The sequence below is a fragment of the Ammodytes marinus genome (genome assembly GCF_949987685.1).
Source record: "Ammodytes marinus genome assembly, chromosome: 13".
NCBI classification, from domain to species: Eukaryota; Metazoa; Chordata; class Actinopteri; order Uranoscopiformes; family Ammodytidae; genus Ammodytes; species Ammodytes marinus.
This window is the reverse complement of record NC_137217.1, coordinates 3,388,772-3,515,026: the sequence shown is the minus strand read 5'-3', so window position 1 is coordinate 3,515,026 and position 126,255 is coordinate 3,388,772. Positions and strand designations below refer to the sequence as shown.

General features: G+C 41.8%; 4 protein-coding genes across 5 annotated transcripts; 3 read left to right on the top strand and 1 right to left on the bottom strand.

The window, feature by feature from the left end:
- Positions 1 to 4,897: 4,897 nt before the first annotated feature.
- Positions 4,898 to 31,594, top strand: cyb5r4 (cytochrome b5 reductase 4). Its single transcript, XM_080039063.1, has 15 exons — positions 4,898 to 5,332; positions 5,965 to 6,118; positions 6,306 to 6,406; positions 13,794 to 13,878; positions 20,104 to 20,185; positions 20,282 to 20,339; positions 20,657 to 20,750; positions 23,472 to 23,504; positions 23,876 to 23,998; positions 26,360 to 26,500; positions 28,228 to 28,374; positions 28,852 to 29,002; positions 29,880 to 29,966; positions 30,060 to 30,221; positions 30,709 to 31,594. Exons 1-15 carry the CDS (start codon positions 5,249 to 5,251, stop codon positions 30,761 to 30,763), a joined length of 1,557 nt encoding a protein of 518 aa, XP_079895189.1. The 5' UTR covers positions 4,898 to 5,248; the 3' UTR covers positions 30,764 to 31,594.
- Positions 31,595 to 38,919: 7,325 nt separating this feature from the next.
- mrap2a (melanocortin 2 receptor accessory protein 2a) lies at positions 38,920 to 46,483 on the top strand (the record flags this gene model as incomplete). Its single annotated transcript, XM_080038832.1, has 3 exons — positions 38,920 to 39,034; positions 42,649 to 42,748; positions 46,063 to 46,483. The coding sequence occupies 3 exons, from the start codon at positions 38,920 to 38,922 to the stop codon at positions 46,481 to 46,483; spliced, it is 636 nt and encodes a 211-aa protein (XP_079894958.1).
- A 7,825-nt stretch (positions 46,484 to 54,308) lies between these two features.
- cep162 (centrosomal protein 162) lies at positions 54,309 to 95,688 on the bottom strand. Of its 2 annotated transcripts, XM_080039285.1 has the most exons (29): positions 95,573 to 95,687; positions 92,832 to 92,971; positions 88,811 to 88,928; positions 82,035 to 82,127; positions 81,045 to 81,210; positions 80,011 to 80,081; positions 79,448 to 79,515; positions 79,230 to 79,260; positions 78,894 to 78,968; positions 76,268 to 76,444; positions 74,855 to 74,936; positions 74,065 to 74,269; positions 71,434 to 71,641; positions 71,066 to 71,205; positions 70,472 to 70,591; positions 68,019 to 68,150; positions 66,927 to 67,039; positions 66,426 to 66,525; positions 66,201 to 66,327; positions 65,393 to 65,556; positions 64,296 to 64,400; positions 63,368 to 63,589; positions 58,686 to 58,868; positions 57,195 to 57,501; positions 56,824 to 56,956; positions 56,174 to 56,315; positions 55,884 to 55,982; positions 55,224 to 55,358; positions 54,309 to 54,631 (listed from the first exon to the last, which is right to left on the bottom strand). In XM_080039285.1, exons 2-29 carry the CDS (start codon positions 92,889 to 92,891, stop codon positions 54,458 to 54,460), a joined length of 3,750 nt encoding a protein of 1,249 aa, XP_079895411.1. In that variant the 5' UTR covers positions 92,892 to 92,971; positions 95,573 to 95,687; the 3' UTR covers positions 54,309 to 54,457. The 2 variants fall into 2 exon arrangements, with proteins under 2 accessions (XP_079895411.1, XP_079895412.1); XM_080039286.1 differs by lacking the exon at positions 76,268 to 76,444 and having other exon boundaries at positions 95,573 to 95,688.
- Positions 95,689 to 95,719: 31 nt separating this feature from the next.
- LOC307259446 (acyl-coenzyme A thioesterase 13-like) lies at positions 95,720 to 96,349 on the top strand. The gene has a single exon (XM_080039287.1). The coding sequence runs from the start codon at positions 95,801 to 95,803 to the stop codon at positions 96,227 to 96,229; it is 429 nt and encodes a 142-aa protein (XP_079895413.1). The 5' UTR covers positions 95,720 to 95,800; the 3' UTR covers positions 96,230 to 96,349.
- The last annotated feature ends 29,906 nt before the right edge of the window (positions 96,350 to 126,255 follow it).

The following is a 126,255-nucleotide window of genomic DNA, read 5'->3' as shown; positions in this document are numbered from 1 at the left end:
GTGTGTGTGTGTGTGTGTGTGTGTGGTTGTGTCTGCCTGCCTGTCTGTCTGTCTGTCTGTCTGTCTGTCTGTCTGTCTTGCATACCGTTTCACGTGGGGACAGTTCACACTTCCCCTCAGTAGACATGTTACTAATGGCTCTCCTCATCTGAGCCTCGGTCACTGGCTGGACCTTGGTCTTCATCAAACATGTTTTCACACGCTTCCACCAGCTCAATTTACTTCTGGGTCTTATTTTAAGGGTATCTTCACTCATTATCAACTCCGCAATTTCGCCTTCATGGCCGTCAAAATCGCTGTGCCACGATAAAGAGTCAGCCCCGTTCATTGAGGTGAGGGAAGGGACTGAGGGGGACTTGGGTGTAGGTGTGGAGGGTGTTTTGATGCCAGGTGGTAAGGATTTTTTGGGGCATTCGTCCTCTGTATTCTCTTGTGTTGATAGAGGGATGGTTGGGCTGCTGTGGTGGTCTTCTGTAGATGCCTTTATTATCTCCCAATCGTTTGGTTTCTCTTCCTCGAAGCTCTCTCTGCTTTTGACATGAATGCGGATTGTGCCGGAGAAAGTTGGAGAGCGTTTCTGTTGAAGAGGAAAGAGAATTAATAAAAAAACATATTACACACACACACGCACACACACACGCACACACACACACACACACACACACACACACACGCACACACACACACACACACACACACACACACACACACACACGGATGAAAGGGTCTTAAAAACAAGTCATTCAATCATTTATAAATGTTTTGACATCAACAAGTTATCACTGAATTTAACTGAATGGATAAACAAAATTAAGCTTTTTAACAACACATTTACACACTACACTTCTTAAGGTTAAAGTATAATCACCAGTGTGTCAGTGTCCGTCTCATCCAGTATCCAGTTCCAGTTATTCATTTGGACATCGGGGGAAGAGGCTGAGAGACACGGAGGGATAGAAATCGCTTCTATCTCTTCGCAATCCATATCTGTCTCAATGAATTCCTTCTCCCAGTCCAGTGTCGGTGTGTCCGCCATGTTTAAGCCACAGTCTACTGTCGGTGTGATGGTTGTCTGGTTTACGTCCCAGCCCTCTGTCTGTGTGTCTGGCTTGTCTTCATCACAGGTGTGACTGTGCGTAGATGGATGGAACATGGATGGGCCCTGTACAGCGATTTGAGTGACTAGGAAAAAAGGGCTCGGAAGGCCTGTGTGTGTGGCTGTGTGTGTGTCTGTGTGTGTGTTAGTGCTCAGAGGGAGAGGGGAGGGTGGGGGGGGAAGGTGTGGGGTTGTATAAATCTTCCTCTTCTTCCAAAATTATCCGTAGTCTTTCTTTCGGCCGACCGTCTTTGGAGATGTACAAAGGTCTAAAGAATGTTTCTCTCCGGACGTATCTGCTCCTGAACTTGATGGGAGAAGGAGTGGCGGGCGTTTCAAAGAGAGCCAGAAGTTCTCTGTCGCCGTCCACGTCATCCTGTTGGGAAAGAAAATTAAAAACAGTTAGACAGAGAAAGAGACAGAGAGATAGATAGATAGATAGATAGATAGATAGATAGATAGATAGATAGATAGATAGATAGATAGATAGATAGATAGATAGATAGATAGATAGATAGATAGATAGATAGATAGATAGATAGATAGATAGATAGATAGATAGATAGATAGATAGATAGATAGATAGATAGATAGATAGATAGATAGATAGATAGATAGACAGACAGAAGGGGGCAATTAGACCAACAGTAAGTCACTGCCTTAAAACAGTTACAACACTGATAGCGTCCTCATTAAAGGATCAGTTATAGAGGAACCACACACACACACACACACACACACACACACAATTGTTTCAGTTGGGCAGATGGGAGTGGATCATACATTGCATTTTAGACTGTTTATTTGTATGTCTTTTCGATGGTTCTGTGTTTGTGTTTGCTTGTATTATAAAGTATTGTGACTATTTTGAAAGTTACTACAAATAGAGTTTATGAGCATGTTATCATCATCAACACATGTTTGTTGTGCAGAGCTGATTGTCATTTACAGTGACAGTAGGTTCATTCCCACACTCTTTAGATACAGTCAAATGGATGGGTAAAGCAATGCAATCACAATACATCATAATGCACAATGGCTGAGTTGAATTGAACAAGAGCAAAGTTTCCCTAGGGAGAAATACATTTGTTCTAAAGCTATTTAGATAAAGGAGTTCAACCTATTTTATAAGAAATCATCAAAAGGACAATGTACTTTTTAAAAAATTTATTTTTCAAGCTTTATTAGAAAGTACAGAGTTGAAATGGGGAAACAGAGAGATAGAGAGAGGGGGGGGGGGCCTTTAGGTCCACGGGTCGGATTTGAACCCGTGTCTATGGACGATTAATGCAACAAAGGCTGGAGCCAATATGGTGCACGCTTTATCCACTACGCCACCGGAGCGCCCCCAAACAATGTACTTTTGATATGAAATTACAACCAAATACAATAGAAAAAAAGAGAATATTGCAGAAAATAAAAAGTGCCAATTTGCTCTTGACAGTAGGGTTGCTGGACGGGTCCCGGGATTTCGGGATTCCCGTGAAATGAGTCAGTCCGGGAGTACCGGAAATTGGCCGCGGGACCCGTCCTCCCGTTTTTTGTTTTTTTTTCGTTTTTTTTGAGGGGGGATATATTTTTAAATATTATTTAGACAGGCAGGCATACGAAATACCAGCGCCTCTACAATACTGAAAGTGCTGTGTCCGAGGAAGAGTCTGATGATACCCAAGAATATGCGTATCAGCCAGAGCCAAGCGAGCAGACGATGACCCAGAGCCTTACTGCACATCTGCAGCAGGCAGTCATTAGCCTCGTTAGAGATGTCGCCGTCTTGCTCAGACCTGCGCAATTATGACGCTCGGCTTGCTGAGCGCACAGCATTTTTGTTGTGCGCTCAGCAAGACGGGCTTCATAGTTGCGCAGGTCTGAGCAAGACGGCTCCAAGTCGAACGAGGCTAATGACTGCATGCAATGTCCCGAGCCAGACCAGAAGTATGGGAATGACATCCACAAAATAATTTCAAACGAGTTTGCGCTCTTCGAGGCAACCAAAGAGCGACCCAAACACCTGCAGCAGCTCTACTCTGCACTTTCCACCATACAGCCGACGTCCGTGGAAGAAAGAGCGTTCTCGGTGTGCGGTCAGTTCGTGACAAAGCTCAGAAACAGGCTGAGCAGTGTCTCTTGAAGTCACACTTCATGAAAATAAAAGAAAGGAAAGCTGGAAAGTAATCTTGCTTAGCGTGTCAGTTTGAATAGGCTGTTAGTTCTGTCATGTCTTATTTCACACGTTAAGAGCAATCGGTAGTGCATTTTTTGTTATTTGCCTATCCTTTGGAAAATATTCAATTTAAACTGATTTCGTTCATAGAAATAAAAATAGATTGTTTGAAATACATTTGTTCGCCAAACACCGTTTTTTGGCCATGTTTTGATATTGAACCTCTGTGAAACATTTTTCGTATTTTCTTCATAAAAACACCGTTTTCAATAGGGCTATTTAACTTCTGGAAAATATTTTGCCTAATTTGAATGGCTTTTCTTCATGTTATTTAAGTAGAAATAAAAACGTGATGTAATATAGCGGTGTTCTGCTGCATTTATTTATCTATTGGCATTGATTTAGTCCCATTAAAGTAGTATTAAAGGGCAATAATGGTTTCAACGGGAAATCCCGGGAAATCCCGTGAGGAGCTCTGAAATCCCGGGATTTGAAAAGGGGCCATTTCGGGAAATTTCAGCAACCCTACTTGACAGGTCATACATAAACCAACAAATATCATTATACATAAAAACCTTTTTGTAGGAAACAAATACAGATGTTCTATAATCTGGGGCTTGTCAATTGGGTTTCAATATGAGAAGCAATGGTCACATTAAAATGATTTATTTCCTTTTATGCCCAAAAAGATTTGTTCTTTGTAGTTTCAGTACACAATACATTTAAAAAAAAGAAAAAGGAAAGAAAGAAGTAACTCAACTATTTGAATCAAATAGCAAACTACTGCAATGTGTAGGCTTGTTAAACCATGCACTTTTTTACACTGACAATTGAATGTCATTCTTCCTAGTGAATGACTAGGCTAGGTATCTGCCATTAAAAATGATTAATAGGCGTGGACCTTTATTTTGAAGTCGGAGAACTCTTGTCCTGAAATCCTCTTAACGGATTAGCCTTTCAAAAACAAAAGCTTCAGTCGCCCTGGTGGACGAGAGATATCCTATAGCTAGCATACACACTGTATCACACTTTAAACACCTACACCATAGCTGTGTGAGATAGCCTACCATGTTTTCACTATGACAGATGACAACCAGAGAGATCCAGAAGACGATGACGATGAAGACAGTGAGAGTGAATCAGAGGGAGGACGATACGGCTCATCCTTTTCAACTTTTTTCAACAGTTTAATTTCAGGTAGGTTATTATGGGGATATGTTGTGTCAGTCTGAATCAAAAGCCCCGGTGTGATTAATACCATTAAGGATGACTGCTCCATGTAAGTGTCTCAATCATAGATAGGGACATAGTAAAAGGGTTGGGGAGCCAGCATGCACAACAGTCTTGGAACACCTGGATGTATAGGCCTAATTGTTGGTTTTATTCATTACACGTCTGCTTTTCCTGCATGTCAAAATGTCTGCTTATAAACAACGAGGTCATATTCTTAAAAGAAGTGACAGTGGCCTTACATTTTTTGATGCAGCTTTTGTAAATAGGCGCCTGGCGTCATTTGCAATATATTAAATGAACAGTAGAGGGCAACGGAGAGCCGTCGCATCATCATGACGCCATTTGTTGAAGTCGTCGTCTGGAGTTTGCGACAATTATTGTAGTCTTTACTTGGTGGCCGAACCTCAGAGGAAGGTAGCTTGCAATGTATCACTCGACAGCAAGCATCTAATTGTTTGCAAATGTTTTATGAACACGGCGAATAATAACTTTAATTAAAATTTAATGTGACGATATATAATCGTTTAAAGTTAGTAAGGAAGTCGGCAGGGAGCCTAATGTTGTGTTAGCCTATCTTAGCTTAGCCTCTTATGTCAGAGCATTGCTTCACAGTTTTTGACAGAGATGTGTCTTATCAAGGGAGGAGGTTGTTCCAGTAAGCGGTAGCAGACAGCTGTCTTCGTGTGTTGTTGTGGTTTCCTGCCGTTGGTGAAGTAGGTTTTCTTGGGCACTGGGGCTGCCTCCGGAGCGTCAACATGTTGAACATACCGAGCCAGTCCTTCCCTGCGCCCAGCTCCCAGCAGAGGGTCGCCCCGGGCGGACAGTCCGGAAGGAACAAGGTAACTGGCCGCTACACTCATCTCTACTATACAACTGACTCCACATAAGGACTGGAGTTAAAACTAAGTATCAAACTTTACTTTCTGCATTCAGGCAATGTTGTCACATAGCCTACCGTTCTTCATTTGGTATTTTAATAGGTGTCAATTACAGTTTTTATTTTATTATTATTTCTATTTTATTTCATATGTTTACACTTATGTTGGTTTCATTAAAAATGTTTACGCTTTCAGTTTTTATTTCTGTTTATGCTAGGTTGTTTTTTATTTCTTGTAGTTTAATGCATCCTTTCAGTTTTGTTCATATCTATCTATCTATCTATCTATCTATCTATCTATCTATCTATCTATCTATCTATCTATCTATCTATCTATCTATCTATCTTAATGAGGTTAATGTCTAGCTTGCTAAATCCTTTCAGAGTCGGCATACATAATCAAATGTATACTACGTGTTCTCTTGGAATAATAGCAACAGTGTTAACTGGTATAGCTAGCACTATTCTGTGGGCACAGGGATTCAACATGCCGTTACTGTGTCTCAGCACCCCTTCATACATACACCAGGACGGAATCAAGAATGAGCTCATACTCTGTAACATGACATCATGACTGCCCTCTTTACCCATCAGGTGGCCTTAAAGCCTGGCCACAGTCTGATGGACTGGGTTCGCTTTGCCAAGAGTGGGAAGGATCTGACGGGGCTGAGAGGGAGGCTGATCGACGTCACCCAGGAAGAGCTGCTCAAACACAACACCAGAGATGACTGCTGGACATGTATACGAGGTGAGCCCGCGTGCTAGTCTGACATAATAATAATAATGGATTGGATTTGTATAGCGTTTTATTTCCAAAGGATCGAACCTCCGACACTGCACTCTTGAGGCGATCTCCCTACCCACTTCGCCACTGCCGTAGTGCTTTCTGTCAGCACTGGGATATACATGAAGCTTTTTCTCTGTATGTTTTTCAGGTTTGGTGTACAATGTGACTCCCTACATGGACTACCACCCTGGAGGAGAGGAGGAGCTGATGAAGGCAGCTGGGATAGATGGCACCGAGCTCTTTGACCAGGTAAGGAAGCGTGTTCATTCTAGCGCCCCCTTTGGACTAAAGCAGTAGTGTGTGTACTACGCCAGCTGCAGTTCCTGGGTGAGCGTACTGTCGTGGCAGCTGAAAGCCAGTTTGTCTAGTTAAGATGAAAGTTGGCTATTAAATACTGGTTGACACAATATTCAAGTCCAAAAAAAATAATACATTTGTATTGCTTACAAGGAGTCAAGGAACTACAATCAACAGTGGGACTATAGTTATGACTGAAGAGATGCAGTCTCTCGCCAGTAGATATAGTAGGATATAGAAATGTGTTCGGAAAATCAGGATTAACATCGTAAATCATAACATACAGTACATACTTTGAGGAGGCTGTCACACCTAATAGTACGCACCAAGGTCTGAACTAAGGAATATATTTTAATCCCCTGTATGGATTTGATCAGTGTAGGTTTGCTTTCACTATATTACAGTTTTTCCAGTGCACTAAATATCTTTCCATGAAATACCTACGTCTGTGTTTATCACCTACATGCAGGGTTTTTCTAGCCTGGCTCCGCCCGCCTACCTACTTCCGGCCAAATTTCATTTTCCCTTCAGTAGTCAGTCTGGGGCTGGGTGGTATTAGTGGAATCTAGCTGAGGAAAATTTCCGGCCGTCCAATCAGCGAACAGAGCGAGTGGCTGAGAACGATGACGTCGAAGTCGCGCTCCAGTTTCAGTTGAATGCTGCGTTCCTTTATACTCGGAAGAAGGAGATTTCCGACTTGGTAGTTCCGAGTTCCGACCTGTCTGTGTTCCAGTGCATCTGCTCGCGAAAGTATGGGCGCCGACAACCTTTCTCGTCCAAATAACTAAACGTTAGGCTCTAGCAAGTTACCGTTGCCAGGTACCGGTAGATCCATAGACCACAATATGTAGTGAAGTCAGAAATTTCCGAGTTCCCTGTCCAACTTGAACGCACCGTCAGAAGCCGGCTCATGACACACGTGACGACCAAACGTTATGCGATTGGTTGGCTAATCCAGAGTGGTACTGGGCAGATCCAATAGTTTTAAACTTCAACAGACACCCGCCTCCAAGTGAGTGAACGTTTGCCAATTACAGCAGTTCCAGACCTTCTGTACAAATGAAATGAAGTACAATGGTCTGGTTGGACCAGACTAGAGTTTTTCCTGCATAGAGAAAGTTTTGGCGCGCGCCAAAGCGGATTTATCCAGCGCCAAAGGAAAATCAGGAGCGCCAAAATAATAAAGATTGAGAATAAATATAGCTATTTAAAACCTCTCCAAATTCAGCCCAATTTAAGTGGGGGGGGGGGGGGGGGGTTGGACAATAACTTGAATTTCATTTTCGATTACTATTACGGCTTCCCTCAATCATGAAAACAAAATCATCGTTATTATCTTGCTCAATTCTGTAAAGCAGGGGTTCTCAACCTTCTGCAAGCTGGGCCCCCCCAAAGCTGGGTCATTGCAGTTGGGCCCCCCACCGACCCTGACAAACCCCCCCCCCCCCACACACACACACACCACCATAGATAGATAGATAGATAGATAGATAGATAGATAGATAGATAGATAGATAGATAGATAGATAGATAGATAGATAGATAGATAGATAGATAGATAGATAGATAGATAGATAGATAGGCAAGGCAAGGCAAGTTTATTTATACAGCACAATTCAGACACAAGGCCACTCAAAGTGCTTTACAGAGGCAAGATTAGAATACATAAAACACATTATAAAACATTTAAATAGATAGATAGATAGATAGATAGATAGATAGATAGATAGATAGATAGATAGATAGATAGATAGATAGATAGATAGATAGATAGATAGATAGATAGATAGATAGATAGATAGATAATCTATTAGTGTTATTATCACAAGGGCTAGGCCAGTGGCACACCTTTGAGTTGAACATTGGGTTTAGGGTTGGGGTCCGGAAATTTCTTATATTTTAACGTTAAATTCTGGTGCACTTTAAAAGCTAATTATGAGATTGTATCAATGAGACACTGAGGAAATGTTTTTTTTTTAAATCTCCTTAGAAGAGAAGAAAATAGTAGCCTAAATAGAACATACACAGAATAAATTCTACAATAGGTACAGTCATATGAAAAAGTTTGGGAACCCCTCTCAGCCGGCATTATAATTGACTCTGCTTTCACACAAAAAAAAGATAAAAGTGGTATGTCTTTAATTTACCAGGAACAGCTAAGTACTGGGATGTTTTCCAAACAAAGATTTTTTGAAAAGCAGTATTTAGTTTTATGAAATTAAATAAAATGTGAAAAACTGGCTGTGCAAAAATATGGGAACCTTTGTGGTCTTGCTGATTTTAATGCATGTAACAGCATGTAAAACTGAGGACTTTAAACACAAAATTGGTTGGATTATGTTGTTAAGCCTTGAACCTCATAGAAATGTCTGTTTAACCATGATAAAAGGTATTTTAGGTGCCTAAATGCAAGTTGCACTTCTCTTTGACTCTCTGCAGAAGTGAGACAGAATGTGATCATCAAAACAGCTCCCAAAAGATCTTAAAAACAAAGATTATTCATTATCATGGTTTAGGGGAAGCCTACAAGAAGCTTTCCCAAAGGTTTTAATTGTCAATTTCTACTGTAAGGAACGTTGTCAGGGAATGGAAGGACACAGGCACAGTTGCAGTTAAACCCAGGTCTAGCAGACCAAGAAAAGTACAAGAGCGGCATATGCGGTGGATTGTGAGAATGGTTGCACACAACCCAAAGATCACCTCCAAAGACCTGCAAGAACATCTGGCTGCAGATTGTGTATCTGTACATGGTTCTACAATTCAGTGCAATTTGCACCAAAACATCTGTATGGCCGGGTGATGAGAAGGAAGCCCTTTCTGCGTCCACGCCACAGATACAGTTGCATGGAGTATGCAAAAGCTCATTTAGACAAGCCAGCTTCATATTGGAAGAACATGCTTTGGACTGATGAGACAAAAATTAAGTTATTTGGTCTTTATAAAAAGCAGATGTTTTGGTGCAAATTGCGCTGAATTGTTGAACAATGTACAGATACACAATCTGCAGCCAGATGTTCTTGCAGGTCTTTGGAGGTGATCTGTGGGTTGTGTGCAACCATTCTCACAATCCTCCACCTATGCCGCTCCTGTTTTTTTCTTGGTCTGCCATGCCTGGGTTAACTGCCACTATGCCTGTGTCCTTCCATTTCCTGACAACGTTCCCTACAGTCGAAATTGACAATTGAAACCTTTGGGAAAGCTTCTTGTAGCCTTCCCCTAAACCATGACAATGAACAATCTTTGTTTTTCAGATCTTTTGGGAGCTGTTTTGATGATCCCATTCTGTCTCACTTCAGCAGAGAGTCAAAGAGAAGTGCAACTTGCATTTAGGCACCTAAAATACATTTTCTCATGATTAAACAGACATTTTTATGAGGTTCAAGGCTTAACAACATAATCCAACCAATTTTGTGTTTAAAGTCATCAGTTTTACATGCTGTTACAGACATTAAAATCAACAAAACCACAAGGGTTCCTATATTTTTGCACAGCCAGTTTTTCACATTTTATTTTATTTCATACAACCAAATACTGCTTTTCAAAAAATCTTTGTTTGGAAAACATCCCAGTACTTAGCTGTTCCTAGTAAATTAAAGACATACCACTTTTATATTTTTTTTGTGAAAGCAGAGTCAATTATAATGCCGGCTGAGAGGTGTTCCCAAACTTTTTCATATGACTGTATACCTGTTATGAAAAAGCTTCACAAAACAAAGTCTATGATCAATGGGAAACACTGCTGTCTGACAACCCAGTTCAGAGAATGTTTCAACTATTGAGTCTTGGATTTGGAAAGTGGCCAGATTTAGCTCAAAATGCTACCTGCGATTAATGTGCTGTGCAGCCTGAACGCGGAGTTGTGTGTGTCTCAGTGGCGATTCCAGGAAATTTTTACTGGGGGTGGCCAAGGTGGGCCACAGAGCTAGAGTGGGGTGGCCATCGCACCCCTGAATGAATAGCATGTGATGTGCTGTACAACCAATTCAAAGATGATTTATAATCCCAAATGCCCACATCATGTTGGTATCCATTGTAATTTTTGTCAGAAAACTAAACCCCTGAAGGGGGGTCTGGAGGCATCCCCCCCAGAAGTTTTTTTGTGTTTTTAACATGTAATCTAAGCATTCTGGTGCATTCTGGCGAAGATAATAAAGGAAAAAGTCAATATTTATTTCAGTTCAGATGAATAGTAAAATTAGCAAGACAACATAACTTGCTAGCAGCCAGATGCCTAACAACTGGACAGAGGGACGGATGACAACTAGCTTTTGACCAAATATCTTGCTAAAAAAATAAACCTTTATTTATGAAATTCTGCCCTAAGAACATGTTACACTTGCTAACTACAAACTTAAATTTTTTTATTCAGATTTCAAAAATCTGCTGGGACACGTGCCCATACACATGCATGGGTGGCACGCATGTCACAAGCACACTTATGCTGTTTTCAAGACCTTTGCTGACCAGAGACCAGTTCTTGTGGCCACAGTCCTACCATTAATTCAGTACTTGAAAATTGCAAACTGATCTCATATCAGTGGATTGGAGTGTGTGATGAACTTGGCAACTACCTATCAAAAAAAGTTAAGAAAGAAAAAAAATACATATCATCTCTGAACTAGGCTACAAAAAATAAAAAAATAAAAAATAAAATAATAAGATTTTTTTTATTTTTATTTTTTTTCCATCCCCCTCGCGCCCCCCCGGTAGATTGTCCGCGCCCCCCCCGGTTGAGAACCACTGCTGTAAAGCACTTTGGTACACCGAAAGGACTGTTGTAAAGGGCTGTATAAATAAAGTACATTTACATTTACATTTTAAACTATCATTGTTCCGCACGCAGGCTTTTAAATGCAGCGAACCCTTTCAGCCGTGCGCTCGCTTGGCCCCTCCCTCACCTGATAGTTGAGCTATCGGCTGGTCCAGAGAGTAGGAGGGAGATGTTGTGCATTGCCGGGTGCTTTGAAAAACTTCTAGATGATGAGAATAAAGGTAAAACTAATTGTGTTGTCTGAAAACACTTCAGACTCACAACAAACTAAAATAATGTGCAAGAGTCGAGTCACGTGACCTAAGCGACCGCGAGAGAGAGACAGAGAGAGAGAGAAAAAAAGGCATATACGACCTGATCTGCACCTCTAAACATCCCGACCAATTTGTTTATTCACTTTAAGTCGAATCATAGTGGTCTATGACCAAGCAATCACTGAATAAAAAACACAGGAAGTTTAAAGCTCCTTGACTCCTGCCACCACAACCGTCAACACTACAATGCAACTGCCTATCCACCCTGCTCCTTGACATAAATAAATCATGCCCTTACATTTAATGCTATCAAAAGACGTGCCCTATCAACACCATTTACATCTGGTTATTTTTATTTTGACATATTTATTTTATTCAATTATTAAAAATATGTTTAACTTATTAACTTAAGCCTATTCCTATTCTCCCTGTTTTCAGTTCAATTAGGCCTTTGTTTAAAGTCCAAAGTCATGGTGTTATTAGAAAAAAACCTTGTTAAAAGTAAAATAAATGCATAATGTTCTTAAATCAATGATTAACTGTCTTTAATAATCGTGATAACACTCAAAATAATCATGATTATGATTATTTTATAATCGAGCAGCCCTACCTTCTTGCAATTTCCATGGTTTAGATCAATTAGAAACAATTAAAGTATTAAATAGGTAGGCCTAGTCATTATTAGTATTTTGACTTTATATCTACAGGTTGTTTATTGTGATTTCATAAGCGTCAGTGAGCTCCATGGTTACGCAGTGATTGACAGGCTGACTGAAATGCTCTTGAGCTGGACAGAAACACCCCTCTCCCAACCCCACACCCCTCTTAAAATACACAAACCCGTTTGCCTTTACTGTTGCACATAGTCGCGACTCCAAAAAAAGTCGGTCGCGTACTGATCCCCCAAAGGCTCATTCTGAGCCAGGAAAAACCCTGCCGGCCTGCCTACATGTGATGAGTCTCCCTATACTGGACATTGATTGGTTTGTAGATGGATGTGCGTCTGACCTGTGTTTCTATTGGGTGGTAAAGTCTTCACTATTTTGAATGAATGAATGAAGAAAAATGTAAACAGATTTATTTCCTGCAGCGCTGTATAGTTCAGGCAGCCGCTCAGACAACTCACACCTCCCGCTTTGACTACTGTTGTATGTACTGTAAAAAATAAAATCTAAATCGCCGTCTCCCGTCAGCACCCCGCGTAGTTCCTTAGCGCACAAATAAAAAGGGTTTCTATTATAACATACTGTAGTATTATAGTCTTAAAAATGACCTTTTAACATGAATGTTAAACCAGTCCTAGATATTATATATTTTTTAAAGTTGATGTAATTTCTCTGTACTGTGAAGTTTTGGCTAGAATCCATTTGGTATAGTTTCAGCAACATGTGATACACGGTCTAACTGCCCGCTGTCTAGGGGGCGCCCTTAGCTCAGTTGGTAGGGCGTCCCCCCCCCCCCCTGACCGAGCTACACTAGGTGGCGCTGTAGCCCTTTCAACCAGTGGTTATAGAGCCACGTCCGGATGACCGCTACAACAACACTAGTCAAGTCAACTTTATTTATATAGCACATTTATAACAGCGAGTCGGACCAAAGTGCTGTACAGTAAAATAAGTCAAATACATTACATCCAAAACATCATAAAGACACATAAAAGCAAGAATTAAAATGAACTTAAAACACAAAACAATGGGGGCGCCCTTAGCTCAGTTGATAGGGCGTCCTCCCCCCGGGCCGGGCCCAGCAGCAGACCCGGGTTCGATTCCCGCCCGCGGTCGTTCTCTGCATGTCACTCCCCTCCCTGCCCCATTTCACCTCTCTCTCTGCACTATCAATAAAGCATAAAAATGCCCAAAAAATATCTTTAAAAAAAAAACTGCCCGCTGTCCATCCATGTACAAGTGAAGAGACTTGTACTATAATTTAATACGGGGAGCTATTCTGCTCACACGCTGCAGCTCTGCTATCTATTTTTATTTTTTAAACAATCAAATTCAAAAGTTTCTAGATTTTCAGAAAATGCCTCAAGTTAGACTATTGTTAGCTTCTGTTTTCATCTTGATATTTTTACATATATTTGTATTGTCAAACTGGGATAGAATTATCTACTGATTAATGTTCTTACATAGTTGCCTTGCTCGTTGCTCGGGTTCAAACTAAAGGATGCCTATCTAATCATTGAATATAACTTAACGTGTTTTAAATGCAAAGTTTGATGTAGTTCTGAAAGCTGTTTAATGTGAGGATGAGTGACTTAATGAGATCCCATGTGTTGCTCTGGCAATGTGTGTGTGTGTGTGTTTGTGCACAGGTCCATCGCTGGGTGAACTATGAGTCCATGTTGAAAGAGTGCCTGGTGGGCAGGATGGCCACTAAAGTCACCACAGCTCTTAAAGGTACAGACACGCACACAACATACAGTATCTCTGCATCAGTCAGTGCGTTTACATGGGACAGCTAGATAGGATTAAGCCATATACCGATGTTGCCACACGAATGGACCACGTCACTTGTCTGAGTATGCATGGCTTTTCAGAGAATCGAATAAATAGCCGGAGCATGGCTGACTGAGCTACGCTAGGTGGCGCTGTAGCCCTTTCAACCAGTGGTTATAGAGCCACGTCCGGATGACCGCTACAACAACACTAGTCAAGTCAACTTTATTTATATAGCACATTTATAACAGCGAGTCGGACCAAAGTGCTGTACAGTAAAATAAGTCAAATACATTACATCCAAAACATCATAAAGACACATAAAAGCAAGAATTAAAATGAACTTAAAACACAAAACAATGGGGGCGCCTTTAGCTCAGTTGATAGGGCGTCCTCCCCCCGGGCCGGGCCCAGCAGCAGACCCGGGTTCGATTCCTGCCCGCAGTCGTTCTCTGCATGTCACTCCCCTCTCTGCCCCATTTCACCTCTGTCTCTTAACACTATCAATAAAGCATAAATATGCCAAAAAAACACAAAAAAAACCACAAAACAATAGTAGGGGAGAGTGGCCTAAGTTGTGCATTTTGGAAGTTGTGCCACCCCTTGTTTCTAGAAAACCGTGGAAGAAATTGGAAATGTGACCACATATTTAAGAAGAGCCATCCATTTGACTCATCCTGTAAAGAAGGGAGACACAAGGAATAAGATATAAACACATTTAAGCTCAAAAAACTGTGTTTTGCCTTTCAAAGTAAAATTTCCATGATCAAGGTTTTTTGATTATTGTGTCTGAACACTTATAGACAAGTTTGAAAACATTTGACACATGTTTTAGTGCTTTGGTATGCTACATTTTGAGTCTATACAGTTAGCACGATGTCAGCCCTAAATTGCTGCATCATGCTTATTATCCAAATTTCTGGGATAGGGGTGATTTGTGCCAAAGGGCCTAGGTGAGTTATAAGTAAGTAAGTAAGTAAGTAAGTAAGTAAGTAAGTAAGTAAGTAAAATGTATTTATAAAAGCACATTTATGACAGTTTGCACTGTCCAAAGTGCTGTACATAGTGCATTCAGTAGGTAAACAATGAAGGTAAAATAACAATAACCAAAATAAAAGACGTAAAGCCCATACATCCACATAAACACAGATAGTAGTGCAGAGGTAAGATAGTTAATGGGGAGGAAACACCAGGGTGTACATATGGGTTTTGAGCCTTGATTTAAAGGCAGAAATGTAGAGGGAATCACATTTGTCAGGTGGCAGTTGGTTTCACAAGCACGGAGCAACTAGTGCAAAGTACATTTCTGAGAGTTGTGCCAGTGGCATGGCTGTATACGTTGGTCACCAAAAGAAAGTGATTGTCTACAGTAGCTCAGAAGAGAGTGACATCTCAATTCCACTTAACGACACCACTCTTCAATCTTTGTCAACTATTTACTTTATTTACTTTAAATACACCTTAAATAAGTGATTGTCTAATGCAGGGGTGTCCAAACTTTTTTCACTGAGGGCCACATACAGAAAAATCTACCAAAACTTTGCAAAAATAACACATTTATCAGGACATGTAGCTGCTCTGATGTTTAGTTTCATAGTGTCTTTGTAAATTGTAATCCTTCTTCACGGCAACACTTTACTTGCACATTAAACAGATACATTCCCCCTCTTGTTAAATGCCATTGATACACCCAGTGTTTTCTGCTTTTGCGTCCAATGTCCAGCTGGGTGAAAATAGTAGCCAACCGAGATCCCGCCCCACCAAGGGGGGTCCGGGGGTATGCCCCCCCCCGCCCCCCGGGAGATTTTTTTAAGTTTTTAAAGTGAAATGCATGAATCTGGTGCACTTTGAGAGGGAAATTAAGAGGCTGAAGAATTTTGTATGAAAAAAATGGAGACACTGTCAGATGAATTAGAAGCTATTGGAGAAGGACACATGGATTTTCCATAATAATATTAATTTAAAATAAAATATTATGCAGGGTCCTCTGGGATGGGCTTGGTGCTCTTTTTCTTTTATGGGACATATTTCTCTGTAATATAATGAGGGCATTTAAATTATTTAAAAATTAAAAGGGCCATATTACATTATATTTTTAAAATGTGCCACGGGACAATCAATCAGTTTTGACACCCCTGCACACTAGTGGGTTAACTAAGAAATGCAAAAAACAAAATTCAAAGGGCCATATTACATTATATTTTTAAAATCGGCCGCGGGCCGTAGTTTGGACACCCCTGGTCTAATGGATTTGTCTTGCATTACAGTTTATGAGATATATAGCAATGGCACAATTTACCCCATGGTATTCTCTCCAACCGCACAAATTACACCACACCGGGGGCAAGTTGTGCAGCAAGACAACTTTTTTCCCGAAAGCTATATTTCTTCAACAGTTTATTCCAGATCCAAAGTTTTTATTGCCAGGGATGCACAACACCCTGAAATATATGTACATATTTGAGTTGGAGACTTTACTGTCAAGGCCTTACTTTAAAGTCACTTTGAGTGAAAGGTTGCACAACTTAGGCCACTCTCCCCTATAATTGTTGAGCGAGTGATTTAAAAGCCAGAAGTAAAATTTTAAAATCAATCCTGTAGCGAACAGGAAGCCAGTGGAGAGAAAGGAGCACAGGGGTTATGTGGTCCCTCTTTTTTGTGCCTGTTAGGAGGCGAGCAGCCACATTTTGGACAAGCTGCAGGTGTTGAATTGATGACTGGTCCAGGCCCACATTAGAGTGAGTTGCAGTAATCTAGGCGAGATGTTATAAATGCATGTATTACTGTTTCTAGGTCTTTGGCAGGGAGGTATGATTTTATTTTGGCTATGAGTCTGAGCTGGTAAAAACTAGATCTCACAACAGTGGGGATCTGCTTGCCAAATTTAAAAACATGATCAAAGTGCACACCAAGACTCTTTACAGATTGTTTCAGATTTACAGCCAGTGGACCAAATGTCTCCACATCACCAGGTTTTCCAAACACAATGACCTTAATGGGATTGAGTTTAAGGAAATTAAGGGTCATCCAGGTTTCAATGTCTTTAAGGCAGTCGAGTAATGGTTGTGGTGAACCCTTGCATTTCAGAGGCATGTAGACCTGTACATCATCGGCAAAAAAGTGGAAAGATATGTTGTAATTTGGAAAAATTTATCCCAGTAGTAGCATATGTAGTGAAAACAGGATCGGGCCTAAAACAGACCCTTGTGGGATACCACACGTGAGTGGGGCGGTTTCTGATGAATAATCCTCAAGGTGGGCAGAGAAGGTCCTATCTGTTAGGTATGACTGAAACTACTTGAGTGCTGTATGTTTAGTTCCTACGCAGTTTTCTAAACGTGATAACAGAATGGTGTGGTCTATTGTGTCAGAGGCAGCTGATAGGTCCAACAGTACTAAAATGGCAGAATCCCCAGAGTCGACAGTTAAAATGAGATCACTACTATTTATTACGTCGTCTCCTTCCACTTCTGGGCAGGGACGTTGGAAGTGCACAACCACCTGCACCCCCTCTCCGCCCCCCTACACTTTGCCCTGTGCTCCCGCGATTGCTCTGTAAACAGTCTCATAGCCTATGTCCTCTCTTTCCCATCTCCTGCTCCCTCACATCAACTTGACAGAGCCTATATATCTACACAATAATATATATAGCTTATATATATAATATATATAATATATAATATATATATAGGAGAGAGAGAGACGCGCTGACAGGATCCAACGTTCACCTGCGCACCTGCTCCTCCGAGGTGCGTGCCACCCGGTATCGTGCCAAGTTACCGCTGATAAGAAGTGTGTCCCCGCCGGCCTGTGAGCGAGAATGCATCAGTAGACCTAGGGTGTATTCACACATGCTGTGTTTAGTTCGGTTGAAACGAACTCAGGTGCACTTCCACCTTCGGTGCGCATCTTTCAGACAGGTGTGAATACAGCAATCGCACTCGGGGGCGGACCAAACAAACGCTCCGAGACCCAGCTGAAGAGGTAGTCTCGATGCGCTTCAAAACGCACTCTGCTGCAGTTCGTTTGTGGTGTGAATTTGGCCGGACTCGATCCGACCCAATTGCAGGAAGCACTGCGCCTTTTCTTTCTTTTCTTTTTTAATAAATCGCCATCAGCTTCACATTATGGGAAAGTGTTGTTGTCGCCATTGTTAGGAAGATTAGTTGTGGTTTGACCGGGAGCCCCGAGCGAAAATATTACATTTGATAATGATGCGTGCGGATCAGCGATCAGATGGAGAGGAGCGTCTCCCGTAGCCTACAGTGCCAACAGGTTCACGCTGCGCTTTGCATGAAGTGTGTGTTTTTATTGTTCTTCCCAACGGGACCGTCAATACTGTCCCCGTGTCAGTTTGGTGCTGAACTGCGCCGAACTGACACCCAGCTGATACACAGCTTAATCAGCTGTGTTTCAGTTTGAGCCTATTCTTCACGCGAGTCGCGCGTCCAGCAGCAAAAATACAGTAAAAATGATGTTTCACATCGTAGGCTACAAGCCACATAACGTGGCATTGTCATAGGGCTACATATTATAAACATATGAAACAACAATAATTAGATTTTTTTCTTCTTTATTTATAGGCTAGATGTAGGCATTTTTATTATTTTTAACTCCATATTATATCAATGATAAATTCGCAGTTTTTACTTCGTTCTTCATGCTTCTCTCCACCCCAGAATGTCTGTCCAATGAATGAATGACCTTAGATCACGTGTGGTTTTGCTTCGTAATGCTGGTTCACTTGCAAAAGGGGCAATATGAAAGTGGACCACACCAAACAAAAAAATCCAAATTCTATTTGGTCTGGACCAAAGCAAGTGAACTAACGGACTTTCCATGTGTGAATACACCCCTAAAGGCGAACATATTAACACTTCGTAAGGTCGGAAAAAAGTCGGGTCGTCTTATATTCGGGGTCTAGTATTCGGCGTCCAGTAATGGGCTGCCTGTTACCAGAGCGGTCATTCAGCTTCAGGGCCTGTGTCCAAGTTGTGTTTATTTTATTTTATTTTTTCGGGTGGAACCAACACTGGCTGTGCTCTCAGAAGCGGCCGGGGCATGCGTGTGTGCAATGGGAGAGAGAACGCTTTGTGTGGAGAGAAAACAAGAGGCACGGGAAATCGCCAAAGCCAATGCAAAGCCTCGACCCATTATGTTGCGAGTCAACGTGTCAGAGGCAGGAATCGGCTGTGCGATCGACATTTACTGTGGCTTTTTCGCTGCTGCAATTGCAGTGCTGAGGAGAGATTGCCAACTGCGCTTTCCTTTTACGCACCGCCGTAATGTTTAGATTTCATCATTTGGATCAAAGCCCTTAGGATAATAAGAATGAGAGGCTTTATTTTAACGCTGTTCATGCGGTCGTAACTTTGTCGGCTGTAAACTGAAACTAACGGAGATCGTGGAAAAATTCACCAGAATGCAGGAAATTAAGCATTTAATGCTCAAAAAATTATGGGGGAGTACCCCCAGACACCCACTTATAAAGTGTCACAACCCAATGTTTAATCAAAACCTATGTCCTTCAAATTCAAGGATTATTAAAAAAAAAAAAGGCTATAAGGATAGGCTACTTTGGATAATTCTTAAATGTTATTTGCTTTTATAGTTTGTTTTAATTCTAATCAAATTATTTTATATAAGTAGGCTATTTTATCACGGTTATAGATTGCTCATTTTAACCAGTAGCCTGCTGCTTTGTCTGATAGCACTGCACCTCGGCCAATTTACAGCACCCCCCCTAAGAAAATAGTTCCAACGTCCCTGCTTCTGGGTGAAATCCTCGGCGGGAATTCTTGAGCATGTGCAGAACGCATACTCCGATATGCGATACGATGGCTGTATACTTGCAGGTAGAAAGCCGACTATGAACGAGTTATCTAGGTGTTATAATCCGACTTTGCATGTCCGTTAATGTGCCGATTTTTGTGCGAAGGAGATTGGATAAAGGTGCTAACATGCATTTTACAAGTCCTGTTGAGGTGTTATTCGTTTATTTACCCGATTATGATTCTGCCTGTACACGTGCTGACTGTGTCAAACATTGAGTGAATGTTGTATAAAAGTGTTTTTGTCAGTCTAACCCTAGTCTCGAACAGCCAGACCAAACTACAGCTCGTAGTATGGTCATTCTGGATGAGGGGGAGCCAGGCTAGTCTAACTCTAACCTTGTGTTCCTCTCAGCTATGCTCCCTCCTCCACCCCCGACTGGCCTTGCCCCGCCCACCTCTCTGGCCCCGCCCCCAGACAAAGACTCTAGACCCCGGTATGAAAGCACTCTGTCTACACACAAACATCCCAGACACCAACACGCGGACATAACCAGTGTTAATATGATCTGCTGTGTGTTGTGTGTGTGTAGGTACGACTGGTTCCAGACGGATGTGACTGTACATCTGGTGGTTTATGCCAAAAGAAAGGTAATGGATCATACACACACACAGCCACGAGGCACGAGTTAACGTTATAACAAGGCTAACCTCATACACCAAATGCCAGCAAGTGGTGGATGAGATATGGTTAAGACGGATGGACAATGACTGGACTTTCTTTCTTTCCCTATTCATATAACAGTCATTTGGTCTGAAGCTACTCAGCATGTACATTTTTAGAAATAGAATTAGAAATTAAATTATAATTGATTTAAAAAAAATAAAATCTTGAAGAATGAAGTTGATATCTGGCCAACGAGGTCAATAAGATCAGATTCAGATGCATAAGGTCTTTTGTCTGTCAGATCCCCAGCTCAGGGTGCACGGTTGCTGACCTTGAGGCGGGCGTTCTACGACTGGAGGTGCTGCTTGGGAAAATGTCCTACATGATACATTTACGTGAGTAGGTAGAGATGTGTCTCTCTGTCCTCACTGAGGTGGAGCACATTTGGGTTTACGTGTTGTTACTCCCCCTCTGTCTCTTTTCTTTGTGCTGAAATGTAAATCACTCCTCTGTCTCATTGTCACCAAGGACCTCTGTCAGGAGCTGCTGTTCAGTTATGAGTCAATGATTCTGGAGAAGGCTTGTTGCCAAAATAGTTCATTTTCTTGTCAAAATCAGTGAATATCTCCTCAGGATCTGCTACCTGTGCGAGCTGGGCAAATAATCCAGTGTTGATACACAGCCTATGCTCTGTAAATTGGCATGTCGCTTGCTACAGTGCCCCCCCCCCCCCCTTGTTTACATACCAGACATTCACTGATTTTGATCATTTGTCAACATGCACAATAACTGACTCCACCTTCAATGTAGAAATGCTGAACATTTCCTTCAATATTAATAGACACATTGTCAGCAGAATTCTGATAGCTCATGTATTCATACCTGCAAACTCGTCTTTTTTCAGCGATTTTCGCCGTTTAGAATCAAAATATATGACCCATGTGAATCGTATAGATCCGAAGAGTTTTTGTGTTTGGGAGGGGAGGGGGGGGGGGGGGGTGTAGCGGCAGCTGGCAGCTGCCAGAGAAGTCAGCCAGCGCTTCCCAGACTGGACTGTGTGGGCGAGTTACCGTAGTGTGAGACAAGGGAATATCGTTATCTTGGCAATAAAACATATTTGGTAGACGTCATGAGTATTGTCCAATCAGAATTAAGATCGGGCACAGTAAAGCATCACTGCTGCCGCTGTGTGTGTTCAGACTTTAGAATTGGCTAAAAGTCTCAATCAAAGCCTTTTTGATAATAAAAAAAAAAATTAGAGGATTTGATTAAACGCTGTCAATGCTTCAGAGGTGACTGTAACTTACTCGGCTGAAAACAGAAACTAACGCAGCTCACTGTACAGTCCCTTTATTTCGTCGCGCTGTCAGTTTGCCGACATGGCTCTGTGTATTTAGACTCGAGACATAGAAACAGATCGCGGAAGCCGTTCCCGTAGACAACGTTAACGGGCAGGATATCCCCGACTATGATTTCATCTATCAAACCACAGAGTTTTTTCTGAGCGGCGTCTCACTCGCTCACACTGGCGAGGTCTCCCGGTGATTTTCACCGTCACAGCGATCGACTCGCTGCTTTGCTGGGGCGGAGGCTTTGTGTGAAGGTGATTTAACATCACGGTCGTAGACGAATGTTATACGTTATGCTGCATATTTTGCACTGCACTGTTGACCCACACAGGACTGTTAAGTGAAGCTGACATTTTAATGAGCGCACATTGCAGAAATGAAGCGCCTGCAGTGCGCTCACAATCAGAGCCGGGCCCGAGGCATAAGCGAATTTTGGGGTTGCTTAGTGCCCCCGACCGACAGGGGCCCCCCCAAAAAAAGTTTGATATTAACATCATATTATTATATCATACAAAAAAATTAATACAATGTTTTGATCCAGATAGTTAATAGCCCAATAATTTAATCAGTTCATCTGGGAGGTAATCCGAGTTTAACTGATCACGTCACGTTCACGTCCATGCACAGTGTGTATTGAGTTTATTTAAAAACATTTGGAAATGGGGCTGCCTTCAGTTGCCCATGCACTGTATAACCTATTTCAGCCTCGTCTGTGGAAAAAAAGATAGCTGGACAACAGAGTTCTTCTGCTTCGTTCCTCTCATTGCATTTAAATGTATTCATTATATTACAGAAAAATATGTCCCGTAAAAGAAAAAGAGCTCCAAGCCCAACCCAGAGGACCCTGCATAATATTTTATTTTAAATTAAAATTTTTATGGAAAATCCATGTGTGTTTCTTCAATAGCTTCTAATTCATCTGACCCAGTGTCTCCAAATTATTTGTTCACACACAATTCCTCAGATTTAGCCTCTGGACATACCCCCGGACCCTCTAGGAGGGTCGGGATCTCAGCTGGCTATTATTTTCACCCAGCTGGACATTGGAGGCAATAGTGGAAAACTCTGGTTGTGTGAATGATATTTAACAATAGTCAATCATTTGGACAGCGAAACACACCCGACCCCCCTAGAAGGGACGGGTGTTTGTCACCTTTTTCACCTCCTATGAGTTAGCAGGTCTGGTATTAAAACCCAAGTGTCTTAATAAAGAATCTGAGTCAGGAAACTTCAAAGTCTGGTAGATTTTACTTGCTAGCTTAAGCAAGGGAATCAGCATGCATCACAAGTGTAGCATACATGTTTGATACCAAGAATGAACAGAATAACAGAAGCTTTATATCTCCTAGATGTGTATGCGTAACATTTGGTTTGTGTGTTGTCAAAGCAAGTTTTCATCCTTCATACAATGTCCAAGAACAGAATGTGGCGGGAGTCTCCTTACTCCCCTTTTCCCAGGACATTCAGTGCATCTCGCCTTGAGCACGTTGCATGTTTGTGAGGTCAAAACCTTGATGTTCAAAGAAACAGTTATGAGGACAAAGTTTACAGCTAAAAGCATGGATGTTGCAGCATTAAAATATTATACAATCATAAGGGAAACTAAATAACAGAATTATCGATAGTTAACAACACATGATGTGAACGCTTGACTCATAAACGTCATTATGACACCTGTGCTATGCTTTGAAGCAAGTGAAGCAAACACAACAATGATGCTGATGTAAACATGACTTGTAAAATGAATGTGTCTTCATGCTCTTCCAGGTCTAGCTGATGAAGTGGAGGGGAACGTTGCTGGTAAGACTGCCCCTGCGTTCCAAATCTCATACTTTTTCTTTTTACTACACTACATACTAAAGTACAGAAAATTTTTAGGCCACAGGAGAGAAAAAATAAAACAGATAAGGAAGATTTTTTTTTCATTATGTCGAGAAATGTCAAGAATAAAGACGAATACTCCAAAATGCTATTGGAGTTAGTGGGGCATTTATGAATTTTCAGCATATTACAATTGATGTGCATGTATTGGGACATCCTAAATCTTTTTAAGGCATACTAAATAGTACGGAAGTTTGGGGATTGGAACGCAGGGAAACTATCCCAAATGAATTTATCATCAAAATCTGTTTAGTTTTTTTCTTGTTGTTAATGGTAATGTTCTTCAACAGTCCACACTGCCTCCTCCGTGGGAAAGATCCAGGTCAGCATACGCAAACAGGCTAAAGGGAAATGGAGCAGTCTGGGCCAGCCTCTGGAATCTCATAATACATTTCTACGCAAGAAAGACAGAGGTGAGATCCCAAAGCAGAGAAATCCTCCCACCTGAGGATTCAGATAGCTCATATTCTTTTACATTAATTACGTACATTCGTATTTGTAAAATTCATGAAATGAAACCGCAAAACTTGTCCGGAAAATTGTTTAAATTTAGTTTGAGTCGTTTCCCCTCAACATTCTGTAAAACAAGTACACTTACAATCAAAGTGATTCAACCCCCATTGCATATAAGCTTTATTGGCAAAATGTACAAACATTAAAGGTGAAGTAAGCGATTTATTTATGTTAATGTAAGTGTTAAATCGCTCTTTATTCATACAGTGATCACTTACATAGTGTGCACGTTTTATAAAGCCGATCTCTCAGTCACTCGCTCTGCATGTAATGGGCAAATAAACTTTTCGGGGATCCCACTACAAACCGGCACCCGTCTCACTGCCGGTGCACGTGCAGACAGAGCGACAGATGGGTGAATGTGTATGCGCCTACAATGGCGGAGCAGGTAAAAATCCTTCCCAATGTCTGTTTTGATGGTTTTTATCATGTTTTATCACACTTATGGATCTGAGATGATGCTAGATAACTCGCTGCTTGAAGACCGCAGTGCATTAATGTGGGGACGAGGGAGGGGACTGCTAACTGCAGTCACTGACAGGAAGTTAGCTAAACTGACCATTCCGCTCATAGACATAATAAAGGATAGACGCCGCGTTGGCCGCTACTGCCTATTGGCGCTGACGAGCCGTGGGGCCGCCATCTTGAACCGGTCACACGTTCCACTCAGTGTAGTCTGTTTGGCAGGTGCAATGAACTGTCAGCGCATGTAATTAATCATATCTCATTAAATACCAAACTGATTTTCACGCGGTTTTCTTTGCTGCAAAGATCATACATGTAGCTAAGATACAGGGCACAAGTTTCGACGTGTTTTAATATTCATAGTGGGATTAACAGTCATAGAAGATTCTGATATGATATAAGTAACCAGACGTCCGAGATCAAAACGAGGAACATCCCCCGAAAAGGGGGAAAACGGAGACATTTCCAGTTTGACTAGCAATCTGATTGAAAAACCTAATGAGGTGTCAACAAAACGGGAACAGGTAGTTGTTTCTGTTTAGCCAGGGACAGGCAACCAACAATGGGGACGATGTGATGTAGGCTATGATAGGTATTTTGCAAATCACACACTATAGACTAATGAAGGCATTAAATCTAAATAAAAACCAGTGTATATAATATCTCATTAAAAGAGAAGGACAACATGAGTGTTCATGTTAAAATATGTTTTATTTCTCTAATTTAAAACACAAGCTTGTTAGGCAATTGCCTCTTAAAAGAGGACGGGATTATTTAAAAGCAAAGTCTTCTTGGACAGGAAATCAATGCGTGCCTTGCAGCGCGGTACATTTAAAAACACATTCAATACAAAACCACAGCAATCAAAAGTATTAAATTAAGGGAAAATCAAACAACAACAGCAAACAATAACACTCAAATGCATAAAATAAAGTTAACCATCCTTACAATCGCATTTTACTCCGAAGAGAAATAAAAGGATTCTGATCTCTGATTAGCTAAAACCCCTGAAAGAGGACTGTTTTACAGAGCTTCTTTCTTCCCTTTCTGTAATTCAAGCGAGGCGAGTTTGGCAATGTGGTGCAGCCTTAATTTGTGAAAGACAGACACAACCAATGACAACAAGTCGGAATGGTGGTTGTCGATGCCAAACTGTGTTTCCTCAATATGTTCCCCAAGCAGAAACACATCCTCTGTTTCAATCTCCTCCCGGACGAAGTGTGTGACTCGGACGTCTGGTTACTTATGTCATATCAGAATCTTCTATGACTGTTAAGCACACTATTAATATTAAAACACGTCGAAACTTGTGCCCTGTATCTTAGCTACATGTATGATCTTTGCAGCAAAGAAAACCGCGTGAAAATCAGTTTGGTATTTAATGAGATATGATTAATTACATGCGCTGACAGTTCATTGCACCTGCCAAACAGACTACACTGAGTGGAGTTTGACCGGTCCAAGATGGCGCCCGCATTTCTCGCGCTCAACGCCCAACGCGGCGTCTATCCTTTATTATGTCTATGATTCCGCTGACTGAACCTTTAAGATGTTTGCAAAAAACAAAACAATGCAAATAACTCAACATAACTTACATCACAAGTAGTTTCTCCAAATCCAACACACAATGCCACTTCTGGTGACTATTGGAGTCTCACAATCCTTGAACCCTCTTAATATAATCCCATATAAGGGCACATGTTCAAACTCAATCCCATCAGGGTTCCATTAGCTTCATTATAGGTGTGCATCGCAACTGTAAATAACAAGTGTATGTCAATGCTTTCTTTCCACAGCTCCCTACTATAGGGATTGTGTGCTGGTGTCTAAGACTGAGGTCAACTATAACACCCACGTGTACAGATTGCAACTTCCACGCGGGAGTGTCCGGCAGGTGCCTGTCGGAAAACATGTCTACCTCAAAGCCCTCGTTCAAGGTGAGCAACAGAGCAGAGGGGCTACACTGCACTAAATACAGTGGATGAAATACTAGTGTACAAAGGTGCTATACAACTAAAGTTAGTATGACATATAAACCAGTAAGTAAAACATTGTGCTTTAACCAATGTTACCTTGTACGTCAGAAGCCATGTAGTAGATTGACTGCTTCTTTAAACTGTTTTCAGACAGGTTCAGCTAGAGCCCATTCTATATTGTGACAGAACTCCCATGTTGGGATACTGTCATTCCCATGTATCTACATAAAACTTGTCTGTATTTGGCTCAAATGTGAAATTCTAAAAGTGTTTGGAAAATTTGGAACACTGTTTTTTTTTGCTCTAATCAAACAAAAAAATCCATTGAAAGTCAAAAGAATATGAACTAAACACTGGTAGTATTTGTGCATCTTTTAATAACGTAATACGATTATAAAGTGAACTTAATCCAGAGAGTAAGTCGTTCATAAAAAGCAGTGCAAGGGTTTATGTCTTAGGACATTCTAATGTTCAATGCAGTGAAAAACATGATGGCAAAAACACTACTGTTAAAATCTTGATTGACGATGTAACCTTTTCTATGTCCATTAGGGGGCAGTAAAGAGTATAAAGTACAAGTGTTTGGTTGCGTTCCGAATCGCATACTTTCTACTATATAGTATGCAGAAAAAAGATTTAGGATGTCCCGATTCTTGTGGCCAGATTTAGGATGGTTAGAATACCCGGATGGTCTACTTCATGCGGCCAAGATTGTTAGTGTTGAAAAGTGCATCCTATTTGGGCGATTCTGACCCACAATCCAGTGCGCACGTGAAGTGACGTAACATCGACGAAGCCTATAGGTCCATGTTATGAAAATAAACGGGGATGCGACGGATATAAAAGCAAGAGGCAAGATCAAGGCGCAATGTTATGATGAAATAAGAGAGAAAAGTATGTCCCAATAGTATGTCTACTGCATCCGAACTAGATTCTTTTTATCGTCGGATGTAGTATGTAGAATAGAAAAAAGAAAGAGTATGCGATTCGGAACGCAACCTTTATCTTGCTGAAGAGAGAGAGAGTATTAAGGTAGAGGAGGTTACAGCTTTGTCTATCCAGTATGGGATGGTTATCGCTAAAAAGGATTCTTAAGGTTTGGAATACGGAGAAAGCCCCCTGCGTCGATACGTGGCTCATAGAGTTCTCTAACACTCTATATATGGAGAAATCCCTTATGATATATCAGGAAAAGTAGAACAATTGAAGCAGATATGTCAGCCTTTCCTGGACTATATAGTGACCTTCAGGACACCTATTTTTTGTTTAACATTTACCTTTTCATTTAAACAATGTCTTAGAAACCTTTTAAGTAGAGTACGCCATGCTAGTTGTTTGTTTTGTTTTGTCTTTTGTTTGTGTGTTCACTTTTCCAGTTGTGTGTTTGTGTTCTTTAAAAGAAAAATCCAAAAATCAAGTATTTAAAGGCCTACTTCACCAGTGGGAATATGAAGGTGTATTGTATTTGCCCAGTTGTGACATCACAACTGTAGGGTTAGACAGTGAGACCATAAAACACTCTTTCTGCCTTTTCTCAGGCTAGGATTTGCACATTTATACTACATAGGATCTTAGAGTTCAATACACCTTCATATTCCCACTGGTGAAGTAGGCCTTTAAAAGAAAAAGTAGAAGAGGTTAACATTCTATAAAGTGTCTTGTTAATTCTTCCTGTTGTCCCTATCCAGGCACAGAGATAGTGAGGCCCTACACTGCAGTGGATCAGAGCCTGGTAGCAGACTCTCAGACCCCCTCAACAGAGTCCGATCTCTACCTCATGATCAAGGTTTACCCTGACGGAGTCTTCACGCCATACCTCCACAGCCTGCACAGTGGTAAGGCACAGCCTGGGTGAGACGGAGGGTCAATAGTATGGGAGTGAGAGACTGAGGGGGAAAACCATTTAAGATATTCTGTGCAACTCCCTTAAGTCAGACCCTTAGCTAAGGAGACATGAAACCTTAAGTGTCATACTTAAGGAGAAAAGTTAAGGTGCAGATGTACAGTACAAAGCAAACACATCTTTTCCTAATAGCACCCACCCTCTTATTATTTCTCTTTACCTCCATCAGCACTCTCTCTTAAATCAGTTATTATTAGCACTAGAAGAAACCTGTGACCGTTAAACGCCATTGAGTTTCTCATTATATATGAAATGCACTTTTCTCTAAGTGGTCATGTTATCTGTACATACTGTAACACACACAATAATTATGTATTATTTTATTGTGTCTAAAAATCTCCTCATTGTCCCTCCTTTATTATAGTTTTTAAGTATCCAATTTTGATCTCTTATCTGTTTAACTCACTAGCTGACAAGATAGCTGTCAGTGGACCAGAGGGAAGCTTCAGTCTCCGCCCCCTGCGTGATGTCACACAGCTCTACCTATTAGCAGCAGGCACAGGGTTCACGCCCATGGCCCGCCTCATCACACTGGCTCTACACACCATGGACAACATCAGGTGGGAACTAGCACAAGACTTACCCTGCGTTCCAATCCCCATACTTCCCTACTATTTAGTATACCAGAAAAAGATCTGGATGTCCCAATACATGCACGTCAATTGTAGCATGCTGAAAATACCTAGATGCACCACTAACTCCAAAAGCATTTTGGATTTTTCTTCTTTATTCTTGACATTTCTCGAAAAACTTCCTTATCTGATTTGTTTTCTCTCCCTTGGCCCTGAAACTCTCCTGTACTTTAGTATGTAGTGTAGTAAAAAGAAAAAGTATGTGATTTGGAACGCAGGGTGTGACATTTTGAATAGGCAACTCCAGCCTCGACATGTAAACACGCAAACTGGGTCGCTGTGGAAACCATGACATCACAGTTTCCACTACGCACATGAGCATAACGTCACTCTACGGACTATCTGTTATGAAGTTACACAACCACCCATTAGTAATAACTGAATTAGTTGTCGTTCGGAGGGAGGAGCTACAGCAGGTAGAATGTGTCAGGGAGGGACCAGAGAGAACACGAGTGGAGCGGTTGAGGTATTTGGATCTCTATCCCAACTGCCATTTTCTCCCAAGTCATATACCCCAGCTTTGATAAAGGCTTGTAGTTATTCTTGATCACAGCATCTTCACTCCCCACTCTCTCTCTCTTGATTGCACTCACTATAAACAGAACTCTCTCTCTTGATTGCACTCACTATAACCAGAACTTATTAGTAAGGTTAAACAAAACACCTCCTGGCCATCATTGACCCTTCTATTAAAACAGGTGTAGTGCTCAGTGTTTGTATGTATAGTCATCAAGTATAAAGTATGAGTATAAATCATCAAGTCTTTGTCTGGTAAAACCACACCATGATGTCTGTGTGTCCTCAGTAAAACCAAGCTGCTCTTCTTTAACCGACGGGAGGAGGACATTCTCTGGCACTGTCAACTGGATCAACTGTCTGCTAGTGATGACAGGTACTCAGTGTGTGTGTGTGTTTAGCCCTACACTTTTTGTTTGTCACAGCCCACCTACAGAATAATATAAATATTGTGTGTGATTTTCATCAGGTTTGAGGTGGAGTACGTCCTGTCCGAGCCCTGTGAAGGTTGGCCAGGCAGGAAGGGGCGTGTGGATGGAGACATGCTCAAGGATTTCTTGACGCGACCAGACGGATGCAAAAGTTACGTGTGTGTGTGCGGCCCCACTGCCTTTACAGAGCTCACAATAGGGTGTGTACTCATTATTTTATTACCATTGTAGCTGTCCTAGGCATAGAAGGGGTGTCTCTTACCTCTATATGGTTCTTATATTCATAGTTTGGTCAACAATGTTTATGAGTTATGATTACACTATTCTCACCAAACTAACTGCAGAGTTTAATGGTAAATGGACTTGACTTATATAGCGCTTTTTAGCTGATTTTCTCAGCCCCAAAGCGCTTTACATTTCTTACCACATTCACCCATTCATACACACACTCATACACCGATGGCAGTAGCTGCCATGCAAGACGCCCTCTGAACCATCGGGAGAAATGTGGGGTTCAGTGTCTTGCCCAGGGACACTTCAACATGTGATGGGTAGGCGGGGGATCGAACCTCCGACCCTGCACTCCAGAGGCGACCTCCCTACTACATAAGACCTCACATAGACATTTGTTACGAGTACTCACTTTGTATTTACTCAGTACTACTTTTGTGTTTGCTGATCTTCTAGGTTGCTGAAGCAGCAGCGCTTCAGTGAAGAGGAGATCTATGCTTTCCAGGGCTGATGACCACTGCCCCCTGCCAACTCCAACATGCAAGACTGTGTGTGTGTGTGTGTGTGTGTGTGTGTGTGTGTGTGTGTGTGTGTGTGTGTGTGTGTGTGTGTGTGTGTGTGTGTGTGTGTGTGTGTGTGTGTGTGTGTGTGTGTGTGTGTGTGTGTGTGTGTGTGTGTGTGTGTGTGTGTGTGTGTGTGTGTGCGTTTTTTAATGGATATACATGTGAGAAATTAAAGGACAGTTGTATGTCTATGCAACAAGGACCTGACAGCATCGCGGGCTGTGATTGGCTGTAGAGAAAGTTCGGGTTGGATTATTCAGATTGTGCACTTACAAAGTGAATGGAGCTCTTGACAACGACTGATATTATGAGAGATTATGTAAACGTACGAGGTCAATGCAATATAAAGACAATTCATATGAACTTTGCAGAGTTGTGCTCATGGATCTAAATGTTCAACTACAAGAAATGATACACTGATGTAACTCTCCAACAGTGCAGTGTTATGTACATGATTAATGACTGGTACTGTAAACCATTAAAAACATATATTCCATAGTTGGCAATCACAAACTGATTTAACATTGTAATTGTTAGGAGTAGCGTTGCTGTGTTGGTCATGTGTTATTATCGATGACTATTCATTCTGCCCATCTGTTGGAATCTACAGCAAACTCTAACCCTAAGCCTTTATGCACACAAAACATCCAATGAAAAGCATCAGCCTTTTAGCTCCTCTTGGTCTGTTTTACAAGCCTGGTCCTACCAGACCATCGTACTTCATTTAGCCTGGTCCTACCAGACCATCGTACTTCATTTAGCCTGGTCCTACCAGACCATCGTACTTCATTTAGCCTGGTCCTACCAGACCATCGTACTTCATTTAGCCTGGTCCTACCAGACCATCGTACTTCATTTCATTTGTACAGAAGTTCTGGAATCGCTCAATTGACAAACGTTTACTCACTTGAAGGCGGGTGTCTGTTGAAGTTTAAAACTATTGGATCTGCCCAGTGACACTCCTGATCTGCCAACCAATCGCATAACGTTTGGTCGTACATATAATTCACATTCAAAGGTTGTATACGGTTAGCCTGGTGAGACCAGCCCCATCTTTCGAGCTTTACATTATTTTCTCTGCCACACTTTTATTAAAGATATATATTATAGTGGAAAGCAGCTCCTGATTGGTTAGTGTAGATGTCAACCGAGCCTCCTGAGACCAGCCATATCTCACAAGCGTATTGGTCAGTCCATGTTGACATCAACGACTACGTACATGAACCAATCAGGGGCTGCCTTTCACTGACAGATGGGACCGGGCTCCGAGATGAGGCTGGGCCCAACGGTGCTAGCGTGTGGTGCTATCAAAGCCGGCCCAAGCCTTCATGGGGCCCTAAGCGGAATATGATTAGGGGGCCCTCTCCAATCGTAGCGCTGCCCAAATTATTGCCCTTTGTTAAATCTTATCCACACACCCAGTGTTTTCCCTTTAGTGCCTCCAATGTGCAGCTGGGTGAAAATATAAGACAGCCAAGATCTGAACCCTCCTAGGGGTGTCCGGGGGTATGCCCCCCCGGGAGATTTTTTTTTTTACGTTTTTAAAGTGAAATGCATGAATCTAGTGCACTTTGAGAGAAAAAATAAGAGGCTAAATCTGAGAAAGGAGACAAAAAATAAATTTGGAGACACTGGGTCGGATAAATTAGAAGCTATTGAAGAAAGGCACATGGATTTTGCATAAAAAAAATATTAATAAAATAAAATATTATGGAGGGCTTGGAGCTCTTTATCTTTTACGGGACATATCTTTCTGTAATATAATGAATGCATGTAAATGCAGTGAGAGGAACAAAGCAGAAGAACTCTTGTCCAGCTACTGTATCTTTTTTTCCACAGACGAGGCTGAAATAGGCTATAGACTATACACAGTGCATGGGCAACTGAGGGCAGCCCCATTTCCAAATGTTTTTAAATAAACTCAATACACACTGTGCATGGATGTGAACGTGACATGATCAGTTAACCTCGGATTACCTCCCAGATAAACTTATTAAATTATTAAGCTATTAACTATCTAGACCAAAACATTGTATTCCTTTTTGTATGATAACTTACAAAATATGATTATAAATATGATTCGATTTCAATATCAAACACACAAACTAAAAAAAATAAATAATCGGGGGCCCCAAGCAACCGCTTAGTTGGCTTATGCCTCGGGCAAGCTCTGGGTGCTATGCAGGTTTGACTTTATAAATCTTAATCAATCTGACTGAAAAAGCAAGAAAATGAAAGACATTTTACAGAGTGTAACTATGACTATCTACTCCTGTCTGCCTGACTGAAGCATCTAAAATAGCATCAGTGTAAACATGATTTCAAACATGACATCGTTTGTCCTTCCATTCACCTGATGTGAGTACATGTCATAACATGCACGTATTCTTTAAGTTTCCTTTGCAATAAAATGTCAGCACATCTTTGTCTTAGCATTCAGGATCCTACTTGTGTGTATGTGTGTTCCAATCAAGCAGGTGTTTGTGTATTATTGTCAGAATGGCTTTTATATCCATTTTTGCAAATGAACACTCCATAATGGTACCTAATGATTTATTTGACACATTGATATCAGTTTCACACTGTTTCTTGTGTGTTGTTCTTCTGCCACGAGTCACAGTCTCATTTCTCCAGATCATGAGGCATGGGTCAGAGTTTCAATTGAAGACTGCACAATATATATACAGTATATATATAATAGGGGCGACTGTGGCTCAGTTGGTAGAGCAGGTCGGCCGATGATCAAAGGGTTGGAGGTTCGATCCCCGCCCTGCCACCTGTGTAACAGTTGTTGTGTACTTGGGCAAGACACTTCACCCACCTTGCCTTGTGTGAATGTCGATAGTTAGCCTGCTGTTGGTGTATGAATGTGTGTGTGTAACAGGTCTCCCTTGAAAAAGAGTCTTCGGGATTTACCTGTATAAATAAAGGTTAATAAAATATATATATATCCTGTTAATGAGTTCTTTCTAGATCCCAAAGTGTGCTTAAAAGGCTTGAACACCTTCTTTTGTATGTACTGGAGGTGATACATAAGGCCCTTGTTATGCCTCGGCACTACCATTGCAATGTGTTTTAAGATGCACAGGATATACTTCAAGGTTCCACCATTGGATGTTCTGATGCAGTGCCAAGAAAAAGAAGAGTGAACCCTTTAGAATTGCCAGGTTTTCTGCTTTATTTGGTAATAAAAATGTTATATGATTGCCATGAAAGGCATATAAAGACACAATGGACTCCAGTTGTAATAATGTAATTATGTGTTATGTTTTTATTGAACACACCCAAGACTGTGCTGGTGGGAAAAGAGAGTGATTGGTTGGATTAAATACCTGTTTGAACATCCTAGCAATGAACTCAGTCAAACCTGCACACTGCCTAGAGAGAATGTTGGCTTATTCCTCCTTCAAAATGTGTCCCGCTATGAACAGCAAGCTATATCTTTTCAAAGTTTTGTATGACAAAGTATCTTACATAGATGCTACCCTGTTCCAATGACTCATTTAGTCCTATGGTACTTTTTTAAAAATGTTTTTAAATACTTTATGTTTTTTTGTTGTTGTTGAGAACATACACACCTTCTACAAAAAAGGAACCCAAAAACAAAAGACAAAATAAAATAAACAACTAACATGGCATACTCTACTTTACAGGTTTGTAAGGACTTCAAATTACATTTTCTACACTGTAGGCAAATGTTAAGCAGAAAATGTAAAGTAAATGAGGTGTCATGTAGGTCCCTTCATTACTGTTCTATTGTCAAGGAAAGGCTTCCATATCTGTTTAAACGCCTCTGCTTTCCCTGAAATCTCATAACGAATGTTCTCCATAAAGTATAGCCTTCTGGCCATCTCTTTATTCCAAACCTTAAGAATCTTTTCTTTTGCGATCACCATCCCATGGATGGACAGAGCATTCCAATGACTTAACGTCTCTGATTGTTGTGAAGAGCCTAGAATGGGCTGGGATGGAGGATGTGGCCCTAACACGTTTGACCAGAAATTGTGGAGTCTGGAACAGAACCAAAACATATGAGTCAGGGTTCCATCAGAGTGATTGCACCTAATGCAAAGGGGTGAGGAGGAGGGATAGAATAAGTGTCATTTGCTCAAAGTAAGTATTAACATGTTTCTGATTTGGTTGCTAAAGACATGATATAAAGTCACATACAAAATCTTAAACATTTGCTGTGTCTTGATTCCTGTCCGACTAGGTCCGCTGCCTTCTGTCCCGGCTGTCCCCCTCATCCACTTCCTTCCTGTGGCTGTGATGTCAGTCTGTGCTGCTCACAACAGTAGAGCATCTGGATGAAGACTCCACTGGAATACCTGGCTCTCTGGATGGCTCCATCCCTGTGTGCAACCCCATGAAGATGTTCTGCGTTCCAAATCCCATGCACTTTCTTTTTTCTATTCTACATACTGCAGCTGACCATAAAGAGTACATAGTTTGCATGCAGTATGCTACAATTGGGAACTTACTTCCAAAACATCACCCCAGTCCTCAAAAAGCTCCACTGGCTCCCCATCTCTTACCGGATCCAACAAACTCCTGGTCCTCACCTACAAAGCCCTCCACCAGTTGAGCATATCGGTTACTCAAACAGAATCATCTAAAACATTACTCTATGTGATGTAGGCTAGTTATAGTGGCAAGATTAGTTAAAAGTTTAAATGCCGATGGGATAGAAAATGCTGAAAAATAGCCTGAGTAGCAGATGTATTAGCCTATTTGTAGAGAGAGGGTCCTATGTGTTCGTGAATGGACTTCAGTTCAGCGGGACATATGTAGGGGGATTGCATTATGATTGTCATCAAGTCATATCTGAAATGTATCTTAAATTCCTTCTTTTTCTTCTCTTTTTTTAGGGAACATTGTCTTGTAATACATTCATAATATGGGGCTGATATGGTTAGAGATGAAACATCTTTCCTTGTCTTCTTCCCCACTGAATCATTGGAAAATGATTTCTTTAAAAAAAAAAAAAATCACTGAAATTTTAAAATCAACCTATTGACGTGGTTAGCTGTTTTGCATACAACGAAGTTTGTTGTTGAGAATATAATTTCAATGCCAGGATGCTTATAAAGAAAGAAAAAGACATAGGCTACACATCTCCAAGTGCCGTGATGTAGGCTATACAAACATTTTTAAAAAAGCCTATTAATCATCCAAAAAAGCGGCAGTGACACATCACAATCTCACTGAACTGCGGCCATGTCACGGTGCAGTCAATGACTCATGGCTAAACTCCTTGAGACACAGACACCGTAACACCAGGGGGCTGCACCAACTTAACTAAGCCTGGTCGTAACTGCTAAGTAGGGCTTAGTTAAGACCAGGCTTAAGAATGGACCTAACGCCGGTTGCACCAACGGGACTTCCGCCTTGTCTTAACTACGCCCGGTCTTAGCCATAGAGACAGTGCGCAACGCGTCATAATCAATCTTAGCACAGCCTGCAGATGACCTCACTGAATGATGTGGCATAGTGAAGGGATAGCTGGGTGACACTGAAATACAAAAATGGAGTCTGCCGTTTCATGTGTCCATGTGTGCTTGTGTATGGTCATATCCGCGCGAAAGGCCGCGATTTGCTGTAAATAAATGTCCACATGTGTCTCCAAGTGTCTCTGTAGGTTATTTAAAAAGAAATCAAGCAAATAGACTAATAATAACGTTAATGAATTATTGGTTATCGCATGACAGAAGGCCTATTGGCCTATAATAATAAAAAAACACCACCTTAACTATGTTTACAGTTTAAAAATGTTTTGAATGAAATGCAAACCTCAGTGAATCATTTGCTCTTGTTTCTCTGTCCTGAGATTCACACAGACTGAGCAGTCTTGTTTAAATGTTACAAATTGAGCTAATAAACTGAACTTTGAATGTTTTTGCTGCAGAAGTTATCTCAGCTAATTTTTGTTATCTAATTTGATAATAAGGTGATTGTATGCAGAATGCTCGTGTCAGAAACTCATACAGTGGTTTTGTACAGATAAATAAATAAATATTGGCAGGTTCTCAATAGTATTTCAATTTAGGGGGGGCGCGAAAAAATTTCTGTCCCCTAGGGGGGGGCATGACAGAAAATAATTGAGAAGCACTGGCCTACAGCATATTATGTATAACAAAGTAAATACAACAGATCGTGACAATGGGGGGCATATACTTTACATGTCAACAAAGGCATTGAAAAGTGATTGAATAACATTTAAAACATTTAAAAATATTATTCCGAATTCAAATGTAGGCTATTTCATTAAGAAAAAATGTAATTATATAAAGTGCTCCAGTTTTGTCCAATGAAAATATTTCTATTCCGTTAGATTTAGATTCAATAAGAGACAGTTTTGGAGAGAAAGAGATAAAATGTGGTAGAGAGGGGAATGACATGCAGAGAACGACCCGGGATAGATTTGAACCCGGGTCTACGGTGAATGAGGACTGAGCCTCTATGGGGGACGCTCTTACCACCATATACAAGTGTTTTTTTTAAATACATTTTTTATTTTTTACATATCTTATGGCAGTAACTTCAACTATCCCTGCTGATAAATCAGTTCGCACCTCTAGTCGGTCATTCTCATCATGTCACACACACACACACACACACACACACACACACACACACAGGTCCCAGGAAATTATGTCAGAGATCTTTAATGTCCTTACTGGTCAAATAAAAATATCCCCTAGACAACAATCCTTTGATGGTTTTGTATACACCCACTATAGGCCTATAGGATCAGTACAAATACAAATCTTTGTTTCTTTGTGGTACAATATATTTGCAATCTTTGAACCGATACAATTGCCTATTTTCTTTTCTGACAAAACTATCACAAGCCACATATAGGCCTTCATGCAACACAAAACAAGCACCTCCAACAATACAAATAACATCAGATGGTATAGACCTACAACAGCAGACAATCCATATTATTACTGTGGAGAAGGTGTGAGGGTGGGCATCGTCGATTTGGGTATATTTTTAATCATTCATCTCATGTTTATCATTGCCTACTGCTTTGCTGCTATATGGTCTTTCATGCAAATAAAGCTGAGAGAGAGAGAGAGAGATACAGACAGAGAGAGAAAGAGAGAGAGAGAGAGAGAGAGAGAGGGGGGGATAACAGTGTTTGTGTTGCTCAGTGTGCTGGAAAACTTTAAAGTGTGGGTTACTGAGATGAGTTGCGGTCTATGTCAGGAATCTCATAAAAACAGTCTAACGCGCCCCACACACATCCTACCTCTACTGCGCGTCTACCTCGCGTCTGCGTCTGACTTTTGGTCACAGACTGTGAAATCAACGTAGAGCGAGCACACATCCAACCTCAGACGCACTGCTGAGGCGCGTCGGAGGCACGTCTGCAGCGCCGCTCCCCTTCACCTCAGGAGGCTCGCCTATTTTTTTCTGAGAGCAGCGCGTCTCTCTCGCGTCTCTGTGCTTTAACTGATAGAGAAATACTCTGCTGACAGTCATACCAGCAGCATTCACTCTAGTTACACGTTTACCCGGTGTGTTTATTTCAAAATAAAACATCCCTCAGTCGTATACGCGAATAATCCCTTTATTTCACGATTTAATTGTGCAATCAAAATCCGAGGGATTTAAAACCTAATTTTCAATTAGTTCTGGCATTTCATTTTTGGATAAATGACACATATAGAGATCCAATATAGTGAAGAAATAAAAAAGATCATGATGAGCGCAACAGTTTTCCGTTGCTCTATCTGTGTCTACGGCCTTCTTCTTCCCCGACCACACCCCCCTCTCTCTCTCCCGTATAAATCAGTAAAGTGATTTTTGAAATACTCTGCTGAGAGTCATATTGACTTCATACTGGCAGCTTTCGCTGTAGTTTCACCATTTCCTGGTGTGTCCCCTTCAAAATAAAACTTCCAACAAGCAACAGCAGCTGCTGAGACGTTGCATGTGTGTCCGAGAAAAGTCCGAGAGAGGCAGCAGTAAGGTAAGGCGACGCGCTCCAGAGGTAGACGCAGGATGTGTGTGGGGCGCGTAAAGCTCAGACTGGTTCATGCTCTCTCTGTCTTTCTCTCTCTTCCTCCCCCTATCTCCCTCTGTCTGTCTGTCTGTGATGTCAGGCGCTGACGCTCCAAACGGTAGCGTTGCTCCAGGCCCGGACTATGAATGGATGTATGAATACTACGAGGATGAGCCGGTGTCTTATGAAGGACTGACCGCCCACCGCTGTGAGTAGCTGTTGCTGTGTTCCATTGCCCCACACACTGTTGAGTGTTATAATAGCCTGGGAAAGTTCATTATTGACCTTTGGAGCACACGTTTAACCCAAGTGTGGCTATATCAAATTCATAAACTGCTGTTCTACACTATTTATTTTAGTCAGATTTTATATATAAATTAACACGTAGCCTACGATGATCTACACGATATTGAAGCGTTGTCATAGACTGGTGCTCCACCCAACAGTAGCCTATACAGTGCTGCTTGAAAGTTTGTGAACCCTACATAGATATTTAATTATTTTCCTTAAAAATCCTAAACTAAACATATAAATGATAAGTTATACTCCAATTCATAACATTGACTTTTCACATGAAGGATTCAAACAACAACAAAAGTATATGTTGTCATTGTTTATTGAATGAAAAGAGATTGATTTAAAGAGCACCTATTATGCTTTTTCAACTTTTATGACCTATACACATTGTTGTAATGATTTATAGTCATGTTTAACCATACTAAAGTGTCAAATAATGACTTTTTTTTATTTTTTATTTTTTATTAACCTTTATTTTTCCAGGAATATACTCATTGAGATTCAAAATCTCTTTTTCAAGAGAGTCCTGGCCAACAAGGCAGCATAAAAACATAAAAGTTTCACATTAAAAAACAAAATTTCACACTTAAAACAAGACACAAAACACAACAAAAAGTAAATAAAAATAAAATAAAAAGTCACAAAGCATCAATCTCATTGGCAGTAAGTCAGTGTTCAGTAACCGGGCATGTACAGTTTGCGGTTAAATAGTCCTTAATCCTGCTTTTGTAATTGTTCATGGTGATAAGGGATTCAAGTTTAAGGTGTTCCTGTAGCTTACACCATGATGAGGGGGCAAAAGATTTAAAGGCACTTTCACCAAACGCAGTGCGAGTCCGAGGAACGTTATACATAATCAAACTGCTAGACCGAGTGATACGAGCACTGTTTTTAGGAACCATTAGAGAACACAAATAAGGAGGCAGATCGTACAAAATTGCCTTATAAAGGAACATATACCAGTGTTCCATCCTACGGGTGTATAAGGAAGACAGACCAACTTTCTCATACAATTTACAATGGTGCGTTCGGAATCCAGAGTTTGAGACAAACCGTAATGCTGCATGGTACACAGAATCTAGCAATTTCAGAGATGATGAGTTTGCGTGCATATATAAAATATCACCGTAATCAATAACAGATAAAAAAATGGCTTGGACAATTTTCTTCCTGGCACAAAAAGAAAAACAACATTTATTTCTGTACAAGAAACACAGTTTCATTCTTAGCTTTTTAGTAAGACACTCAATATGATGTTTGAAAGAGAGATTTTCTTCTAGAAAAAAGCCCAGGTATTTGTAAGTTGCGACTCTCTCGATCACTTTGTTGTTTAGAGTAACAATCTGGTTGTCATCCATATCAGATGTTTTCTTACTTCTTGTAAAGCAGATCATTTTGGTTTTGTCAATATTTAGTACAAGTCTTAATCCATGTAGGTTTTCCTGAACAACATTAAAAGCCGATTGGAGGTCCTTAGTTGCACTTGCTAAGGATGAAGCAGAGCTATACATAATGGTGTCATCTGCGTAAAAATGGAATTTTGTATTTGTAACATTGCAACACAAATTATTAATATAAACTGTAAATAAAATAGGACCCAAAATGGATCCTTGCGGGACACCATAGTGTATATTCTTACAGCTAGACGATAAACCATCAGCTTGGACACTTTGTGTTCTATCGCTCAGATAGTTCTCAAACCATTTAACTGATTTTGAGGAAAATCCTATGTTCACTAGCTTCTGTAATAAAACAGAGTGGTCGACTGTATCAAAAGCCTTTGATAAGTCTAAGAATAGTGCAGCACAGTGTTCTTTCTCGTCAATTGCTGTTATTATGTCATTTAGAACCTTCATTGTAGCAGTGACAGTACCATGTTTCTTTCTAAACCCGGATTGCAGATCATTTAGAATACCATTTTTCGATAGAAACTCCTTTAACTGATTACTAACAAGTCCTTCCAAAATCTTGCCAAGCACTGAGAGTTTGGATATAGGCCTATAATTGTTAGGGTTTGCTGGATCACCACCCTTCAGCAATGGAACAACATAGGCTGCCTTCCAAATTTTCGGAATTTGACCATTTTCTATAGTCAGGTTAAAAATGTGGGTTAATGGTTCAGCAATAATCTCAGCAGCAATCTGCAACAAATGTGGATCCAATCCATCAGGGCCAGCTGATTTTTTAGTGTTTATCTTTTTAAGGGCATCACGTACTTCAGTAATTGTAATGGGAGTAACATTAAAGTCAAAAGGGAGCTTTTGCTCTGAGTAGGAGGAGCTTTGTGCCGTTTTAAGTGGCATTTCCTTCTCAAACAGCTTACCTGAGGCGATAAAATGCTGATTTAGAATAGATAACATCTTTGTTTTGTCTGTAATGATTTCATTTTCCACCCGTATTTCCTTTGGTAACATATTGTCACTTGTGCTTGATGACATGGACTTAAAAACCTTCCAGAATTTAGAAGTATTTTTCATGTCAGACATTTCTTTAATATAGTAGTCTGATTTAGCTTTACGTATCAGGGACATACATTTATTCCTAAAATGCCGAAAATGAATCCAATCAGACTGACTTTTGGATTTTCTTGCAGTTGCCCAAGCTAGATTTCGCTCATGAATTTTATCAGAAAGGTGATCAGTGAACCATGGATTGACACGTCCTTTAACCTTGTATTTTCTAAGAGGAGCATGCTTATTTGTAATGTCTAAGAAAAGTGATTTGAAGTAAGACAAGGCCATATCAGGGTCGGGCATTAAAATAACTTTTGCCCAGTCACATAAATAAAGATCATGTAAAAAGGCTTGCTCACAAAAAGATTTAAAATTAATTTTGGTTATGATACGTGGTTTTACTTTTGGAAGCTTCATGTCTCTCACTGCAGCAATTACACAGTGGTCACTGATGTCATTTGCAAACACAGCAGTGGCTTTATATTTGAGAGGACAGTTTGTCAGAAACAGGTCAATGCTTGCATGCATTTAGACGTATTCCCTGCTGACCGTCTGGGGTTGCTGTGCAGAGCGCTAAACTTCAAATTTCCGGGATTTATCTACGTAGATCAATCTGGATTTTCCATGTATGGTAATGCTGCAACGCGCTCCGGCACGCTCCTGCCATGCCCCCACCTGCCTGCTCAAATCTGCCCACGCACCGCTGAAAGTCTTCCGGAAGAAAGGTAACCAATCACAACGGAGTGGGGTTGGCAGGAGGGGGATGAGGGGGCGGAGAAGGAAGAAGCCCAGTGTTGACAGAGAATGTTGACAGCGCCCAGATGAGATGAGTTTCCCAAAAATCTGCTGTGATTCGTGTCAGGTTGCTCTATAGGAGTCATTAATGAGAAATTAAGACCAGAAAAGTAGTATAATAGGAGATCTTTAACAAAAAGTCTGGGTGCAATCTCAAACTCCACTGTCATGATTACTAGGGATATGACTTTTGTAATGAGTTGTGTTGCCTGATTATTGAATAGAGTACCATCAGCGTGTATCATATCCTGTGTCCTGTTTTTATTTCATTGTGTAGACTCTGTAGTGATTGGCTTCTGGGTGGGCCTGGCTGTCTTTGTCATCTTTATGTTTGTCCTGCTAACACATCTGACCAAGACTGGAGCTACACGCCCTGAGTGAGTCACTGTCAATCACGTCTGATAAATGCAACCGGCTTCACTGGAACCTACTGTCAAAATACAAACACACTGAAGTAAATCAAATGCTAACAAGTCAAACTAAAAGAATGTCTCCACATAGACATGAACACTCAGGCAGAAAGGATCAGAGTGAATTGAAATAAATCATGTGCGGATAGCATGATGCAAGTTATCGCTTCCATTTTTCAGATTCATTATTAGTACGCAGAACCCAAAACTTTAAGTTACATAACATATGACAAGCTATCTCAACAAAAGACTGTTTGTTGGGTCAAATGTTGTCAGTTTTCCTTCAGAAGAGTTTTAGTTTTAGTTTTTTTTTAAATCTAGTGCAGACAGTAGGCCTACCTTTAATGTTGAGTTTTCCTAAAGCCCCTATGGGCTGCAACTGTTTGCAACAAGTTGGAGACTGCATTCGCGAGGGAGTCTCTAAACTGTCTTGAAACGTTTGCTGGGGTCTCAATTTCCTCGCATGAGTCGCAGAGCCGCGCAGTCCTGTTGCTTGAATTTTGAACATGTTCAAAAAATGTGTGCGACAAATGTTCCCTCAAAATAGTCTCAGGTTGCGTTCCGAATCGCATACTCTTTCTTTTTTCTATTCTACATACTACATCCGACGATAAAAATAATCTAGTTAGGATGCAGTAGGCATACTATTGGGACATACTTTTCTCTCTTATTTCATCATAACATTGCGCCTTGATCTTGCCTCTTGCTTTTATATCCGTCGCATCCCCGTTTGTTTTCATATGGAGGCTTCGTCGATGTTACGGCACTTCACGTGCGCACTGGATTGTGGGTCAGAATCGCCCAAATAGGATGCACTTTTCAACACTAACAATCTTGGCCGCATGAAGTAGGACATCCGGGTACTTCTAACCATCCTAAATCTGGCCACAAGAATCGGGACATCCTAAATCTTTTTTCTACACACTATATAGTAGAAAGTATGCGATTCGGAACGCAACCTCAGAGTGGTCGCAGGTGTGTCGCACGCGTCGCAAATCCTTCTCAATTTATTCTCTGCGATTCATAAAGTGCTAGAAGTGTGAGACAACTTTGAGAGGGTTTGGCGATATATGAAACTAAATTGCGACTGGTTTGAGACAAAAATTAGACTGACATTCCGTTCGTGCAGTGCTCGCCAGACGTTCGCGAGACATAGGGGTGAACGGGGTAAGTAGGCACACTTTTTACTCTAGTGAGAATTGCTTATCACCTAAACATCTTTCAATAGTCATTCCTACATTAAATTGAAGCTTAAGGTGTTGGCTTGAGATGTGTACCCCTCACTTTTTTATCTTATTGTAATAAAGAAGAAATTAATCATCAAAGACACCCTTACACATTGTGACAACCAACCCCATCAAGGGGTCGGTTGTCAAACACTATGGGGTTGTTTGTCACAATGCTATTATGGGAATAATCTTAAAAAGAAGGCAAGAAAGTAGAACTAAATTTGAAAGTTTAATTGCATTGTCAAGTTGACAAATAGGCCTACATAACTTACTGTAGCCTTGGCAGCTGGTCTAGTTTGGGATGCACTGGGTTGTTTTGATTTTGTTGCCCTTTTTTCTTTTGCATGCTAGCTGCCTTTTCCTGCTCTATTCTTTCCTTCTCTGGGGTGTCAGTGAGGATACAGCTTGACCATTTATTTCGTTATTGGGTTCCTTTTCTGGCTGCAGCGTTGAGATAACATGTGACAACCAACCCCCATAAAAAAGTGACGACCAACCCCAACTTGAATTTCTTGCTAGCATCAAGGCCAACAACCATCTGACAACTAATTAACTTGCTAACCACAATCTAAACTATAGTTTACCCTTCACACTTTGTATGGGTAACAAGTGTTTTGTTATAAACCCATTGTGTAAAAGCCTAGAAGAAAAATACTGAGGAGATAAAGATTTTCAATTTGACATGAAAAACACAAACAGTCGTCTCACCTCAAATTCAGCAGTCTAGCTCCAAGTAAGACTATGTAGGTGACCTCTGATCCCAATTCTGGATATTTACATACCAAAATTTCTCAGACAGCGCCTTCTGGTTCCGAGATATAACGATTGTGACAACCAACCCGTGTGACAAATTACCCCGTTCTCCCCTAAATGCGAGCTCCCAGCAAGTTTTGGTCCAGACACATGCAAACGTACCAACTCAGTGAGTCTGCAAGTGAAAATTGTCGCTAATTCGCATATTTTCTCGCAATTTTGTGTCTCCAACTTGTCGCAGCCCAGTGAGATAGGGGCTTAACCTTTTTGTTTTTTACAGTGCAGCTGACTCAGATGGAGAGCCTAATCTGGCGTATTAGCAGCTCTGCTTATCAGAGCATCTAAAAGGAGTGAGTCAATGTTGACTGTGTCTGCTACATGGTGTGACAATACATCTAAAGCCAACAGAGAGAAGGCATACTGTTTACTGTGCCCACACTCACTGCTACAGTCCTGAAACTCTCTGATGCGATCTGTGTTTCAGTGTTTGGCAACCAGTCAAGATCCAACAGTCATCAGGCTGACATAGCATCTAGAGCTAGTGTTTCCTCAGTAACCACAGAACATTTCTATCATTGGAAATGTTGCTTGGATCTCTAGCCGTTACACAGTTGGACAAGTTACTTAGAAAGTGTACCAAGTGAATCTTTACTTATTACTTGTGTAAAAAGTTATGTAGGCTATTTAACTTTACTGATTACTTGCTATCAAAAGTACCAAGTTACATAGTTAGTTTACTTTTCTATCTAGGCTGCTATTACTTTCACAACAGCCATTTAGAAAGACACTTTATGACAATTTACCTTTACATGAAGAGACTTTTTCTAGTGTTTATTCCCATCAGTTTAACACCACTTTGCTGCCCTAACACAGACTTCAATAAATGCAATGTTAGCCTATATAGCCGTTTACTCAACGTTGAAAGCGTTTTGTGGCTCACACAAAGGTTTACAGCGGATCTCGACATTTCTTCCATCTTTCACTCACACTCAAGTACTGACATACTTCCTGCCATTAAAAGTTCAATTGTAATCCCTTACACTACTCATTACTGGGAACAGATATTACAGTAATCTATTACTGAGTAACAAGTTACCCAACACTGAGCATATTCTGTATAATATTTATATGACAATTATAAATCTTTGTGTAGAGTTTCTGGTTTGGATTAAATTGACGGTTTGTCCACTATGATTCCCAATAAACTTCAAGGACATGTCATCTTTAAAATATCCATTATCGGCACATCTCATTCCCGTGAACATACACTGTATCCTATGTCTCTGTGTGTCTTTTCAGTAGTCGGCCATGCCAGAAGCGGCCCCGTCTGATTGGATACATGGACACCACCGTCAACAGTGTGGCCCCTCCCACCCAGCCTAGAGGTGTGGTCTGGTCCTGCTCTCTTCTCCACTGCCATGGATCCACACAGGCTCAGCTGAGCTCTATAGCCCAGGGGACCACAGCAGCTGGTGGTGGGGGTGTATGCTGCCACACTATGCCCAGCGGCAGTGTGCAGGGGGAGGGCAGCACACTACTGCAGGAGCTAGCAGTGAGCGCTAACAGGCTGGAGAAAGAAGAAGCAGCTATCCTACTGCTGGACCAAAGCATCATTCCTAACTGTGTGAACCCTGACCAGAGCTCAGATGTAGGGGGGGAACATGGCCTGAGAATGGGAGAGCAACAACAGCCAGGCATTGAGGGAAGGCAGGAAGCATAAGGAACAAACTGACCCTGCCTTCCAATAGCCACAATGTCTGCTATTTATTTAGTATGGTAGAAAAAAGATTTAGGATGTCCCAATTATTGTGTTCCCCGGATATCCTACTAGCCTGGTCGACCAGACCATCATACTTCATTTCATTTGTACAGAAGGTCTGGAATCGCTCAATTGACAAACGTTAACTCACTTAAAGGCGGGTGTCTGTTGAAGTTTAAAACTATTGGATCTGCCCAGTGCCACACTGGATTAACCAACCAATCGCATAACATTTGGTGGCGACATGCGCCGGCTTCTGACTACAACTGAAACTGGCACACAACCTCAACGTCATTGTTCTCAGCCACTCCCTCTGTTCACTGATTGGACCGGTGAAAGAGAAAAAACCCACTAATATACCGCAGACCCAGACTGACTTTTGAAGGGAAATGAAAATTGAGCGGAAGTAGGTAGGCGGGCGGTGCCAGGCTAATGCCCTACTACATTTGGTCGAAATTTTAAGAGTTGAAATCATGGAACTAGTATGTTGAAATCAGCACGCTATCGGCGCAATTCTGACCAACAATCCAGTTCGTATCTGAAGTCGCTTCACATTGACGGAGCCTCTGTATGAAAACAACCAGGGATGAGACGGACATATAAGCAAGAGGCAAGATCAAGGCGCAATGTTATGATGAAATAAATAAGTAAAAGTAGGTCCCAATTGTAGCTAACTAGACTATTTTTATGGTCAGATGTACTATGTAGAATAGAAAAAAGAAAGAGTGTGCAATTTGGAACGCAGGGTGATTTCACATAGGCCTGGAGAGATAAGATCTAATTACTCAAAATGTTATTAGGCCTACACCGTGGACAACACTGGTTTGACTGTGACCAAATGTAGATGGATTGCATTATACAGTGGCGAGCAAAAGTATTCATACCCCTCCAAATTTTCTACATTTTGTCACGTTACAACCACATACTGTACATTTATTTTATTGGGATTTTATGTGAAACACCAACACAAAGTGGCGCATCATTGTGAAGTGGAATGAGTCTGGTTGTAACGTGACAAAATGTGCAAAATTTCAAGGGGTATGAATACTTTTGCAAGCCACTGTATATGCTCAACAGAAACAAATCAGCTGCAGTTATGTTAGGTTAGCAGCCTGGATACCAGCCCACTTGGTTAAAGGAATACTTCACCAATTCAGAACCGGCGTTCTATCATTATAAAATCACTATAATAATATAATGAATGAGGTTTTTCTTCCCTCAGTCTTCCCTTGGCCCAGCTGTCCTGTTAATCCTAACCCTACATTTTACCAAGTGTGATGTCACGCATGGGAAAATATAGGGTGAGACAATGAGACCATAAAACACTCTTTCTGCCTTTTCTCAGGCTAGGATGAACCGATTTCTAAAATGTTTGCACATTTATACTACATAGGATCTCAGAGTTCAATACACCTTCATATTCACACCGGTGAAGTAGGTCTTTAAGAGACACGCTTCATATAGATTACATCATCTCCCCGGTAGACAAAGATAGACAGTAGCAAAGGAGCCACACTCAACCAGATATACAATGTACTCACTAGACACATGAAAACATAAGGTGGCTATTATACTGTATATCACCCAAATGTTATGGAACCAGACAGTGAAGTTGTTTTGCTTGTTACTTTTGGACCAACCAAGCATTAAAGCAGAAGTAAGCGATATATTTTTCTTAATATACATGTATCACAGGTCTCTCATTCCTATTTGAGAGAACAGTACAAAGGGGGCGGGTCTTTAAAAATGTGCAGGAAAATTTGAATATTATCAACAACATCAGAGACCGTTTTATTCAATTGCGTCACTGACAAAGGCAGAGAAAGTGGTCCTAATAGTAGTTTCCTGTTAGCTGCTGTGCACATGTAGTAAAAATAAGCATTTTTATCTGTAGTATTATTTCTCACTGAAATCTAAATGTTGACAGTGTGATAGATAAGGCCTTGATCTGAGGATCCATCCCAACTGTGTCTACATTCAAAGTCAACTGTGTTTGAGAGCTGGATGCTAGGCTCCACAATGTGTGCACATGTTCTTGTTCATTCTTTTTCTATACATATTGTATTCATTTGAACATAAAGCACGTGGCATTCATTTCTTGTATGAATAAAACTAATTTGCTCTACAACTCACGTACTCCTCTTTTGGAGTAGCCAAGCAGTTTTAAAGTGATTGCTGTTATATGTCATGTATTATTCTAACTGCATGCAGAGGAATTTTATGGACATTGTGCCAGTTTTTATTTAGGATTGTTTTGGTCTGCTACTATTGTTTGGTTTAGCCGTTTAATAATAATAATAATTAATAATTCATTTTGTTTGAGGGCGCCTTTCAAAGCACTCAAGGTCACCTTGTAGGGCATAGTTAAAGCCACACCAGAATCTACAGTCAGCACTGAATTATTGCTACCCATGCCCATGCCATGCCATGCCCATGCCATGCCATACCATGCCATGCCATGCAATCTAGACCCAAGCCTGTTCCTTGGACTCTGTTTTTCGCCAAGTGTTTTTTGGAAACCTTTGCCCTGACTGCCTTCTTGTTGCCAACCTTTTTCAGTCTCCAACCTGTGAGTCTTGCCCAGGCAGTCCAGCCCAGCCCTTGTGTCTTGCCCACCTGTGTGTGAACTCTGCCTGTTTTCTGACCTTGGATTTTTGCCTAGCCCTGCCTGTACCTTTGCTATCCTTTTTGGATTTTGTTTCATATTTTTGGACTCCCTCTGTTGACGCCAGTGTTTTGCCTGACCTGCCTTTTGTTTGCTTCATTAAAACATCTTAAATTATTATTATTCTCCTGAGTCTGCTTCTGGGTCCACAAACCTTTTTGGCCTCACCGGCCCTGACAGTGGGAGGTTTAACTCAGCATGTTTTTGTTTCCAAATTGTTCATGAATTAAAACGCTTTATAAACATCACCCTTTTCTTTATATAGACTATTACTTTTTTAAATCGCACCTTGCATCAACCTGAAAGCCCATATTTACAGTAGGCAGCCTGGGCCGATAGAAGAGAAGGCTTTATATTTACAGAAAGCACAAAGAGCGCTTGCTGAGGGGCAGAGCTCATGGACGGTAACATTCAGAAGCAGTGACCCTCCGATGTGCCAGCAGCAGCATGAGAGAGGCGGACTCAGCACTAGGCTTGTTTACAGGCTTGAATAAGTGATACGCTACACAGAAAGTTGTCTAAGTCGGTTTGGATAAAGTAGGAAGTGCAAAGCTTTTGCACACAGCATTTACTAACAGAAAGAACAGGTTATCGTGTGAAAAAAGTCACCGAGTAGCGTTTTAACTGCCTTTGCAAAGGAAAGACTGCGCTCTGTGGACATGATAGACAAGTGACCACAGAAAAGCAGGTGATGGGTGAATCACCTGGGGCTGTCCCCGTGCCAACCCAATCAGAAGCTAGGAATGGTCCTGGTATAGTAAATACACATATTTTAATTGGCTGAAAAGATGAAAAAATTAGTTTTCTTCACTTTTGATTGGGTGGACAGGGGGTACATTTGGGTGGACTAAGCCCACCCTTGCCTCTGGCTATCTATGCCCCGAACACAAGTTACCCATAACTGAATTTAATTCAAACAATGGGGGCTATCATGTGAAGTTTTCTATATTCATAGCAAACCAAATTTCATTCAAATGTGTTCATAATCAGTGCTGAGGTGACCATTATGACGCATTTTTGACTTCTTATTTTTTGTTTAACATTTACCTTTAATTAAAACAATGTCTTAGAAACTTTTTAAGTAGAGTACGCCATGTTAGTTGTTTTGTATTTTGCTTGTGTGTTCACTTTTCCAGTTGTGTTTGTGTTCTTTAAAAAGAAAAAATCCAAAATAAAGTATTAAAAAAAAATTGTTCAGAATGAAGCGAGTAACAGTCTGTTTTCTTCTCCCAAACACTTTTTACCAACAACCCTTTGTTCGTGTATTGTATGTGTTTTCCTCCAAGTAGTGTAGCCGTAGCTAGCTGACCAAGCTGACGGCCGTTCTGCACTTCTGTAATTATTTGAAAGGGAGTTGTTACCAAGGGAGCGTTGTCACTCTAGAACTTTCACCACTTGATTCCACTAAATATTCCAATAGTCCACACTGCACTAGTAGTAGAGTAGAACTATAGTGATGTCATAATGGGTTAGAATAGATCTATAGCCGTGTCATAGTGGGTTACAGTAGAATTGTAGTGATATCTGTAGTGATTCATTCCACAGGTCCTCACTGAATGATCTGTGATGTCACGTTTGACATCATAAATCACTGGTCGAAAGTCTATAAATAGGACCTTTTTGAGCCTTAAAACTAGCTCCTCGTGCCGTTGCCTAGACCCCTGAGCTTGCTCCTGGGACAACCTGGCCCGGTGGCCAAGGCCTTAATACGAGTGATGGGCGCTCCGGTAGTAAGGAGTTGGCGGTGGAATTCAGGAAAATAACCTGAAAAAAAACCTGTGTCCATGGAGGGGGACACAGGTCAGATGTCAATCACAACAACAAAAAGGAAAACAACAATACATCACAGGCCACCACAGACTGGTAAAACATCTGCAACCGTTTTTTGCAGATGTTAAAAGACCCCAGCCGTCTTATAGGAAGTACTACGGCCTGAAGTGTCAATGGGTTTTCTCCGCCAGATTTTTGGCGGCCCATTATTTCAGTTGTAGTCTGAAGCCTGCGCATGACATATGTCATGACCAAACGTTATGCGATTGGTTGGCAGATTCAGAGTGGCCCTGTTTTTTCTTAATGCCTTTGTCATGGGAACACACTCACCCAGGAACAACAGCTGGCGTAGTAAAAACACTACTGCAAAGGGGCCGCTAGAATTAACACAAACTGAAAATTCTTCGGATCACCTTTAAATTGTAATTTAGTTGATGTTGATCTGTCAATACATCATAGAGGCGAACCAATTTCGTCTAAATTCAGATGATTCGTTGTATAAATGTGTATTAATAAAGAGAATGCATGAACGCAAGTCTAAATTAAGTTCAATTACAGTGAGAATAAATGGATGACAAAGCCTTAGCTCCTGAAAGAATCTTTTAGATGAACTCTAAGCAGCGGTCATATGGGTCACTGTGAACTTTCATGACTTTTACCATCTCTACATACTTACATACATACATTACTTTCATCACTGTTTTGTATGTTGCTTGTGTGTTCACTTTTCCAGTTGTGTGTTTGTGTTCTTTAAAAAGAAAAATCCAAAATGAAGTATTAAAAACATTCTGCACATGCGCGACTCATATCGTGCAGGGGACTCACATCGTCACAAAGGCCACTGAGTGTTGTCACTCTAGAACTTTCACCACTTGATTCCACTAAATATTCCAATATTCCACACTGCACTAGTAGTAGAGTAGAACTAGTGATGTCATAATGGGTTAGAATAGAACTATAGCCGTGTCATAGTGGGTTACAGTAGAATTTTAGTGATATCTGTAGTGATTCATTCCACAGGTCCTCACTGAATGATCCATGAAGTCATCTCTGACATCATAAATCACTGGACATTTCTCTATAAATAGGACCTTTTTGAGCCTTAAAACTAGCTTCCAGGCTCCCTTTATGGGGCCAGGATGGAACGCTCTGTGGCCTTCAAACCTTGAGTAGAGGATGGATAAAGGACGATCTCCTCGTGCCAGTGCCTAGTCCCTTGAGCTCATGGGACCGCCTGGCAGCTCAAGTCAATAATAAGGCTTGACGCTTAACAGCTCAATGCATACCTGCGTGGCTAAAAAGCCCCACAGGTATGTCTATTGGCTAATTGAGTGAAAGGCGCTCTAGTCGAAAGGCCTACGACTGAGTGCAACAGAGCTGACCAATGAAGGAGGAATCAGGAGCCTGGTTGGTTGGAGACCTCACTAGCTGGTGCCAAGGACCAAAGGAGATGGTGGTGGACTTCAGGAGGAAACAACCACACCTCCAGCCTGTGTCCATGGAGGGGGACACAGGTTAGAGGTCGATGTGGAGACGGTCCAGACCCTTTCTTTATATGTCCATGGTCCAGACCTACAAATATCTGGAGCTGCAGCCGGACGACAGGCTGGACTGGACAACACTGACAACAAGGGGCCGAGCCGCTGTGCTATACGGTGGCCCTGAAGTGTCAATCACAACAACAAAAAGGAAAACAAGACAACTTCCTCCCCAATACATCACAGCATGAAAGAGGACACACTGACCATGATAGCACTGCTACCACAAGCTTTCCACATCAGTATAACAACCATCTGCCACCTTCTATGAAAAGTTAAATATTTTATTTTCTAATTTTCTTAGACAATAATAAACATACAAGATATAGATACAGATACAATATACAAAATAAGTTGCACAACACCTTCACAAATACACCTCAGAACTCAACGAAACATCACAGTATCTCTGGATTGAAAATCCACTATTGCTGGCAGGAATACTGATAGGCTATTTAGGCGAAAAAATATCAAATTTATGTATTAAAAAAAACCTGTTGAACACATCATGCATTCGACCTTGATTGTTGCTGTGTGGGTTTCACGGTTCTGCCTACTACCCGCCCTTCTTCTGCATGATCTGCGCCAGGTTTTCCGCTCTGCCCTTTATGCTGTTTGACTGACAAGGGAGACAACCAATTATCATTGTCCTCTGCTCCACACCTGAATCCACTCTCCTCATCAGCCTTGCCTTTAAAAGAACAAAAAAAAACAATAATAAAAAAACAGAACAAGACACATTTAAACAATTTACACAGGTGGGGTGAAATGGGTGATAGACAATGATTAGACAGAATATGCCGGTTTAAAAAGATGTGTTTTGTGATGGGACTTGAAAGTTGTGGTTGGCAGAATTATGGATGTCAGGTGGGAGGGCGTTCCAGAGGTGGGGGGCAGATCGGCTGAATGCCCTGGACCCCATGGTAACCAGGCGGGCGGGAGGCACAGTGGGCTGAGTGGAAGAGGAAGACCGGAGAGTGCGGGTGGGTGTGTTGGTGTGTAGGAGTTCACAGATGTACAGTATGGTGGAGTGAGGTTGTGGAGGGTCTTGAAGGTGAGGAGCAGAATCTTGAAGTGGATGCAATATTTGACCGGGAGCCAGTGAAACTCCTCAATGTCGACCAATGCTTTCATTTCATTTTAAATATAGAAAATGGATCATCATCTTGTAGTGTGAATCCTCCGTTATGCACAAGTCCCAGAAGAAAACAACTGACCACCAATTTTAGTTTGGGTAAAGATTGTCTTTTAAACAGCAGCTTCCGGACACAGAAAACAGGTTCATTTTGTCCACTGACAGCATGGCATATATAGGGAATGTCCTTTAATTAGGTTTTTTTTTAAACATTACCGTTTGTTCCAGCAAAGTCTGAGGTTACTTGTTTACTTTGAATAAATAGTCAGGGTCCTAGGGATGGAGGTTGTTTGACTGGCCAACATTTTGCACAACATGTTGTGCCCGAAAACGTACACATTTATTAGATTGAAAGAATATCTGTGATACCCTAAACATTTCAATGTTGCTTTTCTATGTTTTTACAGGGACCAACCTAGGTTTACTTTGTTAAATATGCACTTTGATATTCAGTAGATATATCCTCCCTTACTACAGCATGGGAAAAAATAAAAGCTGTCATTTTGGATTGAGGTGAAATGGATGTGAATACATCGAGCGTATAAAAGGAGTAACTGAAACAACTGATTAAGAACAAAGAAAACATTTATTTTCACTGCAAATTAAATAAAGTAAAATCATTTAAATAGAAGTAGAAACTAGCTACAAATTATACACATGCACGTAATAAATGGTCCCAGTATGCATATAAAGATATTGTGTTTATAGACTCAAGGCCCATAGGCTTTAGCTGAACTACTGCTGGGATATTGCTTATTGCTAATGTTGTCTAGTGTGTTCGTGTGTGTGTGTGTGTGTGTGCATGTGCGTGCGTGCATGTGTGTGTGTTATCTGGACATGATGAGTCCCTGTGTCTGTAGATGTCTCAGTATGTCCAGTATAGAGTCCAGCTCCAGTCTGAAGGCCTGCAGCTCTCTGCTCCTGTCCTGAGCCACACTCCTCCAGCGCTCCGTCTCTGTCAGCTGCTCAGCCTGTACTGTCTGCCACGAGCTGCCAATCACCTGCAGGGGAGGAGGGAGGGGGGAGGGGGGAGGGAGGGGCACACTTTACCCTTATGCAATGGTCTTCAACTGGGGGGCGGTGGAGGTACCACAGGGCGTTCCCTAAAATTATTTAAAATGTTCCTTTATTTATTTTTATTTTTTATTTTCAATTTTAAAAAAATATCAATTTGTTGTCAGTTGCCAGGCTTAAAATGCAACACATTTCCTCTGTTTGCACAACTGAAAGGCATTTTTAACTTATTTCAAATAATATATACACACACTGCGGACAGGTAGCGGATGATGAGTAGATATGAGCTGATTTTGACAAAAAGTGTTCTAGATTATATTACCTCGTATGCCTTTTAAAAGGTTGATTCAAGGCATTTGAACACTAATCAAGGTCTTATTGTTTACATGAATGAATTCAATACCTTTTTAAGAATCTGTAGGAACAATTTCTCTATCACGGCATGATAAAATAGCATTATGACCCTCTCTCCAACTCCAAACACAGTGTGTGCATGAGGTAGAGTGGTTGTTGGATCCTTGTACATACAGGATCTAGGCTGATTAGACATCAAACAGCAAGCGGTGGTTGCTTGGTTACCTGCTGCAGCTCTCTCTCTCTGTGTTGGTGTCTGAGCTCCATGTGAACCATCTTCCTCTCCAGAGCAGACAGCAGCTTGACCTCCGGGCTCTGACAGTCTTTAGCTTCCTTCAGCTCCTTCAGCAGTCTGCTTAGCTAAACACAGGGTGGAACAGCAAAGGCTTAACAGCTGCACTATGCATGTGTGTACATTTGCAGAGCCTGCAGTTAAAGGTGAGGTAAGCGATTTATTTATGTTAATATAAGGGTTAAATCGCTCTTTATTTATACAGTGATCACTCTCAGTCACCCGCTCTACATGTAAGCGGCAAATAAACTTTTCGGGGATCCCACTACTAATAACCAATCAGAAGAGAGAACGCTACAAACCGGCACCCGTCTCACTTCCGGTGCACGTGCAGAGCAACAGATGGGTGAATGTGTATGAGCCTACAATGGCGGAGCAGGTAAAAATCCTTCCCAATTTCTGTTTTGATGGTTTTTATCATGTTTTATCACACTTATGGATCTGAGATGATGCTAGATAACTCGCTGCTTGAAGACCGCATTGCATTAATGTGGTGACGTAGGGACGAGGGAGGGGACTGCTAACTGCAGTCACTGACAGGAAGTTATCTAAACTGACCATTCTGCTTACTGAACCTTTAATATGAACCCTACCTGTGTCTGCAGAGCGTCTTCTCTGGTCCTGGATATTGCCAGAGCATCTTTGGTTCCCTGCAGTTCTTTCAGCTGCTCTTTCAGGTGTTTCACTGTGATCTGCAAGTGAATATAAAATGGTAAATCAACAGAGTCCTTCTCCTCCTGTTGACATGACAGTGGTTTGGTGTGTGTGTGTGTGTGTGTGTGTGTGTGTGTGTGTGTGTGTGTGTGTGTGTGTGTGTGTGTGTGTGTGTGTGTGTGTGTGTGTGTGTGTGTGTGTGTGTGTGTGTGTGTGTGTGAGCCATTACCTCCATAGTGTGGAGCTGGTTGGCCAGTGTAGCCACTTTAGAGGAGGAGTGTTCCAGGGCCTGGGAGGCACGCAGCTGCTCCAACACAACATGGTGCTGTGCCTTCAGAGAGGACAGCTGCTCTGCACACTGCTGCTTCACTCTACGACAGCACATGGGACTTGAGTCATCATCACATCCACTAACATGTCACTCAAATGCCTCGTTTCCACCGAGTAGAGCAGGTTGGGCCGGAGCGGCTCAGAGCGGGACAGCTCGCTTTTAAGAATCTCGGTGGTGTTTCCACCGCCGACCCTACCCTTACTGGTAGGGCGGGGTTCAGGCTGGACTGCGATAGCCGCCGCCAGAATATGGGTCAAACTATCGGGCTGTGGAACAACTGTGGTCAAGCCAGCGCTAACTTGTTTCTGCTTGGTCAACCCAGCCGCTTCTTTATTTATTTCCCCCGTGTTGTGAGCGTATGACGCCGGTAATAAATGCACAGAGACGGCTCGATGCAAGCTGACAGAGACAGTGAGCAAACCTCTTATATCCGTACCCTACCCAACTTTTGGCAAATGGAAAGCCAAAATAACCGGATCGAACCGCTCCGACCCGACCCGCTCTACTGGGTGGAAACGAGGCATAAGTGTCCACACTGCCACTCATACCTGTCCAGCTCCTGTCTGGCCTGTCCAGCTTCAGCCTCTAACCGCTCCCTGTCCTGCCCAGTCTGCTGCTCCAGCTGCTCCACACGCTGCTTCAGACTCTCATTCTCCTGCAACACCTCCGAGATATGACTGCCTGGAACAGAGATCCAACAAGACCCATGTAGCATACTGAACATATATCTACTGTAATAATGGAATATTATTATACACAATAGAAATATCTGGGAACACCTCAAACTCATGCTCTGCAACTTTACAGATAAATATGGAATTATTATATTAGGGGTGTCAGATGTACAGTGATGCACTTCACTTCAGGTCATAAACAACATAGTGTAGTTTTCATCTAAGCGTGCATAACAAAGCGTTACCTGTGAAGACAGTAGGCTGGTAGGTCTTCTCATACTGAGCAGTAGGGAAGGTGTCCCCCCCTCCACATGTCTCTGGTGCAGTGGTAGGACTCAGTGTTTTGGCTGGAGCTGGCTGGCGCTTGGTGTCTGCTCTGTGTGTGTTGGGGACAGACAGCATGGTCCTCCTCTCCCTCTGCAGCCGCTCCACAGTGCGACTCAGCTCCTGTATGGTGCGTGTCTTAGCAGCCAGCTCCTGGGACATCCGCTCTATGCGCACGCCAAAGGCTTCCTCCGTCTGCCGCTGGTGTCTGCCTGGACTGGGCTGGGTCTGGAGGGGGAACAAAAGGGGTTTGATGCTCATGTTTAAGCCACGGAAGAGTGATTAAAGTTACCTGACGTGAACTATGCTCGTAAGCAGCCGCAGTGCAATAAAACCTTCAAAAGTAAACAGCCCGCACTGTATAACACCTGTTCAACCTGCATAAACTAGGGCTGTCAAGCGATTAAAAAAATGTATCTAATTAATTACAGGCTCTGTGATTGATTAATCTAAATTAATCGCATACTTATATGACACTTTTATGCCTGTTTATAAACGGCTGTATAGCCAACTTCGCCAAATTTTCTACTTAAAACCACAAAAAAACAAGCAGGCTAAATGAAGACTGTCTATCTTCCACAACAGACAGCGCTGCACTGCCGCGTAAATCAATAATGCACAGACACTGCGAGAATAACATAAGATAACTTCCTACCTTCATGCTTATTTGCCCGAAGCTTCCCATAAAACGTCCATAGAGCCCTCTCTATGCTTCTTTCTTTACTCTTTAATCCTGTGCGGGCCATGTCCGCAAACTACAGTTGCAGCTGCGCTATCGTCTCACCCCTTTTTCACCGGGTCAAAGGGCACTATTATAGAAGTGCGATTAATCTGCGTTAATTTTTTTAATCGCGTTAATTTTTCTGTGATTAATTCATCGAAATTAACGCGTAGGCTACAGTATATTCAGGAAATTAAGTCGATAATGACGGTGAGCAAATAACAGGCGAATGAACGTGTGTATGTACAGTATGTGTGTGAGTAATGTAATGTAACTTTATTTGAACAGGGACAGTGTACAAAAGAAACATTAACCTTGTTTAGAGCAAGGAGAGATGCATTGTACATGTATGTGTATTTATTATACTATCTATGATTGTACCAGGTTTTAGCAAACTGCTATTTTCCACCTGTAGTCCCTGGGCAGGTGAGAACAATAAAAAGTACTAAACTAAACAAGACACAATAATATCTAAACATGGGATTAAACATTAAAAGGATAACAAGATACAATGATATAAATACATAGGATAAAAAAAGTTTACGAAAAGCACTACATTACATATTCTATAAAAAATATATTTTATAAAATACAAGTGCATTTTGCATAATAGGTGACCTTGTCCACAGAGCAACTTGTTAAGAGTGAGCAGTGAGGCTAAAGCTATAACATGTCTATTTGACTGTATTACCTGTGTGTGTTCTTTGTGTTGTAGCTGCAGCAGTAGAGAGCTGATCTGGTCCTGTAGTGATAGGTGTGTCTCCCTTTCTCTCCTCAGCTCTTCCTCCAGTGTGTCAACCCTCGTCCGCCCCGCTTCAGTCCCTGCTGCCTCCAGCTGCTGCTCCAGACCTGAGATCTGCTGCTCATAGCGCAGCTAACCGGTACACACAAACACAACCTCATATTACACTTCATTAAAGACCTACCTCACCGGTGGGAATATGACGGTTTATTGAACTCTGAGATCCTATGTAGTATAAATGTGCAAACATTTTAGAAATCGGTTCATCCTAGCCTGAGAAAAGGCATAAAGAGTGTTTTATGGTCTCACTGTCTAACCATACATTTTACTAGTGTGACATCACACCAGTAAAAATGTAGGGTTAGGATTAACAGGACAGCTGGGCCAAGGGAAGACTGAGGGAAGAGAAACCTCATTATATTATAATGGCGATTTTATAATGATAGAACGCTGGTTCCGTATGGGTGGGTGAAGTATTCTTTTATTAATGGATTTACTCTTACAAAAAACAAAGAGGAGATAAAGAAATACGGCTATCAGCTGCTATGAGTGTAGTTATTGTTGGGTTTTTTAACTAAAGAAAAAATGTGTAGAAAGAAGGTCTGTGTACATTTTGGAGGACGCATGATTTCGTTTGGTTGGGAAAAGCGCGGCTATCGCAATGGATTATAGGATGAGTAGTTCCAAAAAAAAATGGTGTACACAGTCTTTTACCTTTGCCTTTTTTTTAAGAGCAGAACTAAATGTTTGACAGTCACAAGTATTCGGGTAGCTGGTTGGTACCACAGCTAAATATGTTGAACAATGGAACTGTTAAAATGTCATGCCGCAAAAAGTAGGCAGTTATTGTTTAGCCCCTATCTCACTGGGCTGCGACTGCTTTCGACAAGTTGGAGACACAAAATTTCGAGAAAATATGCGAATTAGTGACAATTTTCACTTGCAGTCTCACCGAGTTGGTACTTACGACACGCTTGAGGAATTTTCTGGCCAAAACTTGCCGGGAGCTCGCATTTATGTCTCGCGAACGTCTGTCGAACCTTGCGAGAACGGAATGTGCAATTTAGTTTCATATGTCACCAAACCCTCGCAAAGTTGTCTCACACTTCTCGCACTTTCTGACTCGCGGAGACTAAATTGAGAAAGGTTTGCGACTCGTGCGACACACCTGGGACCACTCTGAGACTATTTTGCTTACTTGCTTATGGCTGTCCATCGTATTCGATGATGACGTTGCTCCACTTGAGCTGGGTTATTATGGGGGGTTACGTTGGTGCCATTTCATGTGGCTATGGAGGCCGATGCGCGACCCGCATGGTTTGCCACATGTGGGGCAGATGTAGTCTGTACATGAGAGGGTGGCCCCTGCAGCGCGCTGGTGTCTCTGTGCACGCCACTGTATTCTCCTCTCAGTGGTCTGCTCCTGTAGATGTGCTACACCCTGGTGGCTGGCTGAGCGCCATGTGGGACGGTCAGAAGCCAGGCTTTCCAGGGATGCTGGCTGGATGTCACAGCGCTTCAGGAGGGTTTTGAGGTGGTCCTTGTACCGTTTTCGCTGTCCCCCAGCAGACCTACGACCTTCCTGAAGTTGGCCATAGAGGATCTGGCAGGGGAGTCGCTGGGTGGGCATGCGGACTACATGGCCGACCCAACGCAGGTGTCTTTGGGCAAGGAGCACCTTGATGCTTGGTGTGTGGGTGCGGTTGAAGATGTCCACATGAGGGACTCTGTCCTCCCAGGACACACCCAGGATCCTTTGCAGGCAGCGGATGTGGAATGCCTCAAGTGTTCTGATGTGCCTTTGATATGGTGTCCAGGCTTCTGAGCTATACAGCAGTGTGGACAGACAGACTGCTTTGTATACAGCTGCTTTTGTAGAAACTGTCAGGTTTCTATTTAGGAAGACTCTGTTTTTAAGCCTACCAAAGGCAGAGGAGGCTAGGGCTATGCGGACCTGGATGTCACTGTCGATGTTGCAGGTGGGTGAGAGGACGCTTCCAAGGTAGGTGAAGTGCGGGACAATTGTGAGCTTTTGGCCGTCAACAGTGAAGATACGCAATTCCGGGTTGGTGGGATGTTTGCTGCACAATTATCTGGGTTTTGGATGTGTTGACTTTGAGTCCAAGGGCACTGTATATGGTGGTTACCACATTAAGTGCCCGTTGCAGAGCATCTGGTGTGTGAGCGAGGAGTGCACAGTCATCAGCGTACTGGAGCTCCGGGATTTGTTGTGTGGTGATTTTGGTGAAGGCCTGCAGGCGCCGGATATTGAATAGGTTTCCATCCAGTCGGAACTGGATGTGAACACCGTCTGTGGTTTCCAGGGCTTTGTGTGAGAGGAGGGTGGCTGCGGACAGGAACATGTTGAACAGGACAGGGGCTAGGACACAGCCCTGCCTGACCCCTACTTTCACATTAAAAATGGGGGATTTCTGGCCTCCGATGCAAACACAGGCTTGCATTCCATTGTGGAGATTTTTAAGAATGTTGAGGAACTTTGGTGGAACCCCCAACTTTCCCAGTAATTCCCAGAGGAGTTTCCTGTTGACGGTGTCAAACACCTTGGACAAGTCGATGAAGGCTACGTACAGATCCTTGTGATGTTCCCGGCATTTTTCTTGTACTTGCCTCACTACAAAGATCATGTCCGTAGTACTGCGGTCTCTCCTAAACCCACACTGTGACTCTGGTAGGATGTCCTCGGAAATGTGAGAGACCAATCGAAAGAGCATGACTCTGGCTAGCACTTTGCCAGCAACAGAGAGAAGGGAAATTCCCCTGCTGTTGCCACAGTCAGCTTTGTCGCCCTTTCTCTTATAGATGGTGATGATCTCTGCATCCTTCCACTCCTGGGGGATGGTTTCCGAGGACCAGATGTTATTTATTAGCTGGTGAAGCTGACGGGTGAGGAGGTAGCCACCATGCTTAAACACTTCAGCAGGGATTCCATCAGGCCCAGGACTCTTGTTGTTTTTGAGGCTTTTCATGGCTTTGTGAACCTCAGTGAAACTGGGCTGGGAATCCAGATGGTGAACAAGGGGGACGTTTGGGAAATCTGCGAGTATGGATGGGTTGGAAGGGTTCTGGGAGTTGAGGAGAGTATTGAAATGCTCAGCCCATCTGTCCAGGATCTGTTGAGTGTCCTTGTGTATGGTGAGTCCATCAGCCGATCTTACTGGTGTTGTGCTTTTCCTCTGGGGACCATATATGGATTTGATGGCATCATAGAATCCATGAGTGTTATTTGTGTCAGCGTAAAGTTGGATCTCGCTGGCTTTCCTGGTCCACCAGTCATTTTCCATGACTCTGAGGGTGCGCTGTACTTCGGCTCTGATGGAGATGTAGTGAGTCTTTGCAGTAGGGGATTGTGGGTTAGCTAGGAGAGCAGCATGCGCTTTGTGTTTTGACTGGAGGAGGTTGTGGATATCCGGTGAAGTGTTGTCAAACCAGTCTTGGTGTTTACGCCTAGTGAATCCCATTGATGTCTCTGCTGCCTGATAAATGGCAGTACGTAGGGAACTCCAAGTGGCGTTGATGTCGGGGTCTGATGGGGTATCAGGACTTGCAGAGAGGTTTGTTGCAAGCTGGGCCCTCAACTGATCTACACAATGGTTGGATTTTAGTGCGTCACAGTTGAGCCTTTTCTTTGCTGGGGTTTTTTTAAGCTGGGGACGGATATCCATCTGTAGTTTGGCTCTGATCAGTCGGTGGTCAGTCCAGCAGTCAGCTCCACGCATAGCCCTAGAGATTAACACCTCCTTCCTGTCCACACTGCGGACGATGATATAATCCAGTAGGTGCCAATGTTTAGAGCGAGGGTGCTGCCAGGAGGTCTTGTCCGTATCCTCACTTTGTCTATGGCCCCAACTGACCTCTTCCAGTGGCATGAAAAGCTCAAGACGACCTTCGGCCAGGCGGGGTTGCAGAGGACTGCCAGAACACCGGTCCATTGGTGTCTGCCTAACGCGGGTCTTCTCCACTGATTTTTCGTTAGGGGTTTACTCCAGTAGCCATGAAACCAAAGGTTTACCCAGGAGGCACTGGGGCAGTGGATGGCGGTAGCCAGGACGTGTCCACACCTGGTGGGCCTTGGCTACCTGCCTCTGGGGCCCACTGCTGCTCCGAGATCCCCTACCAGTTCAGCCTGGTGTCGCAAGACTACCAGTTACCGTGTGCTGCCGCGAGGAGGCACTGGAGGGTCTTGGTGGAGGAGAGGCTATGTACTGACCTCGGAAGACTTACGCACTCGGCTTCCTTTACCCAGGACTGGGTTGGCCAGCGGCAGGGACTAAGGGAAGGAGATCACATGCATCCCTACATGCAACGGCTTCCTAGCATGCTGCACTAGACGCATCACAGCACCCTGTGAGCAAGGCTCACACACGCGACACGTGTGACACACCTGGGACCACTCTGAGACTATTTTGAGAGTAGATTTGTCGCACACATTTTTTGAACATGTTCAATATTCAAGCGACAGGACTGCGAGGCTCTGCGACTCATGCGAGGAAATTGAGACCCCCGCTAACGTTTCAAGACAGTTTAGAGACTCCCTCGCGAATGCAGTCTCCAACTTGACTCTAACAGTCGCAGCCCAGTGAGATACGGCCTTTCAGCTCTTTGAGTTGTACCTTGATCCTGGTAAACTGCTGCTCCATGGCTCTCAGGCTGCGTTTGGCCTCCTCGTGGTGCCCCTCCAGCTCGGCCTCCAGGCGCTGCACCCTGCTCTCCAGCACAGCACTCACCCTGCTGCCGGGTACAGACGCAGCGCTGCTGGCTGAGGCTGCAGCGTACAGCAGAGCGGGCAGGGAGTTTGGGTTCCTGTTTCTGAGGATCTGCTCCAACTCCTTCACCTGGTACACACACACACACACACACACACACACACACACACACACACACACACACACACACACACACACACACACACACACACACACACACACACACACACACACACACACACACACACACACACACACACACACACACACACACACACACACACACACACACACACAATCGGTCAGTCAGTCAGTCAGTCAGTAAGTAGACGCAGGCTTGTTTACTTTGAATTATGAAATGAAGTTCACAAACTATAAATCAACTATTTCGGTTTGTTGTGTGAATGATGGGTTATTAACCATTCAGTAATTTTTGTCCGAGATGTGGGTGAATTGAGAAACTCAAGATTTTGTCTATTCAAAAACACACAGCAGCTCCACTTGGAAGATAACGGTGGTATTTTGATTAAGCCTTGTTTCCACTGAGCAGCACGGTTTGGTACTGCATGTTGTGTTAGGGAATGGCAACCCTAGGTCTGGCTTGTGTTTCCACTGCAGACAGTACCCTTACTTGTACTTAGTGTAGCCCACTGATTAACTCAATGAATACAAAAAACACCAGACAATAAACAGAGAGCTGCGCGCAGACATTTTTCACTTAGCACAAGACTCTTGCCTACAAGATAAATAAACGCGTGCCGAGCCACACCAAACTGCACCCCACACCTCAGTGGAAAGGAGGCTTTAGTGAAGTAGTACGTCAGTGTGGTTGTACCTGTCGCTCCAGGTCCTGTGTTCTCTTAGTGTTGACTGGTTTCTCCTTGGCCTTTCTCTGCTGCTCACTGCTTCTTCTGCTAACGTCCATTTTCAGCTGTTCCACCTTTAAACACAGACAACCTGTTATTGCAACATTTCACAGTTCATCTGCAACTGGCTTTCTGCACACTTTTTCATCCCACAATATAGCTGATACGACAAGTTCTCCATTCATGGGCAGCAGCGGCGAAGTGGGTAGGGAGGTCGCCTCTGGATTGCAAGGTCCGAGGTTCGATCCCCCGCCTACCCGCCACATGTCGAAGTGTCCCTGGGCAAGACACTGAACCCCAAATTGCTCCCGATGGTTCAGAGAGCGCCTTGCATGGCAGCTACTGCCATCAGTGTATGAATGTGTGTATGAATGGGTGAATGTGGTAAGAACTGTAAAGTGCTTTGGGGCTGAGAAAATCGGCTAAAAAGCTCTATGTCAGTCAAGTCCATTTACCATGTTCACAGGGGTGGGCACCTTTTTTCCCCTCGAGAGCCGTCCTGACTAAGAAAATGTGAGCAAAGGGCCACAAATTGGGCAATTTGTGAAACATTAAATGCTTAGCACACAGTTTTATATCAATGACTTCCACACGGAAAGTTAGTGCCACATAACATTTTCAAACTGACCTTTGTTGTCTCCCTCATACACTTTTCAGAGAAAGGCTTGCCGCCTTCTGCAAGCTTGGCACATAGCTAAGTTTTGTTGCTGCTTCTTCAATGGAGGACCAGCTTTTCTTACGCTAATTGTAAACTCGTCAAGTGAGGTGAGTGAACAAGAGTCAACTGTAGGCCTACTGTCTAGTCCAAAAGTAGACAGCGCTCACAGTTTGAATAAAGCTACAAAGTAATGCAGCATTGAGATTCAACAATGTGCTGGCTTTTAATGATTTTTTTTTATTTGTTGTTTTAATTTATTTTGACTGCTAACTGCAGTCACTGACAGGAACTTAGCTAAACTGACCATTCCGCTTAATGAACCTTTAAGGTAGTGGTGATCCGGTGTGACCAATAATGAGCTCCTAGATCTCAGTGTTAAGTGAGTGTAAAGAGTGAACAGAGGTGTACCTGTTGTTGCAGTGTGTGTATGTGAGCGGCTGCAGCCCTCTGTCTGTCTGCATCTCTGTCCAGCAGCTCCTGGTTCTCAGCAAACCACTGCAGCTTCTTCTTCAGGGCAGACACCTCCTCTCTGTGCCTCTCCTCCAACACACGCAGCTCCACACTGGTGTCACCTGACACATTCACAATGCACACGGTTCATTGTCTGATTTATGATACGTGCTGTTCATAAAAACATGCTAAAAAATGCATTTTTAAATCCTGTATATAGTGTTTTTTGATGTATAACATGTAAAGAGGCTTCATTCAAAAAACTTTCTGTAAAAACTTTGGACACAAAAATGTTGCAAAAATTGGGGGGCGCCCTTAGCTCAGTTGGTAGGGCGTCCCCCCCATGGGCCTCGGCCAGCAGCGGACCCGGGTTCGATTCCAGCCTGCGGTCGTTCCCTGCATGTCACTCCCCTCTCTGCCCCATTTCAACTCTGTCTCTACACTATCAATAAAGCATAAAAATGCCCAAAAATATCTTTAAAAATGTTTTGCAAAAATGAAATAAAGATTTTAACTCTGGCTTTGTCTAACTTTTAGATTTTTGGTTTTCAGACATATTCAATGATATGCATATTTCGTAAGATATTGCCCAATTTGCATATTTATTCAAACATTTCTGAAAACAATTGTAATTCAACAAATCATTATTTTGATGCAAAATAAGTAATCCACTGGCAAAGTTTCATGATGATATCTATACATTACAAATGTTCACCCTATATGGAAGTTTTCAACGGTTTTTTCAATGTAAATGGTGTAGTTTCACCTGAGGCGGACATGGCCTGAGCCTTGGCCAGGTCTCTGTCTTTCTTCATGAGCTGAAGGTCCACCTCCAGAGCCTGCTTCTCCTGCTTCAGTCTGTGGAGCTCTGAAGACAGCTTGGCCTCTTTCCTCTGCACACACACACACACAAAGCCTGCTTAGATACTGGGAGGTCAAACAGAATATGCATCCGACAGTGTTTCAGTGATTTTGATCAATACCTGAATACCTGAAATGTGTTTATTTGAGCCAACAGGTGTGTCATGCTTTGAGTTTGATCCGTTAGAAAGATGTTGTCCACAGTCCTGGAGCTTCTATTCAATGGCTCCCTGGGGAAAATGACCAAATGAAAAACAACATTGAACAACACATATTTCTGAAATGGTAGAAAAATGATGTGAAAAAAAATATCATAGGGACATTCATTATTTCGTTACCATCATAGCATAATTGCCTAAATCATATTTACTCTACTCTACTTTAACTCTACATCTACTCTATTCTACATCTACATTTCATTAGCCTAATAGCATAATTGCCTAAATCATATGTTAAGGGTTATAGAGTAAGGTAAAGTAGATGTAGAATAGAGTAGATGTAGAGTAAAAGTAGAGTAGAGTAAATATGATTTAGGCAATTATGCTATGAGGCTAACTATTGGAACACATTCACAAGCACAAATTGCACTGTGTGACTACAATTAGGTGAGCAGACATTTAACTGAACCCACCTTATTGAAGCTAGCTCCTTCAGCAGCCTCTGGTTCTCATTAAACATGGCCTCTTCATTAGATTTACTCTGGGCCTGCTGAGCCTTCATCTGCAGATAGATTTTCTCATTCTCCTGTAAAAGAACATCAGTTAAACAGCAAAGCAACATGGATATCAACTCATCGGTTTCCCCATTGCATTGTTTGATAGTTCACCTATCCAAACTGAAAAAAAAATTGTATTTTTTTTAATATGTTTTATTTGTGTTGCCTATTGTTTTGTTGTTGTTTTTATTGTGCAAATAATGAAACACAACCTGTATCCCAGCCTAAAAAGTTTTCTCTAAAATATTTTTCTAAAGCCCTCATTTCTCAAACAACAGTTGAACAGTCGTGTGGAAGGCCGATTGAGGGCCTGTTCACACAGTTTTCAACAGAAACACAAAAGTATTCTTACACTTGGGGCCGTTCATTTACACGACAACAGCTTTTTGGGGTGACTGAAAATGTAAACTTTTCAAACCAGGTTCCAAACTGGTATTTTTTTAAAAGCATCAGTGTGTAAATAGCAAAGCAGTTCCCTTTGATAGCGATGACGGCTCCACTCCACACTTAGCCTCTCACACTAACAGAAATATATATATACCCTAAGTATAATATATATAGAAATATAATATCAAATACCCAAACGTGAGTTAGAAGACAACCTTAATGGAGTAGCGGATTACCAAGCTGTGTTTGTGTTGTTATTCATGATAAGATCATTAACACTCCTCCAACAAAGTGGAGATTTGCTGCACCATTACTGTGATCAGAAGATAGTTTACTTACGGCAAATTGCACCGGAAGGGCTTTCTACTACAACGATCCACCGCCAACTACTGGCCTTGCATGTGTACTACAGCCATTAAGGTTCCTTTGACGGATGTGGGAGCTTGTGGAGCGCGTTCAAAAACTGTTGTCTAAATGCAAAAGTTTTTAAAAACTTAAAAAGGAAAAACGTTTCCGCTTTTAGCAAAACTGTCGTGGTGTCAATGTAGCATGAATGATATGGAGAGCAAAGTAAGAGGCCACATTGGAACACTGTCCCATAAAGAGAGAATGCCAACAGACCTGCTGGTAGCCTTTGATGAGGATCTCCTGTTCTTTGAGCTCCTTGTCCATGTGTGTGAGCCTGTCCTCTGTAGCAGAGTCAGAGGCCTGGGCCCACAGCTTCTTCTGGCTGGCCTCTTCTGCACTCCTCAGCTGGAGAGGGAGGGAAACACAGCACATTTAATACAAGCTGCTACTGCTCAAACCTTCTCCATGATAGTTTACCCAATTTGCATAATCTTACTTAAATTGAATCAGTTTTATTTGCATGGCCCAACATCAGAAATGTGCCTCAGTGGGCTTCAAAGCTGAATCCCACCAGATGCCTGTTCTTCTCAGCTCCTCCACAGCAGCAGAGCTGAGAGCTTTGACTTTAGTCAGTGTGTTCACTTCCACTAGTTCCTCTGCACAGCTCAGATGATATACACACAGCTTCTATTTCTGGGATGCCAAAGCTCGCTGCATCAATATAGCACAGAACACATCGAGAGAGACAGGAACACAGACGCCGACAAAACAATAAAACATCCTGTACAGTTTCAGAATAAGACACCCGGTGTTCACTGCAGGTAACAATCTCAAAACAGAGACACATACAAGCATGTCCACTGTTCTTTTACTCGTTCTGATGGGAACAATAACCTTCAGTGCGTTTGATGTTGTGTAAATACCACATATAAAGAATCATATTATCAAGCGCGATCGCCCGTCACTTTTAATCACCGCAGAAACTCCTAGGTTTTGCGACTCGCGTTGGCCATGCCCGCTTTGATAACAGAGCCGGTGAGTGTTGACAGACGTGGGCGCACGGGGCAAAACTGATGCCATGCTGCAACACAACACACACACAGCCAGTGTGATCCCGGGTACACAGTCCTTACAATATGACCCACTCTGCACTTAGATCCTTAGCTCCACTGAGAAACAACTCCCAGTCAAAAACCCTTTACCGGGAAAGAAATGAGAAATCTCATGGAGAGAGACAGAGGAGGGGATCCCTCTCCCAGGGCGGACCGGACATCATGCAATAGATGTTCTTCCTGGTAGAATATTACAGTAGTAGTCGTAGTAGTGCTGCTTCTCACGTTAGCCATGTGTTATATAGTCAGTAGCAAAAGCTATCAATGATTAAACACCACACAAAAATGTGTACATTCAAAACTTCTCCACAACATTCAGTTCATTCCAAAGTTTTTTGAAATGTCCTAACTTTTCAATGAAGGACATGACCATGGGAACCCTGTGGCATGTATATTGTCCTTTGTGTTGTCTGGACATGTTGCTGCTGCCTGTCTCGGCCAGGTCTACCTTGGAAAAGAGATTCTTAAAGGTGAAGTAAGCGATTTATTTATGTTAATACAAGTGTTAAAGGTGCTGTAAGCGGAATGGTTCTTTTAGCTAACTTCCTGTCAGTTACTGCAGTTAGCAGTCCCCTCCCTCGTCCCTACGTCACCACATTAATGCACTGTGGTCTTCAAGCAGCAAGTTATCTAGCATAATCTCAGATCCATAAGTGTGATAAAACATGATAAAAACTATCAAAACAGACATTGGGAAGGATTTTTACCTGCTCCGCCATTGTAGACGCATACACATTCACCCATCTGTTGCTCTGGCGTGCACTGGCAGTGAGACCATGGAGTGTATATAGTATATATGAGTGAGACGAGTGTCGGTTTGTAGCGTTCTCTCTTCTGATTGGATAAAAATGTTGTGATACTTCAATAAGTTTATTTGCTGATTACATGCAAAGCAGCTGACTGAGAGATCGGCTTTATGAAACGCGCACATTATGTAAGTGATCACTGTATGAATAAAGAGCGATTTAACACTTATATTAACATAAATTAACCGCTCACTTCACCTTTAAATCGCTCTTTATTTATACAGTGATCACTTGTATAGTGTGCACGTTTCATAAAGCCGATCTCTCAGTCACTCGCTCTGCATGTAAATGGCAAATAAACTTTTCGGGATCCCACTACTGATAACCAATCAGAAGAAAGAACGCTACAAACCGACACCTGTCTCACTGCCGGTGCACGCGCAGAGCAACAGAGGGGTGCATGTGTATGGGCCTACAATGGCGGAGCAGGTAAAAATCCTTCCCAATGTCTGTTTTGATGGTTTATATCATGTTTTATCACACTTACGAATCTGAGATGATGCTAGATAACTTGCTGCTTGAAGACCGCAGTGCATTAATGTTGTGACGTGGGGACGAGGGAGAGGACTGCTAACTGCAGTCACTGACAGGAAGTTAGCTAAACTGACCATTCCGCTTACTGAACCGTTAATATCAATGGAACTTAACCTGGTTAAATAAGGGTTAAACAAAAAATTAAAATAGAAAATCCAATCATTGGCCTGATTAATGGGCAGATGAAGTACACCATCCCACTTACAGTAACATGATAGCACCATAGCTGCAGTCTAACTGGATGTATGAGTGTGATTGTTCATGTGTGGGTCACCTTGCTCTGCAGTAGATAGTTGTTCTGTCTGAGCTCCTCTGCTTCATCCTTCATCACCTGAAGCTCTCTGTCTCTCTGAGACAGCTGCACTCTCAGCTGAGAGACCTCCTCCCTCTGCAGCTAACACACACACACGCACGCACACACACACACACACACACACACACACACACACACACACACACACACACACACACACACACACACACACACACACACACACACACACACACACACACACACACACACACACACACACACACACACACACACACACACACACACACACACACACAAACACACACACACACACACACACACACAAACAATAGTAGATCATCTAACAGACACACTGGCCCCTTTGACACAGAGATTATGGATTGTGGAGATGAACCTAACAAAAGTAGGTCTGGTGATAAAAAAAACAAAAATATTGCAAAAAGAAAGTGTGATGCCTCACTGCATTACACTGACAGCTAAAATGCCTCTTTGAACAGCGTTTGTACAATACATTTTAAAAGCAGTACCAAGACACTCCAGAAGATCTTTCCGTTGGGTTCTTAATTGTAGTCAGAACTACAAGTCTGTTCTTACATTGTTGTGAGGAAGCTGCTGTGTCAGCGAGCTCTGGAGAGTGTGTGTGTGGCCCTGGAGACGGCTGGTGTCCACCTGCTGCTGGAGGACACACACTAGAGACTGGACAGAAGACACCAGCTCACTGCTCAGCCTCTCACCTGCCAACACACAAACACACACCGAAAAGTACGGTAATTCCCCCAAAATATTGTCATTAAGAAAATCCAGACTGGTCTCTTAATTTTTTCAAGAGCTGTAGTGTATATATAAAAATGCATCTGACTTTGGTAGCATTTGTATAATGGCATCATTTACCGTCAGAGAGATAAAGATGCTGAACTATTGGTGTCAGTGATATAGTGAATGTGAGAGCCACTCATAATAACCTGTGGAGTCCTCTTTCTCTGGGCTCTTAGTGAATGTGTCTTGTTGTGGTGGCTGCAGCACGGCGCGGGGGACAGTAGACTGTGTTTTGGCTCCCCTCAGTGCTGCTGGCCTGGAGCTCACTGCTGCTCTCCTGCCCGGCCCTGCAGACACACGGCCTCTGCTCCCTGGGGAGGGACGGGGCTGAGAAGGGGTGGAGCCAGGGAAGCCCTGGGGGACAAATGTACAGAAAAAACTCAGGATTAAAAAACTGTTTATTATTACAAATATTGTTATTATTATCATTATCATTATCATTATTATTATTATTATTATTATTAGTGGTGGAGACATTTTCCACTTAAGATATTTGGTTTGTGTCTTCTGGTTACTGAAGATTATGCACTGCACAACTAGTCCATCTGAATATTCTTTTTATTATATCTTTTCTGTAAATGTCTTAAGATAGACTGTCTTTATAAATACAGCAATAGCACTTATTCAACCCCCATTGCAAAGTAGGTTTATTGGCAAAATGTACAAACTTTAAGATGGTTGCAATAAAGAAATAAAACAAGAACATTTCAAATAACTCAAAATAACTAACATCAAAAGTAGTTTCTCCAAAACCAACACACAATGCCACTTCTAATGACTATTGGAGTCTCAGGGCGCGCTCACACTAGGCCATCTGTTCCGTGCCCGAGCTCATTTGCATCCTGAAGTCTAGAACGTTTGGCTAGTGTGAGCACGCCATCCGTATTACAGCACTGAACACTTCCTTGGCCACGGCACACTTGGGAGAGGTGTGCCCGGGCACGGTACAGATGATAATAAGATGACACGCGCACGGATACGCAACGTGAGCTGGATGACGTCCTTAGAAGCAGCGCTGCAGCAGTAGGAGCAGTTGAGACGTTCCATGTGTGGCAAAAAAAAAGCGAGAGGCAGCAGTATTGTTCTCTGTGTTGTTGTTCTCCATTGTTGTTCTACTAACTCTGGCAGCGAGGACGCTTGGTGATGACGTAAGTATGAAGGAGAATTCGTGCCCAGGCCACGGCCTTTGGGAGCAGTGTGACCACGGGCCAGCGGGGGAGTGGGGAGGGGGGGCAATCGTACTGGAGCACAGAACAGGCACACTTGCCTAGTGTAAAGGCCGAATTCCACCGGCTGCGTCTCCGGTCCTTCTCCGCTCCAGCACGGCAGAAACAAAAATAGAATTAAGAGCAGTCAGTGGGTGAGTTTCCACCACGGCCGCTGCGCCGTCTCTCTGCTCCGCTGCTGCTCCAGCTCTCCGGTGAAATACGCAGTGCTTCTATTTCTGCCGGATGCCTGAGCTCACCGCATCAATTTAGCACAGAACACATCGAGATAGACAGGAACACAAGCGCCGACAAAACAATAAAACCTCCGGTTAATTTTCAAAATAAGACACTCGGTGTTCACTGCAGGTGACATTCTCAAAACAGAGACACATACAAGCATGTCCACTGTTCTTTTACTCGTTCGGATGGGAATAATAACCTTCCGTGCGTTCGTTGTTGTGTAAATACCATATAGGAGAATCATATTATCAAGAGCGATCGCCCGTCACTTTTATTACCGCGGGAACTCCTCGTTCTCGCGACTCCAGCTGTTCAGCGGAGCTGGCCGTGCCTGCTTTGAAAACGGAGCCGGTGGGTATTGCCGGACGTGAGCGCACGGAGCAAAACCGTTGGACACCGCACCCGCAGCCAGTGGAATTCCGGGGTGAGTGCGCCCTTAGAATCCTTCAACCCCTTTATACTGTAGAATCCCATAGAAGAGCACATTTCACAATCACACCAGGGTTCCATTAGTGGCATCAGGTGTGCTTGAGATGTAATACATAAAGTGCTTGACTGTGACATTTGACTGCATGTAAGAAACGTGCCTGAACCCATGCCATTGCCCATGAGGACTGGGCTAAGATTCCTCAGCAATGCCAGAGGCTGGTGACAGGCTATGCATCACATTTGAGGGTGCTCTACTAACACCTGTCATGAAGGGGTTGAATCATGAGACTGGCTTTTTCTGTTGGATTTGGAGAAACCACGTGTTAAAGTTTGTACATTTAGCAAATAAACCTAATTTGTAATGGTTGTTGAACACGTTTTATTGCAACTGTATGTATGCTCAAGTTAGTGCTTTCATTAATGAAATATGAATGGGACATGTGCAAACAATTAAATACATAATTCTGATTGAAATATCTTTGATCCTTTGAAGCTATCCTGTCAACCCTCCACTGAGCGCTTCGGTTCGGAACTGCATGCATTTGTTTGTTTCCACTGTCAACGTTGGAAAGGGTGCCGAAATAAGCGAGCTGTGCCACACCTATTTTTGTCATCCTTTCATTGGAGTACAAAGCCATCCCAAAGGGTCCCAAAGGAATGGAGCTACACAATGCAGTCTGTTGATTGGTCGACAGAAGCATCATTTCAGTGCGAGAGATAAATCCTACTCAGCTGGCGCCATTTACGGCCATGGCCATATCTAGGGTCACAGTTCCGTACCAAACCGAACTGCTCAGTGGAAACGAGGCATTAGAGCTGAAGCCAGCAGATAAACAGCCCACTTTGTATCAGTGACAACAGGCTACACAGCTTAGCTTTTGCTGTGTTGGTCTGCCTCACCTGTTGCTTCTGAGCTTTGCCAGGCTGGGAGGACTGTTTGTTGTGCTCCTGCATCAGCCTGTCTACCTCCTGTCTGATGCTCCAGGTCAGGTCATGTGTGTGCGTGTCAGGAGAGCCTGCAGCCTCCTTCAGCTGGGACTCTGGAGCAGTCACCTCTGGGAGAGTCTTGTCCAAGACATGGGAGGAATGTTCCTGATCTGCAGTGCTGTATGTCCCAACATGGAAACAGAAAACCACGTTAGACAATCTGTTTTGCTTTCAGACTTTCATCAAGTATTGAACCCTAAAGATATCTCTTTAACCTGTCACTGCACTGAAAGCAACCAGAGGAAAATGATATTATTTTGTTATGATATCAATGTTCATTATATTCTAATAAGATTATATTAATCAGTGTTTCAGCTCCCTAAATGGTTCCAATTCATCTTAAAATAAATCTGATAGATAAGCAAAGTAGAAATATTATTTCAACGGCAGTATTGTTTTATTTTGGCAGATGTAGATTTATGATTGTATAATACTTAGGGCTGTCAAACTGGTAGAAGTAGGAAAACATGAAGGCGCTATGATTAGACTTTAACTAATCCCCATGAACGTGTTAACACTGAAACCCAGTATAATACTGGGATCATGACATGTGTCTGAATCAAAGTGAAATGAATGAATGATCAAATAACCAGCCGGATCTATGTGGTAGAGACATTAAGAACAAATCCAAGCAAACAATGAATGACCATGATAACATGTCATCTGTTTGAATCCCTGCAGGGAAGTTGTGTTGAGTCCAAACCTGACAGGCTGCAGGCTGAAGCCTCTCAGATGGTCCTCCTCTGGTCGAATGGCTCTCATCAACTCCTCTGCAGTGGGTAGCTCTGGACACACCGGGAAACAAAAACATTATTACATTTATCTCAGTCCTGTTGGGATATTGGCATTTGTCAACATCTGATAGCAGTGGATGTGTCCCACTTGGAGATGCTATTTTTAAAGGATTTGCCATGTAACACTGAACCTGTGTCTGAACCTGACATTGCAAACTATGTCATCTTATTCAAACTTGAAGGTATCACTAGAGCAGTGCTTCTCAAGTTTAAAAACATGTTTTGAATGAAATGCAAACCTCAGTAAATCATTTGCTTTTGATTCTCTGTTTTAAGATTCACACAGACTGAGCAGTCTTGTTTAATTTTACAAATTGAGTTAATAAACTGAACTTGGAAATTGTTTTAAGTTGTTACAGACGTTATCTGAGCTAATTTTATTAATCTATTTTGATAATAAGGTGATTGTATGTAGAATGCTCGTGCCAGCAACTCATACAGTGGTTTTGTACAGATAAATAAATAAATATTAGCAGGTTCTCAATAGTATTTCAATTCAGAGGGGGGGCGCGAAAAAATTGCTGTCCCTTAGGAAGGGGCATGACAGAAAATAATTGAGAACCACTGCACTAGAGTATGATGCATTGTTTAATACTGACAGCTGTAAAGGAGACACTGGTTTTCTACCATGTTCGGGAACAAGGATGGCTGCCTTTTTAAGATGAAACCCAATGGAACCAGACCATACATAACATTTATGATACATCCAATCTTTGAAATAGAGATTTAAAAGTCTATGCAGTTATTGTAGATAGATCATCCCTCCAGTTAGAGCAGTGAATTAAAGGGTGGGGTTAGCGAATCCGGAGAATGTTTGTTGACTAATTATGACCATTTACAGAGCCTAGGCTGTTTATTAACAATGGATGTTCAGTGCGGTATGGACAAGAAGCAGATTGTGAGGAGATATTCACTGATTTTGACAAAAATAATTGCTTAGCCCATCTTTAATACAGACATAAGACAGACGGAGTAATTGACCCTGCGTTCCGAATCGCATACTTTCAACTATTTAGTATGGTAGAAAAAGATTTAGGATGTCGCGATTCCAGCATCATATTTGGGCGATTCTGACCTAATCCAGTGCGCACGTGAAGTGACATCACATTGACGAAGCCTCCATATGAAAACAAACGGGGATGCGACGGATATAAAGCAAGAGGCAAGATCAAGGCGCCATGTTATTATGAAAAAAATTAGTAAAAGTATGTCCCAATTGTAGCATACTGCATGCTAACTAGATTATTTTTATCATCAGATGTAGTATGTAGAATAGAAAAAAGAAAGAGTATGTGATTGGGAACGCAGGGGAAGTGTCTGACCTGACTCGTTGGTGTCGTTGGGCTGAAGTGACTGTGTGACATGTTGAGGGGACACAGCTCTGGTCACCGCTGAAGGAGAATCATCATGGTCCTCTGAATCTCCTACCACATGGACCTGTCTGTAAGCCTCATGCAGAGCCTCCATCTCTGAGGCTCCGCTCTGCACATACCACTGGCCTGAAGCAATAAACAACAAGCAAGATGACATTGAAATGATGTCATGGGGAAACTTCAACCAATCACGTTGTTTTAACATTCCAGCAGACACTACCTAAGCACAATATACTTTACATAAATACATTAGTAAAAAATTTTATATTGTAATCCAGCCATTTATTTGTCCAGCTTGTCTTCTGCCTGGCATTTGCGTCGTTCAACTGCGTCATGCCAACTAGGCGCGAGAACAAAAACGTCTCTCGGCCTAGACAGGGGATCAGCTATAAGGCAGGCTAATAAGGTCAGTTAAAAAAAACACTTCAAGTTAAAAATTAAAACTTTGAAATATATTACTCTCTCTCTCTCTGTGTATCCCTTTCTCTCTCTGTCTGTCTCTCTGTCTTCACTGCGCTGCACTGGTGGAGATCAGACCTGGGTCTAGCCTGGAAATCCAGACCTGCCGCTAGGCGATGGCAAATTAAATTTGCTGCGCCTGTTGGTCTGGACATTCTCCATTGAAGCTCATTAAATATGTCAAGAAATCCTGCGCTACCAATCAAATCGTTCTTTCTGATATGGGCGGACCAGAGCCCTATGTATGGCGCTGTGGGGCGGACGTAACCGGGTGACGACAGCGCGCCACCGAAGCCGTGATAGTAAACAGAGATGGCTGTGGGAATGTTGTTCGAGTTTGAGACGACTTTCGCCTCGACACTTAGCGATTTGGAAGACAGCACTCAAATATTCCATTAGCAAGTAAGCTAATGTTCTGTTTTGCCGACCAGTTAACCAACGGGGCTTAATGTCATCTTGTTCATTGCTCTGATTGGTCGTAGTGCTATCCAATTGCGTGCAGTGGCATTTGAAATGCGCGTGTAGGTGCCTCCCCTTTAGTTGGAAAGGTCTATTGATCGTGGCCAGACCCTCTATAGTTCTATATATGGGTCTGGATTTCCAGGCTAACCTGGGTCTGCTTGCAGTGTGAAAGTGGGCAATTACCTAATTCTATAAACCCTGCGTTGACCTGTTCATTTTGGTGTGAAAAGGGTATTGGAGGATCCCATCAGACAGAGTGTGTGTGTGTGCAGCTCATCTGTAGACCCTTTATTCAGTTTATCCAGTGACCCTCTCCATTACCAAGAGCCTTTCCCAAATCTAAATCAGCCTGGATCATTGCTGGTGTGTGCTGCTTTTCTTAAAAGGAATACTTCACCCATACGTAACCGGAGTTCTATCATTATAAAATCTCTATTATAATATAATGAATGAGGTTTTTCTTCCCTCAGTCTTTCCTTGGCCCAACTGTCCTGTTAATCCTAACCCTACATTTTCCCATGTGTGATGTCACACATGGGAAAATGTAGTGTTAGACTCTTTCTGCCTTTTCTCAGGCTAGGATGAACCGATTTCTAAAATGTTTGCACATTTATACTCCATAGGATCTCAGAGTTCAATACACTTTCATATTTTCACCGGTGAAGTACAGTATGTCTTTAATGATCTTTATATCGTGGATCAAGTCCATTGGCGTTGCAGGGCTTCTGAGTCGGCCTGACTAGAACATGTGTTGACCGCCCAGTCTTTCTCGTACTTGGTCTGCTGTTCACGGTGTCTTGATTTCAAGTGATAAAAACAAATGTTTCAGCAGAACAGCGTCTGCAAAAATGCTCCCACAGTCGTTCATGTTTACTGCATTTATAAAGCACAAGTGCCTCACTCCACGCTGGTTGTGATTCAAACGTGTGTCAAAATGGGTAGAGCGTCCACTGGGTTGCAGGGTCGGTGGTTCGATCCCCCGTCTCCCCGCCACATGTCCAAGTGTCCCTGGGTAAGACACTGAACCCCAAGTTGCTCTTGATAGTTAGCTTTCCCCCTGTGTGGTGGCTGCTGCTATCGGTGTATGAATGGAAACGGAATGTGTGTGAACAGTAAATCTCAAACTCCCATGTAAATGAGACACTGTATGTGTTTTTTTAAGGCTATTTTCGGCCGAATATTTTTGGTTGCAGAAGATTTTGGTGCTTCTTTAGTTAATACACAGCCTATGCTCTGTAATCTGGTATGTAAACAATGGGGGCCTACCGTAGCTAGCAACATGCCCGTTCGTTTAACACTGGATTATTTTTTTGTCAGCGCATAGTGAGGAGATAGTCACTGATATTGACAACAAGCGTTCTCCAGAATGACTGACTCCACCTTTAAGACAGATATAGTTCTATATATCACTACTGTGCACTTGAAGCAGGTAGCACTTCCTCGACAGGAGAAATTCTTCCTCCTAAATGTATTTTGCAAAAACCATGTTATGTTATCAACAGAATTTTAGTAGACAAGGATCTTTCATGATATCTATCTACAGTATGCAGTCTGCTCATGACCAAGGTTGGTATTGCATATTGACTGCTGTTTGATCTGATCTCTGTTATACAGTTGCCCCTCTGGTCTTAACCCAACCCACTGTGTGTGTTACCTCTGTCAGGGGATCCTGCTGCTACCTTTCTCCTGTCTGCCCCTCCAATGTCATCCAGGGAATCATCCAGGCAAACTGAGAGAAGAGGGAACTATATGGTTAGCTATCAGTTCATATTCACTTCTTTACAGATGTACAGCAGTAGAACTTATACATGTTTTCTTATAGAACTAAAACTAAAAAGCCAGCACACAGATATACACTGCCCGGTGTTGTTGGTAGTATGGATATTATTAGTATTGTTAACATGGTTTCCATTCTGTGCGTTTAAGTGTATAAATGCTGTATAGGGCTCAACCACTCCACAAACCACAAAACAAGAATTTGTTTTCTCACCTTTGGCAAGATTTGGAGTTTTCGTAGACTTCTAAAAAACAAACAGATAATAATAATAGCTTGAATATTGAAACGTGTAGGAAGATATCAGTTAGTGATATATTTCAGTACAGTAAAAGTAAACTGAGTTTAATATGTCAGAAGGTCAAATGTGTTGTTAAGTCACTAAAGTCCTACGCTTAGAGTTCAATGATTATAGACAGATAATTGCGAACCACCTCCGCTGGCTCTTTTCCACTCTCCTCTTCCTCAAAATCCTCACTGTAGTGTGGAGAAGCTGTGAATGCTGGGAGAGAATAGACTGATTGAGACACACAGAGAAAGGGAACACACCATGCGTTCCAAATCGCATACTCTCTCTTTTTTTCTATTTTACATACTACAGCTGTTCATAAAAAAATTATCTAGTTAGAATGCAGTACGCTACAATTGGGACATACTTTAACTTATTTATTTCATCATAACATTTCGCCTTGATCTTGCCTCTTGCTTTTATATCCGACGCATCCCTGGTTGTTTCGATACATAGGCTCCGTCGATGTGACACCATTTCCTGGTGCGCACTGTATTGTGGGTCAGAATGGCCCCCAAATAGCATGCTGATTTCAACACTCAAAATCTCCATCGGATGTAGTAGGCGTCCTGGTATTTAAGGCATGCTCAATCCGACCACAAGAATTGGGACATACTAAATCTTTTTTCTATCATACTAAATAGCAGAAAGTATGGGGATTGGAGCGCAGGGAGAGATAGAGTTTTGCAAAGGGTTTATTCCTCTCACCTGGAGACTGTGTATAGGTGTGTGTGGCCTTCCTCTCTTCATCTCTGTGTTCCACTGCTTCCTCAGCTTTCCTACAGAGAGGATAGCATTACTCAATACATCACAGTCACAACCATGATCTAATAATAATAATATTAATAATGGATTGGATTTATATAGCGCTTTTCTAGCCACTCAAAGCGCTTTACAGGGTTCCATGTTCCATTCATTCACACACAGTCATACCGGTGGCGGAAGCGTGGCTGCCATTTCGCGCCTACAGGCCCTCCGACCACCACAAACATATAGCAGTCATACACATTCACACGAGAAAAGGTGGATGAAGTGTCTTTCCCAAGGACTAAACAACCATGACACAGGGGGCAGGGCGGGAATCGAACCGCCAACCCTCCGATCATTGGCCGACCCGCTCTACCACCTGAGCCACGGTCACCTCTAAAGGGGCAGAAGCACAAAAACACACTAATACCCACTGACCCACTGACCAAAAAACTTGTGTTGACCCGAATCTGGAAACACTACTCAAATATCAAGTATGGTCACAAGACTAGACAGCTACCTGACCTGGGAACATCTGACCACATGTCCCTGCTTCTGATACCAGCATACACCACCATTAGGATAAAGCCCCCCCCAGCCCCAGTAACAAAGGCTGTTAAAACCTGGCCTGATGATGCTGCACAGCAGCTGTAGGACTGTTTTGGAAATACCAACTGGGACGTTTTTTTAAAATCAGGACTTGGAAGAGTACACCTCCACTGTACTACATCAAGCATTGTGTTGACACTGTCACTGTGGACAGGTGCATCCGGGTGTATCCAAATCAAAAACCCTGGATGACAAAGGACGTCCAGACCCTGCTGAAGGAGAGGGACACCGCCTTCAGGTCTGGAGATGAGGTGTTTGTGCTGTCCCAGAAAATGTCAAAGGTTTAATACGAATACAAAACTGATCTTGCGTGAGGCCCAACAAATCATTTCCTTGACGGAGTCTTCTTGGTGGCTGTAGTATTAGAGCAGAAGTGTTTCCCTTACCTGAGGTTAGTAGCGGTGGTAGAACTTGGTGAGTCCAGCTCCCTGTTCAGCCTGGAGTAATCTATAGTGGTTGGAGCGTCTGCTTCAAGGTGGGCAAAGAATCTGGCTTTCTCCTCTTCTTCATCCAGAGTGTCCAGACCAATACTGGCCATGTTCACAGCTGGGTCTGCAAACACACGGATAGCAATCACAACAAGCCCAGGTCAGATTAAAGGAATACTTCACCCATACGGAACCGGTGTTCTATCATTATAAAATCGCTATTATAATATAATGAATGAGGCTTTTCTTCCCTCAGTCTTTTCTCAGTCTTCCCTTGGCCCAGCTGTCCTGTTAATCCTAACCCTACATTTTCACTAGTGATATGCAGTGTTGGGAATAACGCCGTTTAAAATAACGGCGTTAGGTAACGCCGTTATTTTTTCAGTAACGGGGTAATCTAACTAATAGACCAGCTTTCCTCACTCCATTCTTCCTTCCAGTTGACTTTTCTTCTGATCATAAACCCTCCCACGGCCCCGCAGAGGACTGATTGCAGAAGTCGTCTTTCTGAGCTGACGAGCTCCAGACGTGATCATTCGACTAGGTTTTGTTCATATGTATTTATCTGATTGATAACTAAGTTAATCAACGTTAAAGACAAACCGTTCATAAAACGAGACAGACTTTGCTAATTTGCCTTCAAAGTCAAAGTCGCTTTATTGTCAATATCTTCAGTGTACCAGACAAACAGAGGAATCCAAATTACGTTTCTCTCCGACCCACGGTGCAATAACAACAAAAGGAAAAAATAAGATAAGATGAAATAAGTAATATATACAATAAATACATTCAAAATAGTGCAAAAGGTAAGGCAAAACAGGTGGTGCCCCTCTGAACTTTAAAAATGATTAAAGTAATGTTAATTTCCAAAATGCATCTGAATAAGCTGTAACCACTACATTATTATTATACATCAGTCTAAGCCTGTTCATCTCTTTATTCACTCACCCTGTATGTGTGTATTGTCTTCCTCGTTCTCTTCCTCAATAGACTCAGACTTCCTCAAACACTTCCTCGAAGACTTCCCAGAATCCAGCAGTTCTGGAAAAAAAGAACACGTCACAATCAAGCTGATTATATACACTTAAGGACAGAATTCTTAGCCCCCCTATGAAAATGTATTTCCCAATGCTCTTAATCAGAGCAAGGAAACTTTAACACAGCTTTTCCATACATCATTTCATTTTGGTTGCTTCCGATGTTTGAGTGGGCACACAGGGTCAAAATGATTAGCCCCCTGAAAGACTGACCTTTTTATTGATACTAATATATAAAAAGCTAATAATTATCTGTCCTCAAGTGTTTGGCATTATGCATTCTCTTATGTATTTGCTCATGGGCCAGAAGCCATTAAACATGGTGGACTGCAGTTCTTCATATATGCATAAGACTAACACAGGGTGGAAGTTATGATACACTGTGGACCCCAAGAGTTCCATGGTTACCTATTGACAGGACCTGGATGCGTGTTTGCTTGATTCAAAAGACTTGATGCCTGACAAAGGCCTATACAGTCAAAAACCAGTATGTAGACAAAGGCATTTTCTCAGAATGAATATCCCTCCTCTCTGCACCCATTTCTAACAATAATTATAACTAGTACCTTACCCATGGATATGTGCAGTGAAACTATACAATGTCAATGTTATGATGTGCGTGTGGTAAGAATTTTGTGAAGATCACAGGCAAATATTTTTTAAGCAATCTTGTCCATGTACAACATCTTAGAAATTGCACGTGGCTAGCAAAGGTAAATCAAGAGGGAAAATGGTACAAATAGTGAAAGATGAAAGTATAAATAGTGGAATGAAAAAGTGGGAGGTAGAAATAGTCATATCTAACAGCATACAACTAAGATGTCACATTGTTTGGGGAGGGGGGGATATCAGCAAAGAAATTAGGGCTAAAAAACATTATTGAGCATTTTGCTGGTAGTTGAAATCGCATGTCATGTTTTGCATTTCTGCATACAATTTGATTGCATTCGCGTTGTCCGTGTGTGTGTGTGTGTGTGTGTGTGTGTGTGTGTGTGTGTGTGTGTGTGTGTGGTAAATCAGCCCCACTTTATTTTCTCTCAGAGTCTATGTTTGTGCATATGTTCTATGGGGCTCCTGCAGCAGCCTCAGGTTGTGCTGCCTCACAATAACACAACAACATCAGGAGACTGATTCCTCTCTTGACCAAAGAAAAGCAGAAACTATCGCTCCTCCTGTTGATCCTGACAGCAACTGAAGCCACACAGACCGGTGAAATGAGTCCACCCAGTTGCCCATGCACGGATTTTCGTCAGTGATCGCAGCAGAAATGCTCCATAGAAATCACATATAAAAGTTTTTTTCCAACGTTTGCAATGACAGATGAGAAAAATGTATCTGTCAGTCAACATTTGCCATGTGGCTGAAGGAACTGTGGAATGTATTACATATAGAGAAAATGATATTCACTTTATTAAAGAGAGAGACTGGGACTGTTGTAAAAAAATCTGGCGACCTGTCATTCATTTGATTAAGAAGTTAAGATGAACCTGTACTGGTAAAAACAAACAACATCGTCATATGAGATACACTGTAAGAACTTATTTAAAAAAAAAAAATCATTGTAACTTTTTTTAGTTTTTAGTTTTGCATGATGTGTCACCACCAATATTGTATTTATGTGTATGTCCGCATTGTTTGTTTGTATTATAACTTTTCAAAAACTATAAACAGATGAAAAAAAAGGGAATATGCAACATACAAACTCAAAAGGAACCAAGCGTGTTGTACTATTGGCGCCTACCACTCTACTGCTAATACGAGGGACTAATCCAGAACTAGTGGAGGGTGTTGGGGGAGTTGGGAGGTGGAGTTACCATCTTCACTGTCCCCCTGGGAGTGAGTGTAAGAGCTGGCAGTGTGTGTGTGCTCAGGGCTCCTCTCTCCAGACACACACTGGAGCTTAGCATTAGCACCACTGCTCACACTGTCAGAGTCCCCACATGGACTTGTTGTGTGTCTCCCCACGGTCTGGGAAAGCTCCAGCCCTGGATCTCTGTGGGTCTGGTCCAGTTGAAGAGGTCTATCCACAGCTTTGCTACGAGGTTTGGGGACCGGCTTAGAAAAGGGCTCCGCACTGACAACTTCACACAAACAAGAAGACAAAATAATATTGTATGCACTGTGCAGATTAATATGGAAGAGCTATTTGAAACGGGACATCTAAAACTACACCGGGGCACATCCATTAACGCTTCCTGTAGTCCAAGGTGCTTTACATCAGTGGAGTGTGGTCCATTCCAAACCCTTTTCATAGCTAATGGTGATTTGATAACAGATATAGATTACTGCTACCACCTCAGTAAAGACAGGCTGGCTGTGTGGATGGACATGACTACACATAGAGGTGTCCTCCCTCAGGAGATGAGGGGTCAATAATGAAATATCTAGAGAGGGGACTTCTGGAACAACTTCACCCACTACTTCCAACATACATGAAGAAGAAAACCAGGCTGCTCAATCTCTGCAACACTTGCATAAAGAACAACTATATTGGGAGGCCAAAAGGTTTCTGGTCACAAATGACCCTCATGGGGGCGCCCGTGGTACAGTGGGTACCCCCCGGGCCAAGGCCCTGCAGCAGACCCGGGTTTGAATCCCGCCCGGGTCAGTTCCCTGCAGCATGTCCTCTCCTCTTTGCCCTTTTCAACTCTGTCTCTCCAATCTGTCTAATAAAGCAAAGAAATAATGCAAAAAAAAATCTTAAAAAATAAATAAACTACCCTCATTAAGGCCATAAGCATTTGTGCTTTTTTGAAATGTCACCAGTCAGTGTATTCATTTGAAAGATACACTTTGGATTAACAACAACTTTACAGTTGGTACAGTCAGCCTATATGTCAATTAATGATTTTATAAATAATTGTGTTCATTAAAATCTATTTATTGCACAATCAGATAACGGTAGATGGATAACAGCTGTGGTGTCAAAGCTGAAGTATCTTTACATACAGCTCTTAAATCTTTATTTCCACATTACTTATTGAAAATGCTCTAAATGACAATATTTTTATTGTGAATTTGGTAGAAATGTTGTCAGTAGTTTATATTATAAAATCAAAATGTTCATTTTACTCAAACATAATGCCTCTAAAGAGTAAAAAGAAAGACACTGAACATTTGGAGTGGTCTCTTAATTTTTTCCATGGCTGTATGTTTGCATGGGAGTACCACTGTACATGTGGTGTTTCTGTTATATGTTCTGTAGTGATATCACTAGGGTGAGCTTTGCATTGGGCTGATATCATACCATCATCTCTACTTGCAGCTAAGAGCTGATCTTCTCCGGTAAATACATTTCTTGTTTCTTAGCTTTATGACAACATAAACCAATACATGTGTAAGTGACAACAACTACAGGACAAGCTGATAAAGACACAGGGACTGATCAGAGCAGGAGGGTGACTGAACAGATGTTAAGCCTTGAGACACTGTGGATTTTAGGATGTTTCTACACGTGAACACTCAGTGCGGTTACATGACGTAATTTATTTTTTTGCCGATGCTGTTGCAGTGACAGTGTGCAGTGAGAAAGTCAGGCAGACAGATAGACAGAGGCAGAGAGGCCTTTATTTCATCATTTTGCTTTTTGACTTCGAAGTGATCCTAACTGCCTAGTGATAATCTGTCATTAGACTGACTCCCGCTGTCGGGGCCGTTGTCGGCTCGTGAGTGAAACTGAAGGTGGAGCAGTTAAAATGAATAGATATTGTAACCAAACACAATAATGTATTGTGGTATCTGCTTTAGTAGCATACAGTAGCTCACATCGCCCACCACTCCTTGAAAAAATTATAATTCTCCAAACATAAATAAAAAAAAAAATTATTGATTTTTCTTAAACGGTTATTTTTTTTTTTTTTTTTAACCTTTATTTATACAGGTAAATCCCATTGAGACCGAAGACTCTTTTGCAAGGGAGACCCGTTTTCCTTTCCCACGTTATCATTCACACACACATTCATACACCGATAGCAGGCTAACTATCGACATTCACACGAGGCAAGGTGGGTGAAGTGTCTTGCCCAAGGACACAACAACCATGACACAGGTGGCAGGGCGGGGATCGAACCTCCAACCCTTTGATCATCAGCCGACCTGCTCTACCAACTGAGCCACAGTCACCCTATGTCGTTATGATTTACCAAACGGTTACATGTGTACACAAGTACACGTGCACACCCCTAATCCAGGTGTTCTTATCCGACTTAATGTGCCGATTTGTGTGCGAAGTAGATAGGATAAAGGTGTTTACATGCATTTTACTGTTGAGTCCTGTTGAGGTCTTATTCATTTATTTACCCAATTATGAGTCTGCATGTAACCGCACTGAGTGTTTTAAAGGTGAACTAGCTTTAATGGGGATGTAGGCTAAAAGAAGTCTTTCACAGCTGGCTCTCACCATCATTGTTCTCAGGCTCAGCCTTTCTGGCTTTGATAAATCTGCTCTTGGCTGAAAGAAACATTGAGGGAGAAAGTGCAGTGTTGTGAAAAAAGCAGAAGGAAGGCAAACAGTGAAAGAGCATTTAGAAACGGTCACGCTCGTCCTGTTGAAAAAGGGCTAAGGGATGGCAGGGGGGACACATACAGTGGATAAAGGGCTAAGGGATGGCAGGGGGGACACATACAGTGGATAAAGGGCTAAGGGATGGCAGGGGGGACACATACAGTGGATAAAGGGCTAAGGGATGGCAGGGGGACACATACAGTGGATAAAGGGCTAAGGGATGGCAGGGGGACACATACAGTGGATAAAGGGCTAAGGGATGGCAGGGGGGACACATACAGTGGATAAAGGGCTAAGGGATGGCAGGGGGGACACATACAGTGGATAAAGGATGGCAGGGGGGACACATACAGTGGATAAAGGGCTAAGGGATGGCAGGGGGACACATACAGTGGATAAAGGGCTAAGGGATGGCAGGGGGACACATACAGTGGATAAAGGGCTAAGGGATGGCAGGGGGGACACATACAGTGGATAAAGGGCTAAGGGATGGCAGGGGGACACATACAGTGGATAAAGGGCTAAGGGATGGCAGGGGGGACACATACAGTGGATAAAGGGCTAAGGGATGGCAGGGGGGACACATACAGTGGATAAAGGAATGTTTAGTCAAAAGCGTGAAGGAGAACAATACTATAATTCAAAGTTCATTTTTGTTGGTCACTTCAGTAAAGATGGCTGTACCCAACATACAGTAAGTATAGATACACTCAATACATTGGGCTGCAACTAATAGTTACCGTCGTTATGGAATCATCGTAGGATTTCCTTTTGATATCTCCTGATACCTTGTTTAGTTCAACCAACAGCCCAAAACCTAGAGGTATTCAATTCACTTCAATTAAGAGAAAGAAAGCAGGAAACCTATCCATTGACCTACTAACAAAACCCTTGAGAGAAAAGCTTTATCCCAGTGTAAAAGTATATTTTTCTTATTTTAGTGTCGGACTCAACAACTAAAAAGAAGCCAACTAGCAGTGACTACAATCTAGCATGCAGTTTCACTTGTTACCAATCTTAACTACTTCTGAACAAACACTAATCCGATGCAGGATGGCCTAGAGGAAAGGTGGCCGACCAGTAACCGTGAGGTCGCTGGTTCGATCCCCGGCACCGGACAGGAGTTAGTTGTAAAACTAGTAGTGTCTGGTATTACGTCTACGGTGGCGACCATCACTACCATTGTGTCCTTGAGCAAGACACTTAACCCCAAAACTGCTCCAGGGGCGCTGTACTACAGCTGACCCTGCGCTCTGACCCCCTCCGAAGTGTGGTAACTTGAGAGGGGATATGCGGAAAGACAAATTTCAATGTAACCATTGACTAACAAAGCAACTTAACTTAAGTTAACTGCTTAAGTGTTTATCCATAATAGCAAATATGCATGACTTAATATAAGTAAAAATCCAAATTTAAAGCATATCTTTAGTCGACCTAATCCATCCTCCTCATCCAATCCATTTATAACCAGTTAGAAAAGACACACTGAACTGTACGTGTAGGAAGCAGGAACTATTGCTTCTTTCTAAGCAGCTCTTTCAGAAAATCTGTTTTCATGGTTGGTTAAGCCTAGTCACATTTACATAACATAAAGTTAGGTAGACTCTATGTCTAATGTCTAATCCTCCCATCACCTACTGCTGCACCCATCCACTATCTTTCAGTACCATCCCATTCCGATATCTGGCTTTTGGATATCGTCCGATACCGATACTGTCCCATATCATAATTATTCTACATTTCTTTGTTGGTGGTGATGTTATGTGTAAGGTTAGCAACACAGCAATTCTAATTTAAAAATATACAAAAATACATGTAACTGTGATCTGTTTTGTGTTATTTGTTGTCTTATGTTATATGTTTTCTGTTTCTCTTTTGTACTGCTGGTTGTACATCAAATTGCCCCTCGGGAAAAATAATAAAGATACTTTGAACCTTGAACTTTTTAATTCTTAAATTATTTTTAACGTGTGCTATATCACTCAGCTATAGTCTTAACATTTGAATTTCTTTCAGAGTTAAAATAATTTTAGAATGAATTTTTTTAAAACAGACTATGGAATTTGGATGGGTACGTGGATCATAGTTGTCAGTTCGATAACAAATAAGTAGATTGCATCCATATCTGAGCCAATAGTGATATTGATCGATGGGATCGGCCCCATCCCTCCCGTCATCGTTACCTCTTCTTGTCTCTGATCCACTGGGTGTGTCATCCTGCCTCCATGGTGCTCTGTGTCTGCTGTTAGCACGGGGCTGCTTATCAGAGCCGCCCACATCCACTGACTCATCTGAAACAGACTGACAGAGGACAAATCAGGTTTAGTTCAGAGAGATAGCTTCAGTAGATCACTGCATGCATGAAAATAAATGACTTCTTTCGTTTCAATTTGGTTCCATCCATTGTCTTTTGAAAAAAACTAAAAATAATGAGGAAAGTTGTCATACGGTACCATCCATAGTAATAATCTGACCTGCATTCTCTACTTGTGTATGCACATTATCAGGCAGCATAAGTCACTCTCTGCTAATGTAGAACAATGAAGCTGATGAGAAGCTGTATTAGTGGATTCACTGTGTGACCCTCGTTCTAACCATGTTCATTCATTAAAGAGGTGCAGTCAGCCAGAAGAACGCCTGTTGAAAAAAAAAAGCTTTTGTAAAAATCAGTAAATATCTCCTCAGGATCCGCTACCTGTCCGTACTGTGTGTGCACTGAAAAAAAAATCCAGTTAATACACAGCCTAGGCTCTGTAAACTGGCATGTTGCTAGCTACAGTGGACCCCCTTTGTTTACATACCTGTTTACAGAGCCTAGGCATTGTGTTAACACTGGATGTTTTTTCCCAGAACACACACACTGGGCCTCATTTATCAAACTTGCGTGGAAACTGGTGCAGATCCTGGCGCAAATATAGCCCAGGGTTCGACATAACGTATAGCCCGATGGCCCGGGGCCAGTAAAATCATATGCAGGGCAAGTTGATTGGCCAGTCACTGTCCCGTCCGGGCCAGTGACTGGCCAATCACAGTTCAGTATCTTTTTGTAGACTACATCATGGTTCATTGAAATGCGCGTTGAGAGTCGTAATGAAAGCAGTGTTTATTTAAGACTCAATATAATAAACCTAACATAAAATATATTTTTTAATGAAAGGCCAGTGGACAACCGATGCGTGGGCGTTTTGACAGGCGGAGCAACAAGTGGGTGCACTACCGTCCGCCTGCGAGTCGACAAATTAATCGACTTGCTTTTCCCCCTTTCTTTCTTCCCACAGCAGAGGTTGAGGTGCAGAAAATGATAACTGCGCTTTTCCTTTATCTGCCGCCGTAATGTTACAGTATTTGCATCCAAGCCCCAATGGTAGGCTAATACAAATGAGAGGCTTTATTTAAACGCTGTGAATGCGTCTCCGGTGATTGTGTCGGTTGTAGACAGAAACGAACGGAGGGACTCCGCTCACTGTACAGTTCCTATAGTCGTGCAGTTTGGCACTGTGTTTTCAGGCTCGAGACATTCAATCAGATCGCGAAAGTCTTTCCCATTGAAATCACTAACGGGGAGAATATCCCCGGTTATTATTTTAGCCACAAACCACAGTTCATCTGCGCGGCGGCTCACTCGCTGGCGAGATCACACGGTGAAACGCTGCTGTGATCAGACGAAGGCATTGTGTGTTTCTAAGGTGATTTAACGTCATAGTCTTAGACGAGCGTTTAACTTATGCTGCATATTTTGCACTGCATTGTTTTTTATCAATAGTTTGAAAAAATGGTCCCACACCGGACTCTTATGTGAAGCTGACACTTCATGGAGAAGTGACACTCCTGCAGCGCGCTCACGACCAGACGTGAACTCACATACACGGTGAAATCTCCCATTAATAAAACGGCATAACCCACTGATTTTCGGATTTCTATTCTATTTTTAAAGTCAACTTGAGCGCAAGTGGAAAACCGGTCATTCGGTCGACACATTCACATCCCTAATGCATATAGAGAAAGTAATAAAAACAGCCTACCACACCACAAAGAATGATCAGACTTTCATCTCTTATTTTTTTTTTTTTATGTTTGAACATGACTTCTGCAGGTGAACTATTCATTAAACTGCCCAAATTCAAGAATAAAAACAACCATCAAACTACTGGACTTTAAAATACTGGCCGACTCTTTCAACATACTTTCAGTTGTAGGCTTCTAATTCAATATGTTTGCCTGGTTTTATATTATGTGTATGAGCAATATCAATATTTCATATAATTAACTAAAAGAAAAATAACCAAATCTAAAGGGAATATCTATACTGTTACAGTATAGATATTCCCTTTAGATCAGGGGTGTCAAACTCATTTTCACAAAGGGCCGAATTACGACATGATAATCACACGAAGGGCCAGACATGTCGCTGCCTTCTTTTTAATCCAAAAATCAAACAACACATCTAGGTATATAACCTGCGTACATAGGCTAGATTTTGTTTACATATTTTGGGGGACCAATTATAGGTGGGAGGTATGGGGGTGCTCCCCCAGAAATGTTTGTGCGTCAAACACTTAATTTCCTGTGTTCTAGTAGATTTTTCTGTTTCTGTTTTCTGTGCCTTTTCTGCGTAAATTTATTGAGGAAATGTCTTTATTTTTGTAAAGGAAAAGACAACATTCAGGTTCCTGGTGAAACAATTCTAAAGGACTATAATGCAGTAGGGCTCTCAGGCATTCTGGATTGAGCGACAATATGTTTTCTCTTGGATTTTTCAAAACTTTCTGCACATTCAAAACATATCACGTTTTTTTATTTTATTTTTTATAGGAATCATGACGCAGCAGTGTTAAATGTTTATGACACTTTACATTGGTAATGCAATGCAAAGCCACCATTGGAAATGAAAGGGGTGGGCTATCAGCGGCTATCTAACGTTAGCAAGTTAGCTAAATTGTAACTTGAGGCAAAAGTTAGAAACCAGATAATGTTAGCATTCATCCTTAGACAGTTGACACAATCAATCATCATATTAGCATTCTATGTTGCCACATAGATTGGCCTATTTACAGCCATTAGAAAAAACCTATTTTCTTCAATGCAAGTTCATCAATTCATGGCTTAAAATTCTGAGCTGTGGAACTTTCAGCAGACATTCCTAGTGGTAAGCTATGCGAGTGTCCTAACGGTTGGGAGTGTGTGCGACGTGCGGATATGGCACAGGCTCCGCATGAGAGAGAAAAAAAAAAAAAAATCATATTTGTTTATTTATTTATTTTTTTCGCGGGCCGAATTCAATGGAATTGCCGAATTGGTTCGCGGGCCAGATTCAATATTGAAACGGGCCAGATTTGGCCCGCGGGCCAGAGTTTGACACCCCTGCTTTAGATCTGGTTATCTTTCTTTATTTTTCTAATACAGGTATTATAATTATTGACACTAAATTATGAAGAAAAAAAAAGTGTGTGCAGGGCCAGTGAAAATATACAAGGGGCCAGTAAAACTCGGATCCACTGGCCCGGCGGGCCAGTAGGAAAAAAAAGTTATGTTGAACCCTGTAGCCCTATGCCAGGTATCACGTGGGATTTATCAAACTGTCGTACCTCGCCAATCTCAGCGTACACCAGACAAGCATTGATAAATACGGCGGCTGAAAACAATCATAATTTGAATATCACGCCTATATTTTCTCAGTTTAGAGGCCTCGCCCAGAGGTTTTACGACATTGATATGCGTATTACGGCAAAGAAGAAGAACTTCTCTAAAGTAGAAACTGACAGCATAACAGCGAAAGTAGAAAAAATAAAATAAAGTTTCATTTCGGAGCATTAAAAGCGGCACTAAAGAACGCCAGAAGGCAGCAGTTAGGAAGGAAATAACTGCTGCGGTCAACAGCGTGGGATTTGAGCGTATCCTACGCTCACGTCCAAATTGATAAATGCAGAGGTTTGCATGGAAATGTGCGTACACCCACTTTTCTGGTCTACGCACGGTTGATAAATGAGGGCCAATGTGTTCAGGCATCATATGATTCATTCTCCAGAATCACAGACTCCACCTTTCAGTGAACTGTGAGAGAAAAGAAAAAAGTATTCTCTCCTTCCAGTTAACATAGCATGAGCATTGTAGCTAACCTGGATAAGGTCTTGTTCTGTCTGAATTAGTATGAGATGATAATGAATAGAATGATCAATCTATGAGCAGTACACCATGTTATATTACCTCCTTCAAGAAGAGCTCAAACTGTTCATCCAGCTCCTTCTTGGTCAGTCTGTGAGCCATACCGACGCTGTCCACTCCATCAGCCAATAGGAAGCCATACCGACGCTGTCCACTCCATCAGCCAATAGGAAGCCACACAACTGAAGCAAAGACTCAAATCATTAGTGGGTAAAGAAAGAAGACACCAGGGGCCTATTGCATAAAAGTGGAATTAAGATATCCAGGATGATTGATAAAGGCAGCCTTGACAAAGTCTAGCCTGGGCACTTTGGATTAGTCAATTGCATAAACACCAATCCAGGATGTAAAGGGGCTGCTTTGTCAAGCCAGGTGTAAGTAATTCTGTTAAGTGCCAGCCCACAGCTTTCAGAAGTAGACCCAGAGATCGAACACAGAGGTTGCGTTCCGAATCGCATACTTTCTACTATATAGTATGTAGAAAAAAGATTTAGGATGTCCCGATTCTTGTGGCCAGATTTAGGATGGTTAGAAGTACCCGGATGTCCTACTTCATGCGGCCAAGATTGTTAGTGTTGAAAACTGCATCCTATTTGGGCGATCCTGACCCACAATCCAGTGCGCACGTGAAGTGACGTCACATCGACGAAGCCTCCGTATGAAAACAAACAGGGATGTGACGGATATAAAAGCAAGAGGCAAGATCAAGGCGCAATGTTATGATGAAATAAGAGAGTAAAAGTATGTCCCAATAGTATGCCTACTGCATCCCAACTAGATTATTTTTATCGTCGGATGTAGTATAGAAAAAAGAAAGAGTATGCGATTCGGGACGCAATCTTACTGATGTAAAAATGGAAAAGACGGCCCATTTTCCCACAATGCCTTGCTAGTTAAACACGTAAGTGAGAGGGCAGTTCATTTCATAGAGCAACTGTATTCTCTGCCAAATGATCTTGATGCCCCTGTATTGATTAATGGTAAAATAGTTGACAGTGAGCAGTCTGCAGGTGCATCTAAAAAATAGAATATCATGGAAAGTCCATTCAAAAAGTGAAACTTTCATAGATTCATTACACAAAGTGAAATATGTCAGGCCTTTTTTTTGGATGATTGATTGATCATGGAATAAAAAATCCAGTATCTCAAAATATTAGAATATTACATCAAACCAATCAGAAAAAGGATTTATAATACAGAAATGTCGACCTTCTGAAAAGTATGTTTATTCTAGATAAAATTCACTTCACGTGTAATGAATCTAGAATATATTTAAGTTTCACCTTTTGAATTAAATTACAGAAAAAAGGAACTTTTCATTGATATTCAATTTTGTTTTAGATGCACCTGTATATGGTTATAAGTAGCCTACAAAGTGGATTTATTTGACCCACATTTGCAACGTCATCTGCCATCGATAATCAATTGTATAAATATAGCGTGCAATATGAACAGACTATCACATAAATTATTATAATTTATATAATTTCATCTTAATCTAATTATAATTAAGTTCATTATAAATGGTTCAGGTTAAATAAATAAAAAAGAAGAACTATTTAACTAAATTACAATGTAGTCCTTTATGTGGTACTATAAAACAGGCTAATGAAAATAAAGCAGTACACAGAAGATCATGGAATAACTGTTAAACACCTTGATTTCAGATCTGAGTGACAGCTGACTGAACCAGTCAGGCAACAGAAAATCTCCATGGTAACTTATGTCCCTCCGCTTTTATGCAACCGGATCATGGCACGCAAGCCAGGATAACCGAAATATCCTGGGTTAATCCCATAGATAGTAAATAATAAGGTTAATCCCTTATCTTAGTTTTATGCAACAGGACCCAGGTGTAACATATTTCAAAACTCATAGTAGGCTATATTATTTTATGATACAATAAAATGTGATCAGGTGAAATATGGTAATATCATTGTATTATTATTTGTAATATGTAGCAGGTGCCAATACAAAATAATAGCAAGCAAAGAGAGATGTTGTGCAGATATTCATTTAGGGTAAAAGGGATTGGTGTTTTTAGACAAGAGGTCTGTATGTCTATAAGAAGGTATTTCGAGTTGGTAATATTAACTGAAGCCCTGCAATGAAACATTTCGTTATATACAAGTTATCATTTATTTAGTTTTTACAAATCGAAGAATCCTACAATGTTCTGAAAACCCTAATGCTCCACGTACGACATGACTTCAGGTCATTGAGGAAAGGTGACAGTTCACTGGAACAAACGCTGCCGAATCGTATGCCGAATGTTTCATAATAATCGAGCTATTCATAAAACGAAAGAAAGTGTTCCAAAAGAAAGCAATATTTACTTCTCGAGGCTGGTATTTTTAAATACGTGATAGTGGGAACGGGACGTTGTCACTCTGGTGCATGGCTCTGGTGTCACATATAGGATAATACACTACCACTTCCGGTCACAACTGTCAACATAAAAACCGTACCCGAGACTGTCCATTTAAAGGACATCTAAACATTGATATACACGATATAAAATAATGTTTTGATCCACTGTCGACTTTCAATAAATGGAAATACACTCTGATGGGGCGTTTCCCATATACATATTATTATATAATGTTAATTTAGTGAAGTAAAGTCGAAGAACCATTTTTATTTTGAAGAAAGTATTACCTTACTTCCTATCTCCTTAGCTAGTATGTTAAGCTGGCTACAAGTATAAGCTAACTTTTCCAACTACATGTGGAAGGAAGCACTTCACTTTCATTAACGTACATGTTCGTATCGACAACACTTACATAAAGTGGACTTTGGCAGCTCCCTCAATTCAACACCTGTTGAAACGTGCCCTCCGTGGTTTGTTGTTTTGAGCGTCTGGCAGTTCCCGCGACAGAACCCGGGGGACGAAACAAACCTAATTGGTTAGCAAAAAAAAATCGTCATAATACAGCGACATTAACCGGTTTCAGGCACAGTAGTAAACAGAAGTTTGACATTGGCCGCTTTTTTTCTTTTTAAAGTTAACCATGGTTTCTATGTCTTTAAATACGTTAAGACTAGTAATGAGATCAATGATAGATAGTCCTGGCTACGACAGAGTCCTGAGCAAGGTGGACCTGTTGTCTGCCAGCCCGGGTAAGCTGGTGTGTGAGATGCGGGTAGAGAAGGAGCACACCAACGGATTTGGAACGCTGCATGGCGGGCTAACTGCCACCCTGGTGGATGTCATCTCCACCGTAGCAATCATGCACAGTGAGAGAGGAGCTCCGGGGGTCAGCGTGGATATGAACATAACCTACATGAATGCTGCCAATATCGGCCAGGACGTACTCATCACTGCGCAGGTCCTGAAGCAAGGACGCACGCTGGCGTTTGCCACCGTTGACCTCACCGACAAGGCTACGGGGAAGCTCCTAGCCCAGGGGAGACACACTAAACATCTTGGCAGCAGCTAAACCGGCTCCCTTGGCCTGTCTGTGGATCACACAACATGTGGCTGGATGGAGTGAACATGTAAACTTACCTCTGCCTTTAAATGCTTCTGCCTGAATCAGGGTACAGAACATGTAGATAGCAGTGCAGCTGTCAGCTGCTGCTAACATATTTGTCATCAACAAGAACTAATAGCTGTATTATTTTCAGAGCCCTATTGTATCATTGGTACTGTATCATGACGTGCAATAAAACAAACAAGAGTTATGCTTTCAGAATGTGCACTGTATTTATTTATTTATTATTATTCTTCCGGACAATTACACATAATACATAATTTTCTCATTGCATATTCATACATATTACTTTGTGTTATCGTCTGAAGGGAAGCAGGAGAAGCCAAAGGCTTATCGGGTCCCGCCCCCACTGCCATAAGATTCAGATACACAGCTACTACAGTTAGAACATTTTTTTTTCTTTTTTTTAAGAAGATTCATTCTAATACACAGATAATTTTAGGTCTCTATTTTCCTCTCTGCCTATTGGGATATGCACAGCCATATTGATTTGAGAATCAACAGGAGAAAATCCAGAAGTTACATGCCGCCTTACACCCTTTCACTGATCACACTGAATCAACATGCGGCTTTTGTGATCCGTTTCTTACTGTATTTTTTAATGTTGCATATGTTAATGTAGCATATGTTGTCTATGTATTTACTTTCAAGCTTATATTACCAAAGTTGGTGTGACGGATAGGGCAGTTTGCTAATTCATCATTTAATAATCACTATTTTGATATTTGTTTAGATTTTCTACTGAAACTGTTTGGTTAGTCATATGCTATTCAACAGGCCACTCCAACAGGAAATTGATCAGGACTTATTTTAATAGTTGATATAACATTTAGGTTATTTATCGAACAAACATCCCAACAATTAAGTTATCCCCGCTTTGGGCAAAGTTAGGAGTATCTATGTTTGTAAGCTATTCTATAATAATATCAGGCTAGGGTTAGGGTTATTCTATAATAATATTAGGATACCTATCATGGACCGAAGCTTTCTGACCCAACAGATGATTTATCAAGAAAATAATTGTTTTATAAATCGATAATCACAAGAACTGTTAGTTGACTGACATTATTTCTCACATATGTTATCAATTACCACATGTTATGAATGATATGTGACATGTCATCAACATGTCTATGTCCAACCTTCAAAATAGATGCTAAAGGCAATGAGCTATATACAGTAGGATTACTCTGCTAATGCCTCACTATGCATCCATCAAGACATTTGAATAGGAATACTTTACCCTCACAAGCAGGTTGCACACAGCCTGAACACACAGCGCAATACATTTTTGAGGTTTGTTTGTGCATGTGTCATGTGTGTGCCCTTCATAATGCTGGAGTTATGGTCAGCGGGCGCATGTTTTACCTGTCAGGACTTATCTCTGGATTTGTGAAGGACACAACATTTCTCCTACATTTTAACTGGGAGAGAAAAAGAAAAGCTGGCCTAGTGTGATCCCACTTTGCCTCACATTGTCCCCCATGTGGATCCCATGGACAAACCCACCTAGGCCCTATATTATTGGTGCATAAGATTCTAATTGGTATGATTGACATTCTTCATTCTTAAAGGAATACTTCACCCATACGGAACCAGCGTTCTATCATTATAAAATCACTATTATAATATAATGAATGAGGTTTTTCTTTCCTCAGTCTTCCCTTGGCCCAGCTGTCCTGTTAATCCTGACCCTTACTGTGATGTCACAAGAAGGAAAATGTAGGGTTAGACAGTGAGACCATAAAACACTCTTTCTGCCTTTTCTCAGGCTAAGATGATCCGATTTCAATTTTTTTTTTGCACATTTATACTAAATAGGATCTCCGAGTTCAATACACCTTCATATTCCAACCGGTGAAGTAGGTCTTTAATAACAGTCTCACAAATGATCATATAAAAATGTGTGTGAGAAAAGACTATAAACTATATAGGGCCCACATTGACATGTTGGCTTAATGGGAACACTCACACCTTTAGCTGCGTTAGAACCTTTTGTTGTTGGAACATTTGTCAATCACGTTCATGTAGTATAAAAGAAAATAACTGGTAACTGTCCAGCCGTCTGCAGCAGTTGCCTGGACTTCTTCCTCCTGGTCATTTTAATTATTTAATAATTCAGTGATATGCCCAGGGGAAAAGTATGTGCACTAACATGGTTATTTTGTGGTTGCTCAGTGGCATGGACCACAGGCAGCTAAAAATAGCAGGAGCATTATTGTTGTAAAACGTTAGCCTCATAGCATAATTGCCTAAATCATATTTACCCTACTCTACTTTTACCCTACATTTACTCTATTATACTCTACTCTACATCTACTTTACCCTACTCTATAACCCTTAAAATATGACTTAGGCAATTATGCTATTAGGCTAATGAAAAGTAGATGTAGAGGAGAGTAGATGTAGAATAGAGTAGATGTAGAGTAAAAGTAGAGTAGAGTAAATATGATTTAGGCAATTATGCTATAAGGCTAACGAAAGGTACCTCATCACATCACATCAGATGTGGTCCACTTGGTGGCAGTATTGAGCTATAGAGGTGAGTGTGTGTGGGTTTTGCCTGGAGAAGGGCAATCTGTCAGGCAGAGATCAGTGGTAATCTAATAAACTCCTGCCCGGCTCACTTTGTTTTCAGAGGTCATGATGGATCCATATAAACTGTGTTTCCAAGCTGCCTCTCCATTCATGGCTCTTTTCCCTTTATAACCTTGCACACAAATACTCCTCCAACACTCACACCGTGTCAAGGATATACAAGCAGAGGAACAGGCTCTCATCATATATAAAGGCGGCTATGTTTTTTGCTGACCTGTCCTGCATTCTAGCCTCATTCCATTTTATGTGACTGGGCTTGACATCAACACATCCCACAGCACAATATAACGCTCCATCGACACACTTATATCGGGTTATAGGCTACTGTAGCCATGCCTTTTTGGAAAGTAAACTCATAAAGCTATATTAATGGAGAGAAAAAAAGTACAGAAGAAGAAGAAGTAATAGTACAATGGTGTGTTTGATTGGTACTCTGATCTGAACATATACAAACACAATTGGTTTTGCATCCAGTTCAATTCAAGCGTATTTGCTAGTCCGGCTTATAGAAACACTACTTCTCTGATCAACAAAAAGAAAAGTTATAATTCTGGCACATTTTCTCTTCTATATTTTCACATTAACCCATGTAGTCATAAAATGTGACAGATAGATGGCTACATTTTTATCAACCCAAAAGTGTGCAGTGGTCAAACGCAGGAGCACCTGGACCACCAGACACTGCTGAAAGGGTAACATCTATAATGTACCACCATGAAAGAGAAGAAACACCACATGATGTCCAGTATGACACCCTGCCCTTAAGGGTCTAAGGGCAGAGGGTGTCATACTGTATGGAATGTAAAGCCCACTGAGGCAAATGTCTATTTGTGATATTGGGCTATACAAATAAAACTGATTTGATTTGATTTATGTCATAGCCCTCAAGATTGTTATTTTCTTTTTTCATTGTAAACTTCATATATTATGTAGGCGTATGTATATATTGACTTAATGCAGTCACACAGTATGTTCTCCCTCTGGTGCTGCAGTTACATCATTGACTCTGTAGTTTAAACGTTGAAAAAAAGGTTGCATTCAATCCTAGAAGGTCTATCATCTGGGATTTAAATTAATGTATTGCTGACAAACTCCTTTATCTATTCTTCATTTTCAAAAGAGCCAAGGCAGGTATACTGATAGCGGGCGATCTTTGGCCAGTTCTCAATGCACGTTATTACAAAATACCCTGTTTCATCTTAGAAGCAGTCAGCCATAAATATCCCCATTTATTTCACTCGCTGTGTTATTTTCTGCTGATTATAACACAAATGAGTGAAAAAGAGGAAAGTGATAACAGCGGGCACTATAACAATAGCAGTGGGAGGGGGGAGCTAACAATGATCAATGCGTCCCCCCCAGGCAGCTAAATGAATGCCTAATGCGTCCTAACATTGCTAGAACCATCAGTGTCGTATCCCCACTGTGTGTCTCTCTGTGATAACGTGGTGACTGATTGAGAGGGGAATGCTAGTGAGCACACAGCCACGGCCGTCTCTCATGGAAATAAGCCTATTTCCCTGCCCCTAATGAAGGCTTCGTCCTCCCCTGTCACTCTGACATTGGGACCACCACATCTCCACATTTGGATACTAGACAGCTATAGTCATGGTCCCACCCACCATGCTGCTTCAGAATAGCCTTCAGTCAATGATAACATAACATTTTTACATATCGTTAGCCTCATAGCATAATTGCCTAAATCATAGGCTACTCTACTTTTACTCTACATCTACTCTATTCTACATCTACTCTCCTCTACATCTACTTTTCGTTAGCCTCATAGCATAATTGCCTAAGTCACATTGTAAGGGTTATAGAGTAGGGTAAAGTAGATGTAGAGTAGAGTAGATGTAGAGTAAAAGTAGCGTAAATATGATTTAGGCAATTATGCTATGAGGCTAACAATATTTACATTACATTACTAACATTAGATTTCTATTTAACATCTTAACATTACTCCTGCTTTTCTATGCTGATTTGAATGTTTCACTTACTTTGAATATACTTGTCTTTGCTTTTGTGTTAGTGTGTGTTGGCTTTATTGCTACACTGTTTTTAATTTGCTTGTCATTGCATTGTAAAGGGTCTTTGAGTACCTTGAGAAGCACTATATCAAGTAAATGTTAGTTTTTTCTGATTCATATTCATCTGTCCAGGCATCCTATAGAACAGTGCATGAAGAGGATGTACTGTGCTTCTAACACATGGTAATTGGAGCGTCAAATTGAGACAAAGTGCACCTTCTGCAACATTCAGCTTTCTTCTTCCTTTCAGGTTTCTTGGAGTACATCTTTTCACCCCCTTCATTTTAGAATAATGTAGGGGGTGAAAGGTGTGATGGAGGACTATTTTCCTCCCTAACATGTCTTCTTTCATACTGGTATAGATAAAAGGTCCACAATGTACATTTGGCTGTTTATTTTCCTAACCCTTGTCTGTTTGCACCTGTGTATTTTTCTCAATATACAACCATTATGTATATATTATATATGTTGATATATTATATCAACATTCATTTTTATCAACACTCTGAACCAGTACAGAAGGATTTGTTCATAATATGTTGTTCATTTAGCCGATTTATCTTTTTATTTATTGTCATTCTTAAAAACATGCCTGAAAAGGCATTTTTAAGACCTGTACAGAGTATTATTTATTTAAAAAATGAAAAAAGACTGTATCCAAAATCTGTTACTTTAATTTGACCCATTTGAATAATTATTCAGACATTTCTGTTTTAATGTCAAGTCATCAACTGGCAAAGTAACATGATGATATCTATACGTTGAAAATGTTACCCTATTCACCTGCAGTGTCTTTACCTAAAATAAGTATGCAATCTTTAAACGTTTGTAATGTGATCCGTGCATCCAATGTGATGTGAAATTGACACAACCAAACCAGGAAAAGAAAGACAGTCGTTTAAAATCACATACTCTTTTTTTCTACACTACATACTAAAGTACAGAAGAGTTTTAGGGCCACATGAGTGGAAAAAATATCAGATAAGGAAGATTTTTTTTCATTATGTCACGAATAAAGACAAATACTCCAAAATGCTATTGGTGTTAATAGGGCATTTATGTATTTTCAGCATACTACAATTGACGTGCATGTATTGGGACATCCTAAATCTTTTTCTGGCATACTAAATAGTAGGGAAGTATGGGGATTGGAACGCAGGGATTGTGAATGTGAGGCATACATGGTGAGAGGGCGCACCCATTGAATATTTTCAGCAGACTGAAGGTTGACCTCTGAAACTGTAGCAGGGAGGAGTCTCCATGAACGCAATGTCGCATTATCCAAATTTATACCACACTTCTCTGGCTGAATCAAATCTAGAAGAGAGACCCCCATATGGCCTACAGTAAGCCATGAGGCGGATCACATGATATGCTCATAAAAAGTAACAAAAAATGGTGCAATAAACATCAGTTTTCAATAATCTCATAGCTGAAGGTATATCAATAAATACATTTTATAGATATGGTCACATCTCAGTGGAAAACAAGTAAATGTTTGCAGTGTGATGTAAGTAAATATTTCCTCTGTTGTGGGAATGCCATGTCATAAATGATATATATTATAAAATCGTTTCAGCACAGCCACTATCAGGAAATGTTCCCACACAAGAACTCAAAACATATCAATACATTTCTAAAAAATAATGTTAGGTTTTCTGAAAGATTCAACACCAAAAGTGCTTGTAGTTGAAGAATAAAAATCATATACTGTACAATATGTTCAAACCTGAAGCAAATAAGTGGCTCTGTGATGGATGTTATAATGCTAACGTAATCATTTTCCCTTTCAACATCATTTGCTCAATTAACTGATGGAACAGAAAACAATCAACTCCTAATGGTTTGCCTTTACATACATTGTAGCATCCTAGCTCTTGCTAGCTTTACAGCGATACTAATTTGGAGCTAACTGGGAACACCATTAAGGAGTGACACTGATATATAGCTGGATGACCAACGTGTCTTCTTGAGATGATACATTTGTTTTCGTAGCCATTCAGGGAAGCATGAAAAAGTACTGATGTGTCATAATTGTTGATTTATGTATCCAACACAGTATAAATGTGCTTGAATATGGAGAGACATTAAGTCAGTGAATGGCACAGTTATGGCGCTCATATTTGAGATCTGATTTTACTGCATTTCATTTTCAATGTTATCATCATTCTTTGTGATTTGTGCTAAACAAGAGCCATTATAAATGGAGATGCTCTATGACACTTGCCATATGGTAACGATCAGCTAACAAACATTACGCTATCATTCCAGGTGTAAGCTTATAGCTGTTTCATCCAAGGCACCGATACAGAAAATACTGATCTTTGAGGTGAAGGATAAAATGAAGATGAATGAAACAATCAAAAGGATAAATGGGTGAAAAATGAGTCCAACTGAAAGCTGTCTGAAGCTCATCAACTCTTTATTCCAGTGATTGATTGCTTCTGTCTGCACTGTCCACTCAGATGGGAAACACTCCGGCCAGGTCAATCTGCTCTGTCACTTTCTCCATGAGAAAAACCTGGGTTGCGTTCCGAATCGTATACTCTTTCTTTTTTCTATTCTACATACTAAATCCGACGATAAAAAGAATCTAGTTAGGATGCAGTAGGCATACTATTGGGACATACTTTACTCTCTTATTTCATCATAGCATTGCGCCTTGATCTTGCCTCTTGCTTTTATATCCGTCGCATCCCCGTTTGTTTTCATATGGAGGCTTCGTCGATGTGACGTCACTTCACGTGCGCACTGGATTGTGGGTCAGAATAGCCCAAATAGGATGCAGTTTTCAACACTAACAATCTTGGCCGCATGAAGTAGGACATCCGGGTACTTCTAACCATCCTAAATCTGGCCACAAGAATCGGGACATCCTAAATCTTTTTTCTACATACTATATAGTAGAAAGTATGCGATTCGGAATGCAACCCTGATCATCCCTGCGTTCCAATTCCCATACTTCCCTACTATTTAATATGCCAGAAAAAGATTTAGGATGTCCCAATACATGCACGTCAATTGTAGCATGCTGAAAATACATAAATGCCCCACTAACCTCCAATAGCATTTTGCAGTATTCGTCTTTATTCTTGACATTTTTTGACATAATGAAAAAAATCTTCCTTATCTGATTTTTTTTTTCTCTCCCGTGGCCCTTTAGCTCTTCTGTACTTTAGTATGAAGTGGAGTAAAAAGAAAAAGTATGTGATTTGGAACACAGGGCATGTCTGCGTTCCAAATCGCATACTATCTTTTTTTTCTATTCTACACACTGATCAGCTGATCATACAAAGAATGACCCAAAACTGTTAATGACACACACACGTGCCGTGTGTGAGCGACATTATGAGCAGGATACTATCAAACCATAAACAGTAGACTACAGAGGGAAAGAGGAAGTGGAAGGGGAGGAGTTTGACAACATATACTCTGCGTTCCAAATCACATTTTTACTACACTACATACACATACACAAAAGTTTTAGGGCCACAAGAGAGGAAAAAATCAGAAAAGGAAGATTTATTTTTTATTTTTTTGAAAAATGTCAAGAATAAAGACGAATAATCCAACATGATATTGGAGTTAGTGGTGCATTTATGTATTTTTTAGCATACTACAATTGACATGCATGTATTGGGACATCCTAAATCTTTTTCTGGCATACTCAATAGTAGGGAAGTATGGGGATTGGAACGCAGGGTTAGCTATACTAGTTGTCTATATCCGGCTAGCCAGACTAAGGTTGCGTTCCGAATCGCGTACTTTCTACTATATAGTATGTAGAAAAAAGATTTAGGATGTCCCGATACTTCCGGGGATTGGAACGCAGGGTTAGCTATACTAGTTGTCTATATCCGGCTAGCCAGACTAAGGTTGCGTTCCGAATCGCGTACTTTCTACTATATAGTATGTAGAAAAAAGATTTAGGATGTCCCGATACTTGTGGCCAGATTTAGGATGGTTAGAAGTACCCGGATGTCCTACTTCATGCGGCCAAGATTGTTAGTGTTGAAAAGTGCATCCTATTTGGGCGATTCTGACCCACAATCCAGTGCGCACGTGAAGTGACGTAACATCGACGAAGCCTCCATATGATAACAAACGCGGGATGCGACGGATATAAAAGCAAGAGGTAAGATCAAGGCGCAATGTTATGATGAAATAAGAGAGAAAAGTATGTCCCAATAGTATGCCTACTGCATCCTAACTAGATTCTTTTTATCGTCGGATGTAGTATGTAGAATAGAAAAAAGAAAGAGTATGCGATTCGGAACGCAACCTTTGTTGAAGGTGATGTCATTTGGGGTTGTTTATTTTTAAAGAAAAAAACCTGCTTTCAAAATAAGTCATGTTTCCAAACATTTGAAAGGGCTCCTTTATTAGTGATTTAGTGAAAAAAAGAAAAAGTGGAAGACATATTTAAGAATAACAATAGCAATTACAAGTAGTTACGATTTTGAAATAATGGACAGATTGAAGCTGATATATACTGTACTTTATATATTTTTTCCAGCTACATGGAGGCAGCAAAAGCCGTTTTAAACACATCTGACAGATGATCACCTGTCTGTTAAAGCATGGCATACAGTGTAGCATGGCTTCTTAATATTAAATTAAACCCAAATTCTTTGCATAAGCGTAATCAAGCATTTCTGTAGCCCAATCCATCCAGCACTTGTTTACTCCAACAACCATGATTGGTAGAGCGAGTTAGTAATGTAAAAGCATATTTGGCTGGAGAAAGGGTTTGATGCAGATTAAGGTAGACACGAGTGTGAGCAAGCAGGCCAGGTATGGTAGAAAGAACAGCACACTTGGTCAAAGCAATGAGGCAGAGGTCAGCAATCTGCAGGCATTCATAGCAGACAACTGAGGCAAAGGGGAATATATATATATATATACTGTCTATATACAACAAGGCAGACAGGATAACAAGGCCCAATAAAGAGGTTTATAGCTGGGATGGCACAACTAATGAACTGGCAGAAAGCAATGGCTAAGGAGCAGTATGTATTATATATTGGATAACTATTCGTGTGGCAGTTCTGAGCTACACCCGACAGAGCTCAAACCGGTGAAGACGTCGTGTGATTGGCTGAAAGAGGCTTATGTCAGTTAATCAAGACCAGTGGTGAATCTGTGTCCCTTGGTGAAATGAGGCTCTGTTGTGCTTACGCCTGGAGGCCCAGGCGTCCAGACTAAATTGTGTATGCAAGGCAAAGCACTCTCTGAGTTTTTGCCTATTAACAATCTCAAATTGCCACCACTGAAGCAAAACGAATACGAAAAGTTTAGAGACATTTGATGCATTCTTACTTTATTCTAAACTCATATGAATATATATATTTATAAATAGTTAGATTCATTTTATTTTTTCGCTTCCTTTAGGTGTGATTTATTTTCTCATGTCATTTCATTTTCTTATGTCATGCAGCTCAATGCTTCACTATTGTAAATGCTTTACCTTTGAGCTGCATTTCCTGTATGAAAAGTGGCATTCAAATAAAGTTGATTATTATGATTATGATTATCATTGAGGGAATTGGCCTTTTTAGGTGAGGTCAGATTGGTAGCTGATCTCACAAAAACTAAAATGTTATTCTTTTTTAACTCAACTGATGAGTTGAGCTGATGGAGTGTGTGGGTGAGAGAGCATTGATCTGCAATGTTCATACACTGCTATTATTATTATTATTATTATTATTATTATTTTTTTTTTTTTATTTTTTTTTTCTGGCATTTTTATGCTTTTATTGATAGTGTAGAGACAGAGTTGAAATGGGGCAGAGAGGGGAGTGACATGCAGAGAACGACAGCGGGCTGGAATCGAACCCGGGTCCGCTGCTGGCCGAGGCCCATGGGGGGGACGCCCTACCAACTGAGCTAAGGGCGCCCCGATATACACTGCTATTATAACTGAACTGCTTAAAGAGGACCTATTATACTATTTTCTGGTCTTAATTTCTTGTTTTACACTGCTATAGAGCAACCTGACACGAATCACATCACAAAAAACTATGTAGATTTTCGGGAAGCTCTTTCTCTTATTTTGGCGATCCAGCACGTCCTGTCAACACTTGAGTGTGTGTGCTTTGGCAATCTCCGCTCCCTCCACCTGTGCATCGGCCATCTCCGCTACCCTCCCCCCCCCTCCTGCAAACCCCACTCCGTTGTGATTGGTTACCTTCCTTCCGGAACACTTTCAGTGGCGGGAAGCGCGAGCATGGACCTATAAGGGCGCGAGGCAGACGCGAACAGGGAAGTGACAGCATTACCATACATGGAAACATCCGCGTGGTCACGTCACAAATTTTTATGCGACGTCACAAATTATGAAAGGGTAGACCGCTTTGAAGACGTGACTTCTCGACTGGCTAGAATAGTGTTTAGTGCTCTGCACAGACACCCCAGACGGTCAGCAGGGAATACGTCGAAATGCATGTAAGTCATTATTTGATAATTTAGTATGGTTAAGCATGACTATGAATCATCATAACAACGTTTATAGGTCATAAAAGTCAAAAAGCATCATAGGTCCTCTTTAAAGTGGCTCTGAGGAACTTTCAGTTTCTGTTAATTCTAGCGGCTCCAAAATTCAGTAGTTTTTTTACGACGCCAGCTGTTGTTCCTGGGTGAGCGTATACCCGGACAAATGCAATTAAGAAAAAACTATATAAAAATAGCATTCTTTGCACCGATGGTCTGGATTGCTGTTAAATGTAATTTATGATCAACAGAGTGAAAAATGAGACTCTTTCAAAAATATTTAAAAAGTTCCTCGTAAGCAGACATTCTTGGTCTTCTGGTCTTTTGTTAGTTACTAAACACAGACGCTTTCAGATGCATTACCTCTTCTCTCTTAGAACTGACAAGCTGTGCCAAACCTGGATTACATGCAGGCAGGTAAAGCATCTGATTTGTGATGGGATTTAACACACAGACATATTGGTTGCTAAGGGTAAATTAAAGGGTAAATCAAATCTTCCCCATCTCATCTGGATTTTATCTGGACACAACTCACTTATAATGACACGTGTAAACGGAGAGCTAAAACAAGACAAATAGTCTGCTGTGTGAAAGCGTCCCAATGGGAGGAGGTGTTGAGTTAGATCTGCTGTGTGCTTTGGATTTCCCCCTCAAAGTCTATTTGCTGAACGTTTTTAAAGCTCATATCACCTTATCCTCAGTTCAACCTTTATCTGGCATTACTCAGTGGGTACGTATAGCTTTTCTTTCCCTTTTTTTTGCTCAATGAATTACTGTGTTTCCCTTACTTTGTCGACTCTCCCTGAGATTTCTCAATTTTTTAAAATCCCGATAAAGGGTTTTTTACTGGAAGTTTTTTTCTCAGCCGAGCTAAGGGTCTAAGGGCAGGGTGTCCTACTGTATGGAATGTAAAGCCCACTGAGGCAAATGTCTATTTGTGATGTTGGGCTATACAAATAAAACTGATTTGATTTGATTTATACCTTAGTGTGATCATTTACAGAGATGCACAACGTTCTGCAATACCAGCATGAATCACACTGAAATATAACAGTGATTATATATACAATATTGTGTAACACGGAAACACCAGTGATAATCCCCAGAAGTGGATATTCAATAGTTTGCGAGCGTGTGTGTGTGTGTTCTAGCTGTCAGGATCTACATATGCTGTCCGTGTCATATTTACTCCCCCTCAGTCATATGCAAGGTGTCGGGATTGCTGTTTGAGAACAGGATACTCCCACTTAGCTCTGTTTATATTAAATATTAAATCCAATTTAAATACAAAATTACCATATGAAATATTAACCACAAGTGTAAATATTTAATGTGAGCCCTTTACCATAGGCTCAGTATTCATTACCATGCAGCGCTTTGGATATTTAATGGGCTATTTCCCCCTGAGACCATGTGTGGCTTTTCCTCTTTCCCTGAAAGTTACATACAGCAGGGGGCGCTGTTGCTCTGCACTGCTTCGGTGAACTCATCTAGAAATAAATATATTATTATAATAAAGCCAGGAGGAAACGGTCTAAGAGGCATGGTTTGAGAACAATACAAGATTGTGCTCAATGAATTACTGTGTTTTTTGTTCTGTCTTTAAAGTCATAGACAACATGTGTGGAGTTAAGGTGATTCTATGGCTGTATGCTCACCCCGGGTATCAAATAAGAGAGGTGTCTGCTGTGTGCAACTGCCCAGTCTGTTTAATGGCATGGGCTAAAATGAAATAAATAAATTATATAAAATGAAAAAGAAAGAAAGAAATAAAGAAAGTAATTCCATTCCAATATTAGCCAATAGGGGTCAGACTTACACTACACGAATAAAAGATAGTTCAGGTGTTCTTTACAGTACAGGAGCGAGATAGGGAGGTGCCTGTTTGTATTTGTTTCTCTTTATGATTGATCCCTTCGACACACAGCGTTGACGTCTATAGCTCTTGTCCTATTACAGTACACGGGGATTTCCAATTTAAACCCTAACACTAACAGCACATTGCAAATGAGACTGTATGTAATATCCCTCAGAGTCCAATGACAGTCCACAGTGACCAAACATTCCAACATGCCTTGTATCAGTCATGAAACAGTAGATCTTTTATAATGTCTACAGAAATAATCTGCGAGAAAAAAATTCAAGTTGATGTTTCCATAGGGAGACATACAAAAAAGGTGAAGAGGCAAAGTGAACTTGAAAAAATAATGATACGCAAAGCCATGAATTAAAAGAAATTATCTTTTGTAAAGTGCTGGGAAGAAAGAGGTGTGGGGGTTAGGGATGCATCGGCACGCAGCTCCTCTGAGGCAAGCCAGGGAGGAACATTAATCATGGGGAGACATCTGTTCATTCTGCCGCTTTACAATTCTGTCAAAGAGCTCGGACTACCCCCCCACCCCCACACCCCCAACACACACACGCACAAGCACACATGCACACACACACACACACACACACACACACACACACACACACAAGCACACATGCACACACACACATATCCCAGCCATCCACTCAGAGAAAAAAGCTGTCCTCCGTTAGGCATGGCCGGGCAGAGTGAAACATCAGTCAGCCTCCGCCTTCAATTTGATTTCCATTCAAGCCAATTTAAAGATGAACAAAACACAGGGACAGGGGAAGAGGCGTGTGTGCGCTGTGTAAATCAAGGCTATTATCTGCATATGGCTGGTTTTATGGAGCAGGGAACTTGTATGTCATAGAAGAAATAGTCATGCACATGTCACACATGCTGACAGTCCCCCCCCCCCCCCCACACACACACACACACACAACACAGACACATTTGCATGTTATTTTTGGGTACACTTCACAGTTCTTTGAAGGATTAATTTAAGTGTTTTGATTTTGGAATTATTTGTATACTCTATACTATTTTTAAATTTTTTATTGTTGCATTATTGGAACACAAAAATTTCATTGCCAGCTATGACTGCTTGCCTGTTATGTTGTGCATTTGACGAATAAACTAACTAACTAACTAACTAACTATTACATTGAAATAAATATGATCACAAAATCATCCTCTTCTGTAATATCAATGGTCAGCTTTTGTTCAGTGTGGGCTCAACATGGTAGCCATTCACATCCATTCTATGAGTCCATCTCAAGTATATTTGCAGTTTCTGTTTTCAAAACTCACTAAACCCAAACATGAGCTGCTACAGTATGTGAAAGCCAGTAGTCAAATGACAGCTAGTCACCATAATGCTACTTTCAGTAGTAGTTTTCTAGGCCTTCTGCAATCCTTCTACTGTAATAATAAAGTAATCAGAGAAAGAGTGCTGGTGTTACACCTTAGGGAACATTGGACAAATTATGTTGGCTTAAATATTATGTAAGTGGTATTTAAGATTAAGGACCACACACTCATCTAACAGGACCAAAGTGACAGCTGCATATACTTGGTTTGCTGTGCTGCAGCTGACTAGAGTATTAGCTGCAAAAGTCTGTAAAATGAAGTTAGCAGTGCACTTTGCAGTGAATATTGTTTTGGTCAATTGTACAAGTTAAGGTGCAAGAAAAGACATGTGTTCAAGTGTGTAAGTTAAACAAGATAACATTTTAGCAGTGAAGCTAATGTGCTAATGGGAATCTGGAGCACTGTTGGGCTGTGTAACATTACCATCTTTGGAGGATAACATCCATTATTACAGTAACTGTTAGCTGTTATTATCCATCACTGGCTCTTTGCCGTCTGTCCGTTGTTCATCAGCAGCAATGTGTTAAGTAAGTGTGAAAGTTCAAATAAGGAGAAGCATGGAACAAAGGGAAAGGAGGACTATATATGATTAAGCACTAGGTCACGACAGGCTGTGGAATGTGCTCATTACACCACAGTTAAGGGGCGTTGTTTGGCCCGACGCGACCCCCTTAACACATTATCCATGAGCCAAATTTGAACCAGGGGCTAAAATCTTAGAGATTCTTACTTTAACTGTGCTTGTACACAAGAGTTCAGAGTTCAGTTTGAACACATCAACAGTAAGCTGAGAGGACACATTGGGGGGGGGGGTTGAAGCTCATGGGTACACAATCAGTCAGTGTATCTCCAATGCTCCAGAATATTTCTGTGGAAAGCAAGGACTATAAATCTCTCTTATTTGTTCAGATAGGTCCTGCTTGTTCACAGAGCCCTTTCAAAAGCCTTGGTATATTTTCAGTGGGAGAAACCAAATCAAATGTGAATTCAACCAAGGAGTTTACAAATGGTGGTCCTCCCATTGGCAACAGAGGAGAGCAGATTTTTTTTTTTTTTTTTGAGGACTGTAGACACACAGAGGGTGCTTTGTCATCATAATATTGAAGTGAGTTCTGTGCCTTTTGGCCACTGAGGTGTACACTGCCTTGTTTCACAACTCATTAGAGTCAACAGTTTGATTGACTGCCTGATATCGAACCTGATATTGGAGTTCATACGAATTTGGAACTTTCATATTGAGATTTATTTTTAGTTTGGTGGTAGCCAACCTTTTGACCTGGACAGTTAGAGTAACAACTTTATGACACACTCTCATTTCTCTTTCATTACCCCATTCTTTATGTTTATTTGCTTTCCTTTTTACATTTATTTCAATAAACGCTGCATGCTGTTCCCTCCCTCTGCGATCTATACAGAGAAAAGAAATTCATCTTCTGCTGAAATTCCACGTCTTTCAAGTCAATTTCTTTAATCTGTCAGTGATTTCCTTTACTTTAGTTGCATTTAATTGTTATTTATGATATTAATATACATGCTTTTGATTGGCCTGGGGGCTAAATGAGTAGCCTGAGTAATAATCAATATTGTGTTGTCTATTAATAGGAATACAAATGAGACAATGAGCTCTAATTTAAAATGATGACTAAACCAGAACTTTTTCTCTGCTGACCAGTCAAAGCAAGTATTATTTGGTGGCCATTATGAAGTAGTTTACTTAAATTGGCCAAAGAATAATCAGTTAAGATTGGCTGCATCGTGTCAATTATTTTTAAATAAGTGCACAGTTTAGGTGCTAGCGTCATCATTGTTCTAAATGACTACTTAAAACAAAAGGTTTACTTTTAAACCACTATCTGGGTCAAGGCTGCAGCTTCTCCTGTATGGAATAGGCAGCGTCATGTACTCTGAGTTTAGCCTGGTCCAACCAGACCATTGTACTTCATTTCATTTGTACAGAAGGTCTGGAACTGCTGTAATTGGCAAACGTTCACTCACTTGGAGGCGGGTGTCTGTTGAAGTTTAAAACTATTGGATTTGCCCAGTGCCACTCTGGATTAGCCAACCAATCGCATCACGTTTGGTCGTCACGTGTGTCATGAGCCGGCTTCTGACGGTGTGTTCCAGTTGGACAGGGAACTCGGAAATTTCCGACTTCACTACATATTGTAGTCTATGGATCTACCGGTACCTGGCAACGGTAACTTGTTAGAGCCTAACGTTTAGTTATTTGGACGAGAAAGGTTGTCGTCGTCCATACTTTCGCGAGCAGATGCAATGGAAAACAGACAGGTCGGAACTCTGAACTACCAAGTCGGAAATCTCCTTCTTCCGAGTATAAAGGAACACAGCATTCAACTGAAAATGGAGCGCGACTTCGACGTCATCGTTCTCAGCCACTCGCTCTGTTCGCTAATTGAACGGCTGTAGATTAGACGGAGAAAACTGAGAAATGCACTGCACACCCAGACTGACTACTGAAGGGAAAATGAAATTTGGCCGGAAGTAGGTAGGCGGGCGGAGCCAGGCTACTCTGAGCTGTGCTTGTATTGAGAAAAACCCACTTGCCGGTGGCCAGGCAGGCCTTTTGGGCCGACAAGGTTTAATTTGAAAAAAAATAAATATAAAATAATTTAAATGTTCTGGTCCCGGCCCGGCTAAGTCACACAGCCGATTGTCACTCGGCCGCGGGGGCTGTCAACTTAACCTGAAAGGTCAATTAAACCTTGGTCCATTATTCATCATGATTGGTTCTGGGTTCACACACACAAGAGGGCCGAGGTCCCGCCCTTTGGGCCTTGGCTGTCAATCAGTCACGTCACTGACAGACAGAAAAATGGAGAAGAAACGTAAAGGAGGCGCAGAGAAAAGACAAGCCCGAGAGGCAAATTGGCAAATTTTGCGAAATGTGCAAAAATATCTGAAATGTTTGCTGGGACTGCAGGCCCGGCTTCATCAGCAGCACCTACTACTGTGCAAATTGCGGCGGCGTAGGCCGAGCAGAATGCTGGTGGCGGGGATGGAGAGGGGAATGAATGGCGGCCGAGGCCAAAAGAAGATGGTAGCCAGGGCTCAGACGACGTGGTGGTAAGAAGTTGAAAATGAAGTTAGGTTGATAAAATAATTTGTGCAGCTAGCTTGCTAAATTTTAACACAGCAAAGATGTAGTTTGCTAACAGCTAGCTGCCTTCATTATAACATCATGGTGGAAATCATCATCATCTATAGTATGCACCGAAATAACCGGTGTTCTATATATCTATATTCTAACCTCTCCCTGTCCCCTTGCCCTAACCCTAACCACCCAGCTGAATTCCACAAAGAGGCAGGAATTCTATAAGTGTACCCCACCACAGGATGCCACGAACCCTGTCGTCCAGAGGCTCTCCACTAGAACGGATGACATGGCATGGAAATGGCTAACTTATTGTGGACAAGGTCATGCTTTATTTTATTTTCTTTGCCTTGCATTTAGCAAGACCAATGATCCAAGTACTTCCATTGGAGGCATGACAGACTGGAGGCATGTGTACTAAAGAATAGAGGAGCATGAGAGAGGCATGGCACATAGACAGTGTGCTGAGGCATATGTGTTATACTGCTCCAGAGCAAGCGTTGATCACCTCCTTGAGGGAAGACAGCTGAAAGGACACCGTGAGCAGGTTAAGAAGAGACGTCAGGAACGTGTTGTTGAGGTTGTGAAAGTCATAGGGAACAGAGGCTTAAGCTACAGACAGGAGCACATTGAAGCTGCGTACGTCTTGGACATCAACAGTCTCGACCATGGCAATATCATAGAACTAATTATATTATTGGGGAAATATGATGTGTGCTTAAAAGAACACCTCAGCAGTGTCATTGAAAAAATCAAGCAGATCCATGCTTCGGGCAAACAAGGCAGAGGCTCTCTCATCACCCTCCTGTCTAAAACAACTGTCAATCCAGTAATCAATGCTATCTAACATTTAATTCAAGAGAGCATCTCTGCAGAGATCAAGAAAGCCCGGATGTATTCTGTGCAGCTCGACACAACTCAAGATGTTACAGTGGTCTGTGGTTTTGAGGTTTGTGACGGATACAGTCCATGAAAGGATGGTTGCAGTTGCACAATGCAGCACAACTACAGGACAGTCGTTTGTGATGCTGTTAACGGAAGTCCTTGAGTGTCTGAAATTGGACATAGGCCTGTAGCATCGTAGCACCACACATGTCCTGAACCTTGTCTTGTCCGGTACCACCCATACTGTCATTGAAAGTGGATCACTATTTGACCTACTGAACAACATTGCTGTATTCATCAGGGAATGATCTACAAGAGTGAGTGTGTGGGAGACCGAGAACCAGGACAAGAGGAACAAACGCATTTCAACAATTGGAGAGACAAAATAGTGGGCTAAACATCATGCCCTGAGGACAGTTTTTCGGAAACTATGGCAGACCTGATGGCGGCCTTTTTGTTGAAGTGGTGTCCACACTCTCTGTCATAATGAGGCTGAAGACACTTGCATCAAATGCACGAAACAAAGGCAGAGGATACAGAGACGGCCCTCTCTGGTTTGAAACTTTGCTAACAGCTCAGTTATTCCTCCGGATATTTGAGTTCACCTCACCACTATCAGAATACCTACAGAGCGGAGGAATGGACGTCCTCTCAGCACATAGGATGATCTCCACAACACAAGATTCACTGAAAAAGATAGCCAGATATTTCCCAGCCATCCAAGATGCAGCTGACTGTTTTGTCCATTGGGCAAATAAAAAAAGCTAGAGGAGCAGGATGAACTAGATTTGGAAGTGGAGGCTGCACTGCCTCAGTAAAAGGTTGAAGAGGAGGAAAGTCTTGCCAGGAGAGATGGCCCAGGATGAAAGCCTCAGTGATTCAGAAAAGGCCTATGAGGTCTTGATACAGCTGTTGAGGCCATGCACCAAAGATTCCTCACCTATGGCACTCTGTATGCAGATTTATCCCTCTGACATCCCACAAACTTCCCCGTTATCCAGACCAGTGCGATCCCTGAATCTGTACTTGGAAGAACTCAGCAAGTGCCTCGTTGTGTATGACAGCAGGACAACTGTTACCAATCTACACATTGAACTGAGAAACTTGGCACATCAATGGGACAGGCAGGGACAATCGCACTTGGATGACTACGCAACTAGAGCAGTTGAAGAGGAATCAGATGACCAAGAAGAGATGGCCATAAAAAGCAAAACCCGTGTGTCTTGCAAAGAGTGGCCCCTGTGCTGCTACAAAATCCTTTTCAGATTTAACATGCTGACTCACGCATTCCCCCCATACTTGGGTTGGCATACAAGTTTCTGCTGACACTGTCAACAACTCAGGTAGCCTGTGAGCGGTCATTTTCAACCCTTCGCTACATCAAAAACCGTCTGCCAGCAAACTGGAAGACTTTATGTTGATGGCCATTGAAAAGGATGTCGTTGTGTCACTTGATACTGAAACTGTGATTGACAGAGTTGCAGAGAAGAGCGAATCAATGAAGAAACTGCTTTTCTAAGGTGAGATTTATGATAAATAAATACATTTGTGTAAAATGAGTAGATTTAGGGTATGTGGGCGAGGAATTAAGCTTTCCACCGACTAGAGGTTGAAAACTCTAGTTATGTAGTAACTTAATTATGCTATTCGTTATTTTGTGTCTTAGTAAATAGTGTTAAATACAAGCAGATCTTCATTTTTCCAGGATTTTGTCAATAAAGATTCTTAAAGGTTGTGTTCTGCTCAACCTTCCACTGAAGTCAATAAGAAGTTAAAATGTATTTCACTCTGACCTGGGCAACATCCCCACTATCAAGATCTAAAAAACCAGGGGAAAGAAATCAGCTCTCTGCAATGTGGATAGTTCAATTTAATTCCTGTCTGCAGGAGATGGAGGAAGTTCAGGTATTTCGTATACCTTCCATGGCAATTATTAAGAATTTGTAAAACTCTAACTGCATGGCCTGTGGCTGGTAGCCCAATGATATATATGCATAGCACATACCTCTGAAACATCCCTGGTCTGTGCTTTGCTCCTCTCCCCCTGCATTGACTTTCTGTAAAGCTGCTTTTAAATAAAGGCAAAATGACTAGAAAAATAAAGAAGGAACAAGTGTGTGAAGACCGTCAGAGTTGTGAAACAAATGAAATGTTGACACGATTTTCAGTTGTGAAATCTCTCTTAAAAAAGCCATCAGGTGATTTTTATGTATTGCTAATTATTATATAAATTATAATTATATAGTTATTGCCATTCATTATTTCCTGTTTAAGTGGTGGGGGGAAAATACTCAGTGCTCCTTCAATGAAGAAATTCATTCTATAAAGCTTGAAAATACTTGTTTTTTTATACCGCCCCTCGAACGCAGCTCAACAGGGAAACAGTCCATTCCCACTTAAACTAGTGTTAAGTTAAGTAGTTAAACACCTCTTATAATCGTTAGATACACATCTAAGGAGTAATGCTAACAGAAAGCTGAACCAGTGTCACTGTTATGTTGGGCACCTGACAAGTGTGTGCTTATTTTCAGTTTTGCCTTCTCCAAGTATCGCTTGTAACTGCTGTGATGTCGCTGTTTTCCCAGACATCAGCAATTTGATGAGGTCCGCCTTTAGTGAATACATTGTTGTTACGGGCACGTTTAGAGTCCTATCCTGTTTGTATTCCTTTTGTTTACTAGAGCTGATTGTTGACATGCTGTAGCTATGCTTATTAGTGTTATGTTAGTGACTACACTAGCGCCAGGATGTGACATCACGCAGGTGCACACAAACTTTTTGATTCACAGCAGCCGGGGCAGCTCGAGGAGATTGTTTGACACACAGTAAAAAGTTCTTCATTTCTAAGCTTTCACAACCACACTGAAGGATCTCTCTTCCCTATCACACTACTGAACGTAATATCAAACGTTATATGGACTGGCAGCTCATGAGTCCCGGAGATCTTCTAACCAGCGGTCACGGTGAGCATAGCTACACTTAGCCTCTGTCTTATCAGCTCTTAGTTTCCCCTTTATTTTCCTTCTTTTCGTTGTGTTGCAGTAGCGGCAGTCCGAATACCGGGTTTGCAGCGGCTGCAGTATAACAAATGTTATCTTAACAAAAACATAAAGGCAATGACTGGGAAATATAGGACCCCAGTTGTAATTTTTTTAAATTTTCTTTAAAGAATCTACAGAAGTAAGGTTGTCATTGAGTGGCAAGAAATATTGTAAAGCAGCCTATTTGAACACTTATTGTATTGGTAAAAAAAAAACTCATTCTCCAAAGCATTCTAGTCTGTTCAACAAACAGGCAGGGTGCAGAGTGTACACAAACCTTCCAGACTTAAACTCAAGCCTTAAAATGAGCTCATGGCCTTTATTTCATTCTGACTACTAAACACAAGGAGCAATGTAGATCAAGATTTGTTTAATAAATCTTTAAAAATTATGTTAGAAAGTTTTTTGAAGAGCCACAAAGTGAGATGTCAGAGATATTTTTCATCAGAAGGGGCACCACATTTCTTTAGATAATGAGTGGCTGTTGGCTGGCGAAGAGAGTCATAAAGATCGGGGCCAATGATGTACGTCTCTTTTGCGTCATAGTGTGCGGATGCGTAGATCTGGTCCACGTGTCTATTGTTGTGGTTGTATCTCACCAGAACTCGGTCCATGTTGCTCTTAGGGTCTTTTCGGTTGTAGTACCTCCTGACTTCGTAGGGCAGGTCCTGGGCATGAGGAGAGTGCAGGTTTCCCACGGTGTAGTAGCTGTATTGCCGTTTGTCCGTTATGACCGGGAGCAGGTTTTTGGGCCCCCGGTTGCGAAATGGGTGGAATCCGTACCCTCCACTGGTGGGATGGCACAGGTCCACCATGTTGTTATCCAGGCAGGTCTGGATGTACCACACCAGCAGCTTGAGACCGTGGCGAGGCGGCGGCCGACCGAAGCCACTCTCCTCCAGCTCCTGCTCTGAATCTAAGGTCTTCAGGGCCGAGGTCAGAACCAGCCACCACACCAACGTGAACAGAAACAAGAACCGCATCTCTTTGAGGTGCAGTTATCTATGGACAAAGAAAGACCCCATTAATATATCTTGAGGAAAGCATGGAACTTATACACAAAATAAAATGGACTTGACTTAAAGGTGCACTATGTAACTTTGGGAGTGTCTAAGAAGTGAACATTTTCCAAGGTATATTCTCATAACTGATTAAACAATCTTTCCTCACAGGGAAAAATTGGATCCCTGGAACACTGTTTGAAGTTAGAAAGCTATACGTGAAAAGTTACAGCAGCAGGGTCCACAGTTGTATTTAAAACATATTCTAGTCTTACGTTAGGTTCCAGGTTCCTCAAAATAATTTTGTTTGCATTCATGATGATAGAATTATTCAACACTAAGAATTACCTGTATGTTTTCTAAACTAACTGCAGGCTCTGCAAATGTAAACTTATCCCCGTCCTCTGAATCTGCATAGTGTGCATTTAACTACATGAGCGTGTATACAGTGAATGCATAACAGATGTATCATTTTCCAACTTACCTTTTTTGGTGTTTAAAAACAGGAGAACATGTGTCAGAGAAAGCCGACTCCAAATGTGCCAAGGCTGAACTAGGCTACAGCTTAAATCTTTACTTTGTGGGGTGGAGGAAAGAGCTGCTGGGCCCTGTGGTTGACTTCTGTCTTTCTTGTGTGTGTGTGTGTGTGTGTGTGTGTGTGTGTGTGTGTGTGTGTGTGTGTGTGTGTGTGTGTGTGTGTGTGTGTGTGTGTGTGTGTGTGTGTGTGTGTGGGATGAAAGCAGCCTATTTGACTGGAGGTGAAGCTCCTGCCACTCTCTATTTCTGATGAAAGAGGAAGTGGTGTGGTTGCCACACAGCTGGGCCCTGCAAACAGCTTTTTCTTTCTTTCTAAATGTAGACACATTTAAGCCTCAGCTTCAAATAACCACGTCTGTAATGTTGACAGTTTCAGAGTAGAGTTATGAATGTGCAAGTTACATGTGTAAGGACAGATTAGCATTCTGATAATGAAGAGTGTCATTGTGTATTCTGCACAAGTGAAGCCAAGACTCTGTGGTCGAGAGCCCAAACTGTTACATGTTTTACTTCTGCTTTCACTCCTGCTTGTGAATAACACCTGGAATCCAATCACATCATGAAGTACAGCAGATCAGTCAGTGCCAAATATCCACCAAAGGTTTGTGCTGCGTTTCCAGCGGCTTAACCTGTGCAAAGGGGCGGCAGTGGTGCAGTGGGTAGGGAAATCGCCTCTGGAGTCCAGGGTCGGAGGTTAGAACCCCCGCCTACCTGCCACATGTCTAAGTGTCCCTGGGTAAGACACTGAACCCTAAATTGCTCCCTATGGTTCAGAAGGCGCCTTGCAGCTACTACCATCGGTGAATGTGGTAGCCGATTTTCTCAGCTTTGGTAGCCGATTTTCTCCGATTTTCTCAGCTTCTATAGCGCTAAAAAGCGCTATAGAAGTCAAGTCCATTTACCAGATGATAGAAATTCACAAAGCATGTGCAAAGAAATGAAGTCTAACTGAACCGTCAAGCAGACAGCATCCTGGGTGCACCAGTCCCAGTTGCATGTACTGTATGTAAATGAGGGAATATTCCAAAATTCAGCGCAAAATTGCCCCCTTCCTATGCAAACCACCTATTCGTAGTGGTGCTCCGCCACATTCTAGCGTGCGTTATCCTCACAATTTCTCTCTCTTCAAACAAACACACCGTAGGTAACTTGAAGAGAAGTTCTTTATGAATTTAATATAAATAAAAAGTCAACAAGGGTCATGTAGGTCCCTTCAGTAGTGTTATATAGTCCAGGAAAGGCTGTCATATCTGTTTAAATGTCTCTGTTTTTTCCCTGAAATCTCATAACGAATTGTCTCCATATATAGAGTACTGGAGAACTATATGCGGCAGATGTCTAAACAGGGGGCTATCTCTTTCTTCCAAACCTTAAAAATCGTTTTTTATTTGTGATCACCATCCCATACTGCATGGACAGAGCTTTCTTATGACTTACAGTCTCTAGTTGTTGTGACCAGCTTAGAATGGCTGTTTCTGGGTTGGAATGGAGGATGTGGTTTTTGTCAGGCGAGCGGCCATAGAGGCTCAGTCCTCAGAAGCAGCAGACCACAGGTCCAAATCCGGACGGTGGTTGTTCTCTGCATGTCATTCCACTATCTGCCCCATTTCACCTCTGTCTCTCCAAAATGTCCATCAATCCATTAAGATTGATTTATATTAATTATATTATCTCTCTCTCTCTCTGTACTGTGTGTATGTGTGTGTGTGTGTGTGTGTGTGTGTGTGTGTGTGTGTGTGTGTGTGTGTGTGTGTGTGTGTGTGTGTGCACGAGAGAAAGTGAGACTCTCATTGTTAGTGTCACACTTGGCAGACGTAAGTACATCTGTGCTTTTTGTGCTTCCTCGATGGAGCATCGACATTGACTGAGTCCGACTGGCTGTAAAAGCTCCCCTGTAAGTCAGTTTGACACTTCTATTGAGGAGCTGCCAGGCACCCCGGGGGCTGGCTCTATATACCTCATCATCCCTTTACTGCAGTGTCAGCCGGGCTCCTGAAATTACCCCGCACTCTTTCAGATTTACGCCGTGTTTTCCCCTCACAAAATGGACTCTGCAACACACGTCTGCCCCGATGATGAAGCCAAAGTGTTTAATATCACAGCCCATGATGGGACTGTGCACACTGCACTCCATCTATGTGTGTGTCTGAGGGAGTGTCATTTAAATACACTCTGTGTGTGTGTGTGTGTGTGTGTGTGTGTGTGTGTGTGTGTGTGTGTGTGTGTGTGTGTGTGTGTGTGTGTGTGTGTGTGTGCGTGCGTGTTCTATGCATATGCATGTTTTAGAAGGTCAAGTTTAGGACTGTATACCTGGAACTGGATTTAAGTGCTGAGAAAGCAATCCTAAACAACTTTTATCTAAATCAGTGATTATTTCCTCACCAGCAGCTACCTGCCGTACAGTGTGGGCTGAAGTCTGGTGTTTATACACAGACTAGGCTCTGTAAAAGGCCATGTATACAGAGGGAGTCGGACCGAGACCACCAACACTTCTCCAACCAATCAGCTACAGGCAGCGTTCCTGACGTTAGTAACAACAATTGGTCAGGTAGTCAGTCAGTGACCAATGTTGTTGTTAAGGCAAGGCAGCCTCTGAAGGAGCTGGAAGGGAGGGGAGGTTGTTGTTTTTGTTGGTGCTCAGTTCAAATATCAACAAGCTTTCTTTGGAATGGTGTACTACACATTAAAGGCCGTTTCACACGGTAGGTGACATTCCGCTCGCGTTGTGACCTGGCCCCTCCCTTCACTTTGCGCTCCCTGTGTGAAGTGACGGGCGGAGGAGCGCGATCGTGATTTTTCAACCGCTGCGACAAAAATATAAACAGTTCTCAACTTTTCCAACGGCTCCTAAGAGCGTGCATGCGTTCGACGAGCACGGTAGCGACAGTTCCATGGGAGTGCGCCCGCTTGTTGTGCCGCTTGACAGAACGCTGCGCCTTCTCTCTGCCCGCTCGCCCCTCCATTGAGAATTCATTGCCAGGGGGGACAAACGCGCCCCGTGTGAAACGCCCATTAAAGTGTGTCGGAATATTTAGTGGCATCTAGTGGTGAGATTTCAGGTTGAAACAATACCTTGCTAACCCCCTCTCTTTTGAATAATTACAGAAGATATAGTGGCCTTCAAGGACAAGAAGTTAGTTACTAAAGATGGCATCATCCACCACTACCTCAAGTATTTTCACAATATCAAGTGATGAGGTGAAGATGTATTTATTTATTTATTCTATAGTACTTCTTCTTCTTGGTCTTCCAACAGGTGCATTTCCCCAGGACGCTCACAATATATTAAAACACGTAAGTTCGTTCAGTTTGTCAACGTGGCGGCCTCAGTTCCCACTCCAATGTACTAAACTTTAAGCGCGTATAAACTCATTAATACATACTTGTCTGTTCTAAAAAAAATACCAATACATGATCGTTCACACTGCTAGCCTGGCTCCGCCCACCTAGCTACTTCCGCTCTATTTTCATTTAACTTCAGTAGTCAGTCTGGGGCTGCGGTATATTCATGGGTTCCTTCTCCATCCAGACTTTTGGCCGTCCAATCAGCGAACAGAGTGAGTGGCTGAGAACGGTGACGTCGAAGTCACACGCCAGTTTCAGTTGAATGCTGCGTTCCTTTATACTCGGAACTCCGTCTTGGTAGTTCAGAGTTCCGACCTGTCTGTGTTCCAGTGCATCTGCTCGGGAAAGTATGGACGCCTAAAACCTTTCTCATCCAAATAACTAAACGTTAGGCTCTAGCAAGTAACCGTGCCAGGTACCGGTAGATCCATAGACCACAATATGTAGTGAATTCGGAAATTTCCGAGTTCCCAGTACAACTGGAACGCACCGTCAGAAGCCGGCTCATGACATATACGTCACGGCCTAACGTTATGCGATTGGTTGGCTAATCCAGTGTGGCACTGGGCAGATCCAATAGTTTTAAACTTCAACAGACACCAAGTGAGTGAACGTTTGCCAATAGAGCAGTTCCAGACCTTCTGTACAAATGAAATGAAGTACGATGGTCTGGTTGGACCAGGCTATCGCACTGTACCTCTAAGACAAGAATAAGTGAACAAGTAAACCCATTCTCTCAGTCTTACAATACTGACAAAGCTTGTGTTACTCCAACAGTCAGTTGCACAGTTTAGAAGTGACCAGTGTTCAATTGTAAAACAAAAGATGATAATAATAATAATAATAATAATTATTATTATTATTATTATTAATTTTATTTGAGGGCGCCTTTCAAAGCACTCAAGGTCACCTTATAGGGCATAGTTAAAAGAAAAAAAAACAATAATAAAAAAACAGAACAAGACACATTTAAACAATTTACACAGGTGGGGTGAAATGGGTGATAGACAATGATTAGACGGAATATGCCAGTTTAAAAAGATGTGTTTTGTGATGGGACTTGAAAGTGGAAAGGGTGTCAAAATTATGGATGTCAGGTGGGAGGGCGTTCCAGAGGTGGGGGGCAGATCGGCTGAATGCCCTGGACCCCATGGTAACCAGGCGGGCGGGAGGCACAGTGGGCTGAGTGGAAGAGGAAGACCGGAGAGTGCGGTATGATGTGCACTAACAGCATTTACCTAAATTCAGGCCAAATCCTAAAGACAGTTTTTGATTTAGTTTTTTTTGTTTGTGTCAAATCTGATCATACTCCCTTACAGTCGTGATTAAAGTTGCTCTGAGGAACTTTCAGTTTGTGTTCATTCTTGCACCCTCCCTTTGGACACAATCGGTAGTGTTTTTACTATGCAAGCTGTTGTTCCTGGGTGAGCGTAAGAAAATCTATGTACAAATAGCATTCTTTGCACTGATGGTCTCGTTTGCTGTCACATGTCATTCATGATCATCAGAGGAAAAATGAGACTCTCAGACATATTTAAAAGTTTGTGGCAGGATAAACTACTACTTACTACAAAATACCTGAGGATGTTACTTTTAGGTTAAGCTTTTTTATTTTTAGCTACTGTGGAAATATTAAGATTTTAAACTCAGTTTTTCAAAAGCATTAAGGACCTTTGACCGTCCCTGGTTGTCCAGACAAAGAAGTTTAATCTTTGCAGTGTCTATAAAATATATATTGCCACAAAGACTCAAATCTGCCAAAAGCAGTTACATTGCTGGAGCATGAATGGTAGCTGTAACACAATGGTTATTTATTTGTTAGGAATAAGGTATGTGGTTTGTAAAGTAATTAGTTGTTTGGTATAGTATTGGTTGTGATTGTTGTCTAATAAGAATTTTAAAATTTCCAAGGTATTATCTTTCCATGTACAGGCTCAAGCTTCATATCACATGCTGAGCCCTGCCAGACCCAACTGATGCCTGAATGAAAAGATACTCCTGTCAGCAGACAGACAGCGTCAGCATAAGGTAAGCTGTGCTCTCTTTCATGAGGCCAATGCTCTGCTGTCTGTGTGTGAGGTACCTGTGTGTCTGCTTCTAGGCCTGACTGACTCATCCCAGCTCCCTGAAGAACACACTGCTTTGATCAGGAGTATTAGAGCTGAAGACACAAGCCTTGACAGCCTGTTTGTTTCTCTAAGCTGAGGACAGAGCTCAAAGGAAAGCGTTTATCAAGGCACAGAGAAAAAGGGTGAGAGAAATGAGATACTCCAAGTTAAACAGGTTGTCTGTATACTGTACTTTAACATAAGAAATGTGAAATTTTATACCATTAAGGGTACATTTCTCAACATACACTATAATGGAAAAAAGTATTGGGCAACCTATACGTATTCCATCTACAGGAGATTTTAATAAGATCCCATTCTAAATCCATAGTCATTAATATATAGTTGGTCTCCCCCCCGTGCAGTTGGAACTCTTCTGGGAAGGCTTTCTACAAGATGTTGAAGTGTGTGAGTGGGAATGTTTGCCCATTCATCCAGAAGAGCATGTGTGAGGTCATACCCTGCTTTTGGACCAGAGGGCCTGGCTCACAATCTCTGTTCTAGTTGATCCCAAAGGTGTAGGATGGGGTTGAGGGCATGGCTCTGTGCGGGGCCGCTATAGTCAAGTTCTTCCACACCAAATTCATCCAACCATGCCTTTATGGAGCTTGCTTTGTTCTCTGTTCCCACAAAGTTGGAAGCATATAATTGTCCAAAATGTATTGGTAAAGGCCTTTGCACACCGGGAGCGTTTTATTTGTGCGATTAATCCGTTAATTAACGAACGTATACAGAGTCAATACAAGCTTCCACACCAGCGCCGTCATTTCGCACAGCAAATTTGCGTTTTTAATTTTTTCGAACTGAGTTCGATTTTTCTGGGACGTCGCTTCTTAAAGAGGACCTATTATACTACTTTTCTGGTCTTAATTTCTTGTTTTACACTGCTATAGAGCAACGTGACACGAATCACATCACAAAAAACTATGTAGATTTTCGGGAAGCTCTTTCTCTTATTTTGGCGATCCAGCACGTCCTGTCAACACTTGAGTGTGTGTGCTTCGGCCATCTCCGCTCCCTCCGCCTGTGCTTCGGCCATCTCCGCTCCCCTCCCCCCTCCTGCAAACCCCACTCCGTTGTGATTGGTTACCTTCCTTCCGGAACACTTTCAGTGGCGGGAAGCGCGAGCATGGACCTATAAGTGCGCGAGGCAGACACGAACAGGGAAGTGACAGCATTACCATACATGGAAACATCCGCGTGGTGACTTCACCAAGTTACATGCGACGTCACGAAGTTACAAAGCGTCAAGCCGCTTTGAACACGTGACTTCTCAACTGGCTAGAATAGTGTCTAGTGCTCTGCACAGACACCCCAGACGGTCAGCAGGGAATATGTCGAAATGCATGTAAGTCATTATTTGATAATTTAGTATGGTTAAGCATGACTATAAATCATCATAAAAACGTTTATAGGTCATAAAAGTCAAAAAGCATCATAGGTCCTCTTTAAAGTGAGACCCGACAAAATTCACATTTCAAAACATTTGCTTTTACGTGGCGTTTATTCGCGTCGCGCCCGGTGTGCAAAGGCCTTAAGATGAATCATTAAGATTTCCCTTAACTGGAATTTAGGGGCTGAGGCCAAACCCAGAGAAACAAGCCCA

Excerpts from the sequence above, each read along its gene's own strand:
- cyb5r4 (XM_080039063.1), top strand. The coding sequence starts at position 5,249 with ATGTTGAACATACCGAGCCAGTCCTTCCCTGCGCCCAGCTCCCAGCAG. Across the intron at positions 28,375-28,851 it reads CCTCCACAGCCTGCACAGTG|CTGACAAGATAGCTGTCAGT; the intron begins GTAAGGCACAGC and ends TTAACTCACTAG. Across the intron at positions 29,967-30,059 it reads CTGTCTGCTAGTGATGACAG|GTTTGAGGTGGAGTACGTCC; the intron begins GTACTCAGTGTG and ends GATTTTCATCAG.
- cep162 (XM_080039285.1), bottom strand. The coding sequence starts at position 92,891 with ATGGCTCACAGACTGACCAAGAAGGAGCTGGATGAACAGTTTGAGCTC. Across the intron at positions 71,642-74,064 it reads GCAAAGCTCAGAAGCAACAG|GGCTTCCCTGGCTCCACCCC; the intron begins GTGAGGCAGACC and ends TTTGTCCCCCAG. Across the intron at positions 56,957-57,194 it reads CCAGCCTACTGTCTTCACAG|GCAGTCATATCTCGGAGGTG; the intron begins GTAACGCTTTGT and ends TCTCTGTTCCAG.
- LOC307259446 (XM_080039287.1), top strand. The coding sequence starts at position 95,801 with ATGGTTTCTATGTCTTTAAATACGTTAAGACTAGTAATGAGATCAATG.